Source organism: Hakea prostrata, chromosome 4 (assembly GCF_041222555.1).
Source record: "Hakea prostrata isolate BN-2017 chromosome 4, UWA_Hpros_2, whole genome shotgun sequence".
Lineage (NCBI taxonomy): Eukaryota > Viridiplantae > Streptophyta > Magnoliopsida > Proteales > Proteaceae > Hakea > Hakea prostrata.
The window spans coordinates 9,825,077-9,967,200 of NC_142603.1; the positions used below are offsets into that span (position 1 = coordinate 9,825,077).

The following is a 142,124-nucleotide window of genomic DNA, read 5'->3' on the forward strand; positions in this document are numbered from 1 at the left end:
GGTTTAGTTTCTGCGACTAAAAGCTTCTGCAAATGTTGAAAAATGTTTTAAAAGTTATTTTATGTATATTATTTTTTTATTTTAAATATATTTTTTAATTATGTCTTTTTATCTTATGATTTTTACAATGGAAACTTTAATACAACATCGGACATAAATGAATTGATTATCTTATTTATGTTTTGAAAGACCTATGTAATATATCTTTGGAGTTAAGGATTGAACTCATGAGCCATGCGAACTAAGCCTAAACCCCTGGTGTGATAGTTATATAACTATATATTAACTAGGGATGATTATTGTTGCCTCCCTGTAGTTTGATTTTATTAGTAACTAATAAAACCTTGTTCTTTACGAAATTATTGTTGTCCCCCTTCCTTATAACGGTGTTAAGTAGCCATTAAGTTTGAATATGTAATGTCTAATTTATCCTTCATTAAAATTAAGAAATCAAAAGACGATGTTACCCTATTTATAAAAACCAAATTAAATGTCAATTTTACCCTAAACTTCATTTATTTTGAATTAAAGAAAATGGCAAAATCCAAATCCGATTTTGTTTCCTGCATTCACTAAGCTTCATTTATTTTGAATTAAAGAAATGGGAAAAATCCAAATCCGATTTGGTTTCCCATTATCACTAAACTTCATTTATTTTGAATTAAAGAAATGAGCAAAATCCAAATCTAATTTAGTTTTCCACCTTCACTAAACTTCATTTATTTTGAAAATATTTTAGGTGATATTCAGTTTCCAATTTGAGTTGGATTTGATTTTCCTTCATCTTCGGTTTCTATTTGAGTTTTATTCAATTATTCTTTCTTTATTTTATGGTTTTTTTTTTTTTCATAATAAAACAAATTATAGTTATTTTTTTCTCCACAATTAATTAAGGGTACTACTTTAACTTGACAAAAATGTAAATAAGTAAAAAGATAAGTATAAGGGTATTTTAGGGTTTTTGAAAAAATATAAAAGTGCCACATTATCAATAAACTAACGGTAGGGGGCATTAGTAATTATAGACAAAGTTAAAGGTTAGATTAGTAATTTTGAAAAGTACGGGGATACAAGTAGTAATAAAATCAAAGTACAGGGAGGCAATAATAATTTTCTCTATTAACTAATATTAATAATTTTATATGACTTGGGACGTGCGTCATGGGTCATACACATTGATCCGGAAAGCCCATTGCTAGGTGGAAGTGTGAAAATGCCATTAAAGAGACATTTTTTCATAGAGAGATTTGAATAGGTACCCTCACAAATGAAGGTGATCTCACACTTTCACCCACAACCTTTGAGGCTCTATATATAAACTAATAAACCTATTTTTGAGTTTATTTTTAATCATGAATTTTCCTTCTTTCTCTCTTTCCCTCCCTCCCTCCCTCACTGTCATATTTATGGAAGCAGTGAAAACAACCTGATTACATATATAATATTTATGGGGTGCAACCCTAAAGATTTTGGCTAACTGATCATAGGGGTGAAGACACATTTGACACCCATATTGCACAAATCAGGTGTCTAAATACCTTAAAGAAAATACTACTGATACGTTTCAGCTCTAACGAAGTTTCGTGATTACAACTTGCAGGTGTTCATTGAGATTCCTCAGTAAATTTCCTATACAAACTCATAAATTTTCATTCATTGCCTCCATTATAAACTTAAATTTTTCTTGGGTTGGTGAGCTGTTTCCCAAGATGTACTGTTTAAAACCCTGTGCTGTCTTGAACAAATCTATAAATTTCTCTGCTACTTATTTCAACTTAATTTCAGCTACTTACCCATTGTCATTCTTCACCTTCTGCTGCCCTACATATTGCTAGCTAGTGAGGTTTTCAGCCATGAATTTAATTTTCATATAATAAATTTCATGATATTTTTGGTCATCAATATCAGATTATTGAAATATTAATATCATATCAGTGCAATGGTACAGATTAGGTTCTACCCCAATTAAAAAGACATATAAGGGTTAAATTGATCTATTTTGGTATTGTGTAGGATAAACATATTGTACTAAAACCATGCTTTACAAATATGCATTTATGGGTTTTGATGAGTTACACAAAGTGAAACAATTTTTGTCACATTTTTAATACTTTATTGCAACGTTGAAAAAAAAATTACAATATCGTTGCAAAATAATGAGAGACATCCTATCAAGTAAGTGTGTTAAATAATGATGAAACAACGATCAACTGTTCCTTGTAATTCTTTTATTAAAAGTCGATGAGACATGACTAGATCTTATTAGCTCAATGACAAAGTCACCAGTTGTTGATTATAAGTATTTGATTGAACATCACCTAAGTGCATGAACCTTGCTCCAGAACAAAGTATCCAAAACTTTCATTCAATTAAGTAACGTGAATACATCATAAAATTTTAATTGTATAAAAACTATTAAGTGATATCTGAAATAAAAAAATTGTATATAAAAAATTATAGAAAAAATACTAACAAAGTCTATCTTCTATTTTATTTTTAAATAAATATTTTATTTTTGAATAGAGTGTTAGTTTTGGGAACATTTATAAAATATTAATGAAAAATACATATTTATATACAGCCTTTTTTTTTTTTTGGGGGGTATTTTTAATTGTGATTTAAATAATTTGAAATCAATATACATAGCCGTCTAGTATTATTTTTTATTTGATTTCCAAAAACATTGACCATCTAGAAAACATATTAATTGTTTTTTGGGTCCGAATAGTTTCTGTTGTTATCGGAGTTGAATATTTGAGAATTGGGTGTATTGGGTGAAAGTTAATCACACAACAATTAGTATTAATTAAGCATTGTGGTGAATACCACATTTCACATTTCTTTAAGGCCTGAATGGTCGTGCTCCGGTTAACCTAGTTGTCAGGGTCAATGGTTTCATCGGCTTTTTTTCCTCGACCCCTATCTCCCCACACCTCCAAGGAAAACTTTCTTCTTTTAAGATGAAGAGGCCAATGAACACCGTCCAACCTTATTGAGCCACATGAAAAGATATCGTTTTGTCTAAACAACCAATGGATACGAAGATTCCCGTTTGCGTCAACCATGTATCAAATATCACTCTCCATCTCTTTACATGAATCAAAATGTTAGGAGAACTTCCATCTTGTTTTCGTTTTTAGTTGAGGCAACCCCTGCCGGTAGAGTTTGACATTGAAATTTCCATTTAAAAGAAAGCGATGGGCTAAAAATATTCAACAAAAATATATAGGTTCCTTGCAAGACTCTACATTTTTTTTTAATTAATAAAAAAATATTAATGATTTTCATGCTCTCACATAATTCACAAGAATTTACTATTCAGTCCTCTAGAAGCATTTTGATAAGGGAGAGTTTTTTAGATGGTCAGATTCTAAAAAAATCTACTCAATATGATATTTTAAAACAATTTTACTCAAATGGATTATATTTTGAAAATAATTATCAAATTTTAAAATTTTGATTTTTATTAATATTCTCATATGAATTATCCAAATTATCCTAAGTCTTTTATATATAAATTTAGTTAGTTATTTGTATCTTTTATTTATTTTTTATCTAATTCAATTATTCAAAAATAGGTAGACAATCTGTCACGTTTGAGTTAGCATTCAAAACTATTATTTTATATTGATAATATACCTTTTAAATTTGAAGTTATTTAAAAAGATAAAAAAATACTAACTAAAAATATATATAACATACTCGAGGGTACGTTTGGTAATTCATAGGAAAATATTAGTTGGATGGAATAAACTATAACAAAATTTGGAATTTGATAATTATTTTAAGAAATAGAATTTATTAGAGTAAAAATTTTGTAAAATATTTTATTGGGTAAATATTTTTGAAAATCTGACAATTAGAAAAAATTTCATTTTAATAATTTAATAATCCTCTATGGATGGCCGCTCTACGCAACCTGAGAGCAAATTCTTGTCTATTTGTAACAAAGAAATGGACCATTAATTTATGTATAGATGAAGGACACGTGTTTATCACTCAAATCCAAAGGTTGAGATAAGATTTAGAAGATAGAAACATTTTTATTTTAATTTGAATAATTGAATGTGACCGATAAATATGTGTCCTTATTCAAAGGGAAATGAATGGTATATGCCGGAAATGGATCTGATAAAATTCCGGAATTGGTGGCGGGAAAGATTTGAAGATTTGGGCATGACATAAATGGGTACGGATATGTTTCAGCCTTCTGAGGGCATGGGCCTCATGCCAGAGCAAAAAGACGCGTCCTTTGGCCCACTATGTGGCGTACGATTGGTAGATTCACCTTAGACATTAAAATCTCTGGAGATTCCTAATTTGAGACCATGATAATGGAATTTACAATTATACCATTACCATTACAGTGTAATTAGAATCAAATGGCATGATGCTGACCCTTGTTATCTGACAATTCACCACAAGATTTTGTTTGGATATGTCGACTGCTCAAGTTCTTTTTTGGGGGGATTGGGAGAAAGAGAGTTTGGAAAGAATAATAAAAGTCTACGCATCCAAACATAAGAATATGGGGCTATTCCATCCATTTCCCATTTTCTCACTTTCACATGAAAAGTAAGAAAGGTTCGAAAGCAAAGTGGTACACGTAAGCTGTGTAGTGGGAGTTGACCCGGTCCACGATCGTCCACTTCTCTCAAGAAATAGGAGAAAATCTGGACCCGGTCCAACTTAGATTTTACGTAAGAAGCGTTGCCACGTCAGCGATTATCCCTCGACGGAACAGTGTGAGTCAGTCAGTCAGGTCATCGAGGTGAAATAAGAGGGTTTTGAGTTTTGACCACCCGTATAGTTTGACTAAATTGAGATAATTCTAAACATAAAACCCTTACATTTCCATGTAATTACAGAATTACCATCCATAGCCAATCATGAATATATTTCCAGAGGAAAAACCCATTAGCCATCCACATGGACTTCGGTTGGGTCGGCTGGGCCCACAAGCCCACCGTGTTTTGTGTTGTGCCCATCACGTTAAAACCCCGTAACCACGGGTGCCGGCGACTAAAATCAGTAAATTATAACGTAGCGAAGAAGATGAGTGTGCAGGTTTAATACTTAAACAACACTTAATTAATCGAAAATTATTGATGATCTCATCTCATCATCCAATCTAATCATGAATGTCAATCTTGTAATTTAAGCGAGAAAACGAAAATAAAAGCTCACTGTTCTGACAGATCGATTTGGCAGGAATTTGTCGAGTAATTTTCTGTCCAAGTTTCCCGAAATCGTTTGGTGGGTATTTATGGCAATCGTTTTCTTTTTCCTGACTTTCCTTTCTTTTTCTTTCATCAATAAGCACAGAAATAAATTCTGAATCAGAAGAGATTCAAACTGATCAATCACCATTCACTAAACCGGAGGAGGGAGGACTATCTCCGACCAGAGAAACAGAAACAGAAACAGATCTGGCAGAAGTGCAGAAGTGATTCTCTTTTTAAACCATTATTTATGAACTCATAAATGATAACCATAATTAAGCATCAGATTAGTCAAGTAATTGAAGATGAACACGACTACACGAGTGAGAGATAAAAGACTAAGAAGGGTAAGGATGGGAAAATCACTAATTAATTTATTTATTTCGGAAGCCTTATAATTCGGGATTAGCTGGCAGTGGCGGGATTTCTGGAAAGAGGTCAAACGTGAGGTGCGGCTCTGAAACTGCCAAAGTAGCAACGCCGGTGTTTACTCCTCTGAGCCTGCTAATACTCGCCGGAGAGCCACCGATTCAACCACTTCGTTGCCCTAGATTTGCAGTTCCGGTGACTTTAGCAGCTTCTTCTTCTTCTTCTCCTCTCCTCCTCAACAGTTGAGCTAAGAAGAGGCCGTTGGAATAGTTTCCATCATTAATGTCGGCATTTAAAATTTGCCTTTTTTTTTTTTTCCTTAAATTTTTTTGGTTGTAGCTGTGTAAAGAGAGCGACTGATTAATTAAGTAGTCAAGAATCCCTTGTCTCTCTCTCTCTCAATATCTGTTCTTACCAATCTCTTTCCCTTTACGAAGCAGAGAGATGAAGAAAGCTTAATTGAAGGTAGAAGAGAAATCTCCAGTTTGTGACGTTTCATGTATTGTTCTCTGCTTTGGCGCATGGGGAGAGACAAGTGTTGCATCAAAGCTTTGCTGTTAAAGGAAAGAGTAACGAAAGATAGAACAATACACAGAGAAGAAGGGGTTTCCGTTAGATTCTTACGCGTAAGTATATTAGCAATGGGATGCCAAGGCAGCAGTCAAAGATAAACGAGTTGAAAATGCAGAGATCATCGACACCATCGTCGTTGTTGTTGTTTTTGTTGGTATCGTCGCAGAGTCTCTGTTCGTAAGTCATGGCGGATCGTCACTGGTTTACTGTGGCGAGTGTTTTACTCATCTTATTGTTTCAGTATGTGTTGGTGTTGGGGCAGTCGGAGCCATTGAGTAATTGGACTGAACGAGTTGCCCTGCTTGATCTCCGTTCATCGTTAGGGCTGAGGGCAAGGGACTGGCCGAGAAAAGCTGATCCTTGCTCGTCTTGGAAAGGTGTGCAATGCAGTGGCGGTCGAGTCGTCGGAATAACCATATCGGGGTTGAAGCGCACTCGCCTTGGTAGTCTTAGTCCGCGGTTTTCCGTCGATGCGCTCGCTAATCTTACTCTCTTGGCTTCATTTAATGCTTCCGGCTTTTCGCTTCCGGGTTCCATTCCTGACTGGTTCGGCGAACGTCTTCATTCCCTGCAAGTGCTTGATCTCCGGTCCTGTTCTGTAGTGGATGTCATCCCTGCTTCTCTCGGAAACTTAACCGCTCTCAATTCTCTGTATCTCTCTAAAAATGCCCTTACCAGTAACATACCATCTTCCTTAGGTCAATTATTGAATCTGTCGGTGCTCGATCTCTCGAAGAATTCACTCACTGCATCCATCCCTTCGTCTTTCTCCACTCTCGCCAATCTGACTCTGCTTGACTTGTCTTCGAATTTCCTCTCAGGTTCGATTCCCTCAGCCCTGGGGAATCTCTCTACCCTTAGATTCTTGAACCTTTCAAGCAATAGCCTCACTGACGATGTTCCTGTTCAGTTCGGTGGGCTCTTTCGCCTGGTTGACCTTGATCTCAGCTCGAATTCCTTGTCTGGCTCGTTGCCGAATACTTTATTTTCTGGTCTCACGCAGCTGCAGTCTGTGGTTTTGAGTCACAACAATTTCTCTGGTACTCTACCCGTATCGTTTTGGTCAATGCCTCAGTTGCGCTTACTCGATGTGTCAGGAAATAACTTTACGGGCAGTCTTGCAAACGTTAGTTCAAATGCTAATGGAACACTACCTATCTTCAATCTGTCGCACAATCAGTTCTATGGAACTCTAACCTTCCTTATGAGGAGGTTCAGTTCTATTGATCTGTCTGATAATTACTTTCAAGGCATTGTAAATATTGATACTGGTAGTAATGTTTCTATTGCTTACAACTGCCTTCAAAATGTATCGAACCAGAGGAGTTTGCAAGACTGTTCATCATTTTATGCTGCAAGAGGCCTGACTTATGATGGAGCTGGAAACACAACAGCACCTTCTCCTGCTCCTCCAACAGAAACACACAAGAGCAACGGAAATTTAGCACCCATTTTGGGTGGAGTGTTTGGAGGACTTGGTTTCATCGTAATATTATTATTAGTTCTGGCACTACTCTTAGTGAGGCGGAGACGTGTAAAAGGTGTTTCAGATCAAAGAGGTAGTGATGTGAGGCCTGCCCCTCCTGGAAGCAGCCCACCACCTCCTGGGGTATCAATTAACTTTTCAAGTTTGGGAGATGCGTATACATATGAACAGATTCTCCAGGCTACAAATGATTTTAGTGGTGCAAACTTGATCAAACATGGGCACTCAGGAGACCTCTTCCGTGGTGTCCTGGAAGGTGGCATTCTTGTGGTTGTCAAGAGGGTTGATGTCAGCTTACCAGTCAAGAAGGAATCATACATGAGGGAATTGGATTTCTTTAGCAAGGTTTCGGATACACGGTTGGTACCCCTTTTGGGTCACTGTTTGGAGCAAGAGAATGAGAAGTTCCTGGTTTACAAATACATGCCAAACAAGGACTTGTCTAATTCATTGTACAGAAAGACTGATATAGAAGATGATGGTTTACAGTCTCTAGATTGGATAACGAGGCTTAAAATTGCAATTGGAGCTGCAGACGGCCTCTCTTATCTACATCATGAGTGTTGTCCCCCCATTGTTCACAGGTATGCTTGACGAGCTTTTGTGTGTTTTTTGTAGCTATCGATTGTCTGTTTCTATAATAGGTTTTTCCTTCTGGGTCTGTTCTGTGAGACTATGATCTGTTAAAATGGTAACCTGTCAAAATTTAGACTGAAAACTTTATTCCTTAATTTGTCATCCATCAAATCACACATGTGAATCTTCTTTAAGACAACTTAATATAAGTAGGGTTCTGGGCTTCATATCATGGCCACAACAATATAGTTAGAGTTGGATTAGCTCTTTCTCTGTAGCCTAGGTCCTGGACCAACGCATGGCTACTTGTTCGTACATCCTCCCCATTGTTTTCTTTTAACTTTTACTTGTGTTTCTATATTTGAATCCAATCATTAAATTGATTGCAGACTCAGCTCATCCTCCTTATAACCAAATAAGGTTGACAACAGGGATCCTTTTTCTCCAATCAGAATCCCATGTGGCATCATAATTATGTAGGCTGCTTATCATTTCTTATTAGGGTCATGGGATTGCCTTAGATGACTTGAAAATTTGTTACTGGCAAAGATTTAACTAACCAGTAACACTTTTTCCATGGGTCAGAATTGTGGATATGGTGGATGGGTGTTCGAAGATGTTGTCTCCAGACTGCACACTTGTTGGTGTGCCTGTTTGGCTCCTTTCTGGCCTTGGAATGTGTAGGAAGAAGCAGAAACTCTTACATCAACTCCTTGGTATGTTGGACTCTTGTCTGATTTTCAGTGTTGATCGTACGAATCTGGGTGGGTCCTGGATTTGCATGATGTTGTGCCTGACACTGATAGTGCTTTTCTAGAATTCTTCTATTTTTAGATTGAAAACTCACATTTCTCTTTACACCTATGAGTGCCCGGGAGTATGGTTGAGCATTTTTTGAAGGACTCAGAGGTGTCCATGGATCAAAGCCGTTTTACAAATTTCATTTTAGCATGCAGCAGCAATAATTGCAGTAGGACAAATCGCATGAACTTTTGTGTTTCAGTTTGGTTTGCCCTCCAGAGGACGGGTCTTGGTGGGAACTGCAACAAGTAAGGTTTCTCCATTGTTACCAAGTTGTTATGGGTTTGAGTCTGGGAAGAGCCTCTATACAAAAGCTGGGGTAAAGGCTGCATGCATTATGACTGCCCCCAGACCTCGCATGGCTGGAGCCTCATGCTTTGACTGCAACTTTTTCCTTGGTTGCCCTCCGGCACTCATGATTTTGCCAGTATCACTCCAGTTATCATATCTTTCCAAAGAGAATTCCACCTTCCATAACATGCTGACAATGCATCTCTTAATTCGATTTTGGTGTTTGTAATATTTTTTGTCCGAATATTGTTCATCTTATTGAGTATCGAACAAACACATGAATTGAATGCTGTGAAGCTCCATTTTGAGAGGTTCTGTCACCTGGGGAATAGAAAACTGCGCACATGCACACTGGACTATTTTGCCTGGGCTGGTCTTTTCGATGATCTATGATGCCAAGGTTGCAACTAATGGTGATATTTAGGGACCAGTGGCCTACTAGTCCGTGTCATTGTTCAAGACTTGGTCTTGGTGAACCACAAACTGAGTTGGACTGGATTCGTTGAGTTGGTTCATTTTCTTTTGGTTTGGTTTAAAATCAAAACCTGATTTAGATGCTAAGCAAAAGTTTTAGTAAAATTCCAAGATATACTAGGGTCATGAGATATTACTAAGATATCTGAGATCTATTGCTGGGCATCTTGTCTCAAAATCCCCCCTCCAACCCCCCTCCCCCAAAAAACGAAAAAAAAAAAAAGAAAAAAAAAAAAAAAGAAAAGAAAAGAAAAGAGAAGGGAATACATTACTGAGGTCTGGGGTAGTTCTCATACTATGGTCCTTGTGTACACTTCTGGGACTTGTTTGCTGTTTGATTGTTTTCGTTTCATGTCATCCATTATGGAAGTGCCTTTTCCTTGTTCCTCTATTTCCATTTTTGATGTGGTGTCATTTTATTCAAATAGTTCTCTGAGGTTTACATAGTTTGTTTGAATAGTGAAAGGAAATTCTTAGCTAGGTACTGTGTGTGTGTGTGTGTGTTGGGCAAAAGAACGCTACCTGGTCACATGGCCCATGTGGCTCTTGTGTCTAGCAGTCCCATAGAAAGGCAAACATCCTACCCAGGGCAACACTTGCATCAATGCACGTGTACTCTTTTTTTTTTTGGGGGGGGGGGGTAAATTGCACATGTTCTCCAATTGGCTAGTGCATGTGTGCCCAGGCATCATTCCCTTTTTCCCTACTTATCAATGCTGTGTAATCACTTTCTAATTTTGTTATATAAATTTTTATGCTCGTATGCAAGACTTAAAAGCTTTTCCTTATTTCCTTGTTGAAGAGATGTCCAAGCGAGTAGTATTCTTCTTGATGATAAATTTGAAGTGCGGCTTGGAAGCTTGAGCGAGGTTTGCATTCAGGAAGGGGATACTCATCAAAATGTTATCACCAAGCTTCTGCGATTACCACAGTAAGTATTCTTTACAATTTGAATTTGGAATGTCATTTCTATACTTTGATTTAATGCCAGGAACCAATATATTTTTCTTCTTTGTATACTATGTTGGATGATGTAATAGTATCAGAATTTAAGAACCCAGTACCAGAGAAGGAGAAAGAAGATGGAAAAAGTTGGGAGGTTGATGAGAAGGCTTTGTGAAAGAATGAATGATGTAACACAGGTTATATAGGGTTTAAGAATTTTGATATCAGACATTAAAATTGGGTTCACTTGGGGATCCTCTCCGTGTGAACCAGCAATCAAATAATCATTTCGTGGGAAGCCTGCTTCGATTATTATAACCAACAGTAGTAGTTTGTGGATTGTGGAATTGCAATTGGGAAAAATTAGGGTTTTAACAATATCCAATATGGGATGGGTGGATTTGAGAAACTAATATAGGGGATCCTTCAAGGGAAGGGAATTGAGAAAAATTGGTTGTGAAGAAAATACTTCCTAAGGGAAAGGTTAGGTTAATGTTCTGTGGTCAAGATATATGAAAACCCAACCCATGGGAGATACGGATAAATTTCTTGTGATAAGAGCAATAAATAGGTATCAAAATGGGCTTGAAACTTGGAAGGAATGTAGGTATCAATATAGGAAGATGATTCCCAAAGCTTGGTGGGGGGGGGGGTTTGGATGTCTAAATTGAAAGATATTAAAGTTCTTGTTTTTTAGGCTCTTGGCAAGTATAAAAATTCAAGAAATTAATTGTATCTTGGAAGTTGGATGGTCAGAGTGGGGTCAATTTGGGATCTAAGCTCACTTGGGTTAGCGGAATGAGGCTAAAGTTTGGGACAAATCTAAATTTAGGTCTCAAGAAAGTCCAGAAATTCAAGAAACTTCAAGAAAACAAAAAAGAAGGGTGCGATGGATGAGGGAAGAAGAGGGAAGTCTAGGAATGGGGAGGGGAGGGGTTTACTTAATTGTAGACTGGTAGAAGGCTGCTGTGGTTTTTGAATTTCTGTTGAAGCTTGAAGAACAATGCTGGAAATTGAAGAAGATAATCTAATAATTCCACCATGGCCCTCCCAAGAAGACCTCGAACAATACACTAGACTCAATGAGACCCAGAGTTAAAACACTTGAAATTTGTCAAAATGACCAAAATACTTGGGAAGGTTCGACCAGCCCTTTGGTGCACCAATTGGGCTTGAGTCCTGGGCCAACTTTTGTTTGTTCTTGGAGGGGGGCTGGGCCTGGCTACATCAATGAATGAATTCTTTTGCACGTGCTGATGTTATTCATATTACTCTGATTAGGTAACGTTCTAGAAATAAAACTCACTTTAGCTAAAGGCCTACTCAGGATGTGAACCTAAGTCTAGATACAATGGAAAAGATAAGAAATATTAAGAAACTGAGCTACTTAAACATAAGAGACAGTCCCATGTTACTAGAGTCCATGGCCTCCAACATATCTCCTGCTCCCACTTGCAACACCCATTAACAAACATAGGTCGAAATAACTTATTTCTGAACTTGTCGTCAAGTTAAAGTTGCTAGAGTTGACAAATGTAGTTGAAACTTGCCTTTACATAATTGCATTGCTCACAAAATGACAGTCAACCTCAATATGGCGGTCTGGAAAACTAGATTGCTAGCAATATAGATTGCAGCCTGATTGTCACAATACATCTACATCGGTTTAGGAACTGAGAACCCCAATTCTTGTAGGAGAGATGTCAACCACATCAATTCTATGACTATTTTAGCCATAGATCTGTACTCAGCCTCTGCCTTACTGACCGTAGTGAAAACCCCAACGTACTAGCCCACTAAAATCCTAACCCATTCAGTCATGCAGTAACAACCCGCTCGCCACTATTTTCTCCCCGAAAACCTCCACTCAACCACTTTAGGGTACCTCTAGCAACAGTCTAACAAAAAAAAGGGGAAGAGAAAGTGATAGGCAAGAACAAAAGAGAGAACATGAGAGGGAAAGAATAAAAGAAGAAGATAATGATTTAACATACTTTGTTCATCCTTGAACTACAACTCCAGTGTTGACCTCACATGCCAGAGTTGACTCTAACACGTCTTCGCAGTGCTTTGCTCAATTAGTTTTCCTCGAGGTTTTCCATATGGTTCAACGACAAAGTCTAAACTGGACCCCCTTTATTGGTAAACTTGGTACTCACTTCCCCTTTTTTCTCTTAGATTTTGTGCCTTTAGTTTCTACTTCATCTTCTTCTTGTTTCTTCTTCTTTTCTTTTCTTATTTTATTTTATTTATATATATGTAAATTGAACTCACTTCTAGCTTACCCTTTGCCTTCTATGTGAGCTTCACTCCCGTTTGTGTTAATTGCACTTCTCATAAGCATGGTTTGAAATCTCATTTGTCTCGATGTAGCATTGGGTTTGAGTCCACCAAAATACCAAGATATTGGCTGAAATCTCACAGAAACCTGGTACAATTTTTTGTCAGGTTTCGGTGGGTTTTATGCATTTTTTGGTTTGGTTCTTCTCAGACAACCTATTTTAGGGGCTATAAATACATATCCATGGTTAGTTTGGTTAAAAGAACAACCCACGATAGTTTTTTAGATTCACACGCTTATTCGTTTCTATTCAATCAAATCTAAATATATTTTCGCACATCTAAACAATCTCGAGCATAAATTCACATTCATGGAGCCTATTTTAGGCTATATTGACACATTTAAATGATCTCGTTGGAAAAAATAGTCACCTAAATGGGTGTTTTGTATTCACCTTTGATTGGCAATACATTGTTGAATCGTCACGTGTAATTAAACATTTATATTTTGGTTAAGTACTCATGACCATAGACAATAAGCAATTTAAAGTTTTAAACAAGTAATGAAGTGAATCATTATTACATAAACAAAGCGACCACAAAAGTTTTTATTCATCCAAAAAGAAGAATCATTATTACATATTGTTAAATATTCATAATAATCAAGTACATAATTTTCAAGGACATTCTCCTAAAGTCTTAAAACAATTGTTAGTACTTCATGAAAGTTTGATGGAATTAATGTGCATTTTTCTTTGAGTACACCTATCGTAGGATATGGATCATGAAATTTTGTGGAAACTCCTTGATCCATTGTGATAAGTCATATGATGCCATTGGTAGATATATTGCTGGCGGGTTGGGTATGAGAAGATGTCACTGACAAAAATTGACTCAGTACATCCCTTTGAGTTTGAGTCGCACTTAATTTTCAAAATTCCTGAGATTATAGCCAAAATTTTGAGTTTTCAGTCCAATTATCGTCGCAGGATCATAATTTCATTTCAACCCCACATCTGGTTTAGTTGGGGTTTGGAATTTCCGAAATTCACTGAAATTTTGGCAAGATTGCGATAAATGTTTTCCATGCCTATAAGTACCACTACAAGATTAGTGGCATAAATTTCTCTTTGTTTGTAGGATTTGCATTAATTCTGGCTTGAGCCTCCTTATAGTTGTTTTAGCTCAATGTCATGGATTTTGATAGGGAACCTACAGTGAATGCTGCTCATCAGCCAAAGGCTGCCCAATACTCTCGCCAAATAACCAATATCGTCTCCTCACATCTTCCCACTTTTTATCCCCCACCAGCAGCAGTTGTTATGTTGCCCCCACTCTCTTTCCTCTGCGTGTCCTGCTCTTAGGGGCCTATCATTACCACCCCCTTGAAACTCACCTTGTCCTCTTGGTGAGGGTAGGTCTTAGGCTTGTTCTTCACATGCTATCGCACATCCATGCCAATTCAGCGTCCTCAAAAACAAACTTCATGGCTTGTACGAGAGCTAAAGCCACCAGTTTGGATAAGAAATTGAAAAGGAGCGCTTTTGGGACATTGAAACCTGATCTAACCAAGATTAAAGTCACCAACCTCTTGAGGAAACTCTCGTGCAAGCAGAGACCATTCACCAATAGAAGGCTAAAGTAAGAAAGCACTTTCTAGAGCCATGCCGTAGGTGAAATTATGAATCATTTCCCCCCTATCAACTGAGTCACTCAGGAGGAAATGAATCTGAAAGCCTGCTAACTTCTTTACTGATTAAGGGCAAGGAACAAGTTTATCGCCGATCTGTGGTAGAGATGTTATCAAAGAGTAAACATATTATTATTCATTCCGAGGAATATGTATTCGTTGAATTCTTTGGTTCTCAATATTGTGAAGTGTTTGATTCTTCTTTGCGCATTATTAAGTTGGGATGAGGATGGTGCATTCATGAAGAAGAATCATTGATTGTGGTGGAAACTTGTGCACCGACAGCCTTATCATATGCCCAAGATATTCAGTTAATTACTGATGTTTGTTCCAGTCCACAGGAGGTATGACACTACCTCCTCAACCAGAACAAAATAGTGGCTATAGGAGCTGAGAAGATTGTGAATCAGGTAATGATGGAATCTGTTGTAGTGAAAGGGATTCCTATCCTGAGTCCATTCTACACCACTTTTTCCAGCCAGGATGCACACAAAGGCTTCATATTTTTGGGGTTTTTTTTTTTTGGTGAAAGTCGCGGACTGGGAGCCTATAGCCCCTTGCATAAGATTCTATTTCTGCCATTGTACAGATTTTTTGGGGTCTGGTTTTTCTCAACACTAAGAGAATTGATGCAAGTGTACTTACCTTGGACCAGCTGAACCCATTTGGAACCCATATGGAAATGAGCTGGGTCCAGTTTTGAGTTTTTGCATCTAGTGGGATTTTTAGTTATTTGAAAAGGTAATATGTAACATGAATTGTTTTAGCAAGTTTTAAATTGTTAGTGCCAGTATAATTGCTTTCTTTTTGTTATTGTTTTCTCCTTTTGTTTGTTATGTTTGTGCTTGTAATCAACATATTGGACAGATTGAATAGAACACAATATTTGGGTTTACCACTAGAGATCAGATTTTGTTGAAGAAGGAACGAGTTGTTTCTTTTGTCCCTTTCATGCATTGAAAAGTAGAGAAAGGGTCGATATATTCAATATTACGTATTTCCGTACGGTCTCAATTCATCCTATTTCATTAGGTCTTGGATATGATACAGTTCTGAAGAATGATCCAGATATAGATAATTCCACTAAGATTCATTCTTTAACAAAAAATTTATTTTCTTATTTACTTCATCTTTCCATAAACAGAAAGGCGGGGGAACATACATTATGTTAGAATTTTGAATCAGAATAGAGATTTTGTGAAATAGCAAATCTATTCACTTTATCAATAACAAGCTGGATCTGTTGTATCACAAGGGATACACCTTTCCTATTGATTTCTACGTATAGGATCCAGAATGTGGTGTTCAACTCTAGGGATGAACCTGAAAAATTAAACTTTATTGGTTCTCCTACTTTTATGAAGACAATGAATCTTTTTAGCATAGGATCTGGAAAACAATCAGTGAGGATCTCCCATGGAAATTATTTGGAAGGTCCATAACAAAAAAAGTTACATTTTCCATCAATAACATAATGGAGGCAGTTAGTCAATATGGATTAACTAAAAACGGGTTAATATCTAATGTAACACCTTTGGATACATAGCTCCGATCACAACCTCAATTATGGAATTCAAAGTGATCGTTGGGAACTGATTCTCTGATTTTTCCCTCATTTCCGGTCCCACATCATTGTTCGTGTGGCTCAACATCTCCATAAAGGCATTTTTTATTACTCACTGAAACAAAAACCAATTAAGCTTCACGGACAATGAGATAGAACTCGAGCAGAATTAAGGTGCACCATGAGTTATATAATCACAGCCTTTGTCAACCAGGCAAGCTTTGAGTTGCTCAACCAAACCACGTAAGAAATATTTAATTGTGTACACCAAAAAGTAAGCTCTTCACTGGCGGCAAGGTTCGAGAACTTGATCTTGATGGCCATCTTGTTGGGCCAAAAAACTGGGATTAGCAAGATTTTGTCAAGGAGGAAAAAATTCCTCCCATCTCAACACAACTTGGTGGCCTATCTTGGTGGGTGTTAGGGCTCTTTTGGGGCTAAAAATTGGTATCCAACCTATTTTATGCCTTTTGAACACAATGATGGCCTTAGATTTATGAGAAAGCAACTGTAAGTGTGAGTTTCAGTTTGACCCTAAGTTTGAAACCGTTGTGCTTAAGAAGTGAAGATGCTGACTTTAAAGGTAAACTACACAACCATGACTTAATATATGGATACATTAAGATTTAAACTCAAACAACTATGATATATTGTACATCAAACATGTTCACATGACAAAATCATAGTTATAAGGGGGATTTTTTTTTTTTGTTTCTATGTAAGTTTAAATCAGACCAAGTTGTTTAACAGATATTTAATCAATATCCATATAACAAGTCTAGAACATAGATTTTGGAAAGAAAAAAAAAATGATTTGGGATGAAATCTCACTGTTCTTCAAGATTTAGTTGAAAATCTCTTCAATCTTTGCTATAGATGTTGTAGGAGGGTTGTTGATGAAGACTAAGAGGTGTTCCGGCCAAAACTCTGGCAAAAATTTCTACAAAATGGGCTTTTCCACAAGGCAGAAAAGGGGGAAAGCAAGAGCATTGAAATCTCAACTCAATCGAGATTTGGTGTTTAGGGGTTGGATTGAGATCTTGGTTCAATGGAGATCTCGGCTGAGATATTTGAATTTTCAAGATTTGCTTTCCATTTTCCCTCGGTTTTTGAATACGTTGAGATATCTTGCGAGATCTTGGTGAGATCTCGAGTTCTTGAACCATGGTTTGAGGATAACTTAGTAACAGTCCAACTCCGACGATCCAAAATAGGATTCATCTTGACATCCACATCATGTTTCCACGTAAGGCTACCAAATACTTATTTGGTACATAGACATAATGTTATAAAGTAAATGTGGAAGGTGACACTAGGGTACAAAATTTGGAATATTTTGGTCTTACCAAAAGGAAATACGCCTTTATAAAGTAAAAAGAAAAAAACAATTTCAGGGAAAATTTCGATATTTCGGTGAAGTTTCAATATTTTAGTAGACCAAAGTGGGCCTTGGTTTTGCCCCATTTTTGGTGAAAAGAGTAATCCTTCTCCAGCACTCTCAGAGCTGGATGCATCACATTCTCATCCCTATTGTCAGTTCATTAGGATTTTTTTTTGGGGGGGGGGGGGAGATGTCTTGATCTAATCTGAGTTTTGAGTATGGCTCCTGCTCATAGTCACAGGGATGTATTGGATTGTCGACAAATTGTTCTCCTACCCACTCCACCAGCCATACATGCTCACAGCGGTGCCATATGATGCATATGATAGTGGATTGGTGGGTAGTAACATCACCTTTTTGTACTTTAGTGACCCATATATAGTTAAAGAATGCATAACTGTGAAATACATACAGATTCATCTGCGCACTAACAAGCATAGGTATGAATCCAAAATGCCACTGTGGGTGACTTTTCTTTCAAAATAACCTTGTAAATGTGTTATATGCCTTAATACAGGGTGCCCACGAAGTATCAGACAAGGAGATATTGAAGGTGATATTGAGGATGATATCTCCCATTAAATTAAAGTAGGATTGATAAGGTAGAAAGGTGACATGCACCGAGAATGTTATGTGATAAACACATGCCTGTTGGGCTTAAAAAGAAATTCTACAGGACAGTAATTAGGCCAGCTATGATATATGGGGTAGAATGTTGGCCAGTTGTGAAGGGTAATATAAATAAGGTGAATGTAGAGGAGATGAGGATGTTGAGGAGGATGTTCAGCAAGATCAGGAGAGATAAACAGTAAGGATCAGTAGAGATAAAGAGTAAGGAGTGATTGTATTAGAACTGAATCTTGAGTAGCACTAATCCAGGACAAGTTTTGTTGAGACCCTGTGTGTCGTTAGTGCAGACGCACTAACGATCTCCTCTGGATGTGACAATACCACCTTAAGCAACTCAAGGCTGTCAACCCATAAACTGGATTCAAGATTTTCGATCTCTACTTACATCATGCATGTGGAAAACTAAATGACTCCTAAATTACAGCCAACCCTCTAACTAGGACTCCAATTAAAATAAAGAAACTAAAAGGAAGTAGGAAGCAAATATCCTACTATGCTAAAATCTGAAATAAAGTTAAACATAACTCACCCCAACTAATATATTTCCTAAAATCCTACTAGAGCAATGACTCGAATTGGACCTGATTCATTGTGGTGTGGAAGCTGCCTTGTGTTTGGGTCGGCCTGAGTAGTTGCACCAATAAGGAGTAGCAACCATATCTAGTCTGACAAAGCTAAAAGAGGCAGGGGCAGGCCTACTATTACTAGTGGAGAGGTGCTAGGACTTGATCCTTGTCTGACCATGTATGGAATTATTTGGAGGTCTAGGATCGCAGACAGCCCCTTGTACGGAGATTTTCCTGGGATGCTTCCTTGACTTCTCCCTTAATTTTTTTTTTCTTACATACTTTTTTATTCTTATATCTGTCACTGTCATAATCTTAATTGGATCTAGTAGCTGGCCACATTTAGTTGGATAAATTATGGTTGTTGTTGCTGTAATAATGTTGGTACTTGAGAAGCTAAGACCAAAAGAGGAAGCAGGGTAAAAGATAGAAGTAGGGAGGTTGGAGAGAAGTTTATTTGATAGAGTGGATGAGTCCTATCGCACATTTTAGTATTATTTATGTTTTAATCTGAACAGATTACATACTAGAATTAAACCTTTACTTTAGCTTAAAGCTTAAGATCTGATCAAAATTGGAACCTAAAGTCTAATTATGACAGGAATGATCTTAAACAATTCGAAACTAGATGGCATAGACATTAGACATAAACCCATGGGACAGAGTCCCATGGATACCCTTGGACCTCCAACTGAGACATTCTGATAAATGATGTTTAAATTTTACCCACCATTATCATGGGTTTGCACCACTGGGATGCTAGTAGAAGTGAGAGATGAAACCTCAGTTATTATTGCAACCCCAAAGTTTTTTGTTTTGTTTTCAGTGCCTCCCTGATTTTATGTTTCTGTGAAAGATAAGGAAACAGCAAGGTTAATGTAGAGCTAAAATTAAGAGCATTTAGCCCCAAAATACCCACATAAAGGTTATCACTAATGACACAGAAGATTTAAAGTTTTCAGGCAAATTAGAACCGTAAAACCTGATATAGCTGGAAGTGAGTGAAGCTTGTAAGTAGATGAAATGCTGCTGCAAGTTTCCTAAGATTCCAGTTGCTTGGTTGTGAGATATATCGTCAAACACCAAACTGGTAAGATGGAGGTTGCAGCAAATTAGCCAATTAAATGACTCCACTAGGATCAACTGAAGATCTGATCGAGTTGTGCCTATTCTGCAATTTCGGTTGAATTCTGATGATTAAAACAGAAACTGTGATGGTGGAATGAAACCAGAAGTTATATGTTTCAGCTTTCAATGGGTTTAGACAGATGAATAGATGGATGATTGAGGACTGGATGGAAGGAAGTCTTGATGTTGCAGCAGCCCAACTCGAGTGGAGAAGTAGCAGGCTAGCAGCAACAGTCAATGAAGCATATCAAAGGATTGGAAGGATCACCACTCTTGATTGCTTCTCAGCAGCAGTTAACAAATTCAAGTTGCCAGCACAAGCAAAACTCAAACAGAGAAGATGGAAAAGAGTTAAGAAAACAGAAAGTGTGGGGATAAAGATGTTTCAGCTCTCTCTGCAAGATTCCTTAACCCTAGGTGCTTAGCTGCCACAGCTCCCATCTTGCCACTTAAACATGAGCTAGTGACATTAGCAGCAAATGAAAGCTTCTTAAGTTCATTTTCTTTTTAATTTTTCATTCTTTGTTTTTTCGGTTGTTGAGCCTTTGTTTTTTTTTTTGGGGGGGGGGGGGGCAGTTAGTGGGAATTGTGTTTGCTTCAAACATCTTGTTCAAACAGCTTGTTACATATAAATAGGGGTTCATACTTCTGCGCACAAAATGAGAACTAACTCTTGCAGGGGAATATTGTTATTCTTCTCAGCAGTTACGTGGGAAATCGAAGTAGAAAGCTTCCAAAATTAAAACTATAAACACTACATTGCTCAGAAATATTTCTTCTGTTAATGCAAAATAGAAAAAACTAATTGTGGAAAATAATTAAACTAATTCTCCCGCAGTCAAAATTCACATGATCTGGTCTTGGGCCCACAATATCCTCTAGCATGATTCACTCAATGTCAAAATGACAGGCTTCTTGAGTAAACTCCAAACCATTTGTTGGAATTGTTGTTAACAATGATCTGGGCTCAGTTTGATGGTCAGAGACAGGTTTCAATGTACTGCTTTTTAGAAGAGTACAAGTTTGTACATAGACACAGATGCTACATGGGAGCAACACCCAAAATAGTATGTTATATTTTTCACTCTGAAATAAATATTGCTGCTGATGTTATAAAGCAAAATGTGGTAGCAAGTATATAAGGAGGGAGTGAATATAGCTTAGGTTTTTAGCCATGTTTGTTGCAGTGTGATTGCATAAGTGGATGGTTCACTGCATTTGGTACCAATGAAATGGATGTTCAGACAGTGTTTCCCTTTGTTGGAATGAATGTCTTTAAAATTGATAGGTGCATAACAAACTGCTTAAGGCAAGAGGAGCAGATAATTCCAATGCCCGATTTAGGTGAGGTGCTTCTTTTGCAAATAAGTGTAGGGGGGGAATAATCTGACACATGGAACCTATCAAAGAAACCTGTTTCCCCTGTCCTGATTGTGTTGCATCTTACCTTGGGTTTCTCTCCAACTATGTTAGAAATTGATTATAGTGAAAAAGAATTTAACACTTCTCCAAGATGAGGGAAGTGCCTCTAGGTGTGGTGGTGGCTGCCACTAGTAAATCCCTTGCTTAGATTCTGGGAGAAGTCACATCTTTGACTCTTCCCCTCAATCGAATGTGTGCAATGGAGATCCTGTTATTCTGGCCACTGTTCCTTGGGACACTAAACCTTACTATCTTATGAGCAGATGACCCCTTCCTACCCCCCAGACACCCCCCCAAAAAAAAAAAAAAAAAAACCCACCAGGGGTAAAAAAGACGACTACATGTCCCAGAAAATAAGTAAAATAACATTCCGAGATATATCTTTCCTATACCTTGAGAAGAGAAATGACTCCATAGAACAAGGTTATTCCCTAAACTAAAGATAATCAGGATATGTATCCACTGCAGGAGTAATGAAATCTGGTGGATCTTATATTTAAAGGCCTTGGGTGGGTTTTTTTTTTTTTTTGGGGGGGGGGGTGATCTTAAAATCACAAAAACAACTTTTTTAGGATTAGTTTTGTCAGATGATGCCTTGGAGCACCCATATTCTTTTAATACTATTAAAATTGTGAACCTGGTTGGCAGGCAACATTATAAACTTTGCTTCAATCCAGTGGGGAAACACACTTTTGACAGTATTGTGGTCTATTTTACATATTTTCCTTATGATGTAAACCTTGCTACTTTACGACATTATCATTTTTTCCCCTTACAATTATTCCCTTTCTGTGATGTGCAGGACCTCTGGACAAGGCCCTTCTGGTAAGTACAATTTTCTTGCTTCAATGACCACCTCCTAATATTTATCCATAATTTGTCATCAGTTTACCAATTTTTATGAGATTATACAGACGACACTCTTTAGGCGTTAACCTTTCACACTTGTTCGTCTGGTCAATCCTTATTATTCTCTTATTTGACTGTCTCTTGGATGTTGTGGGGCTAGAAAATAACCCTTCTTCGTAATTCTGTCCTCTGGAGTCGAATATAATCGATGGTCTGGACCATCAACTTACTTGATAGGCAATATGCACTAGAAAGGATGGACATATGGAGGTTGCTCAACTCATGGTGAATTACCTCTTTCGTGTTAACCGAAGGAGGAATATTCATCGTCACCCAAAAAGGATCAATGTCAACAGGGAAAAGGATAGAATAAATTAGTACTTTGTTCAGTTGTCTATAATGCATAGAAAGCTGAACAAATTCTTGGTGAAGATCCCAAGTGGAAAAGAAGGTTGAGATTTCTGATTACTTGGTTCTCTAAGGAAACCGGATGAAGAGTTGATGTAAGATGACTTCCTCTCTATTTGATTTTGGCTGAGAATCAGGTGAACATGGGGTTCTGCCATTTTCTACTTGGACTTGCATACTCTGTAATTCCTTCCTCCTTTAGCTTTCATTTGAGTTGTTATGAACCTTTGGTAGAGTGGGTAGAAACATCTAATGGCAGTTGGGTTAAATGTCATTGAGAAACAAAATGACATACTTTTACCTAACATCCCCCGTCTAGCTACCAGTAGCTACAGTAGATGACGACTACTGATTATCCTCATCCCGCCATTGCTTCTATAATTTATTCTTTTCGGACAAAGAATATCCTAATTTATGTCAAGAAAATTTAAGAGGGAAATATTGTGGGCGTCATAATTTCTGCTCCTAATCAATCTAATCGATGAATAATCTATTTATGACCAGAAAGTTCATTTTTCTGGTGTTCTCCTTAAAATCTGTTCTTTTGTGAGAACCAGACAGTCTTTGAGGGAAAATCTAAAATAATGTTGTTGGAGAGTGCACCCTCCTCTCCCATATCTCTTTTTCCTTTCCCTGTCCAGGACCCCAGAATCCATTTTCTTAAGATAAACATCTGTCCTTTAGTATTAATTCATGGAATTGGTACTATACGACTGGTAGGATCGCCAGATTGAATTCCCTGACTGTTACAAAATGGCCTATTGTTCAAAATGGTAAATAATCTTCCTCGACTGTCCATCCAAGTGGGAACTTAACAGATACAATGTGTCTTGAGTGGTTTGGTAAACAGAAGTTAATGTACTGGACACTAGCATCCCTGCTACTGCTGTATTGGTGATCTCAGGCTGTTTTGAATCCTAAATACTTGCACACTGAATAATCCTTGTAAGTAGTCTTATTATTCTAAGGCACCTGAATGGTTACCCATCACTTGGCCACTCTAGTGTTTAAGTTCTTGGGAAGGGTTCCTGATGATGCCAGTGTGGGGAATTTCTTATTCTTGCCATGCTACACCTACAGTGGAGAATGGTATAAACCAATGTGTTCCCTGTTCAGGGTTGGATAGTGAGACCAAAAAGCCCATCTGTGAGGGCATGATACACTAACCTTTTTCATCTGACAGGCTACTGTTGCATCTTTCCACATGGAAGAAGCATAATTTCTTATTTAAAAGTTTGCATTTTGTTGGACAGAAGAGTAATTGGTTGTGAGATTGTGGAGGAAGGGTGCAGGAGTAACAGTCCATTATACATTTTTCCTAGCATGGTGCAATGCCTATGTACTGATATTTGTTACACTTACCTATGTCATGAGTGTCATTAGGATGCTGGATTTTGGGTCATGGAACTTGTTCCTTTGCTTGAGGGTTCTGAAATTCTTGAGTTGGGAGTTGGGGCCACTTAAAACTTGAACAGTCCTGCGTACACCTCTTCTTAGACTTACTGCTGATACTTTCCAATTTCTTTATTTTGAACATTCAGGTTCACTGTCTGCAACTTGTGCATCCGATGTCTACTCTTTTGGGAAGGTCTTACTTGAGCTAGTAACAGGGAAGCTGGGAATCAGTGCATCAGATGATGCTTCTGTAAAAGGCTGGCTGGAACAAACACTGCCATACATTAGTATGTATGAGAAGGAACGGGTAACAAAGATTGTTGATCCTTCTCTCATAGTAGATGAGGACCTGCTTGAGGAAGTGTGGGCAATGGCTATTGTAGCAAGATCATGCCTAAACCCCAAACCATCGAAGCGCCCAATTATGCGGTACATTCTTAAAGCATTGGAAAACCCATTGAAAGTGGTGAGGGAAGAGAACTCCAACTCTGTACCGTCGAGGACAACTTCATCCAGGAGGTCTTGGAATGCAGCTGTATTTGGTAGTTGGCGTCAAAGCTCGTTGGACACTGCAGCCATTCCAAGTGCCACAAGGGAAGGAAGTGGTGCTTTAAAACAGTCGGGAACAACAGGTTCAAATGGCAGTGGTCAAGGTGGTGGATTTGATCACTCATTTTCCCACAAGAGGCTGTCGAAGGAAATTTTTCCTGAACCAGATGATTTTAGGGACATAGAAAGGCTTGAGGAAGACTAGCTTAATGGGGTTTGTGATTCTTTGTTAATAATACTGCAGCAGGCTCCCCAATTTAGTGCCTGCTCAGGTACCTCCACCCAACATTTATTGATTTCTGGTTGGGGGGTGGATCATTTGAAGCAACTCTTTCCCTTAAAGAGGAGAATAGTTGGGAAAGCATATAGAATGATTTTGAGGGCAATGGCACTGGTTTTGTAATTGTGGGTGCTGCATAGAAGGAAAGGCAGAAGCTGGTGCCAGATTCTTAATTGATTTCCTTTCTCTTTTGGTGAATACCAGATTCTGAGTTAATTTTATTGCTTCTTGGAAGAGCTTCTTGTTTATGAGGGCAAGCGGCAATTTTTATCTTGTAATTGATCCTTGCTATTAGTTTCCTTTGAAGTGTAAATTGTAAGATTTAAGGCTTTTCGGTCAATTAGGTTTTCTTTCAGTCAAGGTTCAAAGGAAAAATGAACTCAACCACTTCCCTGCATTGTGATTTTGTGCATTCAAGTTTTACGTATGAGTTTACGCATTCACAATAAACATTGATCTGGTATAAAAAATCTCTGGTTAATCTAGTTATGGTAAGGAAGGATCAAATATATTAGAAAGAACAATTGAAAAACAGTTCCAATCTATTTGATACACGTTGGTCCAGATCTCTTAACAACAATGAGAAAACATATGTAAACTATTTGATACAAATCGATCCAGATCGTTATCATTGATTCTAGACCATAATTCTTCTGGGCTGCAAGAAGATTTCCCAAATAAACAAAGTTGAGAAGGATCTGCACACAACTATTTGTGGCTTGAAAAGGTTGAAGTTTTCTTTCAGTTATGGTGAATGCTGATTGAATGGGAATGTCCATTAACTGCAGGGTTTCAGATGCAGATAAGTGGATCTTTCGATCGATATTACTAAAATCTTAAAAGGGTTTGTGAACCCAATAACAAGAACGGAGGGGTTAAAGAAAACTTTCCTCTCAAAAGGAAAAGCTGCACCAGTGGAAATGGTTGGGGTACTTGGACTGGGTTCTACTAGAGTACCTGCAGTGGGCCTGGGCCGAAATACGACAGGTGCAATTTCAAAGAGTAAAAATTGTTAAAATTAAAAAGGTCCCACCGAGATTTGAACTCGGGTTACTGGATTCAGAGTCCAATGTCCTGACCACTAGACCATGGGACCTTGGTTGCTGTTAACTTACTGATATTCTCCCCTATCATAGAATCAGTTCTTCTCAGAGTTGGGTTAAATTGATCTCAATCTCCTTTATTCGGTAAGATTGATCTTGTACCTAAATACCCTACCTCTCTGGAAAATGTTAAGGTCAACTTGATTCAGTTTGAATAAGAATTGGTCCCTAATTTTGGTTTCATGTTTTTTAAGCTTGCATCCAAATACCCTCCAGTTCCTTACCCTCTCCAAAGTCACTCCAACCTCACATAAACAAAGTAAACCCCACCCAAGTAAGGAGCAGGACAATCACTTCATCCCTTAACCCCAATGGAAGCACCCAGTCATGCCTTATGTTTCAATTCCTTTTATTGGTAGGAGGAGTCTTATTTTTGCCAACTTACTATTTACTTGTTGATCTTTGTGAGAAAGGCACCATGAATGCTTTGTTGCCCCCAAAAAACTGCTGGTCCTTAGTCCATAACAGAGCTTCTTTAATGGAAAGGCCTTCTCTAAGTAGTGGCTCCCCAAAGGCATACCTGCTGGTTTCCTTAGATCCACAGCATTCATGTAAAGCTTGTAAAGATTTATGAACCACCTCCACTGCTGTCATCTCTTTGTTTGAGAAGATAAGGTTATTTCTTGAAAACCATAATGCCCAAGAAATGAAAGAGAACAGGGACAACATTTCTCTCATTTTAGATGGAACCTAACACCTTCCCATTTCGCACATGAACAGTGAAACAAAATGTGGCTTGCCTTCATCAACCAACTTCTCTACTGTATCTAATCTACACCCAACCAATAGGTTTGGCCTTCAGTACTTGGTAGTTTGGTGAGGATGGAACCGAATTGGATCCTCGTATATTTCTAGCCCATGAAGTATTTTACCATTGCTTTCTTTCAAAAACTTAGCCAAAATGTGATTTCTCCCAAAAAAATCTTTTAAAAAATAAAAATAAAAATTCCAAAAATAATTATATATGATTTTCAACTAATTTTTGAAAACCCCAATTTAATACCTCTATCTTCAACAGATACGTGTTGCAGAGTTGAAAATTCAGACAAATCTTTTGCAACAATCGGTAAATTGTGATATTCGTAGTTGCAGAGAGTTCTAAAAGCAGCACTTTATCCACTTGGGTTTGCGTTGGATTGGGTGTCCGACAGTTAAAATAGCAGTGAGAATGTTGGTTTCGCCGCCTCACCATCAGCTTTCTTCCTTCTTAGACTCTCACAACCTCTGCTGCCGCAGTAATTGCAACATCAAGAACACCAGCCTTGTGTATTACTTGGTCCCCAACACCAGTTCAAACCCAAAGCCTTCCTTGCCCGTCGTGTCTTCCTCAATCGCTTCATCCCATCAGATTGTCCGAAAGCATAACGCCAGAACCACAGCTCTCCTTCTCCGCCACTTGTCTCAACCACAACCAAAAGAATCAACCACGAAAGAGGAAGAAGAAGAAGAAGCACTATCGATACCAGCACCATGGCAACAAGAAGAAGAAATGACGGAGGAAGAGAAAGTAAAGTTGTTGGAGATATCTCTTGTCAAAAGAAGAACCCCTCAGTTTGCTGGCTCCATCTACTTACAATCGCATCTAACTCCCGAGGGCCGAAACTCTCCTCCTCCTCTGCATCGTCTCTTCCAAGGAGGACCCGAAGACGTCGATGACGACAAGATGTTGATGCGGGCACTTGAAATTCGCCGTAGGGTTACTGCTGAAATCTTCAAAGAGGCCATGCGTGCTGGTAAGTTCCGCACTACTTTCTCCACCAATTTGGTATCTTGGTCGCCTGATTTTATCGACCACATCATGATCCAAGCTGCCTCCTTGAAGCGCTCACACGAATTCTCACACTCCACCTTCAACATTCGCGCCAAGACCGTTATACAGAATTCAAATGTCATCCCTCTCATAAGGTACGCAGTTGTCAACTACTCCAGGTGCTTATTCATCTCTATAACCCATCTTTATTATTCACTCATTCCTTTCTTCGCGGATTTCAGGTGGTTGAAGCACAATTCTTTGACGTATCCTCAAATTGGGAAGCTTATTTGTATGACTTGTGAAAATTTGGGGTTGATAAGGCAGAAGATCGAATGGCTGAAGACCATTCATGTGAAGGGAGAATTTCTTGGTCTAACGCTTGTAAGGGCCGGAGGAGGTATTATGCAGCGCAGCATCCAGGAGTTAGATGAGATTGTGAGTTATCTAGAAAGCAATGGAGTCAGGAGGGAGTGGATTGGATTCGTTGTCAGCCGCTGTCCTCCATTGTTGGGTTACACCATAGAAGAACTGAGATTGCGTGTGAATTTCTACTTGGACATGGGTATGAATGAGAAGGATTTTGGCACCATGGTCTTTGATTATCCTAAGGCACTCGGCTTCTTTACTCTAGAAGAGATGGACTCTAAGGTATTTACTCATCCTCTTCAGTCTGTATTTCATTGATGTTTGGTACTCAGAATTGGTACTTATATGCTGGGATCCTTACTTTGTTATTGTGTTCAGGTTCATTACCTTAAGGAGTTTGGCCTTAATAATGAAGATATTGGGCGGTTGTTGGCAATCAAACCACAATTGATGGCTTGCAGCATTGAAGAAAGATGGAAGCCCCTAGTGAAGTACTTGAATTACCTTGGGGTTCGTCAAGATGGTATGAAGAGAATTCTTATCGTGAAACCAATAGTTTTCTGTGTCGATTTAGAAACAACAATTGCACCAAAGGTTTGTCATCTAACTTAATACTTGTATGCTTCTCATGTATATTTTAGTCCCAAATACATAATTTTACAGGTTAACTAATATGTGAATCATCCTGTTAATGCTGAAGACATTGTAGATTCTTGTTTTACCAAGGTTGAAACTTGCTGCCTTTAAACACTTGCCTAGACTGTTTTCTTAGAACTCCCTTTTGTTAATGCTGAAGCCAATGTTGGTTTTCCTTTATCACACTCGTTGCTGTAAGGCATACCTTGAATTTCTTGTTAAAATTCTGTGTGAGCAAGATCTTGAAAATGACTGCTTGGACCATGCCACTGAAATGCTATTTTGCACAAAAAATAGGAAGCTCTTACTCTGTTTTGAATTTCTCAATTATGTGTGTAATTTAATATTTCAAATTTACAAATACAAAATATGGATGGGAGGTAGTGGGCCTGCCAGTCTGTCAAGCTTAGTGGAATAGACTATCTGCCAAGTGGCAGCTCATGTGGGGTCCCATAAGTTAATATGAAAACTCAACAAAGAGATGATTCATTGTTAAATGTGCTTCAGCACTATTCTTCAGATCAGCCCAACATAGTCAATGGTTTTTTTTTTCCTGATAAAAAAATGGCTGAGCAAAAAAAGGGGGGGAGGTGTGGTCAAAGGTCTTAGACTATTTGTTCAATTCTTTAGAAGAAAAGAAAATCTTGGACTATTGAAATGATACATTTATTATAGCAGAAAAATGTGATACATGGTGGGCAAGGGGGAATAGTCTGCCAACAAGGTGAATGTTGTCAAGCTTCCATGTTAATACACTATTGTGAAATTAAACCCAATCACTGCAGGTTTGCAGGGTGGTAACCTACACAGTCTTCACAGAACTTTTGGTTGGCAGAGACAGATGCATTGCATACTGTTTTGCATGGTTGAATTTTATTCCTGTGTAATTAATACAGGCAATATACTCTTTTTCTGTGAAGGTACAATTTTTACAGGACATAGGCATTTGTGAAGAAGAAGTCGGAAGTATGCTAGTCAGGTTCCCCCATTTGTTAATCTATAGCCTCCACAAGAAAATCCGCCCAGTGGTTTGTTCCTTTTTCCTTTTCTTATGTTCTTCCTATATTAATTTTTCTGTTTGGTATATTTAATTATATATGCTAATAATAGGTAACCTCTCTCCCCACCAAAAGAGTAGATAATTTTACTTTTCTTACAATGCAGTTTGATTATGCTTATTCCCGCTAAGTTAACTCTGAAAAAAAAGTTGACATTGACCTTGATAATTCCACATTGAACTTTTCATTATTGTAAAGACCTGTGAGGAAATATTGTCTTGTTGGAATTTTTTAGGACTCTTGTTTGGTTTAGCTGTCAGCTCATTATTTGATATAAATTTGCTTCCAAAACTTGATGGTTAGTGATGTAATGTGATTGTCTTTTAACATTCTTTATGGTTCTGTTTCTGCTTGATCTTCTTCATATAGAAAACTATATTGCTTTATAGGTATGTCATGGGTTTCTCTGATAGAGACAGTTTGTTGTTTGTGAACTGCTGCTTCATGTTAAGTCTGTGTGTTATCCCCTTGGTTGTTACACACAACCATTTGGACTTCATAAATCATTTATTCTTTTTCTTTTCCCCAACTTGACGCTTACATCTATGACATTATTCCCTTCTAGAAGTGATTTTCCCTTGTTCTACCCTCTTCCACAGAAGATTTTGTAGCTTATACCTTTTCCTTTTCTTTTATTAATTAATATGGTTTGTTTCCAGTTAGGTCCATTTTCCAGGTGGCTATTTATGAATCATAATTATCTAGGATGCTAGTTTCTGTACCTTCTATTTAGCAAAATGTGCATTGCTGAAAGCTCAAAAACCTTTTGCTGGTGCTATTACTGTACAGATTATCTTCCTGATTACAAAAGCTGGAGTTGCTAGGAGAGATATTGGAAAAGTGATATCCTTAGGACCTGAACTCTTGGGGTGCAATATTGCTAATAAGCTTGAGGTTAATGTGAAGTACTTCCTTTCACTGGGCATTCCTCTCAGTTTGCTTGGTAAGGTGATTGCTGATTTTCCCATGTTGCTGAGATACAACTTGGATGTCCTCCGGCCAAAGTACAGTTATTTGAGAAGGACTATGGGCAGACCATTGCAGGATCTCATTGACTTTCCAAGGTAGCATATAGTCTGCTATTTAACCTTTTCTTTTTCCTTCATGCTTCTGCAATCTATTCTCCTGCATGAAATTAAATAATTGAATGAGTACATATGCCTTCGTATTTGGTGCACAAGGTTATGATCAATATATGGCTCAAAATATTTTCTGGTCCTTGTTCATTTTTCATCCTGTGAGTACTACATATCCATGTATTTGAAAGCTCTAAGCATATGCTTGGTCAGTCTGACCATTAAATATGTTGGAAGTTACCTCCTAGCCAGAGTGCAGGTCAAATATCACAGCATACCTTAACTATATGGCCCACTGTTGTTTTGTGTCCCTGATCTTCAAATAGAAATTGGCTTTTGAAGCAATTTTCATAGCCTTTAATTGTAAGAAAATTCTGTTGGATTGGATTAAAAATTAATGCATGAATCAATGGAACTGAAAATGAGTCCATAGTATTTTTAGCCACCTGGATTTCCCAAGAGCAAGTCAGCTCACAGAGGCAAAGGTCTATCACCTCCCTGCTTTTATTGTCAGCCTTGAAAAGAACAACTGGAATATAAGCATTCTGAATATTATGCTTGTGGTGTCTTAAACTAATTTAGAGCCATAATGTGCTGGATCACTCACTTTATGATTGGCTGAAGTACTTACCACAGGATGATTTCCAGTCATACCTTTGTTCATTGAGAATTTTGGTTAGTGTATAATACAGACTGCAAAGCGGTTTGACTAGCAACATAATGGCCTAATCGAAAAAGCTCAAAGTGCCTGCCTTGGATCATTCGCCCTTAATCCCGGTTTTGGTCGGCCTCATGGATGACCTATAGATGATTAATAATACCATTTTATTTTCTCTTGTGTCTATTTATATCCATGTCTCCTGTGGGCCGGAGCCAACTTCATTTGATCCATGTATACAACCCCACCTTTTCCCCTTTTTTGAGGCATACAAAGTTGCCTTATTGTACTGATTAATTTTTCACACCATCAGAAGTGGCTGGAGATGCAAGTGACTAGTTTTTGGCTCCTGTTTTAGATCTTAGTTATTCTATGAATTCTTCTAGAGCTGATAAGAAAAAGATGCTTTGCAGGTTTTTCAGTTACTCTCTTGATGGTAGAATAATTCCAAGGCACAAGATTATGGTGGAATGCCGGATAAACCTCAAACTGTGTTATATGTTAGAATGTTCTGATGACGAGTTCAATCAGAGGGTTGAGGCTGCGGTGCAGAGGTGTCAAAATTTTGAATCTAGTGTGAGCAGTCATCCTCTTTCAAATTTTCATGCATTTAAATGAAGTCAATTATCAAAGGGAGAAATGTCTTGCCAAGGAGGTGGATGAAATAATTCATTCTCTGAAAGTGGTGGTTTGAACTTTGAAGATGCCAAGGGCTTCAGTTGGCAAAGTCTTATGCTTATGTATCCAAGACAGGGACCAAATCCTACCTTTGTCAGGTACTGGTGTCCACCACCTTTACATGATGTGCACTGCTTCTCTCTGTCCTGTCCTTTGTCCGTACCCTGGAAATTTCATCAATTGAGAGTGGATGGGGGGACCACACATTGATAGTTCAAAAGCTTGATTGTTGAGGAAACTTTAATTCTCAAGCTCCATCTTTGTAAATCAAATGTAAATCTCAGTATAGGCTTAAATTGAGCTAATCCAAAATGCAGTAGCAGGGATCATCACATTCATTTCTAGATCAGATTGACCTGTAAAGAATCCTAGATCAAGGAGAGAAAGAAACGAAAAAAATATTAGTTTATGAACGACACTGAAATCATAAATATATGATCAATCCTTGGGATTTTTATTTTTATTTTTATTTTTTATGTAATATGAAAAGAGCTGTACCTGCTTCAAATTTTCACTGTTCAAAGTTGCTACTCATCAGCAAGTTAACCTTTTATGCACTCCTCACTCTGCTCCGTTCCACTTTGGTTAATTCTGTTGCAGATCAGCGCTGAGATATTTGAACAATCACACGTTGCTCAGCCTTTCCATAAGGGAATTTCAGAAATCCACAATTTTGTAGTCGACCTGGATAAGAAATTGAGTTCAGTGGTAAGTTCTCCCTTACCAAGTTATTACAGAGCACACTTCAAGTGCAAAATATGGAGGATCGGATATAAGAATGAACTTTCTCTTCTTGTTCTTCTTCCTTTCTTTCTTTTTTCAACAAAATGGATGCAGTGGTGGCAATATTGCACCCCCTTGGGCCTATGCAAGCACTGGTCTTGTGAACTACCTATGCAAGCACTGGCCCTGTCAGCATGGCCCCAATCGAGGCCTAGTATAATCAACAGAACTACTAGCCTCAAGCATTGTTCTTGTCAGTGTAACCCAACTGGAGGCCAAATATAATTCACAGAAATCGGTAGCAGTTCTATGCCAAGTCAAGGAGCACACAACTGCCCAATGCAAGAACCAGAGGAGTAGAGAGGATTCGAACTTGAGATACTGCCCTATCAAACTGCATGGGGGTCAAACTTCTCTCCTTCACAGTGCCGTAATGCCTGGCTTTCTTGAATTAAAAAGGTAGCATGCTCAATCTAAAAGCTACTCGGGACTAATCCAACATCACTGCATTGCTTTATTCTACTCGATCATTAGCCATTTCCCATCAATATTCACAACAGCATCCTTATAAACCACATCATTAGTGATTTCCAGCTGCAATGCTTTATCTCACGGGCAAGAAATTATTGCCAAGTTTCTTTCTTGTAGGAGCATTTTCTTGACGATCTCTCTTTTACCTTCAGTTATTTTCCAGCTTTACATATGACTATTGGACGGCTATCATAACAGCGATGGAGATCAAGTGGCTCAATAGTACTTCTTTGAAAGACCAACCTTATATCAATTGCAAGAATAGCTAATGCAAAAAAGGTCTATCGAGGAGCATTTTCCCCCAGTCATTGGAGCTCAAAATCGTATTAACCTTACTATTGCACTTCAATAAATATCTGCGAAATTTTATTTTCTGTAATATGAGTCTTTATAAAGGGCGATGCAATACATAGCTTTCAACCTTAGTATCAAGGTGTCAGATTCTACCCTCATTCTGGATCCTGCAGAAGAGAGTCTCCATGAGCGAAGCACGATATTGATCCCAGAACCAAATCTCCAGTGCGTCCAGAAGAAGACTTGACATACGTGAATCAGCAGAACTGCTAGTCGGGTATGAAGCAATCAATTCAACAATCTGCATTTTCTCCTGTATGACATTCCAAGTCAACAAAACGTAAAGCAAGTTGGGCAAGGAACTGTGACTTGCAAGTCTGAATGAGCATTTGTGCATTTTGGCCATTTAACCATGGAAGAAAGAACACTACCTGCGTACATTCAAAATGACCATGATGACCCCCATGGACAGGCAAAAGGGGCATTGAAATCATTTTACCCATCATTGCGCAGGCAAAGGAGCAGCGAAGCACACTGCATGTGCCCAGCAAGGTTTCACTAGCCCAAAACAGTACCATAAAAACGAAATAGCACATCCTGTCAATTTTGACTAGATTTTCCTCTCATTTTTCTTTTCTTTTTTGGGATTTGAAGTTCATCCGGGACAGCTTATGTCATCACAACTGCATCCTCAGAGTAACTTTAATATATAGTTAAAGATACCATTAGGAGAGTGGAACCATGACCTATTCACTGAGAAGCATAGGTCATTGCCAACTGGGAAACCCTTCGATAACAACCTCTATCTTCCTTTAATAGGCATTGAAATTGATCTTCAGGATACTATATCTTCTGAAAATTTTTTTTTTAATTTTTTTGGTTGGGGGGGGGGGGGTGAATATTTCTTCCGAAAATTGATTTCAGTCTTTCTCTCCTCTTTCCCTGAAAAGTGAAAAGTACACATCTACAATGATATACTGCCGTTTGTTACTGCAGGGTTATGGCATGTCCAGGCTTAATTTCAAGCCTGTAATCAACATCCCTAGAGGCTACTGTTCGATATGCATCATTGCTTTACCCAATGGTGAAATGATTTTCAATTCAATTTGCTATTTTGCAACATCTGGTATAACTACTGAAACAATAAGAGCAGAACTAGTAAACAGACAGTCACCACAAATTCTCACCTCTGTACGGCTTCATCACCCCTTGAGACTGCAAGCTGAGCAAGTTGTTGGATGGCATCAAAATTCTGTTGATCCATTGCCTCTTTGCCAAAAATAGCATCAGACAAGACAACTGCTGATGCTCCTCTTTCAATATATGACCCTAAGGATTCTGAAAGAAAGGAAGACATTTATTGCACAGGAAGGAAACAACCAAAAGAAAATAAAACCTCCGTGCTTCACACTATCAAGAGTTGAGACGATGAAACAGTTATAAATTTGGAATTCACAGAATGACTTTCTTCTTTCTTTGGTGTCTGAATTGAGAATATAAAATAAGCCCAGATAATATGGAATTAGTGAAGGCAAATCAGCTTATTCACATCCTTTTTTCCCCCATTCCAGAAAAGGCAATGTCTTGCTGAGAAAGAAAGGGGTGAAAGATGGCATCAAAGAAGGAGAAGAGCTCCAGCGCTCAACAAAATCAAACATAACTGGTATAACAAAAAAAAAAATACATAGTTCTCACAGTAATCAGGCTACCATCAGCATTGACCAGGCACCTGGACAACCTTGAGGTGTATGCTGTTCAAATATATTTAGTTGCATGGCACATCTAACTTCTCATTTCTGCAGGACACACAGTGGGCTGTAAGATCATCCATGAATTGTTTGAGGAGACCAACAGAGTTGATTCTATAGAGTTCATGTTGTGCGTGTAGAGTACAAAATAGAATATGAAAAAGCATGCGTACTGGATATTAATGAAGGTTACTGATGTAATTCACTTCTATTTAACTATGCGAATATAACTGTGCGGCAACTAATTATTCCCAATCACCCTCTCAACAACGTTCCTTGCTTCTCATTTTCTTTTCCATTTTATTCTGTTTCTTCTCTTCCTGGTCGCTGAAACATCTTACAATTGCAAATTGACTTTGTCATCCAATATAATGCACGAGTTGAAGCCCAAAAGAATATTTTCTGTGCAAATGGAAACACTATACTGCAAGGTGGGATTCAAGGAGAAGATTAAGAGAAGGTTTCAAGGAAGAGCAGGAAGGATTTCACAGCACAATTGTCAAGGAGATCCAAGGCGATTCTTGTAGGCACCTCAGTGTCTATAAGTGAGTTTGTCCTAGATGCTGATGCAGATGTTCACGGTCGTATTGCACAGTTGAACACATGGTCAAGGAATTACAAAATAGGGGGGAAAAATGAAAAGTCCGGCGAAGCAAAGGAAACAGCAGTAGTTCTGTTCCTGTATCAAACTCGTTCAATGTTCCCATCGCCCTGGATTTCTTCTTCCTTTCTTTCAATTTTTCTGGAGAGAAGGGGGTTCTTACACAGGGATGATCCAATACATGACGCAGTATGGTACAGAACCCAATCAGAATATTAGAAAACACATTAGTTTTAAAAGAACATCTCATCCCATGCACAACACCCCTGCTACTGAGGGGGGGGGGGGATATATGTACACAGCCTCAACCCCTGCTTTAAGAGAGGCTGTTTCCAAGTTAATGACTGAAACTAACAGGTTATAATGGTAGAACTTAACTGTTGCACCAAGGCTGTCCCACCAAAAGGCATTAATTTTAAATGACACAAAACTTAAAGCAAAGAAACATTAAGGCGATATGTCCAGATCTTGGAAAGCAGCTTTGTCACTAGGCTGCCTCTGTGAAGCAAAACTCAGTCTTGTCCCAAACCTAGTGGATCAGGTACATGAATCCAAACAAAACAAGATAAGGAAAACTGAGTTTTAACCAAAGGAAAGGAGTGGGGAGGGTGGGGGAAGAAAATACTAGAAAAGAGGAATGGAAAGAGAAGAGAAATGAAAATATGAAAATCACAAAAGAGAGAGAGAAATAAATAGAAAAATATAAAAACAGAAGAAAGAATGGTTTCTCCAATAAAGGTTGATTTTATGCCTGAGCCCCTCTGACTCACCCGAGAAGAAATGTGAAAATAAAATAGAATAAGCATTCTGTTGTTCAAAGTGCAAACCTACTGTTATGCCCTGAGATGCAACCATTGGAATATGAGGGAATGGTTTCTTCAATGCCGATATATATTGAGGACCACCTAATGATGAGATAGGGTACACCTGTAAATTTAAAACATACATAAGTATCTATAAAACATATTAAAATAGCCATACCAAAGCTTCACATGTATCCAGGAATGGATATACATGTTCCAAATGGGATATTAGGTAAATACCATGAAAACTACTAATAGATTCAAGAAGACGGCTATAAACTATCTCCAGGACCACGTCCATGACATGAAAATAAAAAAGAGACACAAGAAGATAGACTAGCAAGAGGACAATTATGGAAAGATAGATTGATAGCATGAGAGGAACCTTAACAATTACTGCGCCGGCAATGTGTGCATTCAATACCTATAGAATCATAGAACACAAAAACAAAATAATTTTAGATAGAAGCAAAAGAATGTCAAAAAATAAACCTCAACAGAATGCTAGTAAACATAAAGTGCAGATTCCAGAACCAAGGATAATGAGAATTGTTAAAAGGGTATCTTGGGAAAGACCTTTAGGTCTCAAGATTTAGTGCCATTTAGTGTCTGGTGCTAAATCTCAAGGCATTGCTGGCTGGTACTTAAGTCCTTATAGGAGATCTCTTCTAGTATTCTATTTCATGTGTAATTCCAGCATATTTTTCTACTAATAAACAAGTTGCATGGAGTTTCTCATGACAATTGAGGCTCCTCAAAACTCCTATCACCTTCTATTCATTCTCTTATCTTCTGCTCTTAGTTTCTTCATCTTCTTTCGCTCAATTTCTATCTGGTTGCGACAATCACAAGAATAAACAGGAATAATCATTTATATTAAATTCTTCAAAAGGAATATAAAGAAAATAGTCATTACCTCCGTTGGTGTCATTACTCCAGGTATGTAAAGGACCTCTTCTCCTTGTACATCATCCAGAATGCCCTGACAATGAAAAGTATGAATAATGAAACTCAACTAAGACAGTTGAAGGTTAAAGAATCAAGATAGAAAATAGAGTTGCATAATATGTAATTTACTGAAAGTTGAAAATAATCAGAAGTTCTTAAGGCACACCTTGACCATAACAGGGCTCATAAGGAACTTAGCCCCAGCGTTTATGGCATTTTTGGCATCAATTGTATTTAATACAGTCCCAACCTGCAAGCAAAATCCTTAACAGCATGTAACAATTTCTTCGAAACAATTCCAATAAGTAGCTTGCATTAAACATGAAGAATATAGAGAACTTGAGGCTTTTGAGTTTGCAATATTACTCCAATGGTAGATGTAGGATGGCTCCTCACCAATTCTTGTAAGACCTGAAGGAAAACAAGTGATTAAGAGCTCATAAGCAATTTGCATATTGGTCAAGTGCAGCCAGAAATCTTGAAAGAAATGCATATTCCAAACAACCTCAAACACACCTGGAGTGGGCATGACAATCTCCAACTACACAAAAAAAATAAGACAGACAAATAAAACCCACATGTCAGTGTCTCCCAAAGTATAACAATATGAATTCAAGTAGTTACAACATGAAAGGAACCAGTGCTGATAATGCAGAAAATGAAAAGAATAAAGGGGAGTTTGAGAAGATTTTGGAGTTGGGCTTTGCATGCAGACCGGGAACAACAAATATACAAAGTCAACAGAAGCATTTAACCAAAGTAGATACTAAATTGAAATTAAAATGGCTGTCAACATTTTGTCCAGGTAGAAGCTGAAGTGTCATTATTAAAGTCCACCAATCAAAAAGGATAGTCAGTATTTCATTACCTTCACCAAATTTACATGCAGGAAAGTGGGTAAACCCATGTGTTAGGGAGCGTTCATATCCCACATGTCAATTTTCATCTCAAAGCAAAATATGGATGTTAAGAAACTCCATTTTGATCAGATCGTATTCAAGTAATTCTATGAAACTGTGAACTTACTTTTAAACATTTTCCCCACTTAATTCGCTGATCCGAAATGAGACTAGTGTACACTATAACATGGGAACACACCCTTGTTGATCCATAAGTTTCCAGAGTGAATTAAGCATAAGTTGATGATGATGGTAAAACATCCACACCATTGTTATGCATTGTATTACCCATTTGAATTATTTGGATCAGAATCACTGGTTTTGCCAGTGCAGAACAGATTGCAAACATGAAAAGCAAGTGTAAAGAGGGAGAATAAAAAACAGGTGCAAGTATTGAAGCATATTGGGAGGAAATTAAAGGATCTACATGGAGAAAAAGTGACTGCTTGCTCTGAGGATGAAAGCAAAGAACTAAGCTAAAAGAAAGTATGCAATGTACTGTTGAACGAAAGAGGTTCAGTGTGGGTAAAGTTGACCCACTTGCTGGCTGAAGGCAACAGAAGAACCAGTTATTTTCATAACATGGAAAATGCAAACAAAGTGAGGGTTGATACAATCATCAAGTCAAGGGCTCTGTGGTAGTGGAGAAGAGGAGCAGAGCAGGGATGAGAAATTGAATTATGTTCAGGGGTTGCAGAAGGAAAGGACAACGGAAAAAGAGGGAAAAAACAGCCATATGAAACTAACCACTAGTTAAATTTACTCAACAAATATAACTCAAAATATTTAAGTTAGGGCCATGTTAATCAAGAAACCAAACCATATTATTGACAAACTGTATATCATATAACAGTAATAAGAGGGTGTGGATAGTCTTCTAAACACTTTGTGTTAGAAAAAGAAGACAACGAAGTTCTTTCACAGAGAAATTATATATGCACAGAAGACTCACAACTGAGATGCCACCTCTAAGTGCAGCAAGTGCAGCTTCCGTTGCCAGCTCTGCACTAAACACAAGGAATAGAAAAACGAAAAAGCCCTCAGTTTATGCCACAAGACTTCCAAGCAGCAAGCTTAATTTGAAATAAAACTGAACTCAAGAGAAAATTTCCAATCAAAATCAAAACATCACGGCAAAATTAAGAAAGAAATGTCAGAAACCTGCCTGCCCTAGATTGTGGAATTCGACATGAAACTTCATTATGTGAGGGGAAAGAAAAGCTCATTACCTTTTGGCGCGAAGACATGCGATGACTCCAGAATTCTGAATTTCTGCAAGAGTTGCGGTGACGGTGAGAGGAGAAGAAGAAGGTTGCTGAGAACAGCAGCGAGATGATTTAATGTGCTGCTGGGGAAGTTTGGGATGCCGAATCGATCCCATAAGAGCTGAAGAGTTGAAGGTCGCGTTAGCCATTGGAAATTTTGAGCGGGAGTTTACAGGTGTCCCCCAACGCTATCTAGTTCTTCTATATGGTATAGTTCTTCTCCGTTCCTTTCTATAAGACCGGTTTTATATGCTGGTCGAACCGAATTTTGATTTGCATTAGGGGGTGAGCTTTCGAAGGGCCTTTTTGGTATTTACTTTCATTCTCATTTTTGGATAATTTTTCATATTTATTTGTAACGAGTATATACATTCACATTCAAATCCATGAAAAGGGTTTAGCTAGACTTTTTCCGGTGTCGGCTGCCGACCTAATACACCAACTCTCCTCCTTTATCCAGGCTTGGGACGGGCAGCAAAACACTAAGAGTTGCTCCCTGATACGGGAAGATTATGCCCAAATGGGCTTGACCTGACTAGGATAACCCAATCGGGATATGAGCCGGATGGACAGATAAGAAGCTCCATCTACGCTAAACCTGTATGGCAACATCGCCACAAACGGAGGGGCAACTGAGGCGGGAGCCTGTCTAGGGCTGATTGGATGGCCACTGTTGGGGAAACATGTCTGCCATCATAAAAGGTAATCCATATTCTATTTAAACAGCGACTCACCCCTCCGATAAGTAACGAACTTATTCTTAGCAAACTCCTGTGTAGCCCTTGCACGGGACCTAAACGTGATCACTGTCTGACTTAGCCATAGGAGGTGGTTACCAGCATCCTAGCCGACCCGCGTCTAACTTTTCTTGTAGGACTCATCGCCTCTGGACATGGGAGGGCACTCAGGTATTAGTGCGACTTAATTGGAACCACGATCAGAACAGAGACACATCCACTCCCATAAGTGATAAGCTTCGAGAAAGTCTTTTAACGTGGCACAGCCATGTTCAACGGAGATCTATAAATGCTCCATGTAAAGAAAAGTTATGTAATCTAGAATGAATAGACTATAAGAGCTAAGGGCTGACCTAAGATAACCTTAAGAGAAGTGGTGAAAACACACATGCATAGCTTAGGCCCTGTATCTAACATGACCTCAAACAGAACTGATTGGAAGGCAAGAATCCATGTAACCGACCCTATTTAGTTGAGACAAGGTTTATTTGTTATTGTTATTGTTGTTGTTGTTGTAGTATACACTCACGTGTAAATGCACATGGTTTTTTTGCTCTTATTATGATTAAGTAGATTAATACAAAGTACAACTTCATAGTAGTAATGCCTAATTTTGTTCGGTTGATCTTAAATGACGAATACGTTTGATAAGAAAATGCATCGATTTCGTTTTTATGAATAATATTTATAGGAAAAAAGAGAGGTGAGTATTTGTAGTAAAGCATAATTTTGAGGTAATGAGGTATTAGTTAAAGAGTTGCAACTTTGTTAATAAGTAGGGGTAATTTAGTGTGATGAAAAAATATACCATAACTAAATTGGGTTTTCCTAATATAATAACAATAGTACTATTATATAATATATAATATGATAGAGACAGTGCAACCTTTGGGTTGGGATGCGCGCAGTTGGGTTTCGACCTAGAGCTCTTTGGGTGGTGCTTGCATGGGGATTGGTAGCTCTTGGATTTTTTAAATAGGTACATGTCTATTTAAGAAGGTATTTTGGCCAATCAAAATTCATAACACAATTGTTTCAAGTTTTCCTTTTATATAGTAGTATGATAGTATGATTGGAATTTATCATGATACTTAATTTTGTCTAGGAGGAGGGGAGGGGGAACTGAAAATCCATGATAGACTAGTAAGTCAATTATGGATTGTGATCATAAATTCAGGAAAAACATCATATGCCATGCACAGCAGTGCACTTATAAGTCAAATAAGTAACTGATAAACTTAAAAATTAAAAGAGTACTGAGATTTTTTTTTTTTAATTCAAAATTAAATCTTTAATCACAACTTTCAGTTTGGGATAAAAAGGCACTACAGTGCACAAAAGTGAAATGTGCACGACAAATGATTTTTTTTCATAAATTCATTCTCTCTAAAGGCAATGAATGCCTGTGATGGGTGCCGCCCTAAAAGATGAAATAAGAGCAGAAATGGATCATTTTTAAAAATATATATATTTTTAAAACAATTATAATACCCTTCAACTTTTTTGGTAATTATATTACCCTTTTAACGGAGTAATATAAACTTTGTACCCTATTACATGAACCTTATGTACTTTTTTTAAAAAAATTTATTATTAAGTTGGATGAACCCTAATTTCATTATACACGGCTAAGTTTCAACTTCCGAATCTCTTGACCTAGGGAAGGAAGGATAGTGAAAATTGAGTAGAAGACGAGTATGAGCAACAGTAAAATCGTAAGTGAGAATTGAAAGGAAGACAAAGAGTAAAGCAAATAAAATCCAAACTATGGACTTCTAGTTCTTCCTTCAAGTGAAGTGATACTAAAATTCTCAAATCTACTTACAATTAGTTACAAAACTCATGGATCATAGATGTCTCATGTTTTACCATTTTCATCATAAACACTAAAAATGATTTTAGTTGTTTTGATTGAGAGAATTACTGAGAGCAACAACTAATGAAAAATGATAAACACTAATGTAATCCCTGCTTTTACAGAGATGTCATTCCTAAACTTGACTTGAGCCTCTATTCTGTCATAACAAAGCAACCTTTAAAATCGCATCATGAGTTCATGACCTACCCTCGAGTTATTTTTCCACAAAAAAAAAAAAAACCCAATAAAATCAGAGGAAGCAAATCAGAAGAAATTACATTAAGAAAATCTAACTTTTAGAAAGCTAATCCAAAGCACTTACATCTTGGAAGTCATGGACAAACAGTGTATTTGACAACCAACAAAAAATCAAATCTTGAGTCTGTTAATCCAGTTGCAGAGGTACACGAGACAGTGGACACCAACTTTAATTGCAAAATGTTGATAATTTTAAATTTTCCTTAGAGAAGGAAAATGGAAAAAAGAAAATATAAAAGAGAAGATAATACTCTAAAACTCTTAACCTAGAAACAATGCTCATACTTCAAGGGCAGGCCTGTTTGGTTACACTAAAAAGCCACTAAAGATGGTTACACTAAAGAACCATTGCTAAAATTTCAAATCTTTAGATTCATGGAGAAATTTATACCCGTTTAGTTGTGAAAATTTATAAATTCATGAAATCTAGAGATTCTTCATTTTACATTAAAAACGTGAATATGTAAATCTATGGGTATGGGTAAAATCTTTTGGATTTCACTTAAACTTGTTGGGGCAATTGTATTACAAATTCTTCAAACATACAAAAATAAAATTGCAATACAATTGAGAGATGAAGATCTTTAGCAAATCCTAAGAGCTCGTAAATGCAACCGAACGAACCACCGATCGAAGAAGTTGAGTCACACCTTAAGTGTTGTCTTTAAGGAAATTGATGCACCCTACTACCAAGGGTTATTCGCACCACCACTTCCAAGATAAAGCAACCTCCAAATAGAAGATGAGGTAGTTCTTCTAGTCCCTTCAAGGAACCAAAAGCTAGAGCACAACACTTAGACAACTCAAGAAAGAAATAAACTTTGTAAAACAAATAATGTGAGTGAGGAGTGTTTCTATTTGCACACCATATGCAAGAAAGGGTTTAGGGTTATATAGGCCCAAACCACACCTCCTCAATATACTAAATATTTGCGCACTCACAAAAATCAAGTCGACCAAAAGAGTTTTTCAGGATGAATCCGCATTTCATTCCACAAGTCCAGGTTAACCAAACAATTAATTTTATGAATTATGACTTCATAGATTTGAAATCTCCATACTCCTGTAACCAAATAGGCCCTAATTCCATTTGAAGCATTATAATGACATTGACAACTACAATTAACTAAGGAATAACAAGTGCATGGTATTTGTCAAATTATGAACCATCTGGATCATTATTTTGTTGGAACCATTCAACAAGCCTATATCAAGTAAATAATGAGCCTTGAAATGATCAACCACAGCCACCCTTTTCAGGGTGCATCACCGATGCCAGAGATGATTCTCTTTCTATTGTCAGAATAACTAAATCAGATGTTTTTCAAGCCTTTACATGCCCTGCATCAAATCCCAAGAATTTCAAATTCATGCGGCATGAAGTCTTCACTGGGTCGATAGTATTTCTCAGGAGAATACAAGCTCAGGTTGGTGACTTGGCTAGTGTAGAGACAGGCAAACCTCTCCACCTACACAAAGAACGGTAAATAAGATCCATGTTTTGAAAATGATTAATGAATAAGGAACTACAAGTACACGAGTCAAATTTTGACAACAACACATTGCCCAGGGAAACAGATGCTATGGTTGCTAACTAATAAAGAGATGAAAGAAACAGAACAAGAAAACCACAAAGCAGAATTAATTTTGTGAAAAACATTTCCCAAACACATTTAGGAGGAACAAAAGTTAACAAAGGAAACAGACTCAAAAAGCAGCAAATACCATGTTGAATCACTCAAAACTGCAAAGATAACAAAATGTAAGTTACAGAAGTTGACATTAAGCTTGATTGTCTGGTTAACAAGGAAGTGTTCCAGATGTGCGTGCCACTATGAAGTTCAAACAAGATTTTTTTGTGTACATGTGGGTGGACCCACAAAGTAAATTAAATAATAATTGAGCTCGAATAACCAACCGGGTTGTGAAATTTCTTCTAATTTGTACCACCAAAAGCAACCATGCATACAGAAACGGTGAGTGGAGACAACCCCCCCCCCCCCCCCCAACAACAACAGCAAAAAAAAGAAAACACCCTGCTCTCTTAATTTCACTTTTTGGTAAATGCTAAAATAATGTCAATCAGTCAGCATTTCTTTCCTGAATTAGATACAATAGAGTCACCTTACATTGAGAAATCTTGGAACAAAAAGAAAACTGACCTGATGTGCAAAGCGTGAGTTCTGGTACCCAGTCTTCATTAGCTGTCCCCAAACTTTGTGAAACTGAAACAGTAAGTAAGAAATATGTAACACGGACACAGAAGTTTGTCACTTTACAACCTAAAATCATCATTTTCCAAAGGTAGATTAATGATCCTCTTCATATGACAAAAGCCTTTCAGAATGGCAGTTCGATGCATACCTTAACTACAAATCAATTATTAGAAAAACAAATGCAGAAACCCTGGTTCAACCTTTTTTTTCCATCAAGCGATTCTTAACAATTTTCAATTTGCCAACTTCTCCATCTTACTAGTCTACAATATAACACTGTTGGATTCTAATGAAAATTTCTCTTCTCAAGAATGCAAGACTAAATAAAAATGCATTTACGTTTACATAAATTCAAAAAATTGTGATTCAGCACACATTGAAACATGAATTAGAACATTGGAGTAACAGTATTACTCTTTCTTTTGCGCCCCCCCCCAAAAAAAAAAAAAAAAAAAAGCACACGAAATTTCTGTTCTGAAGCGATTGAGTGGCCCCAACATTGGTATCAAGGGGATTGGAACCCAGGTAAGACGCTTCATAATGCACTTCCACGAGCCATGTTCTAACACAGTAAACTATTGCAAAAGTGTCTAGATGATGGATCTTAGATTTAATGTGACAGGGTAGGATGAAGTTTATAGGTAGCTTTATTCTTTTCTTCTTCTTCTTCTTCTTTTTTGGGTGTGTTTGTGTTTTTTTTTTTTTTTTGGGGGGGGGGGGGGATCAGTACTGAAAATGTTGACCACAAAAAAATCTGTCTTTAATTTGTGTTATCAGTAAGAGTTCGAAAATCTTTATCTATCTTTGTAGGTTTTATTCTTTTTTCCCTCTCTAATAAAGAATGAAAAATGAAAGATGGAAAATAGCAAAGAAGAGAACCAGGTCTACAGAGCAGAATAGAAAACCACTAAGTAAAGGCTTACCATCTGATTACCGCTCTAGTTAGCTGGTACCAAGACAAACTATCATATTTTTCCATTTTTTACTCAAAATATCTGTTCGGGATTAGATCTGCATACAGTAAATTCAATATAATTTACGGAAGATTGACTCAGAATTCTGGCAGTCGGTAGTGGAGGAAATCAGAACAGTAAAGGACAGTGGGCTTCTTCCTCTTTAACTGCTTAAATAAAAAGAAAATAAGGAAAATGTTATTTCTAGTCCTGATCAACGCTTGAGATAAATGACTCCACAAATACCATCCTGCTTCAAAAGCAAGGTTGGTTAGGCCTTCTGTGGGTCGAGATTTATGCTTTAATAGTCAATCCTTAATGACGGATTGATGTAAATTCCAATTCTAGGGTTAGGGTTTCTTGAGAAGATTCATTCTAGGATTTGCCCAAAATCTTCTGGCCAAAAGGCAAAAATGCTATGGAACGCCTAGGATTGATAGAAAGAGGCTAAATAATTTTGGATTGTGGAAAGATGGATATGGGGTCAATCCAAATTATGTTGTAGGCTTTTGGAGACAAAGAAAAAAATAGGGTTTTGTCAAAACCCAAGATGGGATAGTTTATTGGGGAGTAGGACAGTCAAAATAATAGTAGGACAATCAGGAGAGGTAAAGGAAAAGGTAAGGAAGCCTACGATTAGGTATGGGAAGGGTTTGGAATATAGGGGAAAGCAATATAAACAATTTGAAATGTTATAGGGTGCTATCAACTTAACAAGACGGGAAGGGAAATATTTTGGACAAGGAAAGGAAGACTTGCAATTGGGAAGGAGTGGGGAAAAAACTTGAGGTTCTTTCTCTTCTCCCCCCCCCCCCTTTCTCTTATTCTTTCTTTTATTTCTTTCTTTTTTTTTCTCCCTGCTTTTCACAACTGCCACAAGAAACAGAAAATTTTAAAAAAAAATTAAAAAAATTTGAGAAACAGAAATTAAAAAGGGGGGTGCCATAGGGTTTGGGGAGGTCGGAGAAGGGGTCTAGGTGTTGCTGCAACAGTGGGGGAGGGTTTCTTGGCTGCTGCCAAGGTGGACATTAAGGTCCTTGGAGATTCTTGGTGTTTTCTTGATGTTCCTTGGTCTCAAACAGCAGGTAATAGGAGTCGCAGGGTATCAGGAGAAGAGGAGAAAGAAGAGAGATTAGGGCTGGGGTTGGGAAGGGGTTCAACTTACTTGTTTGCAGAACTTGGAAGACGTTGGTTGCTGGATTTCTTGCTGGAAGCTTGCTTGAATGCTTGTACATGCTGGAATGAAGAAGAAAGGCTCCAAATCGATGGTAGGATGCTTGATCTTGAACAAAATCTTACTCAACCATGGGCCCCTCAACTAGGAAACCATGATCTTTAATAACTTTATTCAATTGAAGACTAAAGAATTTCAGATTCATGTTTTGATTCAATTGAGGAGTAGAACTATTTATTTCTGGTTCTTGGACTAGTAGTTCTAGGGGTTGACTCAGCTCTCTCAAACTGTTTTTCATTATTAAGAAAAGGTAACAAAGATAAAATACGAGCTTGTTTTATAGCAATAGTGATTAATCATTATTGTTTCAAGGTCAATCTATTCACTCATCTAGATAAAAAAATTTCCTTGTTCACTAATAAATCGACTAATTAAACTCATATTTCTATAATCAATTCGATCCCCCGACCCAATTGGGGGCAAACGCCTATGAAAAGATCGCTTAGGTTTAAGAAAGAGTCGCTTGGATTTTTCCAAGGTTTATTCCTTATCTCTAAAATCCTATTTCTTAATTCCAATTCATTTTTTTTTATCTGACCAAAATAGGATAGGATTTGTTAGAAATTTTTTATTTGTTAGAATATTTCTATATCTATCTATTTTTTTAGATTATATATGTATATATAGTCTAATAAATAGATAAATTATAGAAATAGATCTAATATAGAAACCTAAGTCAAATACTTATTTAAAGACTTGGAACCTAAGTGGGAATACTTAATAGACAAGGATCCCACCACTTGACCATAGATTGGAATTTACTAAGTAATGACACATGCTGAAACTAGATTTTAAGTCAAATAAGCACATGCTGAACTATCTTTTAATTAAAACTCGTAATCACATTCGCCAATTTAAGATAATTAAGGACTCAACAGAACAAACTTTATAACTCCTAAGACCACTTGAAACCAAACTCAATTTTTTTAAATAAAAACAAACTCGTAACTCTAGTGAGTAGAGTTGGAGACAACTCCAGCTCTCAAGGCTAAAATGCCCTAAATTCCCCTACTAGGGGGTTCGGCCATATCAAGGGAACTTCTTGGAGCCATCCAAGGGGCCCCACTTAGGGTTTTGGCCAGCGGGGTCTTTGTGTCCACATCACAGAACCATTATAGGAGAAAATATTCTAATGAAAAGCAAAAATAAGAATGGCAAAAAGAACTGCCCAGCAGACTGCCTGCAACCAGACAGTGAGAAAGGTGGAAATGCTGCCCTTCCCAGTTTAAGCTTACGTGAGTGCTCCAATTGCAACACCAATCTGGCGAAGGGGCCAGACATCACAGAGAATATGTCCTCAATAAAGAATTATTATTTTTTTAGGACTGAAGAACCTTACGGTTGTTGGCTAAAGAAACTAGTCATTAATCACTAATCACAAATACAGAATAAGCACAAAAGAAAAAGGGCAGAGCTTGTTTGAAGTGTAGCAAGTGCACAAGTCTCTGTCTTTGTGCGTCTAAACATGCAAACATTTCAAAAAAAGAAGCATAACTACAAAGCCATGATGATACATGGCATTCTCAAACATAATTTTGATGACATCATACAAGATTTTCTTAAACCTATGCATAGTTGATTAACCAAACCACTTTCTAGAAATGCAGAAGACAATTTGGGCATCATTTAAACGAAAGCAAAAATGTAAATACTGTGGACCTAAACAAGAAGGGTGGTATCCAGGAAAGTTTTACTACCTTTTGATGACAATTTCGCTGAGCCTCTTGATGATGGAGACGAACTCTCTCCCTTTGTGTCTACAAATCAGAGAGAAGAAAAGAATAAAGTAAATAACTTGCAGCTAGCATTGCTTGTTACAAAAGAAAGAAATTCAACATTTTCAGGAAACATAAATGATTATGTAAAACCCATAATAGAAGCATAGTTCTTAGTTTTGGTCGAAACTGCACAACCAAAACAATATCAGTATCAAGGCCAACTGAGATGAAACATTGGGTAGAAATAAAGTTAGTTCAGCTTTCAACAATTATAGGACCTTGGGGTTGAACACAACATCAAACCATTGAAACTTGTCAGTTTTTGGCAGGTTTTGACTGAGACCCTAAGGTGCCACAAGTTTCAACATTGACAAAGACAGGTTTTCCCAAACTTCCACTTTAAGACAAATCACTTCATTGATCACCACACTTCTGCATTCACATATGCATCCAACCCTTATACAACTTGGATTTCAGTTATTCAACCTTGAAGGTAATGCAAATTTTACTCAACATAACATCTAGAAGAAATTAGTATTATACACATGGTAGTTTTAGCTTCAACATTTTCTATGCTAGATAGCTTGGATTTGTGCAACGAATGACAGACGATTACATTTCCCTAACCAAATGTATGTTTTTATTGTTTTCAATGCATTTTGAAAATCAGGCGTTAGAAACCAACGTTTCAATTTTTTCCTAGAACGATTCCAGGTTTCTGTCAAAACCTGAGATATCTCATTGTCAGTCGAGGTCAAAACCAGCCTTGATATCAAAGCTTTGACATTGCTTAAGTCACATCCTTGCAGGAGACACCACCTTCAGAAAAAAATAATAATAAATTTACCTAAAGCCATGAAAGCACTAATGCTGTAATGCACACACACACACACACACACACACATATATATATATATATAGAGGAAAGAGAAAACACAAGGAGTAACCGGGTTTTTTTTGGGTGGGGGAGCAGGATAGTGAATAGCTTGGAATACACGTGTAAAACCACCCCCACTTTGGTCTGTTCCACTGCTTGTAGCTCACCCGCAGCCTCTAGAATCCTTGATCTTATACTCATGACACCACATATCTACACCTTTTCACAGAACACCAGAAAAATGCCATTCAATCATGTACGCATGAACATGTGCACCCACAATGTGTGATCACATACACATCCAGGCACAGAAAAGCATTTGAATGAATCGACAATGTTTTATGAACCTAGGTTTCATTCACAGACATTCAGGAAGTATTGAATCTGCCACATGGCATGTCAGAGAGTGCTGAATATCTGTTGATGAGTAGACACCGAAGTCATTTCTCAAATGTCAAATTGCAGACAAAATGGAGTTGCCCAAGTGGCAAAAAGGAATTGAAGAAATAGGGGTAAGAGGATGCAGTAAATATTTTTATGACATAAACAGGGGAAATGGTTGGATTTGAGGCCGAAAGTCGCAGAGATACTTGCAGATTATACCCAGAAAACTACCAATATATTTCCCCCATCACTGCCCTAGATGACAAAAGTGGGGATTTCTGTTAAGGAGTCGCATACTAATTAACTGTAATCTCCGGCTGATTAATGTGGTGCAGGGCCCTCTATCCCATGGCACAAATGTAGACACGTTCAGTGCCTCACCAGTGTCGTCAAGGATCTTTAGATGCCTTCTGCCCCAGGGCAAAACCTCAGCTTTTGGCTACAATCACTACATTGCTGATGTCAAAAGAATCCGAAAAACAAAGAAATGAATAGAGCATAAGAATCCATTTTCTAGTTAAGGTGCAAACCTAATGCTGAGGCAAGCAGTCCAATGAAAAAGGACAGCAAGGGTATTACATTATACTATATATCATATGAGTGACAATTCTACCAAATACTGAATTTTAACAGAACCAAAGATCATGTCATCCAATGAAATGCATTCCATCAAAGCATGCTGTTGTCAATGTTTTTTGGCTAGCTCCATTTCAACTGATTATATTCACCTAATGCAAAAGGAGAAATCAACAGTGTGATAACACAATAAATAAAGCTTCTACATGGCTGACCTCCAATTCTTTGAGCTCAGAAACAAGCTTCTCCTCAGCATCACCACCTTTTGACCTGAACCAAGAATTGATTGAAGAAATAAACCATTAAAGAAAGTTAAATTATAGGCAACAGCAATGAGATGGGTTTGATCCAACAAACTTCATCTTTTGTTTTTTAATCCTCACCTACTCAATGGGAACACAATTCTTTATATTGCATAAAGATCTGGCAGATTTTATCTCTAGGTGCCCTGAACCAAAATACATGATAGCCAGTGTGCTTATAATGCAGCACTGGATTGTTTAAAATTGGAATGTGTTCTTGGGTAAAAATCTGGTTCAACCCATGGCACTGGCATGTTAGTAAAGCAGTACAATATTGGTTTAACTGGAATAAATTTTAGGGTAAACATCTAGTTCAAATCATGGCATTCACCCAAGAGATGGTTGAGTGCGGTAAAAACCAGAAACTGTGGTCTAGCATTAGGAAATATTATCTTCGTTTTATTTAGTATTTTTTGCATTATGAAACTCCAAGTGCAGCCATTGTGGTGCAATTGAGATGGTCCAAATAGGTTAGAATGCTACTGTTTGGCGCATGGGTGGGTTCTGTAGAGCTCAGGCATCTTATCTTTGGGTTTGCTGATGTAATGCACCTGATTTATAAGGCAATAATGTGGGGATAATGTTAGTACACGGGATTAGTAATTAAATTCAGTATTTTATATTAAGAATTTAAGATACTAAATAGCTAGATAAAATTCTATTTTGATTTTATTTACTTTATTGAGTTTTATAGAGTGACTAGGTGGAGTTCACGTATGACTTTCAATTAAAAATTTTAGAAGGTCTATATGTATAAAACATCGCCAGTCCATTAGATAGATGACCTGAGTAAAGATTGACGTCCCCACGTGTGATTCTTCTCTTTCATTATATTTTCTTCACTTTACTTCCTCCCATAGTATAAAATTTCACAAAATTCCAGTATCTCATTGAGCACTGAAACAAAATCCCATGCAAAATAAAAAAGTTTGAATCACCGATATTTTGACTAAATCTGGGTTTATAAAAGGCAAAAAGGATCAACATTTCACACATTTCGGGCAAAATTTCGACCTAGCCATCAATGGGCTATTTTTTCTTCATTACCAGTGTCATTTAGCCCTGTCTGAGTGAAATTCAACAGATTATACAACCATTTTTACAACAGGGCAACCTAAGCAACTCTGTAATCACCAATGAAATATCATTATGGAAAACTGAAATAACAAACAAAATAATTGCTGATGTATGATCAAATGTATGAAGTTAAACAAAGGAAATTTCATGATGCAAAAGCATTCAAGACACAGTTTGAACAACTTTTTGCAAACAGATTACAGAGATCTGAATCCCGACTAGAATGAATTACCACGAAAACAACGTAATCAGATAAAATACTCACCTAAGAGACCATTTCAGATGATGTATCCTGTCCTCAATAAGAGCACGCTCTTTCCTTAGCAATCGAAGTTCCTGCATGAAATGACTAATTAAAAGCAGGAAAAATGTATTAATGGTTGAGCAAATCATAATTACTTCCTGGTTGGCACCCAGACAGAAGGGTGATGTGTAGATAGCAACTGTTAGATGTTTAGGGGCCAAATGCCAAATTTCAGAACCACTTTGCCCAGTGTTTTGCTGCCGGTCCCAAGCCCGGGTAAAGGAGGAGGGTTGGTGCGTCAGGTCGGCAGCCGGCACCGGAAAAAATCTAGCCAAACCTTTTTTCATGGATTCGACCTTATATGATAAAAGCTATGCTAGGGCGTTCCCCGACAAAAGAAGCGACGCGCTACACTATGGCCCGGGTGTAGTGATAAGTGGGCAAGGGTTAGCTAGGGCGTCCCCTGTAAGCGACGCGTCGCATCGGCGCCCGGATGCGGTGATAAGTAGGCAAGGGTTCCCGCGCCGTGGACGAGTGCGGGTAAAGAAGCTAGTCCATAAGCATAGGATTAGATTGGCATCTTGGAACATAGGATCTCTAACTGGTAAGAGCTTAGAATTGATAGATATTATGAGGAGAAGAAGGATTAATGTAGCTTGCATTCAAGAGACTAGATGGAGGGGTAAAAAAGCCAAAGAGTTGGATGACTTTAAACTTTGGTATACTGGGGATAAAACAAATAAAAATGGAGTGGGTATAATAGTGGATAAAGATTTAAAAAATGATGTGGTGGATGTTAAAAGAGTGGGTGATAGGATTATTGCTATCAAGCTTGTAATGGAGAAAGAGTTCGTAAATATAATTTGTGCATATGCACCTCAAGTAGGACTAGATGAAAGTCTAAAGCTAGAATTTTGGGAAAATATGGGTGGATTACTGCAAGGAATTCGTCAAGGAGAAAAGATTATCATAGGAGGTGATTTAAATGGACATATTGGAAATGATCAAAGAGGATATGAGAGTGTTCATGGAGGATATGGTTTTGGAGAAGGGAATGACGAGGGGATTTCAATTTTGGATTTTGCTACTGCTTTTGATCTATCTATTATAAATACTTACTTCAAAAAGAGAGATGAGCATTTAATTACTTTCAAAAGTGGACAGCATAGAAGCCAAATAGATTTCTTCCTAACTAGAAGGACTGATAGATTGTTGTGCAAGGATTGCAAGGTGATACCGGGGGAAAGCTTAATCGCACAACATAGACTTGTGGTCTTGGATATGTGCTTAGTCCCAAGAACACATAAAAGGTCTAAGGTAAACTATCCCGAGAATAAAATGGTGGAATTTGAAAGGAGAGTACTCTAAATCCTTCGTTAATGAAGTAGTCAAACAAGGAAAATGGGATTTTAAAGGGGATACCAATGCAATGTGGAATGAGATGGCTATGTGTATTCAGAAGGTGGCTAAAGATGTTCTAGGTGAATCAAAAGGAAAGATCCATTCTTATAGAGAGACGTGGTGGTGGGATAGTGAGGTTCAAGCTGCCATTAGGAATAAAAAGGCTAGTTTTAAGACATGGCAAAGAACTAAGGATGTTGAGGATCTTCAAAGGTATAGGTTAGATAGAAATGAAGCTAAGAAAATTGCGGGAAAAGCAAGGGAAAGAAAGTATGAAGAGTTATACAATAAGTTGGGCACAAAGGAAGGGGAAAAATCTATTTATAAGATAGCTAAGATGAGGGATAGGAAGAGTAGAGATCTTGACCATGTTAGATGTATTAAAAATGGAGATGGTAAAGTATTAGTTTGTGAGGAGGATATTAAGAAAAGATGGGAAACCTATTTCTCTAGTTTACTAAATGAGCATTCTTCAAGCACTTATGTTTCGGACGATTACACTTTTCACCAAGGCACTGGTGTCCGAACTTATATACGTAGAATTTCGATGTCCGAAGTAAAAGAAGCTTTAAGGAGGATGAAACTTGGCAAGACACAAGGTCCTGATGAAATCCCAATTGAAGTATGGAAGAGCTTAGGAACCCATGGACTAGTTTGGTTGACTAAGTTGTTTAATAAGATTATGAGCACAGGGAAAATGCCAGATGATTGGAGGAGAAGTGTTGTGGTTCCAATTTACAAAAATAAAGGAGATATTCAAAGTTGTAATAACTATAGAGGCATTAAATTGATGAGCCATACGATGAAATTATGGGAGAGAATAATTGAAACCCGGTTGAGACACTTAACTATAGTTACGGAGAACCAATTTGGGTTTATGCCGGGAAGATCTACAACGGAGGCTATTTACTTAATTAGGAGACTTATGGAAAGGTATAGAAAATGTAGGAAAGACCTTCATATGGTATTTATTGACCTAGAAAAAGCTTATGATAGAGTCCCTAGAGCGTTAATTTGGCAAGTACTAGAGAAAAGAAGTGTTGCAAGTAAATATGTAGATATAGTTAAGGATATGTATGATGGTTCGGTGACTAGTGTTAGAACAGTGGGGGGACAAAGTAAGGAATTCCCGATAACAGTTGGGCTACATCAAGGGTCAACTTTAAGCCCATATCTATTTGCACTGGTAATGGATGAATTAACCAAAGACATTCAAGATGAGGTCCCCTGGTGTATGCTTTTTGCGGATGATATTGTGTTGATTGATGAGACCCAAGTGGGGATTAATACCAAATTAGAATCATGGAGAGTAGCTTTGGAATCAAAAGGCTTTAAACTTAGTAGATCGAAGACAGAATATCTAGTTTGTAACTTTAGTCATGATCGGGCAGATGATGAAGTGGTGATACTTGACGATAAAGAGATTCGTCGAGTGATTGTTTTAGGTACCTAGGTTCAATCATAAGTAAAAGAGGTGATTTAGAAGATGAGGTTTCCCAAAGAATTAAAATAGGGTGGATGAAGTGGAGAGGTGCATCCGGGGTCTTATGTGATCGGCGTATTCCATTAAAGCTTAAAGGAAAATTTTATAGGACCGTTGTCCGACCAGCTATGATGTACGGTGCAGAGTGTTGGGCTGTTAAAAAGAATCATATCGATAAACTCAGTGTAGCAGAAATGAGAATGCTAAGATGGATGAGTGGCAAAACTAGGATGGATAAGATAAGAAACGATCATATTAGAGTTGGTCTGGGAGTTGCTCCCATAAGTGATAAGCTTAGAGAAAGTCGTTTGAGGTGGCACGGCCACGTTCAACGGAGACCTATAAATGCTCCTGTTCGGAGAAGTGATATAATCCATATTGAAGGAACTAGAAGAGCTAGGGGTAGACCTAAGATAACCTTAGGAGAAGTGGTGAGAAAGGATATGTATAGCTTAGGCCTTGTATCTAGCATGGCCTTGAACAGAACTGATTGGAGGGCAAGAATCCATGTAGCCGACCCCATTTAGTTGGGAAAAGGCTTATTGTTTTTTTTTTTTTTTAACCAAAAAAAAAAAAAAAAAAAAAAAAAAAAAAAAAACATCAAATATATTAATTTTTTAATTTTTTTTTTTTTAAATAAAAAAAAAAAAAAAAAAAAAAAAAAAAAAAAAAAAAAAAAAAAAAAACAAAAAAAAAAAAAAAAAAAAAAAAAAAAACAAAAAAAACAACCCCTCTTTTATTAAAAAAAAAAAGGGGGGAGAAAAAAAAAAAAAAAAAAATTTAACTTTTCTTCCTTTTCTTAAAAAAAAAAAAAAAAAGAAGGCGCCCCCCCCCCCCCCCCCCCCCCCCCCCCCCCCCCCCCCCAAAAAAAAAAAAAAATTTTGGGGGAAAAAAGAAAAAAAAAAAAATGAACCCCCCCAAAACCTTTTTCCCCCCTTCCCTTCCATTTCCTTCTCCCTCACCCCACTACACATGGGGCCCACATGTTTTTTTCCCACCCCTTTTTTTCCCACCCCACCTTTGCAAACAAACGCAGCCTTAGTTTCTCAAAGCACTCATTATCTAATAATATGATTTGCAAATAAGAAACTCCATTAATACCTTACGAGTATCCCTGGACTCCCAAAGTAGTTCCACCTCCCTCTCAAGCTCTGGAACAACAAGCATTGTTCTCCACCCTGTTAAGAAATAAATAGTCAATAATTAAAGCAAATTAAATTCAAACAAATCAATGGATAAGAAAAAACAACATCCATCTTAGTGACATGCCTACATTACATGCATGAAAAATAAAGCTGAAAAAAAAATTCTGAATTTTATCATCAAACATGATTAACATTCATCTATTACTAATTAAGTGCATTAAAAAAGCAGTAAGATTTCTTTTCCATTATAAGCAGAAGCCAGATTTTGCAAAGTCCCTTAAGGCCTTAAATACCCCAACAGAAAGATTAGAGATAAAAAATAACAAAAATTTATATATATACAAGGTACAAAATTTTGCCCGAATTCGCCCGTTCACTACCTGGCGAACTACAGTGTATCCCTGCGAGACTAAGGGGCAAAAGTTTTTCTTTTTCACATGTCATGTCATGTCAGTTAAAGTTTTTAAAATATAAAATATTGATATATCCTGCAAACTATCAGATTGTCAGTACAAAATATTAGAAAATGATAAAATAACATTTGATATTCAACTAGTCATGTCATTTTAACGTTTAGTAATTTTTTACCTTCTTTTTTATACAATTTCATGGTTTTATCAGTGCCACGCGTGTGGCTACAAATGCAAAACGTAGTCTCATAGTCATCCACTCATCCTTTTGAGAAATATCAAAAACTCATCTTCTTCACTTGGGTAGTTTGGTGATGGAAGGTAAAACTGCAAAAGAGATGGCACTCAACTTCTTCTTCAAACTTCAAATGAAGGATTTGGACCTCACAACGAGCTCAACACGGAAACGAGCTTTCTTGGTTGCTTTTTCGAAATTTGTCATTCGACGGCAATATTTCTCAGGTTCGACGGTGACTATCGCCAATATATCGCTGGTTCGATCATTTTTTCCCGCGATTTTTCGGCGATTTCCGGCGAGATTTAGTAATTTCGTTTTTTGGTGAGTGTTTCAGTTCACTACTCACCGAACCAGGCGAAATTCGCCAAAATGTTTTACCTTGTATATATATATAAAGAAATATAAAACTATAAATAACAATCAACAAGTAGCAGATAATAACAAAGCATTAACTTTTGAGTCAAATCCTTATTTGATATAATTTGCAAAAATAGATTGCACAGCTCGTGAAGCCACATGGGGCAGATATTTAAAGCTCTATTGGTCATTACATAAATTTGTTATGCATATGATTTATTAAAATATTATATTTCTTGGGTCATTTTTGTAGTCATAATATTTTCAGTTCTTACTACCCTTATTAGCTCTATCAAACCCCAAAACACCACAGCAGGATTTTGACAAAAATGAAAATTTTAAAACATTTTTATATTTACAAAAGAAACCTGCAGACTTTGTGAAAGGAGAATGGAATATCAAAAATGAAAGACATTTAGCAATCCAATCGCAAGATATTATTCTAAAACAACTAGGAAAGAAAATGACGAAAGACACTGGCTATACCAAGAACTTTTTTGCTCCGCAGGATATCTCCGTAAATGTGATCTCCAACATAAAGAACCTACTAAATATGAAGAACATGTAAGAATTTAATGAGAAAAGACAAACAAAAACCAGCAGAGAAAAGAAAGCGCAAGAAATAGGTTTAATAATAAAGGTAAATAAAGGAATAGGTTTAAGAATAAAAGAAAAGGGAAAGTAAAATGCTCAAGGTATCAGCGATGGAAAAAAATGATTCAATCTCAAGGCTGAGTAACCAGTTTCATTAAAATGATAGGACAGGAACCAAATCAAAAGGGCAGGATCACGGATCACCAGAAGAAACCCTAGAAACATCAATCAGAGCCTTCCTGTCAATCAACTAAAAAAGTTCTCTACAAGGACCAGCAAGCAATGAAGACCAAAATCAATATAAAAGGTGCAGAAAGGCAATTGAGAAGACAAACAGGTAACAAAATTTTCAGAAATAAACAAGATCAGGGGAAAATGACAGAGATAGAAACAAATAAACCAATATCAGAAACCCTAGTAAATCATTAACAAAACAGGGGGGGAAAGAGGGGTAAATTTGGGAAGTCTTGTCTTGGAACAAGAAAGAAGAGGGATGAAGGGGGGGGTATTCCTTCACCCACCTCTATAAAATTAGGGATGGGGGTATATTTTGGGGTTAATAAGAAGGGTAAATTTGTCTTTGGGATGCCTTTAACAGCAAAGCTAATAAACTGGGTAGAGCTACATTAATTTCTAGGTAAAATGGAAGGGTAATGTCATATTCTATTCCAGAGTGAAGGTGTTTGGCATAAGTCTGGGTAAGAGGCAGGTAAACATAGTTTTTCAAACATAATTAATTGTTCCCCACTTATTTTTGCAAAGCAGAGCATGCTAATAGTCTTTATGACCCCATATTTAGTATTCAACATTTTCTTCTAGGATAAGCCAAAGCACAAAAGTTGCTTGCAACTCTAAAAATGTGCAGTACCTGTGAACTTGATTCAATGGAAAGCAATTTATGCAGATGACTGACATTCCCTCCCTAAAATTACAAGTTCCAAAAGAAAACCATTAGCCATCAAAGTTGCCCTGTATTAGCAAAATACATAACTTCTATCCATCTACCAAGTGGATAAACAAGATTGAGAATGCACCTGGAAAACTCTACAGCCCTTTTTCAGCCCCTTAGAAGGTAAAATCGGAGAAATATTTCCAACCTGTTTATGGAAAATAAGATGAGTAAAGAAAGGCCATACACAGATGGAAGTGCATTAATGGAAATGTGCTTGCACAAACCTGCGGGTATGGAGTGCCATTATCTGTATTGATTAGCATTCCTGACTCAGGTTCAACCTCGAATAAATTTGCTCGATTGTCTTCATTGAAAAAGCTTGGCTTCGAGCTGTAAACATTGAAACAAAAACAATATTGCCGCTAACTAGATCTTTATCAAAATAAAATAGGTTTCTACAGAAAATAAGAAGACAAAAGCAGTCCAGTAGTGTATACAGGATGCATCATGCAAAAGAAGTATTCGTTGATACGATGAACTATAGAACAGCTGAACAAGTTCAAACCCAAATGTCTCACCAAGTATGAACCAACATAACATAACCTCAAATAGTAGATTGTTTACCAACATTAAACTACACAATAGAAAATAGTAAATTGTGGTTTTTTTTTCTTTTCTGAACCAAGCATAGTTGGCATCTGCCATATTATCCAAATGAATCAGCATTCTTTTTGAATGGCAAAACCAAAAAGTCTACACACTAACGTAAAGATAGCTGCAAAGTTTGCTCTTGTCTATGAAATACATCCAACAGACGTCAGATGAGACAATTTTAGATTTTTTTCACCTCATAGAGAAAGAAACGGACCTCAGGGATAATGAAACAGGGGGTGGGAAAGGTACAATTGATCTATGTCGTTTACTAAGTGTTTTCCGGAGAACAATGAGCACCCTTAGTAACCAGCATATTTATCTTCCCATCTATAATTACCAAAGGACCTTCTTCCGTGCACTATTCCTAGTTTTTGGATTTGGGTACCCCATATGGCTGATGACCTCTCCCATTGATATATCTTGACTCTTTGACTCAAGCAGGTAGCTCCCAAAAGGATTAAAACATAAGGATGATCACGTAAGAATGGGTTTGCAGGTAGCTCAAATACACAATAAGCACGGGAAAGTTGTCCAGGGCAGCATGGTCATGTCCAACTGAGGCCCTTTAGTTGCCCCTCTTAGGAAGGGTGATTTGACCCAGTTGAAAAAATTCAAAGTTCCAAAGGCAGACCTAAAATGACCTTAGCAGAACAGGTGAGGAAAGAAATGCATAGCTTAGGCCTTGTATCATCTCCGAAACTTGAGATCCAAACCTGGTGGAGATAAATCATGAACTGCCACTGAAATTTTGGTACTTGTGTATCATCTCACTGAAATCATACAAACTACCTTATAAGCAGGTAGCAACTTGACCCACTCTATAAGATAGTGAAGTGAGATTGAAAGTTTCATCGGTGTGAGTCCAAAGAAGAGAGAAAAACACTTATGACAGTTTCATCGGTGTGAGTCCAAAGAAGAGAGAAAAACACTTATCCTTGATTTTTTGGAACATAATCAGTCAACAATGGTAACAATACAGTACTGGAGGTTGCTGCATAACTACAAACAGATTAATTGCAAGTTTGCAAGCTGTTGTAGAAGATTTGGCTAAATAAAACAACTCAGCTACAAGCCTACAATAACTGTTCTTCTGTTCACAAAAACCATTTTTAAAGAGAAAAGAGAGGGGGGGGCTTATATGGGGATAGATGTTTAATTGTTAGCACTGCAGGCCAATCTATGACTTCACTGTGCCAAAAAAGATAATTTTTTCTTTTTTCTTATTTTTAGTGGGTGTATATATACTATTTAATTATTCAGTTATAATTGTAGAAAAACATTTGAAAGTCCTCCAATAGAATGTGAAAAAACTAGAGTTAACATAAATTGGATAAAGCTCTACAATACATGGGTTAATCACCATGCCAACCTACAGTGTGGTCATGTGGGAAGCTATATTTATGCATAGAAGTAAAAATAGGCAATATTACAGTTAGGTCAATGACGTTCACTGGCAACCGAGGTTGCAAATCCAAACAACAAATCAGTAGCTTTTTTTCCTTACGATTTAAATATTCAAAAAAGTTATTTTTCCCCATCAAAGTCTAGAGCACAAACATGTGGAGCAAGTACAGAGTATGATTAGTAAAAAGAAATAACTATAAGTAATAGCCCTTGAAAAAGCAGACATGCTGTTCAAATTTCAAAGACAGTAATTACCATATTAAAAGCTGAACATGACCATACAAGGAAAAAGGCCAACCTCCTAAAATGATACTTAGAATATCTTGACATATGTTTCGAAATTTATATAATTGAGAAAGAAATGAACCTGCCAGTAATGACAACATCAAAGTTTGCAAGCCAATCAAAGTTGCATGGAGAACTACCATCCAAAGTTCGATTGTAACAAAGGAAATTCATCACAACATTTGTGTAGTCCCATAAACTGCAGGAGAGACCAAGTGAAAGAACCTCTTGTTAGCTTAATAAGATATAACCACCTAATACAAGTTTTTCATTTCTACTGATATAGATGGACTTCGAATCTCGATTGATTATACGTTGTTCTAAAACCTTTTAATTTATTTCTCGTCATCACAAATGCATTTGTTTTTCATGCTTTAAATCCAGCCTCCAAGCAGCATCAGTAACTGATAGGCACCTAATCATGCAAAAATAGATGGGATACAGGAGATCAATCCCAGCTCAACATGTCGGAGACAAGATCAGCAAAAAGTAACAAGGGACAGGCGGCAGAAGCCTATTGAGGGGCAGCCACAACCATGCACACCTGTGACTTGGCAGGAGAAAGTGGTACGCAGGGTGTTAGGAAAGTTTGAAGTATATTAGGGCGGAAAGTAGCAAGAGTAAAGAAACGGCAAGCTGAGCTTGCAGGTGAAAGGATTCTTGGGTAAGGAGAATAGCGGTTTGTATTCAGGTCAGAGAAGTAATATGTAACGGAGTTCAGCTGAACTGATTGTGTTTTGCTTATTCAAAGTTGCCGAATCAATGAAACAGTCCATTACAGATTCTATTAACCTCCACATTGTGTAATTCATCAATTTGGGGGGGGGGGGGGGGTTATTACGAATGACAGGTGATCGGTGGTGTAAAGGGCTGTGAACGAGGTGAAGAATTGGTTTCTACCAAACTATCAGTAACATACACATATGAGAAGATCAGAAATAGCGCCGGGCATATCATACAAAATGTAACAGAATCAGACCAGAAGGAAGCAGGAATCACTTTAAATCAAGAACATTGTATCTCATATATGACCATAACACCAAAGAACAGTTACGGTTACCGCCAAAAAATCGTGCCTTTCAAATTTGACCATGAAACATACGTTGAGACTACAAATTTAAAAATCTCCTGTCAAAATGAAGGATCAGTAGTACCTGTTTGTCACCAAGAAAGTGGCACGATCAGAATCTCTAAGCATTTTAAGCATAGGCATGATTGAAGGATCCTCATTAATATACCTGATTCATTAACAAATGGAAAACAAGACACCTATCAAGCCAAATGGTTGAAAACATCAAATGCTTACACAAGCACTACAACAATGAACACACTGATCTTGGTTAGACAAATTTAAATCACTATAATTTTTTATAATTCTGATTACTACAATCGGTAACAGTCCAGCGTGTTTGGATACAATTCGCAAGTTAATGGATGGGAAGTGGCATGGTTAGGTACATTCAAGCGTTGAGTGTGGGTATATGTATATGTACATGTACATGTGTATGTATGTATGTATGTATGTATGTGTGATGCATGTGTATGTATGTATGTATGTGTATATATATGTTTAGAAAAACATGAATGAACAGTTGATCTTTAAAATTCTATAGAGACAACTTAATTACTCAACATAATTGTTGTTCTCCTAGAAGTGACCGCTGAAATGATCGTACTTAAGATCTTACTTATTTGGATCTTCAGCAACCACTTGCTTTAAAGTTCCATCCTGGTGGCACAAATCAACCGCAGCTCGAATGTCTTTGAACATTCGAGGGTAGCTGCAATCACAAAGCACACATATCAGAAAAGCAGAAATTCACTCTTAAGGCCCTGACTGTACCTTGTTTAAGTCTAATTCCAAAATTTGAGCCAAGAATTCCCCCCCCCCAAGGAGATATTCCAATTAAACATACAAATGCATTAAATATCACTTGACCACCATGAAAGACATACAAGTTAATAGTAATCCGATAAATATTGCAAAAAAAAAAAGGAAATTCTAACAGAAATTAGGTTATTAGGGCACATATGTTTGTTATGATCCACAATGTCTGAAATCAACAGGCCTAATTTAGTAAGGAACCTTTCTTCCCAAACTAGTTTTCAGCAAATCGATCTGGTATACACTAGAATATGTAAGACATAGTTCAAAACAATAAAGGATGACCTCATTACATACACTATTGTCAAAGAGTCCACCTAGGCGGTTTTTGAACCGCCTTATTTGCAATCGCTTTTTTGACGTGCAGATCTTTTGCTGCTTTATAGCCTAGGCACTACCACCTTCTTGTGAGCTGTATTGCCACTAGGCGCTAAAGCAGTCACTTTTTTAACACTTTGTACACAATTTTTTTTCCTTGAATTTTTTTTAACATCAAATTTTATGCTACAAAGCCATATATAAATTTAATAGTTATTCATTTTGGACTCAAGATTCAATGAATCAATAAATGGAGAATGATCTGCAAATTGGAATAATCTGATCTATTAATTTATCGTGTTTGGTCAAAAAAGTGGTACAAAACGGACATATCAAATTCCGATTCTGATTCAAAAATTATTTAGTTTACTTTAAAAAATTGGGTAAAAAGGCAGAGGGTCAATTGTGGAATGATCGTAAAGTCTAGGCACAAGGCACTTATTTGTCATCACACTATCATAAAGGTAAGTATAATTAATACTCTCAATTTTATATTGATAATTTGACATAGTTCAAAGTCATATGTTATGATGCTTGATGACATGAACTTATGTTTATTGGATAATCTTCCATATTTATGATCCTTGATTGTTTGTTTAGCTTATAATAGAAATTTAATTAAAAGTAGTTGTATTGAAAAAAGTTGCCCCAACCGCTTTGGATGTTGTATTGCCACCTAGGTGCTGCTTTATCTCCTAATGACCTAGGCAGTGCCCCAATCGCTTTGTTCACCTTGTCACCTTGACAACCATGATTACATATATCAAAAACCTAAGCTAAAACCAAACAGGCCAACATAAGAGTTGTAACCAGTTCTAAGTGATCGCAAGACCCCCAACAAAGGGCAAAATATTTGCAGACCACTTGAATATGGTTTGCTACTTTAAGATGCACAGTTTAGAATGAAATGATTACTTAACTATGGGTACAGTGGGATTCCATCAGCAAAGATAATCAAAATATGTATCCGCCACTGCATCTTTTAAAAGATAAAGAGAAAGCGATGGACAGAACAGAGAGAGGGGACGGGAAGAAAGTACCTTGTAACACATCTTTGTGGTTTCGGCAAAAGTAGGGGCCCAATCTCGGATGAAGAACTAGAAACTTAATAGAGGGAACATAATGAAGAAATTTTACTAAATTGTGTGAAAGTAGTTATTTACCTATAGTTTTAACCATGTGCTCATTAAAGTTTATTACATAAATGACTACCCACTTCTTCCCGAAAGATAATAAACAGCTCACCACCTCATTATGCATTTTAATTTATCACTCAATTCATATAAACATCCATCTTTAGCATATCAAAGAGAGACAAAGTAAAGTATTAGTTGAAAGCATCATTTAGTAACCAAGACTAGATAAGATCCTGAGTCTCTATTGTTTAAACCGAGAGGAACCAATCAAAAACTAACATGAACAAGGCTGTGCATAATGTATACCAAGTTAATAGGCAGTCAAGTCAAACAATTCTACTGAAATGAGTCACAGGCAGTATTCATACTCAACACCGTTGGGAAGTTTTCCAGGATTGTGATCCTTGAAGTCCACAAGTTGTGCAAATAGGTAGGCCCCCGCTAATGAAAAAAGAGTATCAATAAGAGCATAATCAGGTTCATCAAATGCATCCCGCAACAAAGTGTTCCCATAAGTTGCTAGTTTATCTTCTTTTGACATTTCACTAAACCCATGATAGGCAACTTTTACATATTTGTGGCGATCCATCTGCACAGGGAAGAATAAGAAATTATATTTGTTGCCTGCAGCAAAATGGAAGCAGCAGACTAACGAGAAGAGGGAGTAATGGATAACTAAAAACTCTGCAAAATTAGTTGTAAGTGCTAAACAAATAGAATTTCAACCCATTAAACCGAACCAGGCTAACCTTCAAGATGTTGCCTCTCTTCTTGTCAATTACCAACCCCCTGACCATGTATTTCCAATCAAAAGTCCAGCTCAGTAACTGCATCAACCAAAATATTTAAAACATCCATTTACTGGCTCAAGTTATAAAAGATGCCCAACGTAGTTAATGGGGAAGATATTAAAGAATAAAATTCAACATCAAATATCAAGAAGGTTCTTTACCAGGAATAATTTTTAGAAGTGGAACAATCAAAGATTCAAGAGATCAAATGGAAAAATGGAGACATAACATAGACCATTTCATTTTGAATATTATCCTCAGCAACTAATATCAAGCAAGCACTAAATACAAGAAACCTATTGAAGAAAAAACTGTAAAATACATAAATAAATGACTTGAATGTTGATAGAAGTCAGAATTTATGTTGCTTGATTACATTTACTAGAATATGGGCCAAAAGTAACAATATACCTTGATACATGTTTGCTATGGTCTTCTGTCAATAGTTTCATAAGGATTTTACAAGATGATGCTCAATTTCCCCCCCCCCCCCAAAAAAAAAAAATAGAAATTTGATTTACAACACCCCACCAACCACACAAGCCTTATCCAAACTAGATGGTGTCAGCTACATGGATCATTGCCCGTAAAAATTTGATTTAGTTGCATTAAATTCATATTTTAAGAAGTAAAAAAATTTACCATCTTATTCATGAATATCCTAACACTGATAAGAATATGCTTGAGAAAGGGTATCAGGAATTCAGGAGCCATATCTGAGATAACAAAGACACCATGTGATGCGGTTATATTGTCCAACTGGGTCAGTTGGACGTCAAAAGACATTATTTTGGCACATGGTAGGGTTCTAAGGGCTTTAGGCCATTAATTTTTAGGTTTATTGATGTAATGGAACTAAGTATAAGCCCATTAAGTGAAGTAATTAGTGCACGGATAGATAGCTAAGATAATTTAATTTTATTCAAGTCTTACTCTGAAATAGCAATCTTAATTAGGATTTGACAGTGACTCCTAGTTGGGGATCCATATTTTAGCTTAAGCCCTAATTATTAGACTCATTAGGAGTCCCTTAATGAGTTAAACTACAAATTTTAGAAGGTCTGTACATATGTACTAACATCCCCCATCAATAAGACATGATTTGAGTAAAGAATATAACTGTTTTCTATGAGATTTAGTTATATTAAGCAAGGATTCCGAGATTTATATCCCAAACCCGATTTTTTTCTCCTCCTCCCAAGAACATCTTCAACCATTCGAGCTGCTGTTCAAGCACATCTTCAACAACACTAAGTTGAATCTTTTTTTAATCCTCTAAACATCAAGCTTAAGTCTTCTCCCTTTCTGTTTTTTCTCAATTTTTTCCCAACATCAGTCCCGGCCAGGCCATTCCAGCCGTCGACAAGCCCCAATTATGGATCAAATACTTGCCAAGAACCTTGGAGCACTAAATCCAATTTGCAGTCCCATACACCCATTGAAACCCATCAATTATTCTTCTCAAGAAACACTAAATCCTGCCTAGAACTAACCAGTCATAAGACAACACCCATAGACCCATTTATGGATCAAATAACCCTCTCTGCCCTATGAAAACTTGACCGAAAGCCCTACCCAAAATTCACATTACTAACATCAGATTTTCCTATGGATCAAATAACCCTCTCTGACCTATGAAACCTTGATCGAAAGCTCTACCCAAAATTCACATTACTAACCCCATATTTTCTAAAGATGTCCTTTTCAGGAACCCACAAAACAAACCCTAATTTTCTGTATTTCTAATTTCAAAAATAATCCACCATTAATAAAACAACAACCATTCACTGATAAGCTCTCCTACATTGACACAACTCAACCCTACCATCAAACCAAGGTCCTACAAACCCAAACCACGATTTTGACCAATGACCTTTTGTTGACCAGCTCAAGCTTACCAGTTCGCCCTTATCCTGGAAACATAACATAAAACAGGATCATCAATTTCATTGAGATTCTTGTTGTTTTTATGATGCATACCTATAACCTGCTGTGATCCAGAATTAAGAATTTATAATAGTGTAACTGTGCACCATTCATAATCCTCTTCGTAGCAACTATAATCAAATTATGAAAAGATTGTCTTCAATGAAATTTCTTCTTTTTGAGTTGATTGGCTGGGCCTTGAAGCCCATTATTTCAAGCTTGTGAGACAGAACACAGTTACACTTACACCTAAGATATATTCCTACTCCATTATAAAGCTGAATAGAAACCTAAAAGGCTTTATAACAGAATTTTCATATGCAGCTAGCACGTACTGTATTAAAGTGCACAGTTAGACTGTACTATAATAATGGTGGGATGGTCAATAAAAATTCAAAACCCACCATGATTTGAAAGAAACAACATAAAATGTTGAAGTACAGTAAGCTTCCATGGAATGGTAGCCTCACAGAAAGATGAATACAAACCTCTGGTGGGTATCCCAGATCATAAACCAGCTTCTTTATTGTGCCATTATATGCAAGGGATTCAAATGTGTCAGGCATGTATTGTGCAAGAGTGTAATCCATATCAAACCCAACCGCAACGATATTCTTCATATTTAAGGACCTATTACAGAAGATCTGCTTCCCCATAGCAATTTTACGGCCCCCTTCAGGAGAAGACCAAATCCATTGATCCTTCCCACCATCACTACAAACAACAGATTGAAATTGTGTTGTTTCGTCATCCACATGAACACCATCCATTATGTAGCTAGCATGCAACTGATTGGCTCCTAAAAGCAATCACAAAAACAGAGTTAGTATTAGCAAAGGAACATGCATATCAGGTTATATCAATGAATCATGTGGTCTACAGTAGGAGAGATAACAATTGGATGAGACCCACACTTAATTAATTCTCAAATAGATGTAAACTTTCTCTTAAGGCAAGTTAGATGCAGAGACTGAAATGCCCAAGATGCCACAGAGAGATTAATTTAAACGTAAGATGTAAACAAACTTATCAAAGTCAGGGTAGACAGTTTAACAAGAATTTGTAACTGTGGTCATAGACTTTCAACTAAATCAAAGTAAGAAAATAGATTTAATATATGTATAAGATGTAGGAGGAATGACTAAAAACAATACATCACTCCTCTATCCTTCCATCACTAAATTTACCTGTACCCAAGTAAAACTTTAGCAACCACTGACTACTAAGTGTCCTATCTGACTACAACTGACAATTAGGCCTCAGAATCAAAGCATCAACAGGATTTCCCAGTGTTTAATTCATATTTTTTTAAAATTAATTAGACTATATGCTCAAATCCTATCTTAGCTGCATATTGGCACTGAAAATGTTTTCCTACATAATGCAAATTGAACCATTGGATTCCAGCCTCATTCTTAGTAAGGCTTCAGATGTTCGATAATTATAAGAGAAAAGTTCGAATAGCTGATTTTGCTGAGTATGTGACCGGGGGCCGGTAGGAAAGAAGGGAAATTTTGCAGGTAAAGGAAAAACAAATCACACAATCATAAACTCAAAAATTCTATAAACTAAATCTCCTTATAGTGGGGTCACAAGCCCATATGTAAAGGGAAAATGGTTAGAATATGACACCGGATCTTGCAGAATCAAAATTCTAACTTACTCATATGTGGGCAGCCCAAAACTAACTAAATAATAAAGTACTAAATAAATAAATAAATAAAGTCCTCGCTTCTGTATCCTATTGGAACTGTCATCTTCAATTAAGTGCTTCGAATGACATTGAATCCATTAACAAGTCCCTGACAGCTGTATCTCTTGATTCTATAGAATGGCCTTACACTAATGTTGATTGGCTTCCAAGTTCCAAGTATACTTGCACTCACCTGAATCAATGTCTATGGTCTTCTTCTCATGTATATAATGGTGCTGCTCCGTTGCACAATCAAAGGTCCGTTAGTGGGTTTGATCTAATACATGCAGCAGTAGAAGGCCTATCACCCTATCTGTAGCAGTTAGCCACATAGTTTTTGACCATAGTAGCTACCTCTACTACTGTTTTAACTAACTGTAATTTATTACCCACTCTTATCTCTAGACCTACCAGACCTTGGCCTTATGATCTCATTCCCCAACTTTTAAGCATTGCAAAAGGGATTGACCTGGCCATGATCTCTTCCCCACTTTTAGCATGAAGGGGGTCGGGTGTGTTCAAAGTTTCTACTCTACTATGTGAAGCTGTATCCCGTTCCCTGCCGGCGTGCCTTTGTCCTCTCCTTGGTTTCATTTGTTTGGCTAATCGAGAAAAAACTAAATAAATAAATAAACTAAGTCCATCTCTTGTGGCCAACACTGGATCGTCTTTGGTTTGGGTCCCCCCCTTCTGCCGGTCCCGGCCGTGATACCACATCAATTTTCCCACCCAAGACTCCTCGTGGTTGTGGGTCCAGTGCCATCAAAAATCACCCTTTGACGAATATGCCAGTAGTCTTTCTGAGTCTGATGGATGAAAAATCTTTCTCTGGGAAGAATTTCATCATATTGAAAGGAATGAGTATATTCATAACATAGTGCTTGGCTCTTTTTCTTCACAACCATGGACGTCCCAAAAGGATGTAGTAGACTTTCAAAGGGAGAACATAACACTGCACATGATCAGTCAGTCCTCCAATGGAATATTTGAGAAAACGATCAAACTGCTAACTGCAAAGGGTGAATGACCCAATTGAAGGTTAAACTGTAGTGAAAGTGGCAAAGCACAAAACGATCTGCAGATCTATTTGACAGAACTGAACTTTCAAATAACTTTCAACATGACTATAAAAGAGTTGAAAGGTGAGACAGGATTTGAGTAGCAATCCCTATTTATCAGAACGTTCACGAGAACCTCACATTTCAAAGTGTGAGATGGATATGAGGCATGCATATAACGATTTCATATTTGCTCAGAATAAGAGTGTGGACACCACAACCAAGTCTAAAAAGAAAGTAATCCAATAACCTACAAACAAGTCATGTGTCCTTTACAGTAAATCACTCTCTCTTTTTTCTTTTTTTCTTTTTTTTTTGGCTTGTGTATGTGGGTGGGAGAGAGGTGATTCACATACTGTAACACTTAATTATTAGTTGTAGCATGTTTAGGGGAAGTCACATAAAGTGGTAAAACCAACATGCCGCAGAATACGTGAATTTATTCAATGATACAATGACTATGGTCAGTAAACAACTCTGCTCATCTGCTTGGATATGAATTCTTGACATAATATAGGGGGGGAAATTATTCTCAGTATCTCATTTCCAACAGTTTCAGTCTCTCATTCCACAACTCTTAAGGTAATATCTTCACTTCTCTTCTTCAAATGAAGAATTGTGAAAGAGAAAATAATGTAGAGAAAAAGCATAAAGGGGCCCATAAATCTGCATGAACTAGTAGAGCCACTCTCACTTCTCTCCAAAGGCCATAGCCAACGTCAGAAATAGACCCAGTCACAAAACCAAACCTCCCAAATAGATGTAATAATCAAAAGGAAAATAAAAACACCCTTACTAAGCAGTGTGAGTCCCCCACCCCCCCCCCCCCCCCCACCACCCAAAAAAAAAAAGAAAAAAACCAAACCCCCACAAACAGTACATTACAAAACTTACCTTCAAGATTGATGGAAATAACAGAAAGAGCACGATGTTCTGCCCCAATTCGTGTTCTCCCAAACTCGCTCCAAGAGCACCTAAAAATTCAATTTCTCAAGTAAACAACAGCCTCATCCACCCAAAACAAAGAAAAAGCGATAGAGAGAAAGACAACCCCTACGCCACTCAACACTTCAAACCTAACTAAATCTAGACGCAACAAACCCTAAAAACTCACGATAATCCAGTGTCAAGAACGACAAGAACACATACGTAAGAAACAGTAGTACGAAATCCCTAAGACTAGCTATAAACGATAGAAAAACGAACCTTCTAAGCTGAAACCGATTCTCTTGCTCCCTGAAGCTCGGTCTCCAGCTTCTGAACTGAAACGACTAGCAAAAACTCGAGAACGAAAACGAATTGGAGAAGCGAAACTAGGCAAGAACTGAGTTGTAAGGAAGGAGAGGCAAAACGAAAACTGCTTCTTTGGAATTCGCATCATGGGTTTAAAAGCGCATTTCGGGAAGATGAGTCGGATTAGATAAAGCGAATCAGTAACAAGAAATCGAATCGTCGTTGTTGGAGAAGACATTAAAATTGCTCAAACAAGTCACATTTTTGGAAGTAAAAAAAGAAAAAGATAATCCAAAAAGGAGAGAAATAGTAATCAGTTATCACAGATCATAGAGAAAGCGAATCCGTTCTTCGATGTCCATTTGAGGGTTGAGAACCTAATTCTAAATGCGCTTCGTTTTCATCAACTTGGGATTTGCAGCGCTCGCGTTCGCGCGACGAAATAGGGGGAAAAGAGAATAGATATGGTGGGAAAGAATAGGCCAGCGGAGGTTCTACGCCACGTGGATGCGGGCGAATAGTGAAAGACAGAACAAAAGCCAAAAGGAAACGCTTTCTGCTGTGGGCCCCTCAAACTTAAATGAATATAGTTATAGTTGTGGCCACACGTTTTTTTCCTTACCTTTAATTAAGATTCTTCTTTTTACTTTTTTACAAAACTTAAGAATCCACACATTTACCCAAATTTATTTACCCGAGAAAAAAACAAACAAGAAAATAAAAATAAAAAAGGGATTTTGAAAACTCACGCACGTGTTTTTCGCTACACAATTTATAACCACACGAGACGTGTACTATCACAAGTCAGGTAGCACTCTGTGTTTTTCGACGGCTTTAACACAATAAATACAGGGGAACCCAGGGGTTAGATGATGGGATTTTTTTATTTTTACCTGTGGATCCACCGAATTTGTGGTGGTAAAGTCGGGGAGCTCCCCAGATCAGCTCGTTCACACCAGTATTCGAATCCAATTAGTAAAATAGCTATTTGAATCCAAATCCAATAGAAATTTAGAAAAGGCATATGAATTCGAATTCGAAACTTTATAGAATATCCGATCAACTATCCAATTATTGATTGGTGATTGTCATTTTTTTTATTTTCAATTTATAATTATTGAATACTAGTTTTCGAGTCCGATTATTAGTTATTTGTTTAGATAAAAGTTTTTAATATTTTATGCTAACTGGACAATTTTTTATTTGTGAATTCGATTATCATCAATTTTCAAGAGCAAATATGTTGAATATTTTACTCTATTAGGATAAATTTTTATCTTAATATCATCTGATCTAATAAGTAATTACCAAATCCGAATCCGATTTCAGATATGGACAATCTTAAATAAATACAAATATTTTTCCATAAATAAAATTTAAGTGGATACCAACGCACATTCAAAAGTATATTTCTATTATCTATTTACAAGTCTAAAAATAGGGATAAATTGCTTCCAGTAAATAAAGATGATCTTCACTCATAAAAATAAAATGATATGTCGAAACGGACAAATTGTTGCCAGGTGGATCTCAAATAGTTTTGTCTTTATTTATTTTTCGCCCTAAAGCTGACGTGATAAACATATGCCGCCACAGGAATGTGATTGAGTGGATAACGTAATACATTTCGAAAAGCATCTTTTGGAAAAGATCCATTTCCCGATTCCAGCAAAATTGAGCGTGATAGTTGTGTGGTTTGACAATTTTAAGTTTTAAGTTTTAACTACTATTTATCATCACATCATTTGTCAAAACTCGAAAATATTTAGATTGAAAAAATAATAATAATAATAATAAATATTTATTCTGTCCGAAATGAAAAATAATAATATATTAAACTTGTTATAAATGTCTTTTTTTTTCTAATTAGTAGCTTTTCTTTATAAGGGAGGGGTAAGGGAGGGGTAACTATTATATATAAAGAAGGGTGGTACACTTAATTTATACTTACGAATATGATATCTATCAATTGAGCTAATCTCTCAGGTTTATTGTCAGTGTTACAAATGCATTAAAAACGTCGGCAATAAAAATAACATTTTTTTTTGAAAGACAAACCAACTTTAAAATTAGGGTTAGTTCAGTTGGCAAAATCTAACCTTTTTTTCTCTTTTTAGGAATGATGAAACCTATGATAACATACTATAATCATAGATATATGTATAACAATGCAATAATATTTCCATAAATGACTTATTAATGTTCATATGGAATGTGGATCCACATAGTCTACAATTATAAGGTATGGAATTAAATCAAGCTCTAAACTCAAATTTGAAATTTTAAATCGGTTAATCGTAAGCGATTATTTAAAAACACTTGTCATGCCATCCTAGCCCAACTAAATGATGGCCAGCACATCCATAGCTGCAACTCATTTTAATTTAGAGAATGCGACAACGACCATAATAAAAACTACGTATACTTAATTTATTAAAATTTAATATTTATATCAAATGGTTATGGTTGAGCCTATCTAGTGCTACCCTAAAGAAAAAGATAATGTTTCAACCAACGGGGTTGTCCAAGTGGTAAGCAGCTTGGTTCGCTTAAACAATGTTTTGGTATTGAATCATTGTGGATGCAAAAAATCTCCGCTGGGAGACTCACCCACCACAGCCAAGTGTGGGACGCGGGTCGAACATCGGTTTATAAACCGGGTTACATCCTCAAGGGGGCTTTTTTTATATAATTAATGCCACTGAATGGTGCGAATCCAAGATCTCCCCAAATCCAATGTATTCCAAAAATGGGGTCAAAGCCAAGGTTAGTGGGTGATTCAGATTAGGCCATGCCAACAACCAACAACAGCTTTTAGATAGTTTATTTCATTTATTGAGTCAAATCTAATGGAATATGTTCCCATAATTGGGCAAAGCTATGAGCTAAGGGAATATAAGAATCATATTGCATGGTAAAGTGATAAGGGATCGAATATAGTGAGAAGGCAGCTTGGATTGTTGTCATCTCGCACATATGTTGTCAATTAATGGAGCAAAAGTTGAATAAGAAAAGATTTGCTGTGTCTGATCCTTTTGAAAACACTTCATTTGAAAGCCTCCCCAAGGAAAGCCTTTAAATGGATATGAATAATGCACCACAGTTGTTACTAGGAATAGAATTAGGAATGATCTCATCCCACACTGGGTGGAAAACAGTGAGATAATGAAATAAATATAAAGAACTAGCACATTGGTTGTCAAAAGTATATTTTGAATGACAAATTTAATTGAGTAATTGGGAATAAATATATAATAATAGATTTAATATGCATTTTATATAAAATCTTTATGATCTTGCAAAGTTATCAATGCTAGCTTAGGGTGTCAAAATTCCATTTAATAGTGGAGCACTTGAGCGAAGCAAGTTATAAATTCTATAAATTATTTGTTTTATAACAAGACATGAGAAGTATTTGATTAAAATTTTTTTTTTTTTTTTTTTAAATCAATTTTCATCTCTATTTTGCCTATTTAAAATAAAAAGTTGTTTTACCAGTGGTCCACTTAAGTGGAGGATGAAATTCTATACACTTTTCTTTTGACCTAATTCTAAAATTATGGATTATCTACTCTTATAATATAGCCTTCATGCTATTTTTTTTAATTCAAATTTGAGATTGAAATGATAATTACCATTGTGAGACCATAATACTCCCATCATTGTTTCATTTTATATCCAATCCTTAGGTCTTCCTAAACCTCGCCATAAACCACCCCCTCACCTTCACTTGTTGGCCGCTATTCCATCCACAAATAATCATCCACCTCCCATTTTATTTCTTCATTCACCAAACAGCCCCACCAGAAGTCCTTTCACCTCATGCGACATAAAAATTAAGGACGAAGCTATCCAAACCTTATAAACATGGCTTCCCATGCAACAGTAAGAGCTTGAGGAAGAGATGATGAAGAACTGGAAAGGGCTCTTCTATTATGTTTGGCACTCAGACTGCCACACATCTCAAGCTCATCTATCGTCTTATGAGTGCCTTGTGGATAATACTTTGATGGTTGATGATAAGTATCCTGCTCAAGGTGTCAATTTTTGGTGGTGGTGGTGGATGAAGTAGGAAATAAACTAGATGGGTGGGTGATTTCCGGTGGAGGCAGTGGTGGTTGGCAAGGGAAGGTGAGGACAGTAGTGGCCTTGGTGGGTATTTTTCAATGAGGTATAGGAAGAAGATAGGAATACCTTGACCCACCTAAAGGTCGGGCTTGGAATGACACAATGGTGGGGGCATTATGGTCATAGTGCTACAAGAAGCAGATGAGCTAGCAGAGGGGATTCAAAGTTGGGATATGAGGTTTATCAAACCACTTTGAAGTAAGCTTGTGACCACTAGACCTCCACCCCCGATGGTATTTTATTGAGATTTTAAATTAGGGAAAACATCATCTGCTATGCATAGCAGTGCATACATATATACCAAATGATTGGCAGAGAAAACAAAGTAAATACAAGACTATTGAAGGTTTTTTAAATTTAAAATTAAGCTTTTAATCTCAGCCAATCATTTGGTACAAAAATGCATTACTCTGCACAACGGATGATTTTGTTTCTTAACTAAATTAAAGCTGCATCCATATTAAGGCAACATGTTTTATGGTTTTTAGGACTTTGCTTGATTGATGCATAATAAATGCGGAGCAATATGCAACCTGGGGTGAAGATGAGTGGTTGATAACTCGTGGTCAAGACAAAATATCAACCACATGTTTCACATTTAAACTTTACCAAAAAGAAATTTATTTAAGTAAAATGAGGCGAAACAACCACAAACTTTGATCTAGACTGTAGGCTACACGTGCTGTAGTGGCACCGAAGCAATTATATAAATATTAGGGCTACATTTGGGTGTCAAGAAAAGAAAACAATTTGAATTCACGGTGCATGAGTGTAGCATGTTTGTTTACTACAAGAAAGAAGAAAAAGAAAAAGTGTAGCATGTCTATTTATTTATTTTTTGTGTACGAGGTTGCGCCCACCACGATTACAACTTCAAGGGAGCTTTTATATAATTAATGCTGCCAAATGGGTGCGAACCCTAGATCTCCCCATAGGGAGGAAGGTTGGGCTTTTAACCGCTTTACTAACCCATCATTGGTATTGGCAGTGTAGCATGTTTTTGTCGCATTAATGCTGTTATTTTTAATTGGCATCAAACCATAAAACATTTACCGACCCATGGGCCGATCTTCGATAGCCCATTAAGATTGTTCACCCAAAAAAGACAAAAAGAAAAAAAGAAAGCCCATTAAGATTTGGTTTCAAACTTGCCGTTGTCTCGGACTCTCGGATGGGTTCTCGCAGACTTCCCAAATTCTTCAATCGAAAATTTCAAATCACTCGCCAAAACGTTGTTCTCGAAGGTGACCAAGGGTTTCGTTTCTCCAGATCGCTTCCATTTCCTGAAACCTGCATTCTTCTTCACATATTCTATCCCATAAAGGTAATGACGAAAAGGTAGAAGATTAAGGATTTGGAATTCATCTTGACCACGATAAATGCTTCCTGGAGAGCCTTCGTTGTGTTTATCGTTTCCTAAATTGTCTTCGGTTTCCTTTGTTTCTCTTCTTTTATCTTCTAGATTCTGCTGTCATCTTTGAGATGAATTCGTATTGTTCTCAAAAGAGGCTAGTCACTCCTCGATTGTTCAAGCGTGGACTCAAAGGATAAATCTGGAGACTGCTTAGTTCCGCTGCGAGGGACTGTGTTTCACTTCGTGTAAGTTCAACTCAATACGGCACTCCAGGTATGATTTCCCTCCGTCTTGAGTTACTTAACTACTTTATCAGAGTAGAAGTAAAAGATGTAGAAACAATTCTGTAAGTTGAACTCCCATTTTTGTTACAAATTTCAGAACGAAAGTGAGATTATTTACAGTTTCATGATTTTACTGGTAAACAATCCACTGTCCTCATGTTAATTATCTGGATGGAGGTACTTGCTCCAGCGGAAATGTTTTATTGAAATTATTATATTTTTTTCCCATGTATTTGGCGGGTAGTAATGAAATTTATGAGTCAAAAGTTATTCTTGATCCATTGCTTCTAAAATTTACAATGACATTGCATCTCTCTCTCTCTTTTTGTGAAAAGATGACAATGCATTTTCAGTTCCCAAAGAATTGGCTCCAAGAAATAAGCCCATAAGTAATGTTTTTATGTGAAGTGTCTCAAATAATCTCAGTTGGAGTAGCTTCTGGCCTAATGAGGTTCCATTTTATTAATCTTTTGTTTTTATTGTCTTGGAAGTTGCTTTTTTTACTACTAGGAACTACACTTAAAAAGTTATTGATTGACTCTGGTGAGCATAATGTGATGCACATTTAGGTTGTTTCTGAGTATTGAATCTTCGTTACTTTAAATTAGAACCCTGTAAAAGTTGGAAGGTAAAGCAATGCTACTTATGACGTAATACTTGTACTCATTCTCTTATTACTTCCGAGCTTTGGATTTGATCTGTTGATACATTTGTATAATTTTTCTTTTATCATGTCTGTGATTGCCTGGATACTCAAACTCAACTATGCCTTAGCTGCATTGCTTGGCGGCACTTGTCTTCACCCCATGCGAGTCCATTGATGACTCTATCTGTGTCACAAGTATCCATTTTCCCTATTACTAGCTAGCTTGAATTACCTTTGATCTCGCCTTCCCCACATAATGCCTTCAACTTGCACCCTATTACTTCCTAATATGCCTTCATTGGTTCTAGTAATAAGTGACTTTTCTTATCTATTCTATTACTTGTGCTATCCCAAGTTTTTGGCTTAGCATTCATTTTTTTCCTTAAAACCCATCTCAACATTCATATTGCAGCCACATGGATCTTATATCTGTAGGTACATTGGTTTGCCAACATTTTTGTTCCCTAGTTTCTTTTTCTTTTACTTTCTAATTTCATATTTTGAAAGTATCCAGTATTGGTATTGCTGACAATCTTTGCAAAATCAGTCTAGTTCTAGTTTTTGTTGAGAAAAATTTTGCTCTCTCTCTCTCAGTAGTAACACTGCATGTGCAAATGCACAGGTGATGTGTTTTTGAGTCAGTCTTCATTGATGTATAGAGTTGCTGCCATTAAATGACTGCATCAGGTAAGAAGAACCACACCTCCAGCCTTCTTTCCTCTTAAAACTTCTTTTATTTTCCTGAACCCTATTACAAATTGCTAGAAGGAGCCTTCATTCATTCCCATTGTGGCCCTATCACTTCCCCTATCACTTCGCTAAAACTCTATCTTCCATTAAAACACTCACTACCTTTGACAAGCTAAAACCTGGAACTCCCATTTATTTTCTTTCTACCATCAAATTCTCTCTGTGTTTTGAAGATATCAGCCCCCCTAGAGTGTTAACATTCAATCCAAAAGCCAGCTCCGGAATCCCCTTGAAACCACATTGACCTGCCATCTCCAATCTTCTCAACTGCCTTATAAGTTAGGGGTTGATATTCAGCCATTAAAATTGGTCCAAACTTGGATCAAGTACTTCCCCAGCCCCCTTTACACTCAAACCAGTACCCAGTCCCATCTGAATTCTAGAACCATAGAACCCCTTTTGCCCTTTGAACACCTACACCCTAAAGCAGAGCTGGTTCAATTTGAGGCCCTAAACTTCGTCCTTAATTCAGTTGAGGCGGCATCAGTTTGCCCCTGCACATTTTATTCCTTAGGTCCCATAGTTAATTTTTGCTTCCTAATGTACCCTAACTTCACAAGGCCTAATTACTTATATCTGCTGTTCTTATCTAACCCTTTCATATTTGGTTAAATGCAGTTCTCCCCCCCCCCCCCCCCCAACGGTTGATTCACTTGCAATTTTGCCTGTACATTCTTCTTTTGTCTGCCATATAGTTAGTTACATGTAAATGCAGAGGGTGTCCACTGCAGGGTTTGGGAAGGGTCATATTATACACAACCTTGCCCTTGCTTTTGCAGAAAGGCTGTTTCTAGACTCATGCATCACTTTGGTCACAATGGAGTACATTTACTGTTGCTCCAATGCCCACCTTATTTAACATATTCTTTATATTAAGCAGCTGTTGAATTACCACCAATTTTTGCAGTCTTATTTCTTTGATTGATTGTTAGACTTGGTCAAAAGTTCTTTTCATATTGGAGTTCTTTATCTATTTTGATATGATCCTTTGCTGCTATTGGTGCTGTTGCATCTGTTCTTGATTATGGGATCTATAGTTATTTTTTCAATCCCGCTTATTGCTGCCATATGATAATGGGTTACTCTTTGGTCTTCTCCCCTGCATTATTTGTATATGTGCAGTGTTACATGTGAAGGGGCGGCGGAACTAGTACTATCATTTGATATTTGAAGATCATTACTGTTATTATCTTACATAATTTGCTCTTTTTTTTTTTGTTTAATGAAGATGGTTATAGTTGTAGTTTTCAACAACAAGATACTCTTATGTGCTTTCCATTGACCTACTGTTGTATTATGTGGTTCCTTATAACCCTATGCTGCTTTATTTGTTTTCCAGTTTTCCAGTAGCTTATGCAAGTGTTTTATCAGTTGTCCCCGTGGTAACCTATATTGCACTTCAGTGATCTGTAGTATCCTATGCTACACAGTGTTTAGTGCTTCACTTCAACCTCTGCAGTTCTTTTACCAGTGGTCCAGCATGGCCTCTGTTGCAGCTTTATCTGTCTTTTTTGTGAAGATCATCACTTGCTTTCCTTGAGAAAGGGCATATGACGTTGTTGTTGACCTTTTGTTATGATATTCTGGATTGCAGTTGAAATTTTTGCCTCCTTTTTGTACGTTGCAGTCTGGCTTTATTCGAAGGAAGATTTTTCTCTGCTATTGTTGGCTGATGTTGGTTGTGCTTTAGATGGTATTGCCAATTTCCATGCTCCTTAGTGGCTGCAGCTGCTACATTTTTTCAAGACTGTTCTGCTATTTATATTTTCTTGTTTGTTTCAAGCTGAGCCTTTTAGTAACTGTGGGCACACTCTCCAGCTTGAGAATGAGGTGAATTTTGTATCTTAAGGGGGAGATTTAGTGTTTATTCGAGAATAAGAGACATCTAAGTTGAATGATAGTCTTAAGCTAACAACTTATCATTTATTTTAGTTAGTGTACAGTTGTAATTAGACTCTGAATAGGTTTCCTTCTAAGAGTTGGTTGCTTAATTGCGGAAGAGGTTCTTTGTAATAGATTCAAATTTATTCCTATTTTGTTCACCCTCTCTCCTCTGTTCCATTTGTTTTCCATCTGTTTTACTTCTTTAGAGGTACTGGCTGTTAAAATCAAGGTTTGTCACAAGAATGATTCAAACCTTAGCACTAGTTTAAACTGAACTTTCTTGCTTGCTGTGGTGTTTGTACAAATTCTTTTTATTCTCTAGGAGGTTCTCTTGGGAAACTGCTTTTGGTAAATGATTTAATTTGAAACTAATGAAATATCTAAATAACAAAAAAGTGCATCGTCTCAATTTATTTCAACCCTTTCCTTTCTTCTGGTCCCCAAGTAGGATGATGACTAAACCTTTAACTTGTGTCATCTGTAGTATGACTTACTTCTTTCCAGTGTGGTAATAATATCATTACAGATGAAGGAAATCATTAATGTCAATTTTATTGTGGAAACTAGTAAAATTATGCCTAATGATTGACCAAGAAGATAGTTTATTAAATATATGATATAGAAGTAAACTAGTCATACAATTTAAGTTAGAATCTTTGAGGTTTTCTTTTCCAAAAATTTATGCCCCAAGAAACTGTGCAGTTTTTGCTTAATTTGATTAAAGAAAACGGGATTTCTATTAAATGCACTGTTTTATGATTTTGGTCCTTAAATTGTGCAAGGCTTATAGTTTCATGCAATGGGTTAAGGGAATAATTATACAGAAGGGGGGGGGGGGGGTAAAACTACATGAATGAAGGTTGATTTGCCCTTTTATATTTTTCTATATGGTAATGCTATTGTTGAGTTTATGTGTCTTGCTTCAGTGATATATGCATATATTGAGAAGATGTGATAGGTTATGGCTTATAGTGGTATCAATGTTCCAGTATTGTATCTCATCATATCCTTCAATTGCATCTCATTCCACAATGCAAAACATTGTTCTATACTACGACAGTGATGATGTGTAGATCTACAAAATGTACTGTTGACAAGGAACGTAAGAAACTGATGTATATATTCTTCACAATCATAAATGGCTCTCTGTCGGCGGATGGATTAGTGCCAATCAACAGTGACATCTCAGAGAAGACTATCTTTCTTTTTTATTTTTTATTTATTTTTTGAAATCACAGAATAGTTTCAGCCATATTTTATATATGTTCTTCAGGTAATAGTCCTTCTAGCTCACATAGCTTTCAGAACCAACCCGTATGTCAAGCCAGGGTTAGGGACGTCCCTAACCAAAATTATGCTAATCTTTTATGGTGTGATACCTAGTCTGGATATGACTTGTCAGAGCCATGGATGTGTATGATTTTTTCCCCTAAAGAAAATTAGAATATAGCATAAACAGAGTCGGCTGGGTACAAAATGGAAAGGGTTTGACTGGCAGGTTCACTGAGGTTTGTTGCTAAAATCTGTCTTAGTAACGCCTAGATGCTGGTCACAGGCTTATTAGTAGCTTATCAATCTGTGTTTTTAACTGGTGGGAGCAAGTAACACAATACAACATTGTTGGGGGGTGGGGGGGGGGGTTCTATCATGAGAAATGAAAGCAAAAATGTCTCATGCAAAGCCGGTCCAAAAAACATAACATTCGCATAATATATATTTCACTAGCTTAAAGCTGCATTTGTGTTCCTATTGCCAAAATAACACTGCTAATGACTAAAATTACATTTAAGAATCAGCTCATGTGTGGGTGTCTATGGTTATCAGTTCATTGACTTCCTATGAAGTACTATTGTTGGGTGACCCCGTGGCCTGCACCAAGTAGAGGCGGTGACATGGTGTTCCATCATCTGGGTTGGTTTGTACCGCCCTGGGCAGGCTGCGGATCTTGTTGAATATATTTAGGGGATCATGCAACAGGCCAAAATTGGCATCAGGGTCTCCAATCTGTGAAAGTTTGACATCAGAAAATCCAAGAGATGGCAAAAGATGATCAGGCCAGTCACTATAGAAGTGGTAGGTTGATTCGGAGATTGTGGTTGAGGACTTATTCATGAAATCAGCGAGGAGGACTGTGTCAGTCAAGGTGCAGTTGGCTGCTATGGTTTTCAGTACCTGCATGGCATGGTGGTGGGACAGGTAATAAAGGATCCCTTCTAGAAGCCACACTGTATTCCTTTCAGGCATGAAACCAGAATGTTGAAGCTTCTCAAGCCAGTTATCGTCCCTGATGTCAGCAGGCACTCTGGTTATGGATTTAGCCATCACCTTTAGTTGTTCATGTTCATTGGTGGACCACGTTGCCGCTTGCAGAAGAGTGGCCTTTATGTGCAGCAGCTCAGGGAAATCAACCTCAAAAACATTGCTTCCATTCAAGCAGCTCAAGCGGTATGCCCTGGCATCCATTCCTACAACAAAGAACCTCGAATCAAATTTTGAAACCTGCATCATTCATTCTGGATAAAAAGTTCCAGGTGGGCTTTGTTTGAGACTGTGTGAGCATAATAATGGAATTTCCAAATCCCAATAACCTTCTGGGAGACAACTTGGTTATAATTTGGATCTGTGGGATGCAAGGCATATTCATGTGGACTCCCCTAATACCGGGGTTGACTATTCTGATTTTAAGATGGCTTCAGGTCTAAAATGATGAACTAATTGAATAGATTTCATCTCTGAACTGGCTTATTGTTGGAGTCCAGAACTCAAAAATTCTAAAATTTGATTGACAGTTCATGTTGCTTTGAACCTTACAGTGTTGTCATCATTGATTTGCATTCATTTGGGTGAAGATCATAGAATTGTTTTCCCTTTAGTGTAGTTTTGATCATTTAATCCGTGTATAGGCCAAAAGTAGATGGGATGACAATTATATGGAAGAATTTGTTGCTTAGCACTTATACTCTGTTTTCTGAACCAACTTGAAACGCAGGTGAGAGATCTAGCCATGAAGTGAAAAAGCTACATGGGGAACCTGACTCTAGTTGGGCCTCGTTAATTCTGAATACAAGACATACTAGTGCTGGGTTCTCAAATGGTAGAATGCAGTTGACAGGATATAACAGAGCAATTACAAACCTGCACCAAGTAGAACAACCTGGGACTCTCCACCATTAAAAGAGTTGAGAGCTGCTTCGAGCTTTGAATCAAACCAGAGGGTTCGGACTGCAAGAATGACTCCGGAAACTTCGCGAGCATTGTTCAGGCGGTCTCTTGTTATCTTCTCATGAAAACTCTTCAGGTATGCTTCCCCAGCCAGTACCTCTGCAAGTGGATCATGGATCACATGCTTCCACAAGGCTCTTCCTGCCGCAGTCTGGCACGCAGTGCGCTGGAGTGAATCCCACTCATTGTTAATGGTTGCGTGAATTGCTCTTACTGTATCAGACAACAGCAAGCTTGAGAGCTGCAACTCTGGCCATGCCGAGTCCCCTTCCTGTGGTTGTCTATTCTCTTTTACAGACATGTTCCAGGGGAATTCAAATTGCAACAAAAATTCTTAAAAAGGCTCCAGAGAAAGCAAAGAAGCCAAGAATGAGCATGCAATGCTTTGTATCCCCACTGTCATGCAATAAGAAAAATAGCAGAGAAGGGATTCTGTGGAGAAAAGGGAGAGGATAAGTAGAAGGGGATAAGGAAAAGAGAACCACACACAACCAACGTTTCAAAAACCCACTAACGTATCCAAGCTCTCTGCCGCGATGGTAAGGAGAAGCTGTTAGGTGATCCACGTCCGTTGTGACTGTCTGAAATGTCACCTATCAATCTCTTAATCCTTATCAACTGAAAGTGCAAGAGAGAGAGAAGAAAAAAGAAAAAAAAGGAGAGGAGACAACAAAACCAACAAAGAGGGTCATGAGACTTTTCGTTCCCATTACGTTTGTGGATTTGAAATGGATGATCATTTTCTTCTCGATGAATAACATATGTTTATCAGTGACATCGAAAGGTTGAGGTAAGATTTAGAACATAGAATTTTTTTATTATTTTAATTTAATCTGAGCCTTTAGATGTGACTGATGGACATGTCTCCTTCACCAGAGGGAAATGGATGGGACTTAATAAAATTCTTCAGGTTTGCTTTGCTCATTAAAAAAACGCTGCCCTTATCTGGGCCATCGGTGGAATTAAGAAGAAGTTTGAATTTTGCCCTTAGAAGATATTGAGAAGTATGGATCTTATCACTCAACAAATCTTGCATTGGTTAAAGGATAAACTAAAAAGCTGCTACTAGCAAACTTAGGACCTCATCATTTTTAGAATTTTTTTTGGGTGTCTGATGTTCATCCAAGCCAACATTGAATACATCATCAGAGGGAGATTTGTCTGCAAGGGTCGAATCCATGTCCTCTCCACTAAGAATTATGGATCTTGCCACTCTACCAATCCTGTATTTTAGAATTTTGTTTCGAATCAGTGTCATTAACGGTTCTGAACCGTCAGATTGAGATTTAGCTCAATGAAATCTCTATCTGACAACTCAAGCTGTGTCGCTTAACAGTTGACTTAAGCAAGGTCAACATTTTTATTTAAGGCTGTGTTTCTAGATCAATAGTCTTCCACATAAGAAGAGGATCAGGAATTCCTGGCTACTATTGCTTGAGAAATGTGGATGACCAACGATAGAAGTAAAACAAAAAGATGATGTATGCACATCGTCTCGTGCTAGTTGGTTGTTCTTTATGGGGACATTGGTGGGTTCCCAAAGTTTGAGAGCTTTAACCCTACTATGTTGTGACTAATTTATTGTCTTATCTGCCCAGGAAAAGGGAAAAGGGAGAAGAACATTATCTGACGGTCCACAGAGCGTGGTAACAGTGATTGGAAAAAAAAATTAGAAATATTGAAGTGTAATCGTGAGAGTCCGGATCAGTTACCCGTCACGGTTGGGTGATGAGAGGGTTTTTTAATTTTTTACCGGTGAGTCCCACTAAATTTGTGGTGGTAAACCCGTCGAGAAGCACACCCCGTCAAGGGTGATGATCCGGATTTGTAATCGTGGTGCGTGTAATGAACCTCATATCCAAAAAAAATAGAAATATTGATATCTTGGAATTTATTGAATTACCAAAATGTGTAGAAAACAGAATACATGCCTTTATGAGTGGGATGTGCTTTGTTACATTTTCTCACCATATTTTTTTGAGGTGGATTTACTTTTAAATATTAATAAAATAAATCATAAATGTTTGTAGATTCTTTTTTAAATGTATAATGCAAAGGTGTGACAGGAGTACAATCTTTAACTCATGGATATAATAGATAAAAATTTTCATTATTATTTATAATATATATATATATATATAAATAAAGATTATTTGGTTCCAAATTTATGTTCAAAAAAAAAAGACATTATGAAATTTCTTAATTATAGTTTATGAGCTGACTACCATGAAATAAGTAGGAAGTTTTCCAAAATTGATCATTAAATTTTTTTTTTATTCTCATTAATGAAAAAATGAAAAGAAAAAGAAATTGATAGTTTTATCAAGGAAGGAACAAATGGTAGTTGCAAATAGACAACGAAAATTAATAGGTCTATTAGGTGAGAATAGAACTGACAACAGATTTGATTAAGATTGTTCTGGTGTGTCAGAACAAAACTTTAATTTGTCAAATGGTAGGTCATCTATTTGAAAAATGGCAGATCGGCTAATCAATGTTCTTTGTTTTTTCTTATCCTCCACTCTTCCTCTCTTGGCCTTTGTATTTGACAATTTGAAAAGTTTGTATCCTCGTGTTTTAGTCACTTTTATACCAAAAAAAATGAAGACATTAACAGTACATTTGTAACTGATGTTTGTGGTTACCATTTTTAAAAGTTTTGTGGACGTGATCCATTTTGGGATTAACTTAACCTTTATTCTTGGTTGATCCTTGTCTATTACAAGTACGATAGTTTGGTCTTTTTTCTCTTCTTGGTTCGTTTCGAACTTTATGTACTCATGCAGATGTGTTTGCACTTTTTTTAGTTATCTGAATGAAGTGCTGCTGTTTACTAAAAAAAAAAAAAAAACTGATGTTTATTTTTACTAAGGCATTGGATGTACGTGATTTTGCTTGGGAGCAACATTGCTCCCAGTAGTCAAAGACCCAGATCTATTTTGGAGTTCATAGAAAATTTGGACTGTTGAGTGAAATGTTTATTCAACGGTCTAGATTTGCTCTAGACAATCTAGACTTGGAAGTGTATCCGAATATCGTGGACACGTAAGAGCCATTGGGATGCATTTTCTTTTATGTGTGGGCTCAATAAGGAGAGCACGTGGACATTTCAAATGCATCGGCACTGAAGACTAGGGTTTTTTTTTAATTTATTTTTTTTTTTAAAAAGCCTAAGGGTATTTTAGCAATTATATTAATTTTTTAAAAAATATTTATCACACACATCATTGATAATAATTAGATTCACTTAATAGGAATATCCACGTGCTTGCAGCCCTGTACGCGTAGAATTTTATGCCACGTGTATAGAAACCAATACAACGGTGTTGAATAAATTGACAAGGATACATATATATATACAACTTTTTATTTTACATTAAATTCCTTAATATTTTATAAATTTACAAAATATAACCGTTGGTTTTATTTGATCCTAAACCACCCAAATTTACAAAATAAATTCATAAAATAAAAGCAAAAGGACAGTAGATTCTCGAGACAGAAGGAGATATAAAACAACAAGAGGAGGGAGAGAAGAATAAGAACTACTCATTGTCATATTTGCTAAAAACAAAGCCTTTAAGATTATCTTAGGTCTGTCTCTAATTTTTGTAGTTCTTTCAATCTGAATTATATCACTTTTTTCGTACAAGATATTTATAGACCTCAGAAGGGATCTACTTGGGCTTCTAATTTCAGATTTCATTTGCTAAGTGGGACTTCCGTAGGCCATGATTCAAGGACCCACTCATTCCTATCCAGTGCCGAAGTTTAAGCTGTTTTCTTACTAGTTGGTCTTGTAACCACTTTATGAAACTCAAGCAATTATCTAAGATGACTTCTGTTTCAACTTTTCTCATTCTCACTTATTAAAGATAAATAATGTTCAATACTGGGATGTGGGATCTTTTTTATGCATTTGAGTTGTATACTCCATACCCTTGAATTATAGAAGTTGATATGCTTTGGAAGTTTCAGGGCAAGAAGAGGTAAGTCCTATTTCTGGGTGTAACCTAATTCAGGGAGTGAATTAATAGCTGGGTTAGCTAGTTTTGATTGTGATTGCAATGGTGATTCTAGGTGCTAAACATGACTCATGTGATTTTCCCAGGTATAACAAGGAAAGATGGTGATAGGAAGTTAACATGTCTTGTAGTTATTCCAGGTGTAAAGGGGCACAGAGGTTGTTCGCATTGCATTCTGGATCTGGTTGACATTGCTTCACTTCCAGAATTCCCACCCAACCAAGAGGTTGTTGGTGTAATTGCTATGGAGGATGTGTTTGAAGAACTTTTGCAGGCAACCAGCTGGTACTGTAAAAAAATCAACTTCATGAGTTTCAGTTAATTGTCTAACTTAAAATGATGTAAAATTTAACACAAATACCTTCTGAACTAACCATGATAATAGATTGCACAGTTCAGGTGTCTTTGCTTTTCATCAATCCTAGGTGCTTCAGATCCTAATCATCTTAATAATATGTTCTCTTCCCTTTTTCCTGTGTGCTGTGGTGGAGGTTTGTTGTTGTGGTGAGCTAGCATTAGACAATAATCAAGGAAAATGATGGATCCAGTGCTTGTAGTTCACTCCCTTTGATCTCTCTATTTTCTCCCTATGTGAATGCTAAGTTTGAGATATTTCTCCTACTCATCTACTGGCTTGGTCTAAAATGCCAGTATATATAGTACTGAGAGGCATGTAGTTCCTTCATCTATAAATTTTATGGAAGCATTTTTCCTTTTCTTTCTTCTGTTGGTTTGAATGATTCAAACTTTTTCCTGCCATTTCAGGAGGAGATATTGGATGAAACTGATGAATACATCAATGTTTACAGTTGTGTTTCATTGAAATAAATTATGTCTGAAAACGATTGCATAACCTGTGCTAGCTCAACCGTCAACCTCTATACTAAAAAGGAAAAGAAAAAAGGAAAATTAATTCCTTTTTCATGCTAAGCAAGCTTAACTACCCTACTTGATGGCTGAAGAAATAATATTAGCAATCATTTGGTAATAATGCTATACCATGTATTATATATAACGGCTCCCACAACTCTAGAATTCCTCCACCACCAATTTAATCATTGTGCAGAACAAATGCAATTGCAATAATAAGCCATAATGCAAAAGAAATTGATTTTTCTTCTAAACGAATTCACATGATTTTCCAAAACAGTAGTTGGAAATAAGGATTTGACACAGATAAGTCAATTGATCCATTCTAGTGACCATCGCATGGTTTGAGGATTTTACTATAAACACTTACACAACAACAAAGAAAGATTCATCTCTTTGTTTCACTTACTTGCTGGCATCTCACTGGATAATCTAGAGTGATTCAGCTTTTGGGCAGCAAATATGGTCACTATTAATTCACTATTAGAGGTCATTCATTCAATGGCCAGAAATTTCTAAGGGTTTTATCAAACAGTTAGCTCATTCTCAAATTCCAATTGGTCTTAATTTTCTGCTAGAATTCTATTTTATTTTCAAGTCCTATGAAATTTTCCAAATTTAGTTATTTTAGTTATTTTCTTGTACAACACAATGTCCATTGATGACAAATTTGTGACAATTAACAAAGCCCTAAAATTGTTTGTTGCTTTAAATATTATTAGTTTTAATTCCTTGCTCACATTTGAAGCAACTTTGCTGGTTCACGAAAGCAGGTGTCTTAATTCTAAAGATAACAATAACCATAACAAAAATCTTACCCCAAAAAAAAAAAAAGAAAAGTAAATGGAAAGGAAGAATCTATAAAAAAAATGTGAATTGAAAAAGTTGGTATTAGTATTATTCTTAATGAAACTTATCAAAATATCAATCACTAATAAAGCTCCACAACCATCCTAAATTCTGGTAACAGAGTAGTCTATGGACTTCTAAATCTCACGAACCATCCGATAAGAGAGTAATTAATTTCCAATTTTGTAAGGTGATTCCGAGCGGGCCGCGAGATTCCCCCCGTCGTAAACTCCTTCGCCCCTTTGGGGGGAGGGGGTGAACCGGTCGCCTGCTCCAAATCATGCGTCATATTTTGTGCACCCCCCCCTTTTATTCGGCGCCCGAGGAATTTGCTTACATCATTGTAAGAAAATTTTCACAAATGGAATCTTTAAGCCGTTGAAAGAGCTCGTTTTTATCTTTTGTTGTTGAGGTTTGCTGCGATCTGGGACTAGAGATTCACTCCCCGTGTATTTAGTAAGGAAGAGATCGAGGACTTCCCCGACAGTGAGCTGACGAGCTTTTGAAGGTAGCTGCGTGACATTTTTAATAAACAAATCCATCTCTCTATGTTACCTTCTTTTCTATTCGTCCCCTGCAAATTTAGTGGTCTTTTCTATCAAAAAATACTGTTGTTTATGTATGTAAGAAAAACCAGCTGCAGTGCTGCTACCTGCAACCCATCTTCAGTTTTCTTTTGAATCTGGGAATTCCTTGCAATTTCCTCAGTTTGGACTGAATTATTTTTAGTTGTTCTTGTTGGGTATCTTTCTGACTTCAGCTGATACTCTATTTGAGTCCCCTCTTCTTTTGTTGAGTCTGTGGATCCCTCTCTACTGCTAGAAGGATTTTCTTTGTTCTGGGTGGAAATCTTGGTGGGTTTTTCTTTTTTGGGTTTCCCCTATGCAAACACATATGCGCCTTTATTTTTGACAAAGATCCATGAATCTTCCTAGTTGATTACTATTTAGATGGCAGTGGCGCGGGTTCTCCGCCTCGTTAGACGCCCATATGGGTTCTGTTTGAAGTTCATCGCCGTGTCTTTATTGGGTCTCTGTTTCATATTTATTTGGTTTACGTTTTTGTCGTCCTCATCTGTTGGATTCCAAAGAAGTAGCTTTAGTGACATTAAGGAAAATTTTTCGGCGGCTGAGAAGAGAGATTCAAGGGTTCGACATAAGAAGAGAGAGCCCAGTGGACGTGAAGCTTCCAAAGGTAGTGATAACACTGTGGAATCCATTTTGGGAGGGAAGGACAAGGAAAAGAGTGCCAGGCATGCTTCCCATCATAATAATCGCAATGATGGGAAGAAGGATAAAAAACCTGATCTGGTATCCTCCAATCATACTCGTGTGTCAGGTGGATCAAAGAATGGGGAACCCGAAAAGATAGAGAATCAGGGCCAGCTGATACAAGAAGAAGAAGAAGAAGAAGAGGTGGATGATGCTGAGGAAGAAAATGGCAGGGTGATTGAGGATGGTGATTCGAATGACTCAGAGGACCAGCTGAATGAAGAGAAGACAGTAGAAGAAACTGAGGAACTAATTAATAAAGAGAAGAAGAAGAAGAAATTCGGACCAGTTTTCGATTCAAGAGCTCAATACACCTGGAAACTATGTAATGTAAGGAGTAAATACAATTATATTCCATGTATTGACATTGAGCATGCCACAAAGGCGCTTCAAAGCTACCGGCATCGCGAAAGGAGTTGTCCAGGAACATCTCCTATGTGTCTGGTTCCTCTTCCAACTGGGGGTTATCAATCTCTAGTGTATTGGCCTGAGAGCAAATCTAAGGTACATGAGAAGATTATTGGATTTTCTTTCCCCTCCTTGCTCCTCTATTGTCCAAAGATGGTAGACATTTCATTGTTTGTTGTCTTGCTCAATGTTATTCTGTGGATGGCAGATATTATATGGCAACGTGGCACATCCAAAACTCACTGCATTTATTAAAACAAGGAGCTGGCTGGTTGAATCTGGACAGTATCTTACTTTTCCTGAAGATCAGTCTGAGTTCAAGGGTGGTGTCCTTAGCTACATTGAATTTATTGATGAGGTGAGGGTCAAATTTTCTCACAAGGCCTCTTTAATACAGTAATGTTCAAGTAATCCATATATGTTGGAGCAATCACTGAACTATTCATGGTTAAGTAAGAAACTGTAAAATTTATCGGTGAAATAGGAAGCAAATTTCACCAAAAAAAGAAATAGGAAGCAAATTTGTGAAGGTGCATACGAGATCTCATTGAGTATTTCTGTCAGTGAAGAGACTCTCTTTTCTTTTGAGGATATGAACACCTTGACTTGAGTTTTAAGGGACCATAGGAAGGAATATGCTACTGCCATCCATATCCTTGTATTATCATTGTTCCCAGTCTCCTTGAAATTATTGTGATGTCCAATGTCAAACCATGGAAGGAAGATAGTAATATAGGAATGGTCTTGGTAGGATCAATAAGAACAGAGTAAAAGCTATTGTACTCAATAGGTAGTAATATAGGAATGGTCTTGGCAGAATCAATAAGAACAGAGTAAAAGCAATTGTACTTAGTCTGCCTTTTCCCTTCTTTGGACGCTATGCGCTTTTCTAATCTAGGACTGTCACATTCCTTTAGTAGCAAAATTTGGTGTTCTTAAGTGATGAGTTGGACAGCGGCGGGTATACTGGGAAGTATCAGATGACATCACATTTCACAAGTGCTGCGTTTATTATTCAGTGTATAGATTTCTTATCCCCTGATTGCAGTCTGTGTTCTATTTACTCTTTCTTTTTTTTTTGGGTTGGGGGGGGGGGGTTTATAAGGCTGTGGCTGGAACAGTTTGACAAAGTAAACCATCACTTTGATTCTAGTTGAATCATAGAAATGTTTGTGAGTGGATTCTCAGAATAACTACTGTTACTCTCTTCTTGAGTGTTAGTACGAATGATCTATGTTGCAATGGGAGATCAATTGTAAGTTCCAGAGCCTAACCAAGAGAGAGCTGCACGATCACCTCTTAATTTGGGACAATTTTTAACTCTCATACTTCTTGCACAATGAATGTAAGGGCTGAAGTTAGCATACTATTACCTACACAATAGTATCTGCTAGTGGAAAACTTGGGTGTGCTAATATATTATCGAATACACTCTGTTATGGTTAACTTGATAACAAGTTGCATTAATTGGTGGTTTAGCTACTTATTTATAAGACTTCAATCAATGTTTGACAGGCTTCTAAATATAGTTCAGTGGCCCTCTTCTAAAGCAGTGACATAAACTTCTGAAAGTTGATCTAAGAGTTTCAAAAGATATGTCCTATATTGAAATTTTAGTTTGTCAAATTTCTGAAGATTTTTTATGCTTTTGATATTTCTTAGTTTTAATAAATGTTACCAGACAAGGGGGAACTCATTTTTCTTGTTTTGAAATATGGTTGGATGCAATAGATGGTACCTGATATTGAATGGGGAAAGAATATCCGTATAGTGCTGGACATTGGATGCACTGACTCAAGCTTTGTAGCTTCTCTTCTTGAGAAGGAGGTATTAACTCTCTCATTGGGCTTGAAGGATGATCTAGTGGATTTAGCACAGGTTGCTCTTGAGCGTGGTTTCCCTACAGTTGTAAGCCCTTTTGGCGCAAGAAGGCTTCCTTTTCCTAGTGGTGTTTTTGATGCCATCCACTGTGGTGGATGTGGCATACACTGGGATTCAAATGGTTTGTGTTTATTGGTTTACCTTTTGCCTCCTTCCTCTTCCCCTCTTATTAGTTATAGTGAATATACTCTTATCACTCTTCTTTTTATCATATTAGTAAAGTTCTTAATATTGCAATTTGTTTATTCTACTTGCAGGGGGAAAAAAACTTCTAGAGATGAATAGAATTTTGCGACCTGGTGGTTACTTTATATTGTCTGCCAAACATGAGAACGTTGAAGAGGAAGAAGGTCCACCTTAAGTGCTTAAAATTTAGAATGGATGATTTACTGAAAAGTCATCTTTTCAAAGAAAGCTTTATAAATTTGTTTGGGCATAGATTTTCTGTTGTTTTACTAGAGTAACAGCCTGTCTTGATACCATTCAAATTAAGCTTGCATTAGAGGCTGCGATATCTATAGCCTATATATATACTTTAAGTTTTGCATTGATTTTTATTCTCATGTGTCTTTTTTTATTTTTTTATTTTATCCAGCTATGTCTTCATTGACTGCATCAATTTGTTGGAATATCCTGGCATATAAAATGGATGAAAACAGTGAACTGGGTGTTAAGATTTATCAGAAACCAGAATCAAATGATATTTATGAGTTAAGAAGGAAGAAAAGCCCTCCTATGTGCAAAGAGAATGAGAACCCAGATGCAGCATGGTAAGTTGGGAGGACTTGCTTCTGCTGTGCTTTCGTTTTCCAATATGGGCTAGCATGCACATTTTATGAATTTTGTGTGTGTATCATTTGCCTTTACGTGATATGTGACTCTGTAAATGAATAACAGGAATTTTCCAATAAAGACTTGCTTACATACCATTCCGGCTGCAATTGAACAACGAGGAACTGAGTGGCCTGAGGAATGGCCAAAGAGGCTTGAAAGTTTTCATGATTGGTTGACTGACAAAGAGAAAGTGGCTGCAGAGACTCATCACTGGAAGGCTATTGTTGACAATTCCTATCTCAATGGCTTGGGTATTGACTGGTCAAGGGTGCGAAATGTTATGGACATGAAATCAATTTATGGAGGGTATACCAGCTACATTACCTGATCAATTTTTTTCTTTGAAATTTTGTTGTTGTGTATATGAGCTCTTTTGAGTTTGATGGAGGGTAGTTTATTTTCTTGCTTACCGTGTTTCTTCTGTACTGCTCCATTTCAGCGGAAGGATGACTTTGTGAATAGTTGGTGAAGAGCAAAGTACTAATTTTGCTGTGACTATACAGATTTGCAGCTGCTCTGTCATCTCAGAAAGTTTGGGTGATGAACGTGGTCCCAGTCAATGCACCAGATACCCTTGCCATCATATATGAGCGTGGACTTTTGGGCATCCACCATGACTGGTGCGAGTCTTTTGGCACCTACCCAAGATCATATGACCTCTTGCATGCTAATCATCTCTTCTCACGGCTTAGAGGCAGGTAAAGAATATAACTTTGTTTTTTAATGTTTTCCTTTGTAATCCAAGTTTATGTCTCTGCTCATCATGCCTGAGGGGGGTGCCCCTGTTATCAATGAAACAGTAATTAGTTCACCTTACCAGTCCCTTCTCTTATTTAGGCCGGTGGTTCCCCCTTGGATGTCCAGCCGGCCTGCTCCTGTTAGTGTGTTAACTTGATTGGTGGTGAAGTTACAGGCAATTGACATATAGCTAGAATATCCGCCCAGTCTGGTTTTGGACCAAACCAGTGTGGGATGTGGCCTCTCTGACTATCAGTTTGGATGATTAGGATCTCAGCTACTTATTACCAAAGTACACTATACAAAGTTCTATCGATATCTTTTAGTACAAGACTTCTTTTTCATCTGTCTTCTGAAAATATAGAGCTCACATGAATGTCTCCAATACAGGACAATTTACAAAAAAACACGTCTGCTGCTTGATTCCGGACAAGTTAAAGGAAATTAGGCAGCAAGAGTTGAAAATTCCAGAGATTGGATGTATTTATGTCCGTATCTACTGTCATTAGGAAGGAATAAGTTGGACTTTATTTTTTATTTTGGTGGGGGAGGGTGTTTTCAGCTAGAGTTTAGGATTGCTTAATCAAAACTCAGAGGTTGCACTAGGGTGTTCAAATGGAAGAAAATTCAAGGAGTCACAGGGGCTTAAATGAATTTATTAATGCAAGTAGTTGAAAAGAAAATTCAATCTACAAGTCGTTTGAGATGGTTTGGATGTGTTCAAGGGAGGCCAAGGGACACCCCAGTAAGGAGTGATATAATCACGATTGGAGGAGCAGAAGGGGCAGACTTAAAATGACCATAGGAGAAGTTGTTAGGAAGGACATGCTGTTCAAAGTATGACTGCCAATATGGCTTATTGGAGGGCACTGTTTTACTGATACAGCCCATTTACGTAAGACTCTCCTGGGCTTGCTGGGATGTGCCTCTTTCCTTTTATTGTCCTTTCATTTTTCATCTCTTGTAACTCCCCACCCTTCCTTTTCCATCTCCTCATTCCCCTTTTGTTTGGACCTTGGTTTTCACCACATTGTGATTGCTTGGATCCATGTAGCCCAACCCCATTAAGTTGGAATAAAGCTGGGTTTTTTGTTGTTGGTATGGTTGTATTCTTTTACCTCTCTCAGGGAAAATAACACATAAATGCATCATACAAAACAGGACTCTTGTAGGTTCTTGTGGAACCTTCGGAGATGTCATAGAGGCAACTTATGCAGTTAACTATCATTTCTTTATATGGAGAAAAAATGCCTCAGTGGAACTTGTGGAAACTATGCTGATATATTCAATTATTTGACTTCATGAATCATACCATCTAATGGACATGTGAAGGCTTGCTCCAGCAGCCTGCTTCATGTTTATGGAAGAAACTGAGAGGACATTTTTTGTGGGTTTTGACAAGACATTATGAATTGCATATTTTTAGATAAATACTGAGGATCTGGAAGGAATCATGTATCCAAAACCCAAATGCGATATTTGATTATCTCTGAACCTAATATAAATTGACTTTGCAGATGTAAGCAGCCTGTGGGGATTGTTGTTGAGATGGACCGGATACTACGTCCTGGTGGTTGGGTCATTATACGTGACAAGGTAGAGGTACTGGATCCTCTGGAGGTAATCCTCAGAAGTTTGCATTGGGAGATCCGAATGACTTATGCAAAGGATAAGGAGGGAATAATCTGCGCTCAGAAAACAATGTGGCGGCCATAAAATCTTGTGCAGGCAGTTTATATTGGACGGTTAAACTCCATGTCATCTAAGAGAGAGAAACCTGACCTTGTGTCATTACTACTTTTCTGTACCACAGAAAGTGAGGTAAGTGTTTTCCCTTGCTTATCTCAAATGAGGAACACCAATTCTTTTGTAGTCCTTGTGAGAAATATATCATGGCATTTTATCTTTGTGCTCATATCTATGATCACAGCATTCTTATGTTGGTGTTCTTTCTCTCTCTCTTTCTTTTTTTTTTTTTTTTTTTGGGGGGGGGGTTGCGGTTTTTGTGTGAAACTGTAATAATTGTTCATGATATGCGTCTTCCGTCTTGGGTAAAACCTGATTGTTCCACATAGGAAAATTTTGTGACTGAAATCTATTGTGGATGAAGCTTTCATCGTTCGAGGAATTGAGACTCAATGGCCAGCCCTAGTCAAAATGTTTATCCAGTCCTCATGGTGTATAGAGAATGGAAGGTTTAGTGGATGGCTTGCTTTGTTGAAAGAAGTCAAGCCAGAATATTTTATGAGTTTCTTCATTCTCATGGCTAGAGCATTACATTTTATCTGATTTTGTTCTCACTGATAAGTTGTATCAGCTGCCTCGCCCTGAAGCTTGAAGGTGAATACACTTAAAAGATACTGACATTTTATAGGTCTCTGGAGCTCATGAATGCTCATGCTTTTGGGAAAGATTCTGTGTTTCTATAGGAACATCTAACCCTCACAAAACTGTGGAGGAGAGGATTTCTGAAAACTCAGGAGGACAATTAGTTCTAAATCTTACATACTGTGCAGAACTATTTGAAGAATTTCCTTTATGTGGGTTTTAATTCTAAACAAGCAGAACAGTTGCAAGGAAATGGTTAAATTTTTATTTTTCTAGGTAGGGGATTGGGGGAGGGTATGAGGGTTTCAGTTAGGTTGGGAACCCTCACCTTAGCAAGTCTTATTGATCAAGTTGGTGGTTGGCAGTATAGAATCTTGTGTTCCTACCGGAGATTGATTTGCTTCTGGGCAGTATAGAACCTTTTTATTTGTAATCTTTTCACCCCAGGAGAAGGGAATCAATAATCCAGCCTGTTCCATCTTCCTCTTTGTGCTACTTAAAAACTCAGGCAGCTTTTATTGAATCAGATTGAGTAATACACTTCTTAAATCCTATGGTGATCACTATACCAAGACCACCAAAAATCTAGCTCATGCTGGGTGATGCATGAGTTAATTAGCTCCCAATGCAAGCACTGCCAAAAATGCTCATTAACTATTTCTAACTGAACATTAAGAGCATCCAAAGCCTTGTCTTTTACGAACCAAATAGAATGACGCTGCATTATCATCATAAGCAAAGACTATAACTGAAGGGCGACTTATAGAAACACCCGGTTACTAAATTTGAGTTATTAAACCCAGATTCACCATTCTGTGCTTCGTCTCTTGCTTATCATTGGATGCAGCAATAATTCAGATGACTTAGAAGTTGGACACAGTGTTCTTGATGTATTTTTCCCAAGCTCGTAAAGGACTGCTGTGGAGTCAAGCTCAACACATCATGTTGCTTCCATTATTATGCATCTGAGAACTGTTGTAAAGTTATAAAACCTGAAATCTATGGAATTGGAATCCCTCTGTTGCAGAAGGGGTCCACTTATACCAACCCAATTGCAGAATCTTGTCGTCTAAGCCAATAAATGAGAAGATGTACAACAATGGGGAACAGCTACGAGACATCAATGGATCTGGTTTGTATGATTGACCTTCAGTGAGTTTCGCAACAATGCTACCAGTTCCTTTGTAGTAGTGAATTGGCAATATTGGTTGTTCAGGAACTGGAAACGAATCCACTGAGGAATTCTTCGAGAAATAGTGGGTTAAGCTGGTGGTCAATGACTACAGCATCAAAGAATAAATTTTAGGAATGCAGAAACTGACGAAGGAGGCAAATGCAATTGTGTTTGATGACAACCCAGAACCCAACTTTGTTGTTTTAGCTACCTGTCTAAATCAGTGAGGGGTTGGACAGCTTTAGCATCTCTTTCGATGAAACCTTCTTGCAATGTCATCTCGGTTACAAAAAGAAAGTCTCCAAATGCAAAGCATTCAAACCCTTCAGGCATTGCCCATGGACTGATATGTACTGGCTCAGGCTGCAAGTTTGTTTCTGTGGTCTTCGCTCTCCATTATGGGTTTGAACTAAACTAATCAAGGGTTGAAACCATCCTTGTTAAATCAATTTAACTGGGACCAAGATTATTGACTGGCTTTTGACAGTACTACTAAAGATGGTTCGTTTCTCTTTTTCTCCTTAAGTCTATTTCGAGAAGGGCTAATGGCGTCGTGGGAGTTGGGATCCTCTACCTCGCAATGCTACCGTTACATTTTTTCATTACACATTAGAAGGAGGACTTACCTCTAAATTCTAATAAGATAAATAAAAAATGGCACCTACAATGGGTCCTTTCGTAATATACAATGAAAAGATGTGAAAGGAGCACAGACCACATGATGTACGATCTAAGACTCAATCTGATGAAGTGGCTGATGTAGCAACTGCTTGGTTTTGTATACGTTTTGATGCCTGTAAAGTTGCTTCCATCTCCAACACTCCACTTAAAAAGCACTTACCCAATAAAGGTCTTTCAATTTCCAATTCCTAGATTCTTTTTAAAATGCTCTTTCTCTTCAGTGGAAGGCTTTAAATACTTGATTTTAAGGATAGGAAGTGTTTTGACTTTGAGAATTTAGATCATAGGTTAGAGAATTGAGAATTGAAACTCCAATCCCCCACCCCCATTAAAAAAAAACTGAGAACTGAAACACCATCCATACTAAAGGGATTCAATTTCTAATTCCCAAACTGAGATTGAAAAGGATCTATGGGACCTAGATGACACCAAACACCCTAACTCTTAAACAGTGAACTACTAATACCAATAAAATTAGGAATGAAAATAATGAGATATCCTTGTATTTTATGTATTCATTTCTTCACCTGATTGAACTCTTCCTCTCATCCTTTGCATAAACATATATAATTTTTCTTAGTGAGAAATTAAGAATGAAAAGATTTTTTTAATAAGAAAAAGGGGATGCAATAGTGGCACTCTTGAGCCCCCTGCTAGGTAATGTTGGGACTTTCAAGTTTGACCTATGCAAGCATTAGCCCTGTGAACTACTAGGGCAAACATTGGCCTCATTAGGATAGCCCTCACCGAAGGCTTAATATAATCCACAGAAGCCAATAGTAACCCCATGCGGCCATGCCCAAGCCGAAGAGCACACAACTACCCAATGTGAGAAACAAATTACTAGAAGAGATTCAAACCTTAGACATAGCGGCTACCAAACCGCTTGTGAGTGAGCTTGGGATCACGAAACCACTACCTCTACTAGTGAATGAATGAAAAGAAATTAGTCTCATATATTAGTTGAGACCAATACCGATTAATTGACATGAATGGACTTTTGACCAATCATCAAGGATAAAAATGGAAATACAACTCAAAGACAATTTTCATTTTAAGGAAAAAATTATTTACCAATATCTACCATTCCAATCTGAAATAACTTAAAAATTGGAGCAAAAAGAATCTCTTAATCCACCAAGATGTGGCCTTATAATTGGAATGTTAGGCAAGAAAATTTCATCAATAACTGCAACCTGCAATCGCATGAAGTTGTGTACATTGACTACATTCTCCCCAAAATTGAAATATCATTCTACAATATTCAAAGGCTAATGAGGGTCATTAAGATCCAAAATTTTTATTTTCATTTAACACCAGATATAAAATGGGGCCTACTTGATGGTGACTGAAAAAAGGTTCCTACATGATTTTTTTTTGGACCTTTATTGCTTTATGAAGGGGTATAAAATCCTGCTGTTTGGCACGAGTGAAAGAGCGCAACTGAGGGAAAAGTATCACTAGAATTTAAAAATATATATATAAAAAAAAAAAAAAATCCTCCAAAGGTATGTGGTTGATAATAAAAAGAAAAGTTTTGCCGACCAAATAGCCTCCAAAGAAATCTCGCTTTTTCCATTTTTTTCCCTTCTTTTCATTCCAAAATTATCCTATCACGCCTTTCTCTTCTTCGATTATTTCACATCTAACCATATACCTATGCAGTATTGAGGAACGCTAGAAATTCTGATAACCCTTCTTCACCCTATTCTTGAAAAGGATGATTTAAAGATAATTTTTCAGTGGAATTAAACTTGAAATTAGAATGGTTTGATTTCAAAAGCGAGAGTTGTTGTGGAGAAGATGAGTTGCAGGTTCAGTGGATGTAGGAGTTCTTTGTTGCATCATTAATTTTTAGACCTACCTAATCAAGTGGGGTATGTTGGTTTTATTAATTGGTAGAAACTGAAGAGCAACACATGTTTCGTTCTTCATTAGTTTCCAGTTTCGTTCATCTGCAAAGTTTGAATGAGACGTAGTTACGTAGGTCATAAGGAGTGAGTTTAAGAGCAATCCAGATATGTAACTGATATGATTCTCAGTAGCTTTGTTCACAAATTTCCACTCAGGAGCTTCGTTCACTACATATTGATGGGAAAAGAATTGTTTCCATTTTTTTCTTTCTCATTTTACAGTTTCAGATTTCAATCGTATTGCCTTCTGGCTGTTCCAAGCTAAAAACTACAGCAATCAACAAACCATCTATCAAACACAAGTCTCTAAGACACAGAGAGAGAGAGAGAGAGAGAAAGAAATCGAATTGTCTGTTTCTGTGTGAATCTGTATTTACCTGATTAGACAGAAGAAGAGATTAAGTGCTCTTCCGAGGCTGGCTTTTTCTCCTCACTCTTCTGGTCTCTGAAGGTGTTTGTGTTTCCTTAGTCTTGCTTTCATCAGATGGTCCAGTTCCTCCTTTCACATCAACAACGCTTGATGACGATGTCCCCTTCATCTGCTGCTCCACGTCGCTGCTTTTCATTCTCTTCGAATCGCTCTCCTCCACAACCGTTGCTGCTTCTTTTTGTTCCTCTTCTTGATTTTTCACTTGCTCAACTTCAGTATCGATTTGGATATTCTTACGAGGTCTCCCTCGTTTTCTACGAGGTTGAGGTTGTTGCTCTGTTGTCTCTCCTCCAGCGATCGAACCAGAAGATGCTTCTGCAACTACATCCTTTATTTCCTTGGTTCTTTTCTTGTCCATCGATGATTATTAATCTTGATTCCGATACCAACAAAAGCTCAAACAAATCTCCAAGAATCAAAATCTTCCATAACCACTACACAAGAAATAAACTATACAGTAATCCAGAAGGAACGAGAATATTCCTCTTGTAAAGCAAATCAATCCAGAGAAGAAAACCAGACTAGTACCTTCTGTTCGACTTGATAAAATCCCTAAATCGATCGTAACAAGCCGAAACCAATACTCTTCCGAAAAACGAATATCAGGTTTCTCCAATCTCTTCTTCTTCTTTTAAGATCTTCGATCCAAAACCACCACAGATGATCAAACCAGGTTTTCAACCGAAGCGAATTCAACAAAACCTGAGAAGATTGAGGAAAAAAAAGAAGAAAGAAGAAAAGATTGAAATCTTTCTCAGTAATTTCCTTGCTACTTCTGAGGAAAATAAGAGGGGCCGTAGTGTTGGCAGAGTGGGACTGGGGGAGCTTGGGAGGGAAAGAGAGAAAAAGAGGAAGAGAGTGAAGTGAAAAATGGAGAACCATCAACCATATATAATTAACCCAGGGTTTGAAGAATCGGGTTTGGGAATCGGTAGTGACCGATCTGATTCGCTTGATTTGGAATCCATTAACCTAATCTGCGGACCGATTCTGTATCCGATTCGACGATTTAGTACTCCGCGTGGGTGAAGAAAGAAAGAAGCGTTAAACCGCGGAAAGTGGGGCTTGGTTATGTACGCTATAACTGGTGTACGAAGGTCGAAGCGAAACCACCTTACCACCAAGACTGACACTTTTGTCGTTGTCTAACATTTCCCGATTGCGTTTCAGCAACTGGGGCCCATTTTGCGATTTCCCGGATTTTGACTTTAAACTGGCCCCACCTATATTTGGCTATTGTATTCCGATACAGTGTTTCGGCCTTGTATCGGATTGATACATAAATGTTCCATGGCTGAAGTGAGGTCTTCCACAAAGTGTTTTTTTTTTCTTTCTCTCACATTTTTCTAATACATAATACAGTTATGCGAGATTTCTATTTGTTGGATCGAAAATTCTCGACCGTTGAATTTTAATTATCGCAATTGAAATCTCGACCCGGACCGATGTTTTTCGCTCAAGGGGTTTACGATAAAGCAACGTACAAATATTTAGCCAAAAGAAATAATAATTCAATAGAAATGAATGCAAGACTATGACGTCATAGTCAATCCTACAACATTACCAATATAATCACCATGACGTCACAGCAGCCATGGTTGATGGTAACACTTAAGACTTTCATTAAGACTGATACGAATCGGAGCCACACACGTTCAACTATTATGTTGTTATTAATTTGGTTTTCCCACGTTTGGTCGTATCTGAATGTATAAAATTTATTTTATCCTGACTTGGGCTCAGATTTCAAAATTTATAGTGGGTTCGGTTCGAGTGGAAATGGGTTGGTTAGGCAGACCAAACCGGCCAGGATATTTTTAACCTGTGCCATGTAAGGATTAGAATACATAAATCCAAGGATCATTAATTAATCTCAATTTCTTAAGCTTTAGATTTTAAAATTTTAAATTCAAAGTTGAAGTCAAAGGCGACAACGTTGAATAAGTGTACTTGTAATTAAATTGGTGCAGTCATAGCATAGGATTCAAATTATTTCCACCTACTGACGTGTCTGACATTTTTTAGCCAAGCAAAAATGACACGTCAACTATTGACCGTGCAATCAACATTGTTGGAAGAATAGTTTTAGCATTGTTTTGTAATAAGAGAAGTGGTAAGTGTAAGGTAAAATAGTTCATTCTTAAAGAACAAAAATAATGAACCAGTAAGAAAAGTAATCCCAATAACCACTTTTGCAGATGGAAGCTATGTTTACATAGGGAGCAAAAGCTTGATAAAATAGTCCTTTTGCATCCATAATATTTCTTTACCGTACAATAAGTGTGGGACCTATGTTCGAGCATTGAAAAATTAATTTACAGCTGGAACTTCCAATGAGTCCAATATGGGCCCAATCCCTAGGGTTAAACTCTTTAACGGCTCAAATTTGTGCATTGGATGTGCACCACGTGGCCATCCAAAAAATCGTTTTTTTTTTTTTTTACAAGTGTATTCTCTATAAACTAGTTATAGTAAACACTGTTCTAAAGCAAAGATGGTTTATCTAACTCAACACAAAACCGACTCACTTTGAGAGGTGGGGGGGGGGGGGCTATAGCTTCGATAGATTAAAGTTCGACAGTAAGCATTTCCATTTAGATTTCGAAACCGAGATGAGTTCGACTGGCAAAGGTATGGATTGTAGTTGCAAGCGTTTTGTGGATAGAATTATGTTATGAGATTGCTTCATCAGCATGTCAAAGGGCAATATTTGATCCTATTCACAGGCTAAAAAGGCATCTTCTTCTTCGGCGACGACTTTGACGTTGAAATCCGCTAAGAAAGTTGGAGATTATAAATTGAAGCAATCAGAGGAGTCGCTCAGAAAAGTTATGTTCTTGACTTGTTGGGGGTCCCAATTGACTAACTTTTACTTTCCATGTTTTGTTCTCTTCTTCTACCTGAGGGTTTCTTGAAGTGTGTGGATCACAAAACCTTGTACAGATGAAGGTATTTGAGTGATTTGGAGTGGAGAATTTCCACTCCAGAATTGTAAATGCAAACTATACAAACTATTTAAAGAATGATTGGAATTTTTTTATATAATTTTGGGTTCCGTTAATCATTTGTGTTTCTATTTCCATAAATCTTAATTCTTCAATGGAGACGCTTAAATCAATTGATTTACTAATCTACGGATGATAGAAAGCTAATCAGTTGTAACGACTGCAACTAGATTTTGCATTCAGAAAGCTTGTATTCGAGAATAGCAAGAGAGACTATGAGAGAATTATTACCAAAAAACTAGAGTTCCTTTAGAAAGCTCGATCGGGAAGAAGAACATGAGAGGACTTTAACCCCAACCCTATTAGTTGAGGGAAAACAATCAACAAGGAAGTGACCCGGACTCCTTGCTCGTAAACCCCCTCCACCTTGCTCTTTTGTCCCGCATGCTTGCTCGAAAATAAGATTTTTCATATTGTGGTCCCAATTACGGAATAATTCTCAGAAAAAAAAAATCCCAGTATGAAAACATGTAAAAGTAACTTTAGACTAGAATGCTTCCTAATTCATACTTAGGAACACATTCAACTCATCTACATTATTTATGGTCTCTTCATCAACTTGTATAGTTCTACCTCACACTAGAGAATGGATAGGGAGTTGTGAAGAAAGAAAAGTTTTGACACTTAATTTGGGATAGGATGGAGTAGGACTAAAGAGAAGAAAGAAAAGATTAGTTGTTAATGATGAATGATGACCATTAACATATAAAGTTCAAAGGGGTTTCTAATTTTGTGATGTTACTTCAAGTCACCTTTCCTGCTGACTCTGAAAAAGACTTTATAACCTCCTCTCACATTCTTACTGTCGTTCACAATACATTGTGTTTGGTGTTGTCCCACGAATCCGGATCATCACCCCGTTGGAGGAGAGTGCTCCCCGACGGTTTTACCATCACAAAATCGGTGGGTCCCACATGTAAATAATATAAAAGGAAAAAAAAAATCCCATCACCCAACCCCTAGGCCCCCTGTAATTTGTGGTGGTAAAGCCGTCGGGGATCACAAAGTTATAGTTTGAGAGCTTATAGAGCTGAGATGGGTTGCGCATGGCCAAGTTACAAACTTAAACCTAGCTCTAACTCTAACTCTAATTCTAATCCTGTGTTGCCAGTTGTTGTGTACTTCCAATATGGGAGGTATAAGTATGCCATAAAGCCCAGATGCTAATGAGAATATGGAAAGATTGTGCATTGTTTGAAGAAGCATGGTGAATGTTGATCATCAAAATTTGAAGCTGAAAGCCTTAGGGATTGCAAGGAACTAATAGGTGTCAAGCTCATACCCTAATTGATCCCAAGGAACTAAGAAGACGAACTCGATCCATAGCATATAATTTTCGCGTGGGTAATGTATCCAATAAATGTTGGTGGCACTTGGAGGGTGGTGGCCTACACTTAGGATGATGTGCAGCAAGGTGAAGAAGACGCACAATCATTGATCTTTTGCAGCACTCCGACTAGAGTTTGTATCATATTTATAAGAGTAGAAGATTATGCTTTTCTCATACTTTTTTACCATAGATTTAAAAATTATTTTATCTTTGAAGAGTTTAGAACTTCTAACTTAACATGTAGAAGATTATGCTATTTTTACACCTTTTCACCGGACAATTAAAAAATTATTCACTCTTAACTATTTATAATTCATTTTATTAATGCTTTGAAATAAATTTCTTTTACGTGTGATGATTCCCGAACTTGGGGTGTGAGGGGAGCTTTAATCTTGTGGGTTGGTGGGATGGTTCGAGTCGGGATCAGCTCCCTCGACGGGGAGCACAAAGATGGCTTCCCAACTATAAAAATAGTAGGGGCCACGATAAAAAATCCTTTTTAGGAAAAAATTTTAAAAAATATATATTTTTCACCCATGGGCCCCATTGTGATTTTGTGGTTGGAAAGATCCCAACTCGGATGGTCCAACTTAGTGCGGCGTAGTATTGAGGGAGCGCCGCCATCTTAGTTTGGTTTAATGGTATTATGGTGAACATGGAACCCATTTAACAATCTGAGACCAGAAACACATGAAGCTCATATTTTCAAGTTATTTTTCCATTGGCCGGGTTCGTGGACCCCGCTTTTCTTTTAGTCACAACGAATCCTAGGAGATCTACTTTTGCACCCAAACGTGGCGTAGGGTCCACAACGGAGTCTAGACTCTAGAGTCTCCAAGTCTCCTCTCATGAGTTGCCTTTTTTTTTTTGTGTTTTTTTTTTTTTTTTTTGTGTGTAGAAACTAGAAAGTTGCTTTTTCATTTGTTTTACCTTTTTAATAGGTGACAATTTAAAAATCAGTTTAGTATCCTTGGGCATGCTAGTCATTTCACCCTCTCACCAGGGGAGTTCTCTATTTTTGTATGAAGGATTTGGGCTCTATATGACCTAGAAGCAATTATACACCTTATCTTACTTGCTGTTAGGAGAATTATCTCTAAGCTTGAAATGCTAACGTAGGATTTGTAATCTAGCACGTCTTTATGTCATAGGTTATTTCATAAGAGTGATGCAAATGATGTATACATTTAATTCTACGGAACAAATTTGCCCTTTTAATGTGAAATCTCCCAAAAGAGAAAATTTCCTATCTCCTCTCATTTGTTATTCATTATAATTTTGCGGTGGAGATGATGCAGCTACCAATGGTAAACCACCACAATTTGCCTTTTAAATGTGAAATCCTTTGAATGAGATAAATTCCTATCTCCTCTCCATTTGTTATTCATTAATAATTTTGCGGTAGAGACCATGGACCTCCGATGCTATTCTGCAAACAACATTGAGGATCCAGCCTTTGATCAAAATAAAATTTGGATCAATTGTGTTAGAATTTACCTTTCAACTGCAGCCCCTCAGTTGCACACTCGGTTGCAAGCGAAGGGTTAGGGAGTTCTCTTGAAGGAGTAGTTTATCTTGAATGATAGTGATGGTGGAAATGGAGAAGTAGAGGTGAAATAGGTTGGGGTGGAGGTAGGAGATGAAGTCTAAGTGAGAGACTAAGAGTACCCTAGGTTCGATTCGCTCCTCTATAAAACCCTAAATGTCGAATCTTCTCTTTGTGTTCTTCTCTATGAAGTAAAGTGATCTGTATGTGCATTGATGGAATGCTTCTCGAGAGCAACTTAACCAAAGGAATCGATCACTGCAACCAAGTGTATTTTTGTCGGGAGTGAGAAAACAATAAAATGAAGGAGGATTTGATATCGGAGGAGGAAGTAGGTTACTCAAATTTGTAGAGAAAACAAGAACATGAAGGGGATGGGGTGGTTTCCGGCGGTGGTGGTGGGGTGGTTGTCACTGGCGGGGGAGGGGCGGTGGTTGCCACGATGTGCGGTTTTCGGTAAGGTATGGAAAGACGATGGGTGAAGGGCCAAGGGCTGGAGTCACTTAAGTGATTGCGGGGTAAAAATCGAGTGTTGGTGGTTGGTGGCATTTTGCCTACATCTCGGCAACTTTTGGCGGTGGAACCTCCATAAATCGTCTCCTCCATTTTTCTGTTTTGTAGAAATAAGATTTGAGAAGCAACCAGCATAAAGAAACGACTTTGAAAGATATTGCAGAGATCATATCGAACTTCAAAGGACTCCATTTTTTGTCTTGCATAATTGCAACGGTGAGGGTTGTGACTTGTGAGGTGTTTCTGTTCTTGAAGTCGGAGAAGGTGAGGGAGAAAGCTCCAAACCATGGTTCTCTTCCTCTCTTTGGGCATCCAACAACACCTGCAACGGTAGAACTCATATTGCCAGCAACGAAAGTTTCATTTTTACTGATATTTTGCTAGTAACTTTTGGTTGTTGTTGTTTTCATGTTTGATTTCGTGTCACCCTTGAGCAATACGTTGATTTTTCGCCAAAATATTGTGATATAATATACCTTCGGTACAGCCAGTCTACAAAAGCAAGTCATCCTTTTTTTTTTTTCTTTCTTCTTCTTATAATTGGAGTTTTCTTAAAATCAGTTGAAAATAAATTTTATTGTCTTTTAGATGATTTATACAGAAGGCAGTTTAATGTGTTGTGAGAGTAAATAACTTGTACTGAACCCCAAAAAAAAAAAAAAAAACCTTCATTAACTTGTACATTTCTCGCCAAGGTAAATAAATAAATTTGTGGTGACAAAAATGAAAAAGCTATTTATTAAATTTCATAAAATGATCTCAACATTCCATTGTCGTCCAGTGGTTAGGATATCTGGCTTTCACCCAGGAGACCCGGGTTCAATTCCCGACAATCGAAATTTTTTTCACTTAATCTTTTGTCAAGAATTTTTATAGATTTAATAACGAACCTAAAGTTTTTGTGAATTAAATGAGACCAAAGAGAAAAATATATCATTGGGGTGAGAGAAAAAATATATCATTGGGGTGAGAGAAGCTTGAACTCTCAAAACCTTAGGGTCAACTTTTCAAAACCTCAGGGTCAACCTTTATTTAGCTACGAGACCTACGCATTGGCCAACTACACCACCACATCCCATCATTGATAAAGTGTGAATCAATCAAACATTAATATGGGATGACAATTGGATTCCTTCTCATGATTGCAATATAAGAATTAATAATTCAAAAAACTCTTCGTTGAAAATTTGTTGATCCTATTGATCCGATGTTCGGAGCTTGAAGGTAAAAAATGAAAAATCATTTGGGGTGAGAGAAGCTCAAATCTCAACCGTTAGTAACACTCTTTATTTAGCTATGAGACCTATGCACTAGCCAACTAGACCCCCATCATTGGTAAGTGTGAATTGTTGAAAAGGAAAATCGAACATTAATATGGGATGACAACTGGATTCCTTCTCATGATTGCAATATAAGAACTAATAACCTAAAAAATTATCGATCTTATTGATCCGATATTTGAAGCTTGAAGGTGAGATGTTATATCAGAAGATAGACAAAAGATCCTCTCTATTCAACTCATCTTATTCTCACAAGAGGATAAGTTAATATTGGGATAAGCCAAGCCAGGCAAGTTTTTGGTTAGAAGAATGTATCATTTCTTAAAAGAAAAACAAGTATCAACATGAATCAAATTTTTTATCTCATTATGAAGATGTGATTGAAGGTAAATGTTGGAAAACGGTATGAAATGTCAATCCCTGCCTATAATTAAGGTTTTGGCTAAGGGACAAATGTTGTAGAGGAAATTACCCAAAAGAACAATTCCTCTTAGATACAACATGCAAAAGGTGCGAAAAGATTTGAAATCCATTGATCACATTTTTTTCAATTGTTCCTTTTCTAGAGCTGTGTCAATTTCAAATGACTTGATTTAACATATAAATTGGAATTCTTATTGAAACTTCTACTTCGATCTAGTGATATCAAATTTCATACAATTGAATTTTTTGCCAAAGTGTATTTGCTTTAATTTTGTTTTAAGGAATTCCAACTTTGTCATAAATTCTTTATCAAAGATTACCCTTTTCGTTGAGCTTAGTAATAAAAAATTATTATGGGGTGAGAGAGGCTCGAACTCTCGACCTCAGGATTTCTCTTTAAGCTATGAGACCTACGCGCTAGCCAACTGCGCCACCACCCCGTTGTTGTTAAGTGTAGATTTTTTTGTTACTAACCTTATCTTCTCACTAAACGAACATCTCCCAGGCGAGTAGACAGGTTTGTGTCTGGGCCTAATGGATTAATGCTGATGTATTTCTTCACGCTGAGAAGGAGAACGTTGGTCGGATCGAAGAACTTCACGGAGATGATGCCATTGATCTTTTCCAAATCTATGATATCCATTCAGTCCTTTCCCCATTTACTTTCGTTATGCACTTCTTATCTTTTTTATTATGCTGCTTCTTTCATGTTTTCTATATTAAATGGAAGAACTTCGTATCGAATTTAAATCTAGGGTTGATAGATTTGTTTCACTTAAGTGTGTTTGAAATGGTTTTTTTTCTTTCTTCCCTGAATAAAGAAGCTTCTTTGATTGCTTGGCTTTTGATTAAGACCTTCTCTCATTATGTAAAGTATAGATTACGTATCTGCTTTAATGTGGCTGTGGATTGGCTTGTTTATTCAGGGATGGAGATAGCTCTAGGGCATTTACTCGTTGAAACAGGACCCACTTGAAATTGAAGATGAGTTGAACTCCTGATAATTAAACCATTTGTGTTCATACCTTTGCCAGCAAGTCTGGTCTTTCCGCTTTGACCATAACAGTGATTGACGGAGACAGTTGATCGATTCATCCTCTGTTAGGGAAGTGAAAAATCCTGAAGAACACCTATAATATAAGTGAGAACTCACTAATAAAAGATGATCTCCTTTAACCATAGTGGAGATAAATGTTTCTGGGTGGGTGAATTTCATTTATTGTAGTTCACAAAGCATGGTTTCATGATAACTTACAAAACGCTTAGCTAGCCGGAGAGAGAGGAGAATTTTTTCCTTCATAATTTTTGCCATTTCATAGTAGGCCACCACTCTGTTGCTGCCATTCTGCAAGGGTCCTGGAGCTGGGAAAAGGTGAGATGTGCATTGTGACTTCTACATTTGGGGGTTTCTGTGGGGGGTGGATAAGTATTTTGGTGTTTAGAAGAAAGGATGAACAAGCTGCAGTATATTTCTTAATGATCAGATTGAATATTTACTTATTACAGTATAGGACAAATTCTGTGTCATTTGCCAAATTGTATTGTTTTGAATTGGCATATAGTCGATACATGGCTAACTTAGTAGAAATTCGACTAATCTTGGTTACAAAAATGGTATTGAAGTTGTAGTTTTGCCTTTGTCGTAGAATTTAAATAAAGAACCCATAGTAGAATTCTTCATATTAAACCTGGAGCAACACCCCCCTCCCAAAAAAAAAAGGCACAACAATTGAAGTTTAGAAATTCTTTCTGGATCTGTGGCATACTTTTTCTTTGTCATATAAAATTGATCAATGTGAAAGATGTTTAGTTTTTCTGTTGCTTCCTGAAAATAGGTAATTATTTAGCAAAATCTGGGTCTTCCTATCTTAAGTTTTAACAGTCTGACATTAATGTTTCCCCTCGTATCCATGCAAATGAAAAATCAGGTAGCTGGCAATGAAGCTTGGTGACCAGATTGTATTGGATATAGATTATTAAGTGTCTTTTTTGAATGTCAATATTTGTAGAACTGTTCCAAACTTGAGACTTTTAAGGAGTTGAGCCTCAATCTTATCTTTGCCGAAGAACTTGCATTTTCATCAGGGTTGTGAATGTCATAGGTTTTCCCATCCTTGAAAATCTCTAATACTTTTTTGAATGCTTCTATCTGTTCTGTGTTATGTAGAATAATAACATATGGGAGACTTTCCTCAAACAAGCCAATTAGAGATTCCATGGTTACAGTTTAAGATTTCACAGGGTCTCACTCAGCCTGGTTAAGTGTATGGAGGAGGGTAGCTCCTTTCCTAGTTGAGAGCATACAGAAAGACCCTTTTTTATTAGCTGGTCATTTACCAATTCTGGCTTAGTTAAGAGCATTTTACCAATTCCATTCTGGTTTGCAATGACAGGCAACCCATTCTAGCACTTTCTTTTCATTCTAGTTGAGAGCAGCTTTTCTGATACCCTTTCCCTCTTTTATCATCTGGCCAAATTTACTGATCCTCTGTGTGGTCATTTTCCTTCCACCTTGCAGATAAATATTACATGTATAAGAAAATAGATTCTTCACAGAAAAATAGCTTATGAAGTCGTCATGTTTTGACTCTTTATGCAGTTAATAAGCAGAGAGTTGCAGCCCCCTTGTGGATGAGTCTCTCTTGGAACAAACTCTAGGGAGCTTATAAACTTGTTATGAGTGATATATTACTCAGTATATGCAGATATACATGACTTGTGGTTTTTAGCAATGCTGTATCGCATTGTTCATAGTGCTAGCATTCTATTACTGCTTCCTGCATATGTTGTGCGTGATTTTCTATTGGGTTTTCAATTTTTTTGAAGGAAATTGTGATGGCTATAGGAATCTCTGTAATTAATTGTTTTGCGAGGAATTTCACCCCATCTAATACTGCTTCCACCCAAGCAACGAATTGGGAGGTGAACTTTCATCTTTTTTGGGAAGTCCATTTGTCTTTTTTCGTGCCAATTCCACGTTTCATTGTCTCTTTTTGTTCCTTGTGTCATCTAATTTGTATTCATGAATTCAATAGACGAAATACTCAACCTAATTCAAGCATTTCTTTCTAAGAAAATTCGAAGGCGGAGTGATGTTTTTCATCATGGGAAATGGCAACATCGTTCATATGGGAGCACCTTGTCAACTTAACTAGGTTTTGTTTTCATCATTTGAAGCAGTAGGCTAGATGTGAATGGTGATTGCTGAGGATTAGTGATGTATGTCATGGAAGCAGGAGATACCAAATTGTAATAATCTGAACTGCTACTGCCCTGTTCATAATCATTATTTAGCAACAAAGCTACAGGTTCTTGTATATGAAACATTGAATAAGGAGGCATGATGTGAGAGAGGCAATACCAATTTGATTTTGCTTTCTAGTGGCATCCGGAAATTGGGAGCGGACTTGTTACTAATCAGGTCCTATGTGAATGTGATGCGATTGCTATTCATGTTTATAAAGTCTGCTTGAAAATGACTTCATTGCGTGTTTAACTGGAAAGAAAAGGTTGAAATTTGAAGAACCACAGATGAGCCCCACCGGTTAAGGTCGTTATGGCTGATGAGGACATCAGCCAGGCTTGTTGTGGGCTCTGGCCGTTTTTGTTGCCATTGTTGTTATCTGTTGCCGACATTGCTACAAGGTTTCACACTTCTTTAGCTTCAAAGAGTAGTGGCGTGTAAACTTTCTGCCCTTGTGGTGTGTTTATGTCCGCTTTTGTGGTGTGTTGCCTCTTTGGACGTTTGTGATGGATGATACGTATGTTGTATCCATTGTGCTTAATCAGTGTAATAGTTGTTAAAACCACTATTCTAAGGGCTTGGGCTCGACCCATTCCTTAGCCAGATGACCTTGTCTATTGCATGGATGACATTTGGTCAATTTCCGTTCCTTGGTTCAGATCGCACCTTGTGTGTTTATGCATTTATATTTTGTATTTTTGTCTTTCTTTCTTTTGAAGGGTCTGTATTTCATTTCAAGTTTTTTCAGTTTCGTACCAAAAAAAATAAAGAGTAGTGCCCTTCAAACTAGGTCATGGGGATTTTGGGTTTTACATCAGCCAACCTGGCTTTCCACTTGATTGTTCAGAAGATCTTGTTAGGCTGGTTGGTGGGTTTGACGTGGTAATGCTGTCGAAGATGGATGTTATATATACCTTATCAAATTTATTTCACTTAAATTAATATAATATACATATATTTTTTAGTGGATGAGATTTAATAGAATCCGCGTGACGTCCATCTGACGCTGGCACCGCTAAATCAATTTCGTCACTCTAATATAGTATAACACTTCCACGTACTTGCATCCCCAATGTGCCAAGTGGCGAATTTGGCGCGTCATCAAAATGGTGTGCATAACCGTATCTCCCAGCAACGACTTCTTCTTCTTCGTGTTCTTGTTCTACTACTATTTTCTTGCTTCACTGTATTTTGATTCGTAGATTCAACAACAGAGAGAGAAACAGGTTCTTTATTAGTCTTCCAGAGAAAGAAGCAGATTGGAATCATGAAGCGAAATAGAGCATCTTTGGGGGTCTGTCTGGATACATAATCTTATGCTGCACATACCTTCCCACCATGCCAAAGGGCAAAGGCAAAAGCTTTACGTCTCTTTCAAAGAAATCCATATCGTGAACACGGGATTTCTCAATTCTGAATTTCTGTTATGAGGATAAGATCCGTCGTCAGGTAAGATTTCACACGCCATGCTTCTTCGATCTCCCAATTCTTCACTCTGGGTGTGTGTGTGTGAGAGAGGAGTGAGAGCGAGAGAGAGAGACACACACACTCACGGACCCACATCGTTTCGGTGGATATGGTAATTTAATTTTGAGCCTATCCCATTTCTCCTCCTTCAACTTCACGGCAAATACGAAGCAAGGAAGAGAGCAAGAGTGGAAAAGATTCGGGCTTTGCTAACCTCTAGTTCTCTCCCTCAAGGGTGTCTGTTGTTGGTGAGATTTGAGTCCTTTTTCGTTGATTTTCATTGCATGGTCAGAATTGCTTCAATAACACTAGCCCTACCACCTTCGTTTCGAAAGTGATTCGACAACTCGTCAGGCAGCCAGGCCTAGAATTCGATTTTGTTGGGTCTCTGAAAAGTCGAAAGGTTCGGTCAATGGAAGATGCTTGTGGTACGCCTTTTTTTTCCTTAATAAATTAAATCATGATGAGTATTGAATAGGTGCCTCTAGTTTTGTATGCGGTTTTGTCTGCTTCCACTGTCTCTGGTGGCTGCAATTTATTCGGAATTCGAATATTCGATTTTCTGTTTTCCTTCTTCTTCATCATATTTAGCGAAACTACATGCTCTTTTGTCCTCTGGACAGCTTTTTAAGGGTGATATTAGTTGGTTCTGAGCCTACTTAATACTGAAACAAAACCAGAAATTGATAAAAGGTAGGCTTTTTTACTTCCACGGTTCCACCTTTCTGAGCTTGTTGGAGGTGCTGCTTAGTTTCTATAATTCAAACTGAAATTTAATATACTTTTTGTCCCTTCTCGTTTTATTTGTCAACGATTTTTCTTTACTCCCTCTGTCTCCGAATTTAGTTCGGAACAGAGGCCATTAAGGTGCCTTTTTCCTTCACTGGGTTCTTCGGTTTACCCGAGCTCTGTTAAGCTTCTTCCCTGGCATTCATGAGCTGCGACCCTTTTGAAATGGGATTCCTCTTGTGTTTCTTTTCTGTATTGTGAACACACACTCGTTTGTTGTTTGGATTTATGGGCACTTGTGTTTATCCAAAGGTAAATGAATAAATAATCAGCACTTATAAAGAATTTGTGGGCACTGGTGGTCTATATGCTTGTTTCATTTCATGGCAACCCTCATCTTATTTCCACTGGTGGAGATTTGGCTTGGGCTTCTGGGTCACGCTTGGTTTTGAATCTTATTCCCTTATTGAGATATCTGAAATGATTGAAAATTTATTTGTATTTATTGTTTAGTTGTTTCTTTGGTGAGCGCAGGTGTCCTCCACACTTCTGAAAGTTTAATAGATGGTTATTTCCAAGTAAGAATCCTTATAGATGTGGGAAGATATCAGTGACGAGAAGGACTAAAACTCGAAGGCCATGGATTGCTCTTACGAGACAGATAATGGGGATGAACTAGCCAACCCTGCGCACAAGATCAATGGCCAGTCCCTGTACCAATCCTGCAGCGCACTTTTATCACCTTCATTTGAACTGAGGGTCTTCTATGTGAGGATTATCAATTATGAGGTAGACAATTTGACCCCTGAGTATCTCACACTGAATCATATCCCAATGAATCCGGATACGCTCCTTGAGGTCAACGGTGTGAGAAGTAGCATGTATACAGAAGATGTCTCCTCAATTCTCAGAAGGGATCGAGTTGATAAGAAATCTGAGGAAGTAACATTTGTGAGCACAGACAGTATAAGGATGACTGGGAGTGTGAAATTTGATGTCTATGACAAAGACAATCTCATAATCTCTGGGGTCTTGGAGATGTCAAATGGCAATGGCTTTATTGGGGAATCAAAAAACCACACCAAGCGATGGAGCATGAATTGTAAATCGTATGTGGTTGCAGGCACGGGTTTCTTGAAAGGAAAGCAAAACATGGGTCCTGAATTACCTTCTCCAACCATTGAGGTTTATGTGGCGGGTTGTTTCTCAGGCACTCCAATCATCCTGACAAAAACACTGCAGCTTTGCTCTCGAAGGAAGCATGCTAGGAAAGGCACATTAGATTCAATCCCGGAATATGAGACTACCGAGTGCAAGAAACATGATCATGCTGTACATAACTACCAGGTACTTTCTAAGCAACCTGAACCTTTACATCATTTATGTCTAATTTTTTGTTTTACCTCTCTTTTCTTTTGTTGCCTTGTTAGTTACTTCCCCTTTCCTCCCTGGTTTCTTAAGAACTCAGGAAGCGAAATGCTCTGTAAGAAAGTTAAGTGAAGTTGTTTTAAAATATTATGTTGGGTAGGAAGTGACTGAACTGTTAGTCTAGATGGTATTCTGAAGATCTGAAATAGAGAATTGAACGAATGTTATAAGGTGAATGAAACCGTCCATTGCAAAAGCTTTTCTCTGGGATTGTTTCTGGATCATATAAACAACCTTTTTATAATCTCAGGATGCATTTTAAAATCGGAAATTAAGAATTTTTCTAATGTTAAAACGTGATTGAAACTGTGTTTGGATCATATGAACTACTGTTTATATTGTCTCAGAGTGCATTATCAATCTAGAATGCTGTCCATATGCATGCCAATATAGGTTTAAATACCAAGATACTATGTTTCGGAGGAAGATGATTTTCTGTTATCAATTCTTCCAGCCGTCAAAATGATCTGCATTCTTTATCTTAGTTGAGGGTAGTGTGCTCCTCTGTTTTAATAGGGAGTTTAGACAACTAATTGCAGAAAGTGCTTGTTGAAAAGCATCTGTGACTTGAAAAGAGTACTTCAGGCAACCATACTTATGCTTAATCAACTTCTTGTTATGAATATCAGAAGCCCCTCTTTTGGGATGTGCGTCTGTTTCTTGCTAGAGATTGGTTTTTGGTGGAGTATATTATACATTCCACATCCTTCTTGTCCTTCTAGATTAAGTTGTACTGCCACAGGTTTTGGCCGTGAAATATTATGATGGTGTATTCAGCCTCTCATGTGGACACTTCTCAGCAGAAAAGATGATATACTGCCCTTGAACATATTTATTTATGCCCTTCTCACATAGTGAACAGTGGCCACCACTGATACCTATTCCAATCATATGGATTATTCCATTTCCAATCCCTTGTTGATGTAACATGCAGATTCCTTTTATATTATGTATTAGGTAAATATATGAAGTTAAAAGGACGAGCATGATGCCACCATCCAAAAGAATCCTGCATCCCTTCCACATGATGACTGCCACACTTGCACGATCTGTTCTCAATGAGTATGTTGATCCCTGTTGGACAATTCGTCCTTCCTGCCCTCTTGTTGTTGGGGTTTCCCACTGGGGATTCATGGGAAATCCATGCTCATCAATAAATGTGTTTCTTCTGTATATCCACGTACTCTTTGAGCAGCTTTTTGATGCATCTCTGTTCTTTCATCTATGTTTACAAGAGTAGACACTTGTAGTTTCCATTAATTAACACAAGTCAAGTGTTTTGAGTTTACAAAACTAGCAAAACAGTATTTACTCGTCTTGATGGTTTTGCCCCCTTGCTCCTCTCTTCTGCAGACCAAAATGGTGGCTGCTCTTTCTCTAAGCCATTGATTTCCATACTCTTAATAGCTTCGAGAGTTCCATAGGTTTTAGGAAGAACCAAACTAAGTAAGAGATCCGGTGAACTTTTGTAGTGAAGGCTTCCCCACAATCAGAGTCAGGGGGGGGGGGGCATTTTTTCTAGGCAGCCTTACCTTGACAATTTTTTTCTAAGAGGCTGTTTCGATATCTTTGACCTCAGGCTACAACTGTTCCACCGATCATTGTGCCAAGGCCTGCCTTCCCAGCTTACATGGTATCTAAATCACCTGAAAAAAATAAAAATCTCATCTGTTTTAGAAGGGAACAACTCAAGTTTTGTGTTTTTAGAGGTTCCCTGTTTTAACTCCTCGACATTTTGAATCACCGTTGCTAACACCTCAAATAAGTAATCGTTTATTTCTTTCTTCCCCGTCACCATGACAACGAAAACAACACGAAAAATCCAGATTGGAAAGGAAAAGGCCCGGTGGTGAGCATTTGGGAAGGTTGGGCCAATTTGGTGTCTTCATCCAAGTGACGATACATAAGAAGAAGGAAACAAAGTGAGTGGCTGAGGGGCAGGGAAAAGAGCCAGGTCGATCAGCCTTGACGACTGGGAGAAGCAAATCTGGAGTCAGGATTTGGCTGAAAAAGAGGCAACGCTCACTGAGCCAAAACTGAGAAAACCCTGAGCTAGAACTATAGATATACAATCACAAAGCACATACAAACTGACTTCTGCAATGTTGAAACAAAACCTTAAAAAAAATCAATAAAAAATGGGGGCAGAGAAGGGAGCAGTGCTGGAGGCAAAGGTCGTTGGTTTTGGAAGAACAAGGGCTAGGCTAGGGTGAGAGGTTGTGGTGGAGGATTGGAGGAGGATAGAGGTAGGAAATTGTGCAGAGGTTCGCAATGGGTAGGAGGATGAAGAAGATGGAGAGGGTTAGGGGATTGGACTCAAGTAGCAGGGGCAGGTGTGTTAGTGCAAGGCTTGACTGGTGGCTGGAGAATGATAGAAGGCTAAAATTATCAAAACGCATTCTTAGGTGAGCAGTGGGCACTGTTTTGACTAGTCTTCTAAAACCAAACTCAAATCACACTATTTTTATTAATTGAGACAAGGAGTGTCTCCTTTTGTTAATACAAACCTAATTGTCGCTAATCAAGTTATTTTTCCGCTTCTTTTTTCCCTTGCTACTGCGCCAATTACAGCACACCGCTCACACCAGTCCTCTATATGGTGTTTCTTTCGTAGCCCCTTCTGTTCACATTCTTTATTCTCAATTTTCTCCAGTCACCCACCAACCTCTCTCTCTCTCACTTCCTAAATAATTTTGGACTTATTAAAATTATACAGAGTAAGTCCCTTCTCTATAATAGACGACACCTTGAACCAAGACTTATTCCGTACGTTCATCCAAAAAAGAAGACTTCTATACTAGTATTTTGTTAGGCATGACATTCATCACAATTTTCATCTCTGAAGTTGGATTCCTGGGTGGATTCATGCTCATTCATTACTTCTTGGGACATCTCCTTGACAGTACTATTCCTGAACCTTGGCCATGTGGTAGCATTTAAGTAAATCTGGTAGGAGTCAGTAACCTAGCAAAACTAACAGAGTTACTCAACCCCAGATGCAGACTATTGAACCCCACATCGAGATTATCTGCTAAAAATTTATGCAAATATTGATTAATATTCTCTCGATTCACAAATTACTTGACCAGGAGTTTTTATTTACACAATTTAAATCAAACGGCATTATCTGTATGCACTTGTTCCTCTATCTGGAACATTTGGGTTGTCCAAAGTACTAATTTTGTGTGCAAGTGTTTCTTGAATTTTAGTATTTCAGTTTGGGAATCGACATAAATCAGTAATAGAACCTGCTTTTATCTTCTGTCTTATATTCCTCTTATCATATTCATTTCCTTTCCTGTTGTTTGCAGATGGCAGAATACCACTACAGACCTGATCGCTATGAAGATTATAATTTTCAGTACCCGGGGGAACAGTACATGGAAAGTGATGAAGGTGCACTATCATGGTTTAATGCTGGTGTGAGGGTAGGTGTTGGGATTGGGCTTGGCATATGTCTTGGAGTAGGAGTAGGAGCAGGCGTGCTGATCCGCACATACCAAGCAACAACCAGAAGCTTCAAAAGGCGGCTTTTCTAATCCATTGTTCTTCTTGACGTGTGTCCCCACTTTCTGGTAGTTACAAATAAGTACCAGAGACAGTCCTTTCGTAGCTTTGTATGTGAATTTATGTTGATTTAATAAAACTATGATGATGACGAAATTTTGAAACTAGAAAAAGGAGCAGGTGTGCTGATCTCGCTTTGATGTAGCGATTCTTTAAGTTACAAACCCATGTTTTTAGTCTCTTTATGCCTATAGGTTTGCTGCCCAGCATTCTGCTAAATGGTGTTCTGGTCTGGTGCTTATTTCTACCATGAACCCTTGCAGAAAATGACAGAATGGGAACACTTTCCCTCATCGGTGCACGCTGCAGCAGAACTGGTATATAAGAAGCATCAGACACAACTGGTACATTCCCATTAAGAAGAAGCTAGGACAGTTTTTCAAGTCTTCTCAAGGGTAGCTAAGTTCCCAACAATTAAAGGTTTATAGCCTCAAATTGGAACACTCTGCTAGCATAGATCAGCTCCAATGATTGAAATCCCAGTTAAACTCAATCAGTTTTTGTGATCCTTTCATGTCTTCAAAATAGGACAGTGCAATGGGAGAATATAATTGCTTTATACATAGTTTCATGGCTGCACCGGTTCTGGAGCCAACTTTGTTTCCATATGACCATTGTTGATGTGATTAAGCTTACTGTCTAATCCCCAGAGAGAAGCAGTTTTTACATCATCTTGGGCCATCATTCTTGAGAATTCTTCATGGTCGTATTGCAATTTGACTTGTCCGCCAAATTCTGCTGGAAGGTTATCCACATCGAAATATGATTTCATGACTTCCACGCTCTCATTGTTCTTGGGATAGACGAATTTCACCTTCTGGAATGTTTTCGGATCTAGGAAGTACTTTACAACCTGCATGGACAGAAGAAATCCCACAGCATTTACTGCAAATGAAGTGCAAGGCAATTGAGAGCCCAATATATTAGAACATTATCTGAACACAAAACTTGCTCAGTCGCACTGCAAAAGTCACCCAGAAAATGAATCTGCAGTTTAAGAAGCTAGACTACAGGATATGTTCATTACTAACATTGACTTCAATTGCAAAAGAGAGGAGAGAGGTGTAAGAATTTACACAACGCAATGGCAACTCTGCAGACAGCAACGGCACAAATTTACAGGGTTAAGAAGTTGGGCTAGGAAGTTCAGAAACAGGGATGAAACCATTGCTGTCAATTTTTGTCTGATCCCAACCAGAATCCGCCAATTCCAGTCAGATGATCCACAACTCCAATCATCTAATGGTTAAGCATTTTTACTTTTTCCCCCTTTTCATTTGATGAGTCTCTGGAAGGTGAGAAGTGGAAGCAGAGCACTGCATGGCTATTTCTGGAATCTTCTCTAGCAGAAGTGTTGCTGCTGTGCTCAAATTGCAAGAATCGGTTGCATCAGACTGATACAGTTGTTGCAGATTGGGTGTGCATGATTCCTATCAACACAATCCAATTGTGCTACTGATTTCTCAATCAATCGGGTTATGGCCTTATGGGTGCTCGACCCGTTCAACCTTCTTCACATGATAGTTTGCTAACAAAAAGAATGGAGCCATGTGATTTGCTGCCTTGTACCATACTTATCTCTTTTCCTAATTAAAAATAAATAGGGGAAAAGACTGGCACACCATGTGCCCAACATGTGTCATTGTCTCTTCTCCCCTTCTCCCCTTTGGAGAAGATCCTCTTGCCCTCTTGTGTCTAGCCTTGTGTATATACCATAGCATAAGCTGATGGCATACCTAACCCTCTCCCAATAAGAAAAATAAGCAGCATAAGAAAACCCTTCACACTGTACCTATGAGGGGATGAAAATCCTATCATCCGAATGGGACCCACATGGTCAGACTAAGGATTAGAGTGCCAATGAGAACCCTACTGTTTCTTCCCTTTTAATATAACACAAACTGTTCCCCAAAGAAGGTACTTATCATTTCACGGGTACTCAAAAGAATATGCAAGAAAATTGAAAAAAAAATTGATAATGAAACACTAAGAAGTCACTGTCAAAATATTTGAACCCTTTCTCTACACCTACTAAATGAACTTTTGGTAACAAGATAAGGGTAAAGGAGCAATTGAAAGAATGTGTAAGGTTTAATAACAGAACAGAAGTTTTAATATACTGTCCAATACATCAATATAGATTGTGCAAATACGTTGCTTGGTATTGTTATTTACGTAATTTCTATGCATTAGACTTGAGAGTTTTAAGCCTTTAGATGTCATTCCAAAGAGAATTTTGCACGTCTCCTCAATGACTGATCTTTGCACGTCTATGATAAGTTGATAACCACTTCGACCATCAATAAGGCATCCAGGAGATGGCTAATTTCTATCTCCATTATCACATGCTATTTCATATGGAGAAAGAGAAACCCGTGCATCTTTCACTCATGAAAAACCCATACCTGACAGAGTTTTAAATAGTGCGTATACCTGGATAAACGATTTGAAACTCTCACCATTGCATACCACTGAAACCCAGTCCTCTCAAACTGAAGAAAAGACTCTAACCACTAGCCAAATGAATTATATGACTAATATGTTAAAATGGGTATGCTCGCCCACTTTACCATGTGTAGGGGGTACTTGACACAGTTCTAGACACTGCAGCATGGAGTGGAAAACTCCATTATGTTGGCTATGGAAGTCTAAAGAAAGTAAGCAAGCTGGACACAGTAGTACATTGAATCTATGAAGGGATAAACCATGCAAAGCAACAACGTATGCAGATCACTGAAATATGGCGCAATGATGAAGCAGCTCATGATTTATTCTCTCTGAAAGCCAATACATATCCAATCAGCTTAATTCCCATTTTGCTAGAACTATTATCTTGTATTAAGAATATTCATGTATGTTTGTTAAGTACCCCACACGCACAGACTATCTAGTAAGTTTAGCATCCACTGCATGTACTAGTAATGAACCATGTAATACCCTAGTTTAATGCATCCTTTTATTCTCTTATCACGAAGGGCCAAAAAAAAAAAGAATTTTCATTCCAATTTACTTAAAAAGAAGTCATAGGACCTGAACTAACAAAATCTAACATAACCCATTGACTCAAACACTAATGTTTTAGACAATATGTTTGGTACAAACATGACCCACTAAACAGGTAGCCTTTTGGCATTTTAGAAGACTACTGAAATTAGTAATCAGACTTGGATGAAATATTGCAGACTGCTGACTGTTGATCCTCAATGGCTCAAAGGCTGATGGTCTTCTGCTAAAAGTTTCCAGTGAGATTGCAGGGATGGGCAAAAAACGTGTTTGGAATGCTGACTCTAAGCCCTAATCATCCAATGTCCACTCCATGTTCAGAACCCTCATGAATAATAAATTTCTTGAATACCCTACCTGTAACTAATTTCCATAACTAGCAGGAATCTACATACTTCATAAACATGGAAAATCAACTCTTAACAGAGATGGGAGACCCCCTATGCTCTACAACTGCCACTGCAGGGGGCAGGGTTCATCCAAAAGCTTTTAAATTCAAACCCAAACTAAGACCAGTGAGTCATAACTTTTATGGTCCATCCTACAGAGCTAGAGACACCTGGACTCACTTTGTGAACTTCCACAGAGTGTGTAACCTCATGGACTTTTGGCAATCGTTCTTTTACCACAAGGGGAAAGGTTAGGTGATGGTTTGTGTTTTTAATTACCAGTTTACCACTTGATGTCGACAAACCTATCAAGTGATTCAGATCATTCTTGAAATATTCCGTGGTATTATCCATACACTAAGTGTCGCCTTAGCCTGACACTGATTCTCTTGGAAATAAATAATTTATGAGACATTTGAAGATAGGTGTCCAATTTGGCATGCTCAGAATCCACCTCCTACTTGCATGATCAAACTCAATGCAGACAGCAGTTCCCTAGGCAGTCCAGGATCAGCTCATCTTGGAGGTGTTTTACAAATCATGACAGGGTTATTTTGCATAGAAATTTCCAAGTAGCAGAGAGAGACACAGATTATTGTTGAAGGTCATTCTAAGCTCACTTCATCTCATGACTGGTTGACTCCAAGCAACTTCAGGTGGGCCATGGAGATGTTTGCATCTAATCCAAAAGACTCACCATTTAGGTCATCACAAGGATGTGCTTTCAGGACTACTCCATCTGCAAATTCACTGACTAATGAGTTGGTCAAGGGAAAGGTTTCTGGGGTTCATTTGTATTGGCCCCTGGCTCCCTTCCACAGTTCTCAGCCTTCCATTGCTACCTGGTTTCTAATTGTATTTGTTTCTTCTTTTCTTTTGTTGTTTCCCTATCTGTCTAACATATCTTGTTCTTGCAATTGAATCTCAGGTATTTCAGTATTAACCAAAAGGGTAACACTGAGAAAGGCAAACAAAAAAAAGTATCCAAACCAACAAGGCAGGCTACTTTGCTAAACTAGGTTAGACAACCAGAGTAAGATCATTTAACTTTGAACTCTAGCATTTCAATTCAAAAGGTGATAGTTGGACTTAAACATTGCATCCTGCTTTTTACAAAGATTCTGGAGAAGAAAAAAAGGGTTCCTTTTAGGTTTTTTTTATTTATAGTGAAACCATTTTTTAAGCTTTTAATTATCCAGGCCCAAGTGAAACATGGAAATAATTACATTTTTATGAAGAAAACATGCACAGAGAGAGTTCATTTCAGATGCAAATTGATAAAAGAGCTAGGCAACATATGGTAAATGTAAAATTGATATAAAATAAAAAATTCAGCGATCAAGAGAAATTAAATATTATGTAAAGAAATTAAAGAAGAAACTACCAGTTGGAGTGTTTGTAAGCATGTTGAGGAAAACAAGTGGGTCACCAAGAAAGAAAAGGTAAGAGGTTGAAAATATTTTTCATGATGTTTTGGTAAAAATGAAGTAAGATTTTTTTTAGTTATAACATATAATATTTTATTTTTTTTTAATTTGAAACACTACCCAGTTTGCTATGGTTTTTGTTTTACTTTATACTAACCAAATGGGCCTTAGTATTCAGTTTAAGAACATATGGATATCCTCATGTGGTTTTCATGGTTTCCATTCAACCAGGAAGCAAGAGGCAGGTCAAGGATGAGTTGAGTTCAAACCTTCCAAAATGCTTCAAAAATTCTTGGCGGATTGTACAGAAATGCTAGAGCGAGCCTCTCAGGGTAATGGTTCTGTAAAACATTTGCCGTCTCTCGGGCAGTTTTTATCGGCACACTGTTAGCCATTGACCAGCCGGTGAAGTCTATTAACCATGACATCTGTTCTTGACCATCAGGAAGATTAAGGACAGCATTCTCCAGCAGGTACACTAGATGCCTGATCTGGTTGTCGTGTGATTTTGTGTTCTGAAAGGACAAGAGAAAAGAGGTATGGCTACTGGTTAATTTCCAAAATATAAAATAATCTGCACTAATTCTTTTTCAAAGATAATCCAGTTACAAAGAGAGTGAGTGAGAGAGAGAGAGAGAGAGACCTGCATTCCTGGTCGCAAGATAAGAACCGTCCTCCCAGACCGATCATGAAAATTTGCCCGGTATAATTTTCCGGTCTCGCCTTCAACTGCTACCTCATGCTGGCAATAAAATAGCATGCAGAATAAGTGCAATTTTCAATAAATGATATTCTCATACAGAATCCCTCAGCAAAATATCAAATAATACCACAAGATAGAGGAGACTTGGAGACACCTAGAAAACAGTAGAACTCAAGTTGATACATAGGAAGGGCTCAAAGCCTATGGCAATACCAACTGGGTGTTGCTAGACTTATTTCTAGAGACAGTTTTGGGCCTCTAGATGGTAAAGATGAATTCCATTTTTGCATCTCCTTCACTCAGTCTCCAACGAGATACACGATCAGAAAAAGGCCTTTCCAAGCTAAGAATATTTAGACATATTTCCATAAGTACCCTGACATAATGTAATATTGAGTTCCAAAGGCAAGGAACAAAACTATTGTTTAGAGAAATAGATTAAGCAAGCTGTATTCAAATAGAAATCAGCATCTTTGAACAAAATCCCTGCCCTTTCCTCATGCCCCAAAGAAAATATAACGACCAAACAGAGAAGAAGAATCAAAATCCTAAACAACTAGGCTGGCTTATCTAAAAAGGTGTTCTAGGCATTCCCACTTAGAAGGGTGATGAGGTGGTCCTGGCGATTTGTTTTCTCAGGAATGGTCCAGACTAGCCATGTGTCAAGTTGAATAATCAATTTCAGTCAAATACCCTCCCATGCATGCCTCTATATTTGCCAGTCATCCACATTGTGGCAAGCACAATTACCTCATATCATCTTGCAAAATTTTCAACACTTGTTTTCCCACTTGGTCAGCACTGGTTGAGTTATCACACATTCTGTGTGGCCCGCAGACCATGCGGTTGACCTGTCCACGAAATTTCAACCCCATCTGACCTGCCATGTGGCATGACAGAGCTTCAACTTCACTTCTATGTGCATTTATGCAGTAATTGTAAAGCATCCCCATCACACAAAATGATTGAAATATCAAATTCCATACAAATTAATGAATGGACTATCACTAGATTTTGGACTATAAGATGTTTTGTATACTTATGCATTACTTAAGAAAAAATCTGGGCCTGGAACTATTTTGGGTTCAGTGGTTGACATGGTTCAACATCTGTGAGAACAAACACTAATAATTGCTATAGACTACCAAGAACAATTAAACAATTAAGAAAGTATCAAGGAAAGAAAGAGTCAAGACCACAAAAAGGGCTTCCAAGTGGCCCTTAAGGAAGGCATCCATGCAACCCTAGTATCATTGTGGAACATGTACAGATGGTGCAGCAGTTCTGACTGTTGGATAGAGAGGATGTAGTTTAGATTAGCCATGTGGCAAATTCCTTACTTAGATTCAACAAATAATAAACATCTGCATTCGCATGCATGCCCACGTATTTCTAAGCACCTGAATTGTACTTGGACCACCATCATGCACTCAACCAAAGTCCTAAACTTTGAGAAGCTCTATTTTGCCACTTTGCAAACTCTGGATGGGCTGAAACTTTACATTTGAAAATTGGACCTTTGGTCTACCTACCTACAAAAATAGGCCTCACCTGACCAGCCAAGTAGCATATACTTGGGCTGTGCAGCAATTCATAGGTGCTTCAAGAAACCTAAAGTTCTCAAAAATATAGGGGGCAAGTTGCATATCTTTACCCAGCGGATTTCCTCAGGCTTATAGGATGATCTCCACTTGAGAGTTTCTTCCAACATTTTCTTTGACTTGTCAACATTCCAATTCCGAGCCTCCAAGTATCTTCTCAGGCATGCATCATTACAGTACTGTAAACTACGCCCAGATAATGGTCCAATAGCAGTCCTTAGCTCATTGATCTGTTGACAGGATAAGGATAAGAGAGCTTGTAAACTTGACATTCTATCTTTAGGAAAATTCAGATGCAATTTCTTTTTTGTAGCAAATAAAACAAGGTTCTGAACAGATCACTACTCCCAAGTTGTCCCAGCAACCATTAGGAAAGTACCACTGGAGTGAGGTATACGTAGAATATGTTTCATCACCATGTGGATGACATATTCTTAAGGCTTGAAGGCCAATTGATGGACAGTCTTGCATTCATATATAGTTATGCGGATCATATAAGAATGCCCAAAACAATGAGGACATAAGCAGTAACCTCTTAGGATTTGATCCATAAAATTAGAAGGATAATATAACCTTCTAAACTCAAACCCCAGAATTAGGAATTCAAATAATATAGAGACCCTTGATTTTATTTCCTATGTCAGAACTTCTGCTTACCTTCAGACCCTGCTGCAAAGAATCATTCTCCTCTGAGCTATGAGAAGGCTTTCTCCGAAACATGGCGACTACTTTCTCAATCTGAAGTGTTTCCTGTCCTGTAACAAGGTTCCATACATCATTATCATGAGACAAGAAATTACTATAGAAACAAATCAAATAGCAAAGATGAAGAAGTACAGGTCTTATAGAATATGCAAATGGGCCCACAGAAGAGGTGAGTGAATGACAGTGGGGAGCTTACAAATAGCATCAGTATTGAAGGCTTGATAAAATCGTTTATTATACTATGACCAGGTCAGATATTTCTTTTAAAATAGTAGCTAAAAGCCATTTATAAAAACACCCAAACAGGCTCACTGGAGGCAGCTTGCCTAGTTTTAAGATATTTTGGAAGTGCTCCATGAAACTGTCTTATCGTTCTAAGATATTTTGAAAGTGCTCCATAAAACTGTCTTACATGTAACCCTAATAAAAAAATTTATCCAATTGAATAGTCTAATGCAATAAAGCTAATGCTGAAGGTGAAGGTGAAAGAATATACATAACTGATCATTGTGCTTTTGTTAGCAGTAATCTTGTTACTTGGACAAGCAAGAAATTGTACTATCAAGGCATCACCTAGAAGATGCTTAGGCATCCAGGTGCTTTGGTAACTAAAATGCTTGGTTGCAAAATTTGGCACCTTAATGCTTTACTCACCTTATTGGTGTCGCCTTGAACTTTGACCCTCTTTAACGCTTAGGATCACCTAAGCGTCATGACAACTATGTGAGAAACAGACCATAGTGGCAATGTCTAGTGCTAAATCTGAGCCTAGAGCTACAGCTTGTACTGCATTGAGTTAATGCGTTTGAAATCTCTTCTTCACAAGCTCGGGTTCCCAACTAGCAACACCATAAATATTAGCAACACCATTGTTGTGAAAACCAGACATCCATTTATACTACAAGCAACCCGGTTTTTACCAAATCTTACACAATCAAACCTGGAACAAGTGGAATTATAGAAAAATATGGGTTTTACTCAGATTAGTCAACGAAACTATTTGCATTTTTGGCGGAACAAAACTGGACAACGGAATCCATCAATTTAACATAAGAGCAGAAAAACTGCACGCAGCCTAAAACGAGCACGGGAATTACAGATTCTCGAAGAAACCACATCACTGTATCCATCTAACGGTATCATTAAACAATTTTCAGTCGCAAAACACTCTTCAACAGACAAATCACAGAAACTGCATTTGACTCCTAAACTTGATATTACTGCTAAATAAGAAACTCATCAAGAATCTCCTAGAGGGAAACAAACCGACAGCCAAATAAACAAACCACTTAATTTAATAAAGTCAAACAGTCGACAATCGGTGATCAAGCAAAGAGCGTTTCCGAAACACATGAAACTAATGATTCTCAGAACCAACAATGAGCTTCAAAAGGTAAAGCACGACAAGAAAAAAAGCAGCCAAACCCCCCAAAAAAAAAAGTAAAAAGTAATAACAAGGGAAAATTCAAATCAAACGTAAAACACGAACTAGCTTACAGACAGATGAAGATCCAGGCATGAATTGAAAAAGAAAAATGTCCATAGATTTCCTCAGCTATTGGCAATTCAGATTGAGGAAGTAATTTAGTAGTGAAAACGAATGAAAGTATGCATAAATTTTACGCTTTTTTCTGCTCCATAGATATAGAATGACAAAAACACAGAGCGACTGTAGAGTAAACATCCGTACCTTCTTCCGATACAGAAGAGAATATTGGAGGAGAAGAGATGAACTTCTCTGTGGCTTCTTTCCAATTCGGTGATCTGAAAGCGACTTTCACGTTTTCTGTTCTCTTTCAGTTCCTCCACTCACGAGGATTTCTTTCTAAGTAGTTTCACTTCGCTGACCGCAATCGAAGGTTGGAGAGAGTCAGAGAATTCTTTATTTTTTCCATAAATATCATTTACATCCTCCTTTCAGTTGACCAAATTACATCGAACTCTCTGTTAGTTCAATAATATCACTTACCTCCCTACAAATAACAAAATACCAATCAGTTATCCCTTTTAAATAACAAAGTATCAATCACGTGCTTTTATGTTTTAATATTTCTTCAAATCCTCAAATTGTCCTTAACTAAAAATATATTTTAATTTTAAAAATCACCCCTAGATTTATTTAAATTTAATAACCATCCTCAAATACCCTAACCGTTAAAATCTTAAATTATTTTCAATTATTTTATTTTTAAACTTTAATTTTAAATTACCATTAATTTTGAAAGTTTAAAAATAAAACTAATTAAAAGTAATTTTAAATTTTTTTGGAACAAAAGGGGTTTTATTAAGCCGGGAAATGAGATATTAATATGCCTTAGCGAGAATTGAACCCATGACCTCTTTGGTTTCAACCACTATAACAGCTTTGCATTGACATAATTTAGGATTTTAACTATGAAGTAATTAAAGATATTTAAGATTTTAACTATTAAAGTAATTGAGGGTATTTTGAAAGTTTTAAAAATAAATTAATTGAGGATAATTTAGAATTTTAAGTATTATGGTAATTGAAGGTAATACCGTAATATGAGGTTTAATCTAAAACATCTTTTCAGTTAGTCCTAATTTGAGGTTTAAAAAGATATTCAATAATAAAAATAAAACTTAATTGAAAATACTAAATGAAATTATCTAAAGGGGATCCAAGCGTCGTTTGATCAACTAAAACAAAAGATAAATGATATTTATTATACATTATATAATTTTTCTTTATTTATTTTAGGGCAGACATTTGTACCTACCTTCCAAGGCAAGAAAGAGAGTAAGTTCGAAAAGAGATGAGCTTTTCTAAGGCTTCTTTCCCAATGTGTGATCTAAAGCACTTTTTACATTTTTGTTTTCTTTTTGTTTCCTATATGAGAATTTCATTTTCAGTAATTTCATTAGTTTGAATAAAAGGTTGAAAGAGTGTGTGTGAGAGAACCATTTCTGTTTCTTTCCTCCCTTAATAAAAGGAAAAACTAGTGGAAAACAAATTTTATCTTCTCGTTAAGATATTATTTAATTATCTATAATTACCACCTAAGAAAGAGTAATTAATTTTCATCAGGAAATTTATTTATTAAAGAATTGGTTTACCAACGGGGTTGGTCCAAGTGATAAGTAACATGGTCCACTTAAGCAAGGTTTCGGTATCGAATCCTTATGAATGCAAAAAATCCCCGTTGGGAGACTCACCCACCATAGCTAGGTATGCGACGCGGGTCAAACACCGGTTTATAAACCAGAGTTGGCAAAAAAAAAAAAAAAAAAATATTAACTTTTAAAACAAGGGGCTTACTTACCTAAGAACTAAAAAGGGAAAGGAAAGAAATACAACTTAAGCTTTGAGCTAAATATTAGTGACCAGGACTTGTCAAGCGAACAAGCCCAATGGAAATAACATTTATTTATAAATATTTTACACTCATTTATTTGCATTATATGTTTATAATATATTCTATTTACAAATGTCTCTTGTGCCTAACCCCTAAAACACTTTACAAAATATTAATACGTACAAGTTTTTAAAAAGAATCTTAACGAATTCAAGACTCTTTTTTATATCAATTATCATTCTCTATTATGTCTATTTAAAAGAAATAAACACAATAAATTATTTTTGATCAAAATGAAAAATGATTTAGAACTTTTGTCTAAAATAAATTATAAAATGTCAAATTAAAAGATTAGTTCTGCAATAGCGATTTGTAGAAACTCCTCCATTGCAAAGCTACACCACCCTCCATCAAACTGTTCTTATGCTTCTTCTTCTGCTTCTTCTCTTTGTTTCCATTGGTTAAGCAGCCATTAAAGGGACACAGGGGTTAAGATTACCCTCATAAAACTAAGAACCCAAGAGGGATCATTGACTCACACCCAGAGATTGTCATGCTGCAAAACAACATCAATATCTTGAGATCAACCACAGTTTATAAGGAAAGGATAAATAATTAACCAAGTTGAAGTGCAGGAGGAGGTGATGATCTTGACCAGATGGAACACTACAAGAAAACGGACTTACGGCGGCACTTCGGGTAAGACTACAGCGGCGTTTTCCAAAAATGCCTTTGTATGTTAACTTATAGCGGCGTTTACCAAGAAACGCCGTTGTATGTATATTTATAACGGCGTTTATCAAAAACGCCGTCGTATGTCCACTCCACTCCAAGTCTCTAATCTTTTTGCGTTTCTAAGAACGCCGTTGTATGTGTCTTTTGCGGGTTTGTCGCGTGTGTTGTGTCTTTTTGTTTTGCGTTGTCTCTTGGCGTTGTTGTGTCTTTTGCGGCGTTTATCACGCCGTTGTATGTTCTTTTACGGGTTTCTATACGCCTCGTATTGTGTTCGTTCGTTGTCGGCATTTTCCTAACGTGTGGTTGCCCTATTCACTCCCCCCTATTTTTCACTCCCCGCCCACTTGTTTTTCACTTTTGAGCGGGTCCTTTTGGAGTGGGGTCGACTTTTGGAACTCATTCTCTCGCTCGTTCTCTCTTCGAGCAGGCCTAGACCCTCCGGGCGGTGGTTTGCAAATCACGTCCTCTCGCGGTGGGAGCCTCGGCTCCGCATTCCCCACCAACTCGCATTTCCAGTCACCGTTTGAGCACTTGCTCGCATCTCTCCCCCCTTCACCGCCCCGCCTCCCGTCTTTCCTCTTGGTGGCGCCGCCACGTACTCTTGCACCCGAGCGCTCATCCCCGTTGCTTCTCGTGCATCTTTGTTTCTCTCCTCATCGATCCATCGTCTTTTGCTCGTCGACAATCGTTAACCTAGTTTTCGGAGTCGAATCGGCATTCCTAGTTTGAACCCGCATCGCAAGGTTCGCTCGGGCGAGAGAGTATGATCGTCGGTGCCCACTTTGGTTTTCTCTTCAGTAGTGTTGGTAGTGAGAGGCTCGGATCCTTTGCTTTGTTTCTATTCAAGTTCTATTTAAAACTTGCAAATTAATACTACTAGTACTAACTACTACTTTGGAGTACTTGGACTATCTACACTGTTCTTATTTTGTTCACCTTATCCGTCTTTTAGTGATTAGGATTTATTTTTTAAAGATAATACGATTTTAGGTCTATATATATGTTGCATCCGCCCATCATTAGAGTGATCTGCTTAATTTTGTATTTTCCACTACGAACCATTTTTGGGGCTTTTGGCGTCGCTTTTGCCAAATATGTATTTTCTCCGACGGTTTGTGCCGTTGATCTGGTGGCCACAGTTGGGTTTTCTGTTTTCGGCGTTTGTTATCCATCGCCGTTAGGATGGGCGGCACCCATCCCGTGGGTTATTGTTTTTGGGACGGTTTGTATAGATCGTCGCCGTGGTGCCTGGATATTTATTTTCGGCGACGGTTTGTTATAGACCGTCGCCGAAAATGCCTAAAATGCGCTTATTTTCGGCGACGGTTTTTGTGAACCGCGCCCTTGTTTTCATTCTCCCGCCTTCGATTTCCTCTTACTCACGCTCGCTCTTTGCTCCCTCCTCACGATCCAGCTCTCGCTCTCTTCCTCTGGTTCGTGGTATTGCCAGCTCTCTCGCTCTCTCCCTCTCCCTCCTCACGCTCTCGCTCTCTTCCTCTGGTTTGTGGTATCGCTAGCTCTCTCGCTCTCTGCCTCTTGGTCGCCAGCTCTCTCTGTCTCTCGGTATTTATCTTTCTCTGCTCGGTCCGGAAGTTTGTGGTGGTTATTAGTAGTTTTTCTTCATCTTTCCCCTCCATTTATTTTCTAGTTAATGTTTTTTTTTCTTCTTATTTTGGTTGGTGGCGGAGGAAAGACAGCTTTTCGGTTTAGTTTTTGCTGTATGCTTAATTTTCAGTTTGCAACCTGTATCAAGCTAGAAATTTTTGTTCTGTTTTCCTACTTTTGCGGTTTGATTCCTGATGATCTCTTGTTATCATATTTGCACTTCCCATTTGCTCTGCTACCTTTCAATTTGTGTTATGTACTACTCCTCACTTTGCTGCAAGTATCCAGAAATCCTCAATCAAACTCTCCACATCACTTATTGTTGCAGCAACTAATTTTCTGCAAATGTAAGTCATCAACAACCATATATCTTTCTAGTCTTGGTACTCATCCAACCATATATCTAGCAAAGCAACTACAAGGCTATAAATAAGCCCCTACACATGTAATAGTTCTTCATATTTCAGATTAATAATGTCGGTTATTACAGCCTATGTGTCTGCTTAAGAAAGAGTGCTTGAGTGAGAGACTGCTCCAGAAACGGTAAGGAACCAGGTGCTCGTGTGAGAGAGATTCCCTAGTTACTAATAGGTATCATAATCTCAAAATGGAGTAAATAGACTCAAAATGGAGGTCTATAGTTACTAATAGGTATCATAATCTAACTCAGACACTTAACTGATCATGTGTACTGCCTTCAACAAACTACAAGCAACATCCCCAACGCCCAACCAAAAAAAAACCTTCTAGCTTAGTCGTTTCTATGTGAGATCAACTAATGCGATCAACTACATTAGGAAGAAAAGAAGGCAAGTATGTGGTCTGTATTTTATTTTGGCAGATGGTAACTATTTCAGGATGTTCATTCCATTTAGCTTCTTGCAATGATCAATAGAAGAAACATAAAGTTTGACGAAAGTCATTTGTTTTCAGTCTGTATTTTAGATGTATGTAGAAATTAGTTCTTCCATGAGGCTGCTTTCTATTTTAGTGGATTCTACATTGTAAGGGATTCCTTCCACTGCAAGGGGGAGACCCTAGTTGCTGTTTACTAATAAACAGAGGGGCTCTTACTACACCCAGACTTGGAACACTGTCTGTTCATTAATCTCCGAAAGGACCGGTGACTGTTGATCTCTGACATTGTAGTTATATTCACAATCCTAACATATATCCTAGAGTTGATAGAACAATTGGTTGATTAGACTTGTTGGTGGTTCAAACTACAAACATCCAAGACAAATTAATCAGTAGAATCTTTTCTATGAATGCTCTCTCTTTTTTCTCTTCTGTTTTTTTTGGTTGTTGGCTTGTTGTAGTTCCTCCCTGGCTCCTTTTGGTTTTACTCTTCCCTTTTGGCCTTTTTTTTATCTTTTCTTCCTTTTTTTGTGGTTGGGGTGTGTGTCTGTCTCCTTCTTTGGCTCTTGCTCTTTCTGGCTCCCCCTTTCCTCCTTTTCGGGCTTTTCCCTCTCCTTCCCTTCCCTTCTTTCCCTCCTTCTTTCCCCTCCCCTTCTTGTGGTCTTTTTCTCTCCTCTCTGCTCTTTTCTTCCCTGTTGTTATTTCCTTTTTTTTTTCTCTGTTTTCCTTTTTCTTTTTTTCTCCTTTCTTTTCTTTTTTTTTTTGGGGAGTTTCTCTTTTGCTCTTTTCCTCCTCTTTTGTTTTTTCTCTTGTTCTTTCTTTCCTTCTCTTTTTTTCTTTTTTTTTTTTCCCCTTTTTTTCCCTTTTTTTTCTCTTTTTCTCCTTTCTCTCTTTGTCTTTTTTCCCTTGTTCCCTCTTGTTCTTTTTGGCTGTTTGTTGTCTCTGTGTCCCTTTCCCCTTTCCTTTTTCCTTTTCCCTTTCTTTTTTCCTCCCTTCTCTTTCCTCTTCTTGGATTGTGCTGTGAAATAATCACTTGCTATGTTTGTGTAGATAGCTCGTTTAGAGAGGATGGTGTTCTGTAGATGGGTTTCCCATTTGGTGTTTTGGTGTCTAACTTCAGTTATGGGGTGAACTGAAATTAGAAACTTAGTGTTATGGAGCAATTCAGTGATGGAGTGTTACCCTCCGCCTTAGTTTTTTATATTCAGCATATATTTTTGTTGTTTAGATTCCAAATCAGAGTCTGATTGTGGTGGGGCCTTCTCTATTAAGGAATCCCACTTAGTCCTAGTGTCTTTTGAGCTATAATATTCTGTATTCTTTGTAATTCTTTAGTTTGTGATTGATTTGTTGGTTGATGATCTGGTTTCCTGTAGGGGGCCTGGTTGGTATTGAGATTGTTCAAGGATCGCACTTTCACCTTCAATTCGTTCTTCTTCATTCCCCAATCTACAATCATTCACTGCCCCCGGTCAATTTCAGCGTTCCAGTAGCATAATGATCCCCTCCCATCCCCTGCCTCTTTCAATCCCCCCTCCCTGCTGCCCCTTTCCCCTCCTTTGCCCTTGGCCCCCCTCCCTCACCCCCCCCTCCCCTTGGCCCCCCCCCCCTTCCCCCTCCCCCCCCCCTCCCCCCCCCCCTCCCCTCGTGGCCCTCCCTCCCCCCCCCCTACCCTCCCCACCTTCCCCCCCTTCCTTCCTTCCCCCCCCGTCCCCTCCCCCTTCGCCCCTTCCCGTCGACGGCCCCCCTTTTTCTCCTTTCCCCTTTTTTTTCCCCTTCTTTCCTTCCCCCCCCCGTTCTTTTTGTCCCCCCCTGTCCCTTGTCCCCCCCCCCCCCCCCCCCCCCCCCCCCCCCCCCTTTTTTTCTTTCCTCCCCCCTTTTTTTTTTTTTTTTTCTTCCCCCCTGCCCTCCCCCCTTTTTTTTCCCTTTCCTTTTTTTCGTTCTTTTTGCCTTCCCCTCCCCCCCTTTTGTTTCCTTCTCTTTTTCCCCCTTCTCCTTTCCTCTTCCCCCCTTTTCTTCTTTCCCCTTTTTTCTTCCCTTCCCGTTTTTTGTGTTTGCTTTTTTCTTTTTGGTTTTCCTTTCTCCTTTTGGTTTTTTTCCTCTGTTCTTTTTCTTTCCCTTTCTTTTTTCTCTTTTTTGGTGTGTCCTCCCCTTTCTCTTTCTTTTCCCTTCTTGGTTTTTTTCCTCTTGGTGGGTTTGGTCTGGTTTGTGCTCGTCTTTCTGTTGGTTCCCCCTTCTCCTTTCTTTTGGTTTGTCTTTTTCCCCCCCCCTGTTTTCTTTTCCTTTTTCTTTTTCGTTTGGTTGTTTGGGGCTGGTGGTGTTCTGGTTTTTTTGCTCCCTGTGCTTCTCCCTCCGTTCTTCTTTGTTTCTTTTCCTTTTCCTTTTTTCTCTGTTTTCTTTTTCTTTGTTTATGGACTTGTCTTCCTTCCGGTGCCTCCTCCCGCTGTTTTGGGTGTTTTGGCGTCCGCTTCTGTGTGGTGTGGGTTCCTGCGTCGTCCCTCCTCGGCTGGCGTTGGGGGTTAGCTTTGGTTGAAGAATGAGGTCAAAGACATGAGACATGACATCACCCGATTAACTCAACTTGTAATGGATAGGTTTCGTTCCCAAGGTTCAACTCACTTATGTAAGTGTGAAATGTCTTTATGATCGAAACAACATCTATTGCTACATCGTTTTTATCTAGATAACCACTCGCTATGATCAACATTCTATGGTAAACGTTCATCAAGTTGCAGTGCAGTTTCATCATAAAAATAATTAGACCCATAATTTGATTTCTTTTAAAAAAAGCATATAGAGAAAGAAATATTAATTACTGTAACATAATAGCAGAAGTTCTAGAGTGTTTGAGAAATTGCCAAAGCCCAAGAAATGCTTCAGAAGAGAAGCTAGTCTATTTGAGGTACGACATTGTTCGCATATTAGATAGGCAAAGAGCCCCAAAACCGTTGAACACCATGAAAAATCAAGAATTATTGCAGTTCCAACTATGCTGACCTTGAGCCTATAGAACGAAAAGCCTACTAATAAACACGTTGTATGTATTGTATAATTTGTTGGAATGGTTTAGAGGATCTTGACCACCTCTTATTTTCTTACTCATTTTCCAGATCTATCCTGGAAAAAAACCCTATCTTTCATTTGGCCCAGCTCGAGACACTCCTTTGGTTTTGCTAGTGACTAATCTTGGATTCTAAGAAACTTTTCAAGTTCTACCATTTGTGATTGGTCGGTAAGCTCATGCTTTGTGTCACTGTCTATCATCTTTGGTGTGAGCGCAATCTCCGAAGATGAACTTCCAAATTCCGTACCAAAGATATGATTTGAAATGCCATATTCTTGAAGTTTCTTCTAGACTAGTAATTCATCCCCTCCCCCGATTGATGATACCCCTAAGAAAATGCTTATTGTTGTCCCCTGGGGCCTAAGCTCTTCTCTTCGGTTTTCCTCTTAAAGGTTGCTTTGTTTTCCTTTTTAGTAATTTAAGTTATTACGCAGTTACAATGGTCTTAAGTTGGCATTGCAAAAACCTATATAGAGTCAATTGAAAGACAAAGGAAAAATGGAGTGGAATCATCCAAAGAGCCACCTCTCCTGATTTTGAAAACCATGGTTTTTCTCCTTTTCTCTCCCTTGAACCTTGAAAACATCTCAATATCAAAAAGAGCTTTTTCTACAATAGTTGAATAGAGTGGATTTTGTATCCAAACACAATTAAATCCCCAGAATCTTGGTTTCACCCATTTCAATTTCTCGACTTGATTTGTTGGAAATTTACCTAAAGCATTCGTAGAGACGAAAATCGATAAGAGCAAGATTGCAATGATTCTAAAGATTTGGAGATTTTAATCGCATTTGGATACAAATTCTACCCTAATTCAACCGTTACAGAAAAAGTTCGTTTTTGGTATTGAGATCTTTCCAGGGTTTGAGGGTGAGAAAAGGAGAAAAACAAGTTTAAAAAAAAAAAAAGTATATTTATAATTTCAACTTTACTTTCCACTTTCCAACTCCCCTCCATAATCCATAATAGGCAAAATGTCTTTTACAGATTTTAGGAATTTTTTTTTCCTTCTAAATAGAAATAAGATACATGCCAAATAATAAAAAAAAAATGCTAACAATTGAGAATGAGAATAGATATCCAAAAAAGCCTTAAATTCCAATTCATAATACATGGATGAACAATTTTGCTTCAGTAGTGCCTCATTAATGCGCTTGATCGTGGAGCCAGCCGTCCGATTAGATCGGACGGCTGGATTCATCCTCCCATTAAAATATTCAAAACCGGGTTCCTGCTTCTCAAGCTTGAATGTACGACGGAGAAACATTAAGGGCCTCCACCCAAACCCCTTTACTTGACTGTTGAAGCAAAATTGCTATTCTCTAGCTTCGGACTGCATCGAAGATCGCAACACAAATGCAGACGAGTAGACAACAACAGAAAGCAGATCCGGACGCTTCGGTTTCTTGATTGTTTCGAAGATCAGTTCCTCTCAGAATTCATTCGCCATGTCTGCTCTGCAACTCTCTAGTTGCATGATTTCCAATCAATCTTCATTTCTCTGCAATTCTGATGCTATGGAGAATATTGCTCAACCTGCGTTGGATTCTTCTTTTTGGGGTAGAAATCTGTATTTGGTTAAGCAAGGTTCTGAGGTTACTGCGAGGAAGAAATTCAATTGTAATAGAAGAATATCAAGAATTTATGCTTATTCGATTCCATCGGTGTCGGATTATCCCTCGTTAGGTTCTGGAGTGGAAGAAATTGCATTGCAATAGACGGTCAACGAGACTTTATGCTTATTCGATTCCATCGGTGTCGGATTATCCCTCGTTTAATTTGAATCTTAATGAGTATATGGTCATACTTAAGAAGCCACTGGGAATACGGTTCGCACTTTCCGTCGACGGGAAGGTCTTCGTTCACGCTCTCAAGAAAGGGGTATGTTCTTTCTGCAACTACTGATTTAAGTAATCCTGTCCGAATCATGATGCATAGTTGCCTTAATCTGCTTATTATTCCTTCAATCATACAACCCGATAAATGCTTTACCTATTTGATTTTGGAACCATCCAATTAACCTACACTCAGGTTATCAAACATCATTGAAGCGCCCACAGGTGGGACATGGAACCTTTCTCTGTAACCAACTGTATGACTGGTTGGCTGGTAAAAATACTGCCATTGCATTATGATTGAAGGAAGGGAAACTGCTTGAAGGTGAATGAGATCGAGAAGATAAACAGAGAGCTGATGTAGGCGGTTTGTTAGAACACGAGAATCTCAGCGGATGACTATGTGCTCGGAGCCTCATCGCTTCATACTGATCTTCCAGGATGGGATGGGATTGAGGTTTTATTTTTGGCTTTTAACATAACATTTATCCCTTTTTATACACTGTTCTTGGGATCGTTAAGGTACATCCCAAGTCCATGAATGTTTCATGAATGTTTCATGTGTGTGACTCGTATATCGTCATATCGTAGGTTTGCCGATAGCCACGTATGCAGCACGGATTCCAAGTCTAGCAGACGTGGCTGTTCTAGGGTTCCTCGTTGGGAGGTGGAGGTGGGTGGGTCCCCCCACCTTAAGGCTAAAACCAGTTGACTGGGCATAGGGGATATATAGTGAGTCCTTTAACTACTTTGCTTCTAATTCTGTAGGAACTCGGAACCAAGAATTCTAAGAATTTCAGTGGTTCTAGGGTATTTTTTTTTCATGTTAAAAGGAAGTGTAATGCTGTGGTAGACTTTCTTGCTGGTGAGGCTGTTGCATGCCAAAGCCTTTGGTCTTGTTCGGATCCTATGTTTCTAGATTTATTTAATCTCGATACCTTGCGTGGGTCACGTTTTAATATATAGACCTAATTCTACCATAAAAAACAATAATAATAAATAAATAAATTTTTTATCTCCTCTTTATCTACAGAACCTTAGTAAACCTCTTAAATTTACTTATCCATTGCATTTTAGATATCTTAATAAATCTAAGAAAACATTTTCAAAAAGTTTGACACTTTAAAAGATTCCTAAGATTCATTTAGGGCCTGTTTGGTTACTTGAGTCTGTAGATTTCAAAAATTTAGAGATTTCAAATCTACAAACTTCAAATCTCTAGAGTCATGGTTCGTAAAATTAACTGTTTGGTTTGTTTGAATTTTTGAAATGAAATTTCTAGATTTATCCCAAAAAAATATTTATTGAATTATGGTTCAAATCTTTAGTGCTTTGATAGTATGGGTGAAATCTCTGGATTTCATCTCATACCCATAAATCTACGGATTCACGTTTTTAGTGTAAAAATGTGAATCTCTAGATTTCATGAATCTAGAGATTCACACAACCAAACAGGTAAAAATCTCCCATTTGTGAATCCAGAGATTTGAAATCTCTGGATTCGCGTAACCAAACAAGTCCTTAAAAAATTAATAAATAGACATTATAAATATGATTAGACAAACCTAACTTATGACTCGATTTGTTAGTAACTGGCGGGTCTGGTCAAGTCAATCACTAACTTATTAGTTTCTCGGCCTTAACTTAGAAATTACAACTTAGAACTTAGAAATACTGTTCTCGGATTCGGATCCGGATTTGATGACTCGGAGCACCGGATTCTGTATGCGTAAACACACCCGAGCGCCTCCTGCGTTCAAATGCGTGCGTGCGTTGGAGATGATTTTTTCTTTAATTCATATTATAAAGAGGAAAAAAATGATATTCATTCATATTATTACTATCAACGAAAAATGATATTACAAGTTCTACCCTTTTCGTACATAATTATTAAAACCTTTCCCATTTTTAATGTACGTTTTGTTTTATAGTGACCTGCTTTTGAGGATAATATTTTCCTTCTCATAAATGATACTTCTTTTGTTTTATTTTTATTTTATCTTTTATTCTTTTTGTGGTTTGTTGTTATTTGTCTTGCGATTTTCTTTAACGTATTTATACAAGATTCTTAAATTATTTTTTATTTGATTGATTTATTCTATTACCATATTCCTTGGATTAAGTCTTGGCGTGTACAATGTTAACTTTATTAATCCTTTTTTTTTTTTGTTAAACAACTTTATTAATCCATACATTGATTTTTACTTGAACATGATATTTTTGTTAATATAATATATTAATATTTTTATCTTTTTTAAGCTTATCTATAATAGTTGAGTGGTTAAAAACCCAAGACAAATTCCCATGGCAAGGTCTTGGGTTTGCGCCCATCCAGCGGCACCTAAATCAAACCATTTGAATCTTGCTTTCTTTTTCTTTATTTTTTCAAATTTATTGTTTCCTATTTTTTCCCAATGTTATCAAAACGCTAAATTTCCCAATGTTATCAAAACGCTAAAGATGACTCTTCCTTTGTCTACACTCTCTTTCTTCTTTAACAATCATTCCTTCTCTATCTTTCATATATCTTTAAAAAAAACAAATTCAAAATATTGAAAAATAGTGATGGATTTTCTTTTTGGTAAAAGTATTGGATCCTATTTTAGATTAACTTTTCTTTGATAATTAGAAGTGGTTAATTTTACTTTAAATTAATTACCAAAACAAAAGTGAGAATTATGTTTTGGATTGAACATATGTCACACGAACACAAATGTTAACTGGAAAATTTTCCAAAAATCATATGGGTGAAGGATCATGACTCTACCAAACATACCACAAGATTGTAAAATGATTTTCCTATTTCTAAGACTAAAATCATAACCTTCTTGATATTTATAGACGCACTTTCATTGTCTCCACCCATAATCTTTTCTTAGTTAGATAATTAATAAAACTGAAGGCTCCCTCCCTCCACCAACACATTATAATTTGCTCAGACATGATTGTAAGCCTTAACAAATATTCGAAAGGTAGTCTTATTTTTATTACATATTATCAGTGGGATCAGAGTACATTAGTTCCTGAACTAAAGGAAGTGAGCAAAGACCAAAAGCAAAGAGAAGAAAAGGAGAAAGGAACCCTAAATCTCTCTAGAGAGGTGGTAAGAAAAGGGCAGCAATATCCTTCAACCATTAATAGTGTTGCTGTAGAAATTACGAGAAATAGTGTCTACTTGGCACGGTTTCTGATGACTTCGATACCCATCTCAGTAGGGTCAGTGCTTTCTTTCGATCTCTTCTTCTTCTTCTTGTCAGAAGAAGCGGCTTCCTCGGGGAGCTTCTTCTGGTTGGTGCTTTCTCTGCTTTCTTCTCCTGCTGGCTT

At 37.5% G+C, this 142,124-nt stretch overlaps 8 protein-coding genes and 3 non-coding genes across 26 annotated transcripts; 5 read left to right on the forward strand and 6 right to left on the reverse strand.

Moving 5' to 3' along the window:
- Positions 1-5,213: 5,213 nt before the first annotated feature.
- On the forward strand, positions 5,214-25,531 carry LOC149017725 (Leucine-rich repeat protein kinase family protein). Its single transcript, XM_089152044.1, has 4 exons — positions 5,214-8,234; positions 10,595-10,723; positions 22,201-22,223; positions 24,197-25,531. The coding sequence occupies exons 1-4, from the start codon at positions 6,349-6,351 to the stop codon at positions 24,802-24,804; spliced, it is 2,646 nt and encodes an 881-aa protein (XP_089008170.1). The 5' UTR covers positions 5,214-6,348; the 3' UTR covers positions 24,805-25,531.
- Positions 25,532-25,903: 372 nt separating this feature from the next.
- TRNAQ-CUG (transfer RNA glutamine (anticodon CUG)) lies at positions 25,904-25,975 on the reverse strand. Its single transcript has one exon. It is a non-coding gene; the product is annotated as a tRNA-Gln (tRNA).
- A 1,007-nt stretch (positions 25,976-26,982) lies between these two features.
- Positions 26,983-33,875, forward strand: LOC149017727 (transcription termination factor MTERF2, chloroplastic-like). 2 transcript variants are annotated; one of them, XR_016172855.1, is made up of 7 exons: positions 26,983-27,887; positions 27,975-28,383; positions 28,480-28,695; positions 29,658-29,765; positions 30,585-30,859; positions 31,943-32,305; positions 32,808-33,875. XR_016172855.1 is itself a non-coding variant. In XM_089152045.1 (6 exons), exons 1-6 carry the CDS (start codon positions 27,151-27,153, stop codon positions 32,145-32,147), a joined length of 1,950 nt encoding a protein of 649 aa, XP_089008171.1. In that variant the 5' UTR covers positions 26,983-27,150; the 3' UTR covers positions 32,148-32,772. The 2 variants fall into 2 exon arrangements, 1 of the variants encoding a protein (XP_089008171.1); XM_089152045.1 differs by lacking the exon at positions 32,808-33,875 and having other exon boundaries at positions 31,943-32,772.
- LOC149017728 (uncharacterized) lies at positions 33,743-40,209 on the reverse strand. 5 transcript variants are annotated; one of them, XM_089152047.1, is made up of 10 exons: positions 39,984-40,209; positions 39,707-39,761; positions 38,361-38,396; positions 38,252-38,266; positions 38,022-38,105; positions 37,824-37,889; positions 37,293-37,331; positions 36,932-37,031; positions 34,943-35,093; positions 33,743-34,068 (listed from the first exon to the last, which is right to left on the reverse strand). In XM_089152047.1, the coding sequence occupies exons 1-10, from the start codon at positions 40,166-40,168 to the stop codon at positions 34,044-34,046; spliced, it is 756 nt and encodes a 251-aa protein (XP_089008173.1). In that variant the 5' UTR covers positions 40,169-40,209; the 3' UTR covers positions 33,743-34,043. The 5 variants fall into 5 exon arrangements, with proteins under 5 accessions (XP_089008173.1, XP_089008172.1, XP_089008176.1 ...); XM_089152046.1 differs by having other exon boundaries at positions 38,222-38,266; XM_089152050.1 differs by lacking the exon at positions 33,743-34,068 and having other exon boundaries at positions 35,004-35,551; positions 36,936-37,031; positions 38,222-38,266.
- Positions 40,210-44,192: 3,983 nt separating this feature from the next.
- Positions 44,193-71,811, reverse strand: LOC149017729 (HAD-superfamily hydrolase, subfamily IG, 5'-nucleotidase). Of its 3 annotated transcripts, XM_089152053.1 has the most exons (18): positions 71,330-71,342; positions 71,018-71,097; positions 67,861-68,171; positions 65,405-65,482; positions 65,024-65,244; positions 63,005-63,097; positions 62,471-62,554; positions 61,399-61,515; positions 59,258-59,363; positions 59,116-59,178; positions 58,950-59,003; positions 57,974-58,031; positions 56,439-56,515; positions 52,475-52,545; positions 51,046-51,100; positions 48,973-49,032; positions 45,035-45,097; positions 44,193-44,341 (listed from the first exon to the last, which is right to left on the reverse strand). In XM_089152053.1, exons 3-18 carry the CDS (start codon positions 68,140-68,142, stop codon positions 44,219-44,221), a joined length of 1,605 nt encoding a protein of 534 aa, XP_089008179.1. In that variant the 5' UTR covers positions 68,143-68,171; positions 71,018-71,097; positions 71,330-71,342; the 3' UTR covers positions 44,193-44,218. The 3 variants fall into 3 exon arrangements, with proteins under 3 accessions (XP_089008179.1, XP_089008177.1, XP_089008178.1); XM_089152051.1 differs by lacking the exon at positions 71,018-71,097 and having other exon boundaries at positions 71,330-71,810; XM_089152052.1 differs by lacking the exons at positions 44,193-44,341; positions 45,035-45,097; positions 48,973-49,032; ... (2 more) ...; positions 56,439-56,515; positions 71,018-71,097 and having other exon boundaries at positions 57,968-58,034; positions 71,330-71,811.
- A 10,415-nt stretch (positions 71,812-82,226) lies between these two features.
- On the reverse strand, positions 82,227-84,305 carry LOC149017730 (Leucine carboxyl methyltransferase). Its single transcript, XM_089152054.1, has 2 exons — positions 83,538-84,305; positions 82,227-82,867 (listed from the first exon to the last, which is right to left on the reverse strand). The coding sequence occupies exons 1-2, from the start codon at positions 83,923-83,925 to the stop codon at positions 82,239-82,241; spliced, it is 1,017 nt and encodes a 338-aa protein (XP_089008180.1). The 5' UTR covers positions 83,926-84,305; the 3' UTR covers positions 82,227-82,238.
- Positions 84,306-89,697: 5,392 nt separating this feature from the next.
- On the forward strand, positions 89,698-98,644 carry LOC149017731 (S-adenosyl-L-methionine-dependent methyltransferases superfamily protein). Of its 4 annotated transcripts, none has more exons than XR_016172857.1 (9): positions 89,698-91,143; positions 91,256-91,405; positions 92,779-93,049; positions 93,186-93,278; positions 93,524-93,698; positions 93,826-94,068; positions 94,266-94,460; positions 96,018-96,321; positions 97,856-98,644. XR_016172857.1 is itself a non-coding variant. In XM_089152055.1 (8 exons), the coding sequence occupies exons 1-8, from the start codon at positions 90,319-90,321 to the stop codon at positions 96,214-96,216; spliced, it is 2,151 nt and encodes a 716-aa protein (XP_089008181.1). In that variant the 5' UTR covers positions 89,698-90,318; the 3' UTR covers positions 96,217-96,461. The 4 variants fall into 4 exon arrangements, 2 of the variants coding, with proteins under 2 accessions (XP_089008181.1, XP_089008182.1); XR_016172856.1 differs by lacking the exon at positions 97,856-98,644 and adding an exon at positions 96,611-97,836; XM_089152055.1 differs by lacking the exon at positions 97,856-98,644 and having other exon boundaries at positions 96,018-96,461.
- A 9,542-nt stretch (positions 98,645-108,186) lies between these two features.
- Positions 108,187-108,258, forward strand: TRNAE-UUC (transfer RNA glutamic acid (anticodon UUC)). Its single transcript has one exon. It is a non-coding gene; the product is annotated as a tRNA-Glu (tRNA).
- A 1,219-nt stretch (positions 108,259-109,477) lies between these two features.
- TRNAM-CAU (transfer RNA methionine (anticodon CAU)) lies at positions 109,478-109,563 on the reverse strand. Its single transcript is given in 2 exon segments — positions 109,478-109,513; positions 109,526-109,563. It is a non-coding gene; the product is annotated as a tRNA-Met (tRNA).
- Positions 109,564-113,920: 4,357 nt separating this feature from the next.
- Positions 113,921-119,661, forward strand: LOC149017734 (uncharacterized protein At1g01500-like). Of its 4 annotated transcripts, none has more exons than XM_089152059.1 (3): positions 113,921-114,262; positions 115,098-115,910; positions 119,303-119,661. In XM_089152059.1, exons 2-3 carry the CDS (start codon positions 115,203-115,205, stop codon positions 119,528-119,530), a joined length of 936 nt encoding a protein of 311 aa, XP_089008185.1. In that variant the 5' UTR covers positions 113,921-114,262; positions 115,098-115,202; the 3' UTR covers positions 119,531-119,661. The 4 variants fall into 4 exon arrangements, with proteins under 4 accessions (XP_089008185.1, XP_089008183.1, XP_089008186.1 ...); XM_089152057.1 differs by lacking the exon at positions 113,921-114,262 and adding an exon at positions 114,325-114,527; XM_089152060.1 differs by lacking the exon at positions 113,921-114,262 and adding an exon at positions 114,532-114,574.
- A 239-nt stretch (positions 119,662-119,900) lies between these two features.
- Positions 119,901-129,239, reverse strand: LOC149017735 (uncharacterized). Of its 3 annotated transcripts, XM_089152062.1 has the most exons (7): positions 129,077-129,239; positions 128,041-128,089; positions 127,339-127,436; positions 126,735-126,911; positions 125,021-125,119; positions 124,647-124,892; positions 119,901-120,411 (listed from the first exon to the last, which is right to left on the reverse strand). In XM_089152062.1, exons 3-7 carry the CDS (start codon positions 127,399-127,401, stop codon positions 120,127-120,129), a joined length of 870 nt encoding a protein of 289 aa, XP_089008188.1. In that variant the 5' UTR covers positions 127,402-127,436; positions 128,041-128,089; positions 129,077-129,239; the 3' UTR covers positions 119,901-120,126. The 3 variants fall into 3 exon arrangements, with proteins under 3 accessions (XP_089008188.1, XP_089008189.1, XP_089008187.1); XM_089152063.1 differs by lacking the exon at positions 128,041-128,089 and having other exon boundaries at positions 127,339-127,431; XM_089152061.1 differs by lacking the exon at positions 128,041-128,089.
- Between the last annotated feature and the right edge of the window lie 12,885 nt (positions 129,240-142,124).

What these genes read in the sequence shown, in the direction of transcription:
- LOC149017725 (XM_089152044.1), top strand. Translation starts at nt 6,349, where the DNA reads ATGGCGGATCGTCACTGGTTTACTGTGGCGAGTGTTTTACTCATCTTA. An exon ending in AAGCTTCTGCGATTACCACA is followed by an intron (nt 10,724 to 22,200) that starts GTAAGTATTCTT and finishes TGTGATGTGCAG; the next exon opens with GACCTCTGGACAAGGCCCTT. An exon ending in CTCTGGACAAGGCCCTTCTG is followed by an intron (nt 22,224 to 24,196) that starts GTAAGTACAATT and finishes TTGAACATTCAG; the next exon opens with GTTCACTGTCTGCAACTTGT.
- LOC149017727 (XM_089152045.1), top strand. Translation starts at nt 27,151, where the DNA reads ATGTTGGTTTCGCCGCCTCACCATCAGCTTTCTTCCTTCTTAGACTCT. An exon ending in AATGTCATCCCTCTCATAAG is followed by an intron (nt 27,888 to 27,974) that starts GTACGCAGTTGT and finishes CGCGGATTTCAG; the next exon opens with GTGGTTGAAGCACAATTCTT. An exon ending in GATCTCATTGACTTTCCAAG is followed by an intron (nt 30,860 to 31,942) that starts GTAGCATATAGT and finishes GATGCTTTGCAG; the next exon opens with GTTTTTCAGTTACTCTCTTG.
- LOC149017728 (XM_089152046.1), bottom strand. Translation starts at nt 40,168, where the DNA reads ATGGCTAACGCGACCTTCAACTCTTCAGCTCTTATGGGATCGATTCGG. An exon ending in ATCCTACATCTACCATTGGA is followed by an intron (nt 38,106 to 38,221) that starts GTAATATTGCAA and finishes TTTTGCTTGCAG; the next exon opens with GTTGGGACTGTATTAAATAC. An exon ending in TGAGCCCTGTTATGGTCAAG is followed by an intron (nt 37,890 to 38,021) that starts GTGTGCCTTAAG and finishes TTTCATTGTCAG; the next exon opens with GGCATTCTGGATGATGTACA.
- LOC149017729 (XM_089152051.1), bottom strand. Translation starts at nt 71,594, where the DNA reads ATGTCTTCTCCAACAACGACGATTCGATTTCTTGTTACTGATTCGCTT. An exon ending in ATCTGGGATACCCACCAGAG is followed by an intron (nt 65,483 to 67,860) that starts GTTTGTATTCAT and finishes TGGTTGATGCAG; the next exon opens with TTACTGAGCTGGACTTTTGA. An exon ending in AGCGAAATTGTCATCAAAAG is followed by an intron (nt 45,098 to 48,972) that starts GTAGTAAAACTT and finishes TTACTGTTTCAG; the next exon opens with TTTCACAAAGTTTGGGGACA.
- LOC149017730 (XM_089152054.1), bottom strand. Translation starts at nt 83,925, where the DNA reads ATGTCTGTAAAAGAGAATAGACAACCACAGGAAGGGGACTCGGCATGG. An exon ending in GGTTGTTCTACTTGGTGCAG is followed by an intron (nt 82,868 to 83,537) that starts GTTTGTAATTGC and finishes TCTTTGTTGTAG; the next exon opens with GAATGGATGCCAGGGCATAC.
- LOC149017731 (XM_089152055.1), top strand. Translation starts at nt 90,319, where the DNA reads ATGGCAGTGGCGCGGGTTCTCCGCCTCGTTAGACGCCCATATGGGTTC. An exon ending in ACATTGAATTTATTGATGAG is followed by an intron (nt 91,406 to 92,778) that starts GTGAGGGTCAAA and finishes TGGATGCAATAG; the next exon opens with ATGGTACCTGATATTGAATG. An exon ending in CATACACTGGGATTCAAATG is followed by an intron (nt 93,050 to 93,185) that starts GTTTGTGTTTAT and finishes TTCTACTTGCAG; the next exon opens with GGGGAAAAAAACTTCTAGAG.
- LOC149017734 (XM_089152059.1), top strand. Translation starts at nt 115,203, where the DNA reads ATGGATTGCTCTTACGAGACAGATAATGGGGATGAACTAGCCAACCCT. An exon ending in ATGCTGTACATAACTACCAG is followed by an intron (nt 115,911 to 119,302) that starts GTACTTTCTAAG and finishes TGTTGTTTGCAG; the next exon opens with ATGGCAGAATACCACTACAG.
- LOC149017735 (XM_089152063.1), bottom strand. Translation starts at nt 127,401, where the DNA reads ATGTTTCGGAGAAAGCCTTCTCATAGCTCAGAGGAGAATGATTCTTTG. An exon ending in CTTTGCAGCAGGGTCTGAAG is followed by an intron (nt 126,912 to 127,338) that starts GTAAGCAGAAGT and finishes TCCTGTCAACAG; the next exon opens with ATCAATGAGCTAAGGACTGC. An exon ending in AGCCTGAGGAAATCCGCTGG is followed by an intron (nt 125,120 to 126,734) that starts GTAAAGATATGC and finishes TTTTATTGCCAG; the next exon opens with CATGAGGTAGCAGTTGAAGG.